Raw genomic sequence first — 144,179 nt, 5'->3', positions numbered from 1 at the left:
TTATTCAACCACTCTATGTGGCAATCAGTTTATTTGTAAAATAAGGATAATATCTACATCACAGATACTGAATGGTGAGAATTAAATGACATAGTGCATGTAATGAACTTAACACAGTGCCTAGCCCAAAAGATATATAGCATATATTTTAGTATACTATAATATTATAGGTATACCTTTGGTAAGGTATAATAGTCAATATTACTATAGAAATTTTATTCTTTGGGATAACTGCCTTCTCCAACCAAGGAAAACAATTCAAATTCTGAGAATATTTGCAGATAACAAATCAGAGTACAAAGTACCAAATTCTGGACAAATATAATTGCTGTTCAATTAGCAACCCTGGTGAGTTTGCTCTATTTTTGGCTTCAACACTAACTTGTTGTGCTACCCTGAATGAGTCATTAATAACATCTGCTTCCCCTTCTGTGAATTGTCTTCTGCCCTTTAACTCAAGGGTATTAAAGGAGGCTTTGGGGACAAATGAAGGAGACATTATTTCTCTAGCTAATATGCTGCTCCAAAGAGAACTCTTTTGAACTTGTTGATTAGAAGATAGGAAAGGTACACACTGAAAGAAAGCAAACTTTTTTTGCATGCTTATACCTGAATGAATTCCATCTGTATGGGTGACCAAGTGGAAGGAGAAGGATTCTGAATAACATAGCTTTTCTCAATTCTGTCATAAATACTCATTCAAAAGTACTGTGGTCATTTTTTTACAACTGTTATTTTCTTCCAACTGATCCATTGCAGTTGCTTTTACAATGTAGATTTATAATCCAAATGACAGTCATTTATTTCCAGCAACTCTCAGCTGCTCAGCGGTTACCAATAATATGTTTTATTGACAATCACTTTCTCAGAAAATCACCTATTGTGCTTTGCCTACCTATATGATGGAGTCGTGCACAGGAAAAGAGTCAAGACCTAGGGTATATCCAATCCCTTGGGTGAACAATTGGGAAAGGAGCTGATAGGAGATAATTAATTGAAAGTACAGTATTTACTTTAATATTTGCTATAAATTAGATGTAGAGAATCCATGTTTAAACCTCAAGTAAAAAGCAGCCATCTTAAACACAAGAAATACACATGGAAACATTTGAATCATATAACTGTGGCACTATATGATCTATGGGATACAATTCCCAAACTTTTAGGGCAATAACCAAGGAGCACGAAACATCATTTGTTTAGAATGGAAAACTAGTATCATGTGACAATAGCTTAGTGACTAAACCTAACACCTATCCTCCAAGTATAGATACTCTAGGTTTGAATTTTGTCATCTTCCAATCAATCTCCAGTTTTATTTAACACTTTCAGTTTAAAGAAAACCGTGCTGAGAATTCTCTTTCAGTCTTTGACATTTTGTTCACTTTGCATAGAACACTTTGTTCATTCTTCCTTCTCTTGATGTCCTGGTTAACGCATACTTTCTGTCTCAGATTATTTGTCACTCTGTCTGGGAAAGCTTCTATGTCCTCCTAAGTGCCTCTCTCTTGTGCTCACATAGCACTTCTTCCTCTTCATGGTAAAATTTTCTCTACTTCTCTGTGTCTTCCACTTGACAGCAAGAAAATTGAAGAAAAAGGCTTAGTCATAGTCATAGTTGAGTTCTGAGAGTTTATCATAGTGCAAGTCACATAGCAGACACTTAGTACTTATCTGCAGAATAGTGACTGAATAAAAAGTGAGGCTACTTGGACGAAATAAATCAAAAGGCTGTTAATTTTCTGGTTTATTGTATCAATGTTATATCAACACCACAACAAAAACTTAGTATGGGAACATTAAGAGTGAATGCTCAGGGAGTTTACAGCCTTCCAGAGAGCTGGAAGCTCTAGATGATTGTGAGGTTCTAATTCTAGTTCAGAGTTTAAGTATGGCTATAACTTCAGTGATAGAAAAACATGTCTTGGCAGCTCATGGGTGGTTTTGTTGATGAGAATGAACAGAATGAGAAATGGAAATCTCATTAAGCTTCAAAGTATTTTTAGCTGGAGAACATTGGCATTAGATTGTCAGAAAACCAAATGGAAGGAAATTATGATGAACAGTAAATATGTTACTGAAAATGGTCAAGTGGGATCATGATTCAAAGAATTGCCTACAATTTCTACCCAATCGCAGCCTGGTTGCCCAGCAACCACTCTATGGGAGTTGCACAGCATGATGACATGTTAGATCCTAATCTCAGAAGTAGATTGACAAGCTGAAACCATTAAGTCTTGCAGTCCAGCTTGCGTTAGTTCTCTCGTCTTACTAAATTCTGAATAAAACTCAACCTCTGCCTACACAAAAGATGAGGTCTGTCAAAAAGAGTACACAATTACCATGGGTGCTCTGCAATGCCTTGGATGTCTTTAGAACTGAAGAATTTAATATATATACAAATTGAGTTACCTGTGACATCCCAGGCCCTTTCCATTGTACCAGATGGTATATCAGTAACAGAAGAAAACCTTTCTCCTTGTTCCAGGAGAAAGAGAAAGAAGATGTATGTTTTCCAGACAATTTGAGTTTCATCTTCCTTCCAACTTCTCACTTTTACTACCTACTCCCAAATAAAAAGAACAGCAAACTGTAAAGCTAATATTTTTATTAATATTTTCTATTAAGCAATAGAAGAAAAGAACACCTATACAAAAAATAGACAAAAGGACATCAACAAAGCAATAGGAGAAAAGAACACCTATACAAAAAAATAGACAAAAGGATATATACAAAATGAGCAAACAAATGAATAAAATGCATAAAATGCATAAAATCAAGTTAACACTTGTTAAGATTAATATATGCCAGATATTCTTCTATGTACTTGGGTTAATACACTGTTTACTCATATGACTTAATTTTATGAGATAGATACTATCAATATCATCTCCAATTTTTAGGTAAGGAAACTAAAGCACAGAAAATTTAAGTAATTTTCTACAAGTTAAATATCTAGTAAGTGCCAAAATCTGGATTCTAACCAGGCTGAATGACTCCAAAGACCCCACTCTCAACTATATAGTAATACTATCTTTCTTTCTTTCTTTTTTTTTTTTTTTGAGATGGAGTCTCACTCTATCACCCAGGCTGAAGTGCAGTGGCGTGATCTTGGCTCACTACAACCTCTGCCTCCTGGGTTCAGGCAATTCTCCTGCCTCACCCTCCCAAGTAGCTGGGGTTACAGGCACACTCTACCATGCCCAGCTAATTTTTGTATTTTTAGTAGAGATGGGGTTTCACCATGTTGGCCAGGATGGTCTTGATCTCTTGACCTCATGATCTGCCCACCTCGGCCTCCCAAAGTGCTGGGATTACAGGCATGAGCCACCGCACTTGGCCAATACTATCTTTCAAGAAGAAACGAAGGAGCCAATGAGCATATCAAAAGTGCTTCTGTTACTAGTAATCAAAGAATTACAAATCAAATCAAACAAATGGCAACTTATTATTCACCAATTCAGCTATTATTTCAAGCAATAATAAAATCTGGTGTAGCATTTAATGTAGGAAATTTCTATTTTATTCCCAATTTTTTGTTCAATGGTTATCTCCATGGAATGATTAAAAAGTTGGAAGTATAATGGTTACTCTCCATATTAATCAGCTATATGTATACCTTGAGTGAATAATAGAGTTTTTGTATTTTTTTTCTTGGATCCTATGTATTATTCATTAGGAGCTTTTGAAAAATAACCCTTTGACCTACTCTAAGAAGTATTTCTAAAGCAATAATGAGAATCTCAGGCAATCATAAACATTAAATAATATTCTCTAAAACATCATTTAGCTTTGTAAAAAATTGAAAGTAATCTCAAAATTGGGAGACAGTTATGTAACTATTAAAGAATATCTAAAGAATTAATAATGGAATAAAAATTAGATGCAACATGAAGAAATTAGCATAATGTGAAGTTGTATGTATTGAATGACCCCAATATAATATATCCCCACATATGCAAATATTTTCTAGAGAGAGAGATAAAGAGAGATGGAAGGGAGAAAAAGAAGTTTTCTATGAAATGTATTAACTGTGATTACTTTGTTTTAGATGATATATTTTTTTGTTTTTATTCTTTTTTTATTATACTTTAAGTTCTGGGGTACATGAGCAAATCGTGCAGGATTGTTACATAGCTATACACATGCCATCATGGTTTACTGCATCCATCCCCCTGTCATCCACATTAGATATTTCTCCTAATGTTATCCCTCCCCAATTTCCCCACCCCCCGCTATCCCTCCCCTAGCCTGCCACCCCTCAACAGTCTTCGGTGTGTGATGTTCCCCTCCTGTGTTCATGTGTTCTCATTGTTCAACAACCACTTACAAGTGAGAACATTCGGTGTTTGGTTTTCTGCTCCTGTGCCAGTTTGCCGAGAATAATGGTTTCCAGCTTCACCCATGTCCCTGCAAAGGACATGAACTCATCCTTTTTTATGGTTGCATAGTATTCCATGGTGTATATGTGCCACATTTTCTTTATCCAGTCTATCATTGATGGGAATTTGGCTTGGTTCCAAGTCTTTGCTATGGTAAACAGTGCCTCAATTGAACATACGTGTGCATGTGTCTTTATAAGAGAATGATTTATAATCCTTTGGGTATACACCTAATAATGGGCTTGCTGGGTCAAATGGAATTTCTATTTCTAGATCCTTGAGGAATGACCATACTGTCCTCCACAATGGTTGAACTAATTTACCCTCCCACCAACAGTGTAAAAGCATTCCTGTTTCTCCGCATCCTTTCCAGCATCTGTTAGCTCCAGAGTTTTTAATGATCGCCATTCTAACTGGCATGAGATGGTATCTCAATGTGGTTTTGATTTGCATTTCTCTAATGACCAGTGACAGTGAGCATTTTTTCATATGCTTGTTAGCTGCATAAATGTCTTCTTTTGAGAAGTGTCTGTTTGTATCTTTCACCCACTTTTTGATGGGGTCATTTGTTTTTTTTTTTGTTTGTTTGTTTGTTTTAGTAAATTTGTTTAAGTTCTTTGTAGATTCTAGATATTAGCCCTTTGTCAGATGGGTAGTTGCAAAAATTTTTTCCCATTCTGTTGGTTGCCAGTTCACTCTAATGATAGTTTCTTTTGCTGTGCAGAAGCTCTTAAGTTTAATTAGATCCCATTCGTCTATTTTGGCTTTTGTTGCCATTGCTTTTGGTGTTTTAGTCATGAAGTCCTTGCCTATGCCTATATCCTGAATGGTATTGCCTAGATTTTCTTCTAGGGTTTTTATGGTATTATGTCTTATGTTTAAATTTTTAATCCATCTGGAGTTAATTTTAGTGTAAGGTGTAAGGAAGCGGTCCAGTTTCAGCTTCCTGCATATGGCTAGCCAGTTTCCCCAACACCATTTATTAAACAGGGGATCCTTTCCCCATTGCTTTTTTTTTGGCAGGTTTGTCAAAGATCAGATGATTGTAGATGTATGGCATTACTTCTGAGGCCTCTGTTCTGTTCCATTGGTCTATATCTCTGTTTTGGTACCAATACCATGCTGTTTTGATTACTGTGGCCTTGTAGTATAGTTTGAAGTCAGGTAGCATGATGCCTCCAGCTTTTTGTTGTTGTTGTTTGTTTGTTTGTTTGTTTTGCTTAGGAATGTCTTGGCTATGCAGCCTCTTTTTGGTTCCATATGAAGTATAAGGTGGTTTTTTCCAGTTCAGTGAAGAAGGCCAATGGTAGCTTGATGGAGACAGCATTAAATCTATAAATTACTTTGGGCAGTATGGTCATTTTTATGATATTGATTCTTCCTAATCACGAGCATGGAATGTTTTTCCATCTGTTTGTGTCCTCTCTTATTTCCTTGAGCATTGGTTGTAGTTCTCCTCGATAAGGTCCTTCACATCCCTTGTTAGTTGTATTCCTAGGTATTTTATTCTCTTTGTAGCAATTGTGAATGGGAGTTTGCTCATGATTTGACTCTCTGTTTGTCTGTTACTTATTGGTGTATAGGAATGCTTGTGATTTTTTGTACATTGATTTTGTATCCCGAGACTTTGCTGAAGTTGCTTACCAGCTTAAGGAGATTTTGGGCTGAGATGATGGCGTCTTCTAAATATAAAATCATGTCATCTGCAAATAGAGACAGTTTGAATTCCTCTTTTTCTAATTGAATATCCTTTATTTCTTTCTCTTGACTGATTGTTCTGACCAGAACTTCAAAATGTATATATAAAATTTTTATATATATTATTTATAATGCAAAATAATTTAAAAAATAATTAAAATTTGTGGTATCCTCTAATTATTATCTTTGAACCTGACTTAGATGATCAGCCAGAAAACTAATCTACAGATGAATTATCCTCAATTGTAAATGGTCTCCAGTGGCTCAATATGTTTACTAAGTCTCATTTAATATTTTAATTAAAATAAATGTCTTCAACTACTTAAAGCAGAGGAGAGAATGTTTTAAAAATCCTTAAAATTAAAATAAATTATTAAAGCAACATAGTGCTTTATAGTTTACAAAATCCTTTCCCAGGAAATAGAAAACTCATTTGACTCTATAACAACTTTAGAGTAGGCAAGTTATAATATTAAAAGTTAAGAAAATAAGCAGACTTCACTGTTAGATGCCTGAGGCCACATTGATCTTCTCTATATCCAGCATTGAATTAAGCAAATGAGAAGTTTGCTTAGCCAGGATCACACTTTTCATTAAGCTATCAGAATAATCATGTGGTCATTCTGTGAGGGAAACAGTAGAGAGAGGGAGAATTTCCACCTTTCTGATGTCGAAAAGCAGCATGGAACATATAAGCTTTCACATAGACTACTCTTGGGATTATATCCATAGCCACCTGATCACTACATGACCTTTGCAAGTTACTTAAATCTTCTAAGTGTTAGTCTTCTGATCTGTAAAACAAGAATAATAATGCTCACATCTGTAATGCTGTTATAAAGTTTAAATAAGATGAGATATGTAATATGTATTTGGTGCCACATGAAATCATGCATAGCAGTTATTTCTCAGTCTGCCTCCTACTTCTGTCTCACCCACCACCTCATTAATGCCTGGGAATAGCCTTAATTTAAGCCTGCCCTTCTTCCTTTTGTATTCAAGAGGGCACTGAGTTAAGCACCATCCTGAAAAGAAATAAAATAAAAAACAATTGGTATAAATCTTTAAAATGCCCATTTTCTCTAGAGATAACGCTATACATTTGCTGAATAGTGTTCAAACTAATATAACCCATTAAATCTCTTTTGAAGCTAGAATTAAGAAGCTTATTTAAATAATATATCATTCAGTCATATGCTCAGCTTAGAGACTGTTAACTGAATAAAATGTAATTTTGACTGCATGCAACCGAGGCCTTTTAGAATCTTTCATTCTTATTATTTTCTTTTTAAACATAGAACATCTGGCTTAAAGATATGCAACAGGATAATACACATATATTTTATCTTGTCACTCAGACGGCTTTATTCTAAGTCCGAAAGCTTTTGGCTAGAGTGCAAAAACACTAGAGACCCACGTTGAATAGCAAGAGAAATTGAAAGGAGTTCAACTCATCTGTGGTTCCAGTAGCTGGCAAGAGGTATCTTTCTGAATCGATTTTTCAAATGCACATAAGTCATCAAGCTTGCACATTTTTAACCTTTCGAATAAAGTATTAGTAAACCTTCTCAAAAAATGAGACTTTTGAAAAATCTTAAGTCATTTAGATTCTCCCCTATAAAAAGGGGAGTCTGGAGACATTGATAGCAATCTTAATGGAATAAGAGTTCCCAAATAAACGTTGGATATGAGGTCAATTCTTAACTACTTGTATGAATAGAGAGGAGAGACCAAGGGAAGGCCTCATTTGAGCAACATCCCACAGCAAAACTCTTGCCAGCAATTTCCAAAATTGGACTCTTTTGGTTTCCTCATCCCTTTCCACATCCCCATATCTGCTAGCCTTTAGTGGTGATGCTTACATGAGATATTTATGTCAAATAACTACAAGGAGAGGCCAAGAGGTGATTCATATCTCAAAAGAACCAATCATTTTATAGCCAAATGCCATTAAATCAGGGTACATGTGGTCAGCATGGTTGGTTAAAGCCTTTTGGTGCCTTGTCCTGGTTCATTCAGCATGGTTAGTTAAAGCCCTTTGGTGCCTTGTCCTGGTTCATTCAGCATGGTTAGTTAAAGCCCTTTGGTGCCTTGTCCTGGTTCAATCTCAAAGGATTCTCAGTCATAAGGTTAAATGTGATAAAATTCAGTAATATTCTTATTTTGTCCTTCATGATCATTTTTTCTTTTCCATTTGAGATATCTAATATTAAATGATAAACAGACACTTTTTCTCATTCATTTTGTGGTTGTTGTTGCTTTGCTGGTGCCCTGAGCATAAGTTTTGTCTACATGTTGGATTATCAGACATCAATCATACTAAACTGTGTTCTAGGAAAACAAATTTTTATGATTTATAAACAATTTGTTGTTTTTTTCTCATTTGTTCTTCACATCTCAGAGCATTGAATAATAGTGCTGTGAAGTTACATTAAATATTTTATATAAAAGCATATAAAATGTGCAATATTGTCTTACTCCATTTTGTGCTGATACAACACCTGAGATCAGGTAACTTATAACAAACAAGTTATTGGCTGACAGTTTTGGAGACTAGAAAGTCTAATATCAATGTGCTGGTGTCTTGTGAGGGCCTTATTTCTGCATCATCACATGGCAGAAGATGGGAGAGTGACAGCAAGAAAAAAACAGCTTCACCCTTTTATAATGGCACCAATCCAACTTTTGAGGCTGGAGTCATCATGGCCTAATCACCTCTTAAAAATTCTGCCTCTTACTACTGTTACAATGGCAATTACATTTCAACATGGGTTTTGAAATGAACAAATATGCAAACCATAGTAAATATTACACAAAATGATGATTTCCTTTCCTTTTGGTGTTATTGGTTGTATTTCTTGCATAATGAGGAGAGTTTTGCAAAGTTGCATGATTGCCTAAGTCAGTAGAAGAGACAGAATCAGATCCCAGATGACCTTTCTAATGCCCTGAAAGTATCCTTTCCACTATACCACTCAATCTTCCAGAACCACCTACCTTAACTTTGTGATGGCTGAGTTAAATAAGTAACTGCACTGGTTGCAAATGATACAACCAATTTCTGAGGTGTATCTATGCTGCAGATAGCTATAAAAAAGCTTAGTTCCACTAACTTAACTACCAAAATTACTTATATTTACTCATAAATATAAAGTTCCCCAGCCAGAAGAATCACTTTTTAGTATAGGAAAATACTCTCTTCTTGCTTTTTTCGGGACTCTCAGCCATTTTCTGGCTGAGAAATCTTTTGCTCTTCAATGAGTCTAAGGATTTGAGGTGAGAGCAAATGAAAAGGAAATCAGAATTTTTTGCTGGCTGCTTTTTTCTACACCTTATATCTCCCCTGACATAATGCTTAAATAGGAAAATGACACAGTAGGGGGACAAAGAGAAAAGTATGTAGGAAGAAAAAGGTATAAAATATGTATCTTAAAATATTATCCAGCCATAAATATGTGTACATATACAGATAGATAGATATATAGGCAGATATACAAATCAGTAAAAAAAAAAAATACTATAGCAGGAATATAAGTTGAAAATTTATACAAGAAAAAAAAATATAAAATATGTTCCATTTATATTTTCAAAATAATCAATTTCACTAGTACTTAAATAAATATAAATTAAACAGTTTTTTAGATTTGTACTTGCAAAGATTAAAATGTTTGATAATATCCTGCACTGAAGATAGTACAAGGACACTCCTGTTAGCAGACTGCTCAAGGAAACTGAAAAGTCTGTTTGAAAAGCCTTCAAAATTTTCCTATCTTTGACCCCAAATTTCCATTTTTTATAAATATCTATTGAAAAATAATCACACAAATTGACAAAGATGTTTATATAAAGGGCTTTATTATAAAAACTTGAATGTTCAGCAATAGGGAAATGGTTTTAAATAGGAGCTGCAGCATGCAATGACTTTTTTTTTTTTGCAGTCTTAAAAGTAATGCTGATACGTTAAAACAGATGTCAATAAAATAGTATTAAATTCTACCCTTGAATATTTATATACATATAAAAAGTCTGGCATGCCATATAATATGAATGGTTATTTCTTGAAGCTAATTTTAGAGATTGCTTTATTTTCTTCTTTAATTTTTAAATTTTATATTTAGTAATTTCTGAGTATATGTTACTTTCACAATTAGATATGTATTCAGTATTATAGATATTTCTATTTTTTTTATAGAAAAAGATAGAAGGAAAGAGAAGATGAAAGGAGGGAGAGGAAGGTATTTCTGGTAAACTTGGAGCGACATCACCTAAGCCAAAGTTTTGGCAACAAAGAGTGTTGATAAGAGGAAATGATAATCTGCATAAACAAGAAGCTCCTCAAAGGGACTTTGTCCTTCAGCTCCCCTGAAGTTCTTCTCTATGCCTAAAGTCTATTGGTCAGGGGGTAAAATATCATCAACACATTATTCCCATCTCTTAGCAATTTTCCTGGTCTTTCTTCTTCAAGGCTTCCCACAGGGGGCCAATCCCAGTTCCCTTTATAATTCCCTTTATGAATCAGTAATTCACAAAATTGCATATTGCTTCTCTCCATGATTCCTGTTCCAGGTTCATAGCTCTTTTACCTGTCAAAGTGCATACATTTGATCTCTGCTAAATAGCAATTGATACTAATGAGCTAATACATTAACTATGACTCCCTAAATATTTTTTGAGCAAACATTTCATTATAAGGGACCTCTAGAAAGCCTGCTACCTGGAGGCTTCACCTGCATTAGGTGCTTTGAGGAGAAGAATAAAGAAATAAAGTAATAGCAAGCCTGATTTTTATACCCAGGTTTGGGAGACTGTAAATAAAATAGCAACAACTAAATAATGCTAGAGATTTAAAAACCTAACAGCAATGGAACCAAATGTCTGTTGCATTATGTGTTTTGGGAATTAGTGCAATGTATGTTTAAAGAATCAATGGTGTCAGATGAGCTGAGTATTTGGAGGCCATAAGACCTGAGTTTGAGATTCAGATCTTCTACTTTCTCTATCAAAGTCTTCTCATTCCTCTGGGTCTGTTTCTTCATCAATACAATGGATTCTATAATATTAATGGCTTTTTCATAGGATTGAAAGAGATTAAAAATTTATAAAATATTGCATCCATGAATGTGTAGTTATGATTAATATCCTTCAAGATGCTCACTTACATTATTATTCCCCATATGATAGGCCACTTGGTCTACTCCGTGTGCTGGGAATAGTACTGGGATAAAAGCCAGACATAAAAAACAATTGAGTCACAGAAGCAGCCACACAGCTAAACAGAATGTCAGATACCATCACTGTCTCCTGAACCCTGCAAGATAACCAGTCAGTTCTCTGAATTGTAAACCAAAAATAAAATTCTAAGCCTCTCCAAGCATCTGAATAGATCCCTCCTTTTGGCAAGGGCATTCCAAAACTAACCAGAAAAACTAGTTCAGGACATGATGGTAAGGGGGTGTCAGACACGCCTCATTATGCCCTCCTCCCTTTTGGAATTACTGATAGAAGAGATTATTTAAATCTGATAAAAAACATTTATAATCTATTCTTTCTGAAGCCTGCTACCTGGAAGCCTCATCTGCATGATAAAATCTTCATCTCCATAAACTGTTATCTTAACCCAGACATTTCTAAGTTTTTAGACAATAACTTAACTCTTTCAACAAATTGCCAGTCATAAAATCTTTGAATATACCTGTGGCCTGGAAGCCCTCACTTTCAGTTGCCTCATCTCTCTGAACAAAGCAAATGTACATCATACACGTATGTAATTGATGTTTCGTGTCTCCATAAAATGCATAAAACCAAGCTGTACCTTGATCATCTTGGGCACATGTTCTCAGGATCTCCTGAGAGCTGTGCCATGGGCCATTGGTCACTCATATTTGTCTCAGAATAAATCTCTTCAAATATTTTACCGAGTTTGACTCTTTCAGAGTGATCAAGAATATCAGACTAAAGATTTTACTTGAATGATATGATAAGGCAAAACTATGTGACCTTATTTTTAAATAATCTCTTTAAACCATGGTTTCTCAGTACCAAGAAGTTTTTAGAAGTCACACAAAAAGGTTAAGAACACAATTCCTATCTTATTTCTGTCTCAATCTAGATGAACAATTTTCAGACTGAACAGGAAAATTTCAAATTATCTTAAGGGCTTGCATCCTCTCATGTACCTTCCCACTTAATCATTCTTTGGTTTTAAAAAGGCTCTGAAGTTTAAATTTTGTAAAGTAACTGAAGAGGGTCTGACTTATTTTAAAATGCCGAATCTCTCAAATGCTAGATATGATGGTAGATTGACTATTAATCTTTGAGAGATGATGGATAATAGGTGCATCTCCAGAGATTGACTATTAATCTTTGAGAGATGATGGGTAATAGGAGCATCTCCAGATGAGGAAAGGTTGACAAACAGTACTTTAATTAAAAAAAAAAAAGGTAAAATTCTGTGAATTATAGATTTTGTAAGCTTATAATTGAGCTACAGCAGAATCTGAAATTCCTCATATGTCAAGTAACTAATGAGCCTTTAGAACATGATCTTTGTAGAATTATTTTATACAAGTTTGTTAGAATAATAAATAATGCTTTCTTTGTATTTAGCATTTCCTTTCTGGGGTTCAAGTTTACAGTCATGAAGATATCAGAAGAAACATTTATTTTGTAATATTTTGAACTGTTTAACAATGTGATAATTTATTTTACAAATAAATACAAAACCTTTCAGTGCAGAAGTCAAACTAACAACTAGACGGCTAAAATGTAGAACAGATGATTATTATACTAGCAACCACTCAAATCTCTGTATCTTTAAATCCTAAATTAAAAATTTATTTACTGCTTCAATCAGTTAAAAGATCAGATTTTTACTGGACATTTGCTATATACCATAAATTGCTTAATTTTGAACCATTGTTAAATAAACTGGCGTTGGAGTGACCTGAATCTCCGTAATCACTGATAACTTCTATGGTATTAAACAAAGTATTAAATCTTTGTTTTCTGGGTTAATTGTTTCTTTTCTGTTTTTTTAAAAATCATATTAGAGGTCATGATCTTAAAAATTGGCCATTGTATTTTCGTATATTTTATACATCTAATCATGATGAAATAATAGACTGTGATCCACTTAAAATATCTGTGTCTAGTTGATCATTATATCATCTCATATTTAAACAAATCCTTGATTCAAGGCTGTTATTTTCTTAATTGACATGACCCTTTCTTCTAAATACAGCTAACCAGAAAACATTTAAAAATATCAACTTTTTAAATAATCTTGCTGAATATACTTGTTAAAATAAAGTTCCTTTGATGTTACTGTTCTACTGTCTTATATGCCCACAACCACTATTGTACTTCTCGCTGAACACACATGTGCATGTGAATGTGCCTATACATATACACATATGTATATGTGCATATATATGTGTGTATATATATACACACATACACACAACACGGAGTCATACAATTACATTTGGAAAAGTTCGAAAATTTCTCTAGGAACACATTTAAGGCTATACAGAATGTAGCCCTGGACATTGAAATTAATCCAAGCCAAAAATCAACAGTCGGTAAAAGCTTAAGTATTAATCATCTCAGCTCCATTCCTGTGAATTTTCTTGGATATTCCCCTTGTTTATCTCTCCTTACCCTCTTCCATTGTAAAACTGGTTCTGAATGTTCTTGGCTTTGATTCCCATGTGACAAGAAATCCATTTGCCTATTTTTGGATTTCTGTGTTTCCCAGGACATGGTTGCTGTTTATCCTCCAGCCTTTCTATATCTAACCAGTCTGTTACCACCAAAATGTGCTTTCCCAACCCCAGTATGTGTGCCTGGCTTATTCCTTTGGAGAAAAAGAAGAGAGAAAGATCAAAGAGAGAATCAGCAGCACTACTGAACAATTAATTTTAGATTATCAAACATTTTGTCCCCAAGACATACCACTCCCCAAGTCTTTAAACAATGCTAGTCTTTAAACAATGACACATTATTGGGTTATCACTGCAGAAAATTCAACTGGTTTAAGCTTTTTCACAGGCATTATGTTTAAATCATTTTTCAGGGCCTAATTTTCCCTGAGAAAAAAAGTAAGAAAGAAAAGTTGCTAATGTTCAGCTAATATGTCTATTCAACAGGCAGTAAAATCCAGTAGTGTCATTTTCCATCAGTTGAAAATATTCATTAAAACTGCTGATTTATAACAATTCTGCAGTAATATTAGTTAAGTATTTGACCAACAAAAATGACAATGTTTAAAAAATGATGTCATGGTGCTCCTAGAAAAAAACTTCCAGTTTAAAGACTTACATAAAGATATAGATTTAAAACTAAGAATCTGGCTTATATTACCAAACAACTTTACATTCAAGTATTACCAAAATGAAAAATGACTTAGGCCATTAAATGAAAATCCCTTTGACCATATGATCTGCTATGACCACACTCGATTCAAGCACTCGAGACTAATTGATTTGGCTTTAGAAACTTTATCTGTGAAAATAAATATAGGCCTGAGTTATATAGCATATTAAGTCATATTTAGTCATTCATATCTTAGACTGAATGAATTTGTCAGATCTTTTCTTAAATATAGAAATATTTTGTATGATCAATGTTTACTGTAAATCTGTTAGGAAGACTGAGAAGAAAGACAGGTGCAAAACATTGCAAGAGATCACCACCCTTGGCAGAGCTCTGTAAAAGGGTACAGGTGAAAAAAAAAAAACTAAACTAAACAAAGAAAAATTAAGCAATAAGGATGAAGACTTCTGCTTTGTGAAAGATGGAGTGGATATACTTTTCTATTTATTTTACTAAGTATAGCTAAAAAACACTGGCCTAAAGTATAAAACACATGTAAAAAGACTCTGAAAGATGAGATGATTAAAGCAAATTGGCTAGGAACCTGAAAAATGACATAGTTTTGAGTTTCCTGGATGTCCTTGTCCTTGCTTCTTTGCGTCCTTCTGAAGTCTTGCATTGCTGTCTTCACCTTTTAAGAAGCAGTCAACTCCTCCAGTCTTTACTGACTGGCTTTGGGATAAAAATGCTTCATTAATCAGTCCAGCTGTATTCTAAGGATTTCTCAGATCTTTTCTATGACTATACCAGCTCTAACCCTCTTGTTCCATCTGTGGGAAGGTGAGTAATGAGAGAATTCTGAAGATTACATGCCTTCTCAAGCCATGAAGCCAAGTCAGGTGCTGAGAGTCTCCCATTTGCTTTCTCTAGGTTCAACACCCTGCAATGCTTGAGTTTGTGTTTTTTCTCCCAATCCCACAGAGTCAAATAGGCTGTCAGTTAGAGACTTGCACTGGGCATCTGGTTACATTTGTGGAGTCAACAGCTGAGGCAAAATGAGGCTTCCAGGGCACTTGAGATGTCCATGAATCAGTCAGGGGTGCATTCATAGGCAAGGAGTCACATATGTCTTGTGGGTAGGCTTCCTGGTGGTCTGAGGAGCAAAGTAGTTGGGTCTAGGGCTTTTCTTCTCTGCTACCAGCCTTTCCTCAGCACTCAGCCCTGTCAATCACCTGAGTATTCTGAGTGCGGTGAGAAAGAAGTGAACTTTTTGGTCAGCATCCCACACTGCTAAGATAGCTGGGCACTCACTCACTACACTCTCACTTTCCTTCTGAAAGAAATAACCAACTAAGGGGGATCTCTCCTGGCAGTTAGCTGTGCTGCCTTGGGGGCGGGGTCTTTTGCTCTCTTCATGTATCTATTCTCAAACTTTTGACTCCAACTATTCTGTGCAGGAGACGCATGAGGGGAGAAGAAAAGGCACACACACAATACCTTTAAGGGTAAACAAGCTTTATCCCACATAAATGGCAATGCAGATATAATAAGCAAATGATATAATAAGCAAATTAATATAATAAGCAAATGATACAATAAGCAATTGCAATGGGTAGGGGAGAAGGGAAAAGAGATCTATATATTCACCAGACTACAGAGGATTCACCACCAGACTGGAAAGCAACAGCCTGGGCTCCAAAGTCAGACACTGCACTTACCAAACTACAGAGGATTCACCACCAGACAGGGAAGCAACAGCCTGGGCTCCAGAGTCAGCCACTCGTCCGTGCACAGACAAGGAGATGTCTCATGAAGCTTTGGTGCATTCTGGGACCCTAGCTCTTTTTGTAACAAGTTGTTTTGTGTGAGATCCAGTCACAAGGGACCTTCATGACCAGACTCAAAAAACACAAAAAGATCAACTTGTTTTTGCAATTGTCTATTGTTTTTCAATAAGTAATGTATAGTAATGAATTTAAATAGAGATTTCTCCAAAACGGTGCTGGATGAACACCGCAAGAGGCTCATACAACCCATTCCAGGACTTGATGACCATTGCTTGTGTCCATGTTCAACTGAGTTCAAATTTAATGTTTAACTTTTCCTCCACACCAACACAGTGCTGAAAATTCTCCACTAGACTCTTAGACTCCCACAAAGACACTCTCTTTCTTGGGTCAAAATCAATGCTTCTGTAGGTGAGGGGGATGGCCATAGAAAGCTCCTATTCTGCTATCTTACTAATATCACTGTCCTCATCTCTTTTTTCTAATTAGCATATTTGGACCACTTAATTTTAATGTAAAACTTGACATGTTAAGGCTGACATCTTATTTTTTGTTTATCTCTGTTTTATATTTCTTTTTTTCCTGCTTTGCAGAGATTGATCATGTTTTTATATTCCCATTTGATTTATTGAAAGTGTATATAGGTGCGTCTCATTTTGTAGCTTTTTAGTAGTTACTCTAGGTATTAAGTTATATACACAAAACTTATCACAGTCTATGATGTCAATATTTTATCAGTTTAAGTATTAAAATCTTATCCCCTATACCTTTTATATTCTTTACTCTTTACCCTCTTTGCCTTTAATGTTCATAAAATAATTTTCTTATATATTTCCTCTGCATACATTGAGAACCACATTAAAAGACAGTGGGATCTTATAGTCAAATTCACACATAATAATATTAACCTTAAATGTAAACAAACTAAATGCTCCAATTAAAAGACACAGACTGGCAAATTGGATAAAGAGTCAAAACCCATCTGTGTGCTGTATTCAGGAGGTCCATCTCACATGTAATAACACCCATAGCCTCAAAATAAAGGGATAGATGAATATTTACCAAGCAAATGGAAAGAAAAAAAAAAAAATCCCAGGGGTTGCAATCCTAGTCTCTGATAAAACAGACTTTAAAGCAACAAAGATCAAAAGAGACAAAGAAGAGCATTACATAATGGTAAAGGGTTCAATGCAACAAGAAGAGCTAACTATCCTAAATATATATGCACCCAATACAGAAGCATCCAGATTCATTAAGCAAGTTCTTAGAGACCTACAAAGAGACTTAGACTCCCACACAATAATAGTGGGAGACTTTAATATCCCACTGTCAATATTAGACAGATCAATGAGACAGAAAATTAACAAAGATATTCAGGACTTGAACTCAGCTCTGGACCAAGTAGACCTAATAAAGATCTACAGAACTCACCACCCCAAATCAACAGAATATACATTCTTCTCAGCACCACATTGCACTTATTCTAAAGTTGACCGCATAATTGGAAGTAAAATACCCCTTAGCAAATACCAAAAAAAAAAAAAAAAAAAAATCGTAATAAACTTCTCTCAAACCACAGTGCAATCAGATTAGAACTCAGGATTAAGAAACTCACTCAAAACCGCACAACTACATGAAAACTAAACAATCTGCTCTTCAATGACTACTAGATAAATAACAAAATTAAGAGAGAAATAAATAAGTTCTTTGAAACCAATGAAAACAAAGATGCAATGTACAAGAATCTCTGGGACACAACTAAAGTAGTGTTTAGAGGGAAATTTATAGCACAAATGCCCACAAGAGAAAGCAGGAAAGACCTAAAATCAACACCCTAACATCACAATTAAAAGAACTAGAGAAGCAGGAGTAAACAAATTCAAAAGCTAGCAGAAGACAAGAAATAATTAAGATCAGAGCAGAACTGAAGGAGACAGAGACACAAAAAAACCTTCCAAAAAAATCAATGAATCCAGGAGTTGGTTTTTAAAAAGTTCAATAAAATAGATAGATCACTAGCCAAACTAATAAAGAAGAAAAGAGAGAAGAATCAAATAGATACAATAAAAAATGATAAAGGGGATATCACCACTGATCCCGCAGAAATACAAACTACCATCAAAGAATACTATAAATACCTCTATGCAAATACACTACAAAATCTAGAAGAAATGGATAAATTCCTGGACACATACACCCTCCCAAGTCTAAGCCAGAAAGAAGTCAAATCCCTGAATAGACCAATAACAAGTTCTGAAATAGAGGCAGTAATTAATAGCCTACCAAGCAAAAAAAGTCTAGGACCAGACAGATTCACAGCCAAATTCTACCAGAGGTACAAAGAACACTGGTACCATTCCTTCTGAAACTATTCCAAACAATAGGAAAAGAGGGACTCCTCCTTAACTCATTTTATGAGGCCAGCATCATCCTTATACCAAAATGTGGCAGAGACACAACAGGAAAAGAAAATTTCAGGCCAATGTCTCTGAGGAACATTGCTGTGAAAATTCTCAATAAAATCCTGGCAAACCTAATCCAGTAGCATACCGAAAAGCTTATCCACCACATTCACATTGGCTTCATCCCTGGGATACAAGGGTTGTTCAACATACACAAATCAATAAACCTAATTTATCAGATAAACAGAACCAATGACAAAAAACACATGATTATCTCAATAGATGCAGAAAAGGCCTTCGAAAAAATTCAACAGCTTTTCATGCTGAAAACCCTCAATAAACTAGGTATTTGATGAAACATATCTCAAAATAATAAGAGCTATTTATGACAAACCCGCAGTCAATATCATACTTAATGGGCAAAAGCCGGAGCATTCCCTTTGGTAATTGGCACAAGACAAGGATGGCCTCTCTCACCATTCCTATTCAACACAGTATTAGAAGTTCTGGCCAGGGCAATCAGGCAAGAGAAAGAAATAAAGGGTATTCAATTTGGAAAAGAGAAAGTCAAATTGTCTCTGTTTGCAAATGATATAATTGTATATTTAGAAAACCCCATGGTCTCAGCCCAAAATCTCCTTAAGCTGATAAGCAACTTAAGCAAAGTCTCAAGATACAAAATTATGGTGCAAAACTCACAAGCATTCCTATACACCAGTAATAGACAAACAGAGAGCCAAATTATGAGTGAACTCCCATTCACAACTGCTACAAAGAGAACAAAATATCCAGGAATCCAACTTACAAGGGATGTGAAGGACCTTTTCAAGGAAAACTTCAAACCACTGCTCAAAAAAATAAGAGAGGACACAAACAAATGGAAAAACATTCCATGCTCATGGATAGGAAGAATCAATATCATGAAAATGGCCATACTGCCCAAAGTAATTTATAGATTCAATGCTATCCCCATCAAGCTACCTACCATTGGCTTTCTTCACAGAATTAGAAAAAAAAGATTAAATTAAATTTTATCTGGAATCAAAAAAGAGCCTGTATGGCCAAGACAATTCTAAGCAAAAAGAACAAAGCTAGAGGCATCATGCTACCTGACTTCAAACTATACTACCAGGCTACAGTAACCAAAACAACATGGCATTAGTACCAAAACCAATATGTAGACCAATGGAACAGAACAGAGGCCTCTGAAATAACACAACACTTCCACAACCATCTGATCTTTGACAAACCTGACAAAAAAAAAAAAGGAATGGGGAAAGGATTCCCTATTTAATAAATGGTTTTGGGAAAACTGGCTAGCCATACGCAGAAAACCGAAACTAGACCCCCTTCCTTACACCTTATACAAAAATTAACTCAAGATAGATTAAAGATTTAAATGTAAGACCTAAAACCATAAAAACCCTAGAAGAAAACCTAGGCAATGCCATTCAGGATATAGGCATGGGCAAAGACTCATGACTAAAACAACAAAAGCAACGGCAACAAAAGCCAAAATTGACAAATGGGATCTAATTAAACTAAAGAGCTTCTGCACAGCAGAAGGAACTATCATCAGAGTGAACAAGCAATCTACAGAATGGGAAAAAATTTTACAATCTATGGATATGACAAAGGGCTAATATCCAGAATCTACAAAGAAATTAAACAAATTTACAAGAAAAAAAGCAAACAACACTGTCAAAAAATGGGTGAAGGATATGAACAGACACTTCTCAAAAGAAGACATTTAGGCGGCCAACAAACATATTAAAAAAAAGGTCATGATCACTGGTCATTGGAGAAAGGCAAATCAAAACAGCAATGAGATACCATTTGATGCCAGTTAGAACAGTGATCATTAAAACGTCAGGACACAACAGATACTGGAGACGATGTGGAGAAATAGGAACACTTACACTGTTGATGGGAGTATAAACTAGTTCAACCATTGTGTAAGATTGTGTGGCAATTCCTCAAGGATTTAGAACCAGAAATATTATTTGACCCAGGAATCCCATTACTGGGTATATACCCAAAGGATTACAAATTATTCTATTATAAAGATACATGCACATGTATGTTTATTGCAGCACTGTTCACAATAGCAAAAACCTGGAACCAACCCAAGTGACCATCGATGACAGACTGAATTAAGAAAATGTGGCACATATACACCATGGAATATTAAGTAGCCATAAAAAAGGATGAGTTTGTGTCCTTTGCAGGGACATGGATGAAGCTGGAAACCATCATCCTCAGCAAACTAACACAAGAACAGAAAACCAAACACCACATGTTCTCACTCATAAGTGGGAGTTGAACAATGAAAACACGTGGACACAGTGAGGGGGAACATCACACACCTGTCAGGGGGTGTGGGGGTAGGGAAGGGATAGCATAAGAAGAAATACCTAATGGAGATGATGGGCTGATGGGTACAGAAAACCACCATGGCATGTGTACACCTATGTAACAAACCTGCATGTTCTGCACATGTATCCCAGAACTTAAAAGTATAATAATAATAATAATAATAACAAAAATCTAGAACTAACAAATGAGTTCAGCAAGGTCACAGAATACAAGATCAACATAGACAAATTAATTATATTTTTCTATATTGGCAATAAATATATGAAAACAAAAAATTTTAATACTGTTTATTTCAAAAATGAAATACTTTGGTGTAAGTCTAACAAAAAATGTACTGAACTTGAATCTGAAAACTATGGAGCTACAAAAAGGAAGCACAAAAGAGATCTTTATGGTGATGGAATTGCTCTGTGTCTTGATTGTGGTGGTAGTAATGCGAAAGACAAATGAGAGGAGGTCCTTGGAAAAACTCCAACCCTCTGTGCACTGGGGTGGAGTTTTAGAAAGTTCACTGGGATTCAAGCTGCAGGTGGGAAGGATTCAAGCTGCAGGTGGGAAGCACTCTAGCAGGGAATCTGACCTTGCAGAGGATCCCTATTTCCCCTTCCTCCCACCCGTCCCCACCCCCAAACCTACCTTTTCTGTCTTACTCACCCTTCAAACTTTCTATGAGCCTAAATTTTTGTGGTGGTGGGATGGACAAGGACTCCATCTTTAGCTGAACTAAGGATAAGTCCTGCAACTTTTTTGGCACACAACATGGGGACTTGAGAAATGGTAAGTGAAATGGGAACTCAAAGCCTCTCATTGTCACTTTTAAGCCTTTTCATCAGCACCCTGCTGCTCCCCCTCCCTGTGAGGGCTGGGAAACATAGCCCAAGGTGCCACAGGGGGCTGGATGGCTTTTTCTGCCATGCACTCATAGAGTCTCTTCCTCCCTGGGCCAGGGAAGCCAGCTCTGACCCACAACAATTAAACTTGTCTCCCTAGTAAATGCTTCACTTGCCTAAGAACAAGGTTCTTCCTCAACCGTTTTTAAATTGTTTCTTTTAAAGTTTTTTGTTTGTTTGTTTTTAGAAGACGTGTTACTAGGCCAGGCACCTCAACTATCACTGTTTGTATTTCCTGAAAAGTTTTGGCGGTGAAATCAAGCCTCCATCCTGTTTTACATCCTGAGGGCGTGTCTTGTAACTCTGGTGGCAAGGCTTTGTTTAGCAATCCTGCCATATGGAATAACTTTATTTCTGGTTTGATGTCCGCATGTTTTCCTAGTCCTTTCTCTTAAAGGGCTCCACCCAGCAACTGGGTTTTCTTCTGCTTGTCTCTCTCTCTCTCTCTCTCATTCTCTCTGTGTGTGTGTGTGTGTGTGTGTGTGTGTGTGTGTGTTGTGTGGAATGTCTGTAGAAAGAGTTCTAATTAATTTGGCCTAAAGAAAGACAAGCGCTTGGATCTAATATTTTTTAAAAGGAAGGTAAAAGCTGTGGTCCCTTTCAGTTCATGTGACTTTGATCTTTGAAAAGTAAAAGCTGCCTTCAAGATTATTGGCAAAATGCAAGTGTCATTAAAATGTAAATAGGTGAACTAAACTATGCAGTTTTGATGCAAGGTTTGCTAAATTTTTGAGTTTACACACTGCTTTTGGGTTATGAGAACTGTAGGACTTGCCTTCACAATTGTAAGGCCTGGAGACATGTGGAACTAACCATACCCTTAATTAAGAAGGCAAACCTTGGCTGCACTTAGCTTACAATTAAAAGGTTTACCAGGTTTTATAGTAAAATTAAAAATTGCTAGGAGTTACCATTATAACTTGTAATTTACATGCAAGGTGTGTAAGAACAGTAAAATGTGTTTTTTAGTAAAAGGTTATAAGAAGGCATGGAAATATAAATTTTTTGCCTAGTGTTAAAGGATTGTTTTGAGTTAGACAGGAAAAGCTAAACATTCAAACAAGTGGTGGAAGAGCTGTGAAAATTAGTCTTGCAGAAAAGGTTTTCTATGCAAACATATTGACTAAATTCAAAAGGGTTGATTTTGGCAAAATAAATGACTTATGGTAATCTGGAATTCTATTTCATAACATCAAGTGCCTTAAATATATTTAACAGGCTTCCCAAATCAAACTCCAGTTTCAAAATTGTCTTTCCTGACACCTGACATTGAATACTTTTGAGGGCCCTTGGAATGTCCAGAAAAGAGAAGTAAACAGGATTATTTGACATGTTTAGGTACATGGGATTGACAAAATAATGTTCAATCTTCTTTAGGTTATATTTTTGGTGAATAATGCTAATATATGTTCCAAAATTTATGAGATTTCTAAAATTCTAATGTCTAAGTATGTTGTTATGTTAAGTTATTGTAAACCCCAGAAATGGCTAAACTTCTTTGTCAATTGTTTCTAACTGTAACTATCTGGACATTTTGCTATTCACCAACAATTGTTGTCTTGTTTTAATCCTTTTCAAAAGATGGTTTATAATAAGCTATAGAACTTTAACACGTCCTCTCAAATACAGGCTTCTGATAACTTTAGAAATTGTATCATTGGAATAAAGGAAAACATACAGAATTCATGGAGAGCTAAATGTTCATGAATATCAAGCAAAATGAGTTAACTAAATGGACTAAACTCAGGAAACTGAATGAAGCACATATTTTTGTATTTTGCTTGAAATATTACTGATCCTTGTTTTGTTTTGCAGAGTCAAAGAAATTTATTTTGAACTACTTGTGGCCTCTAATCATTGAGTAAGATATACTCCTATGATCAAAATTTGAAACATGTTTGTTTCTCTCTGCCTGCTTCCCCTAGAATTTGGAAACTATCTGTGAGTATTCTTAACTTACAGCAATATAGTTGTTTGTATCAGTGCAATAAAAATCCATTTTTATTTTGCAACAGAATGCAATTGGAAAAAACTGGTTATTTTACCAAGACCTTGACTGGAAGGGTAGGCTTCCCTTTAAGTCAATCTCAAGTTGCAGAGCCAATAAAAGCCCAGTGGCCTCATACTTTTGTCTATGCAGTTCCTGTACAGGGTTCCTGACCTGTGGTCAGTAAAGAATATCACTTTCTAACAGGTCCAGGAGCTCCAAGTTTATCTTGGGACATTATGAGGAGAGGATCACCCAACTCACAGGTATTTGAGTATACTATCCCATGGCTGGGCTCAGCTTTAAAATATCTTATCTCAGACTCCTTGTGGAACAAGGCCAATCTAAAGGGCCTATGTAGAAATAATTATTCTTGTTGCACTTTATGCAAATAATCAGGCCAAGTATAAAATTAAAGTCTATTTTTCAAACAACTCAGTCCCATTATGATTTGTTTTTTTAAACAAACATGAGGACTGGAGAGAGTGAAATTATGTTCCAAACTTTCTCATACATTTGTCATTAAATTTTAAACTCACTAATGTTTTCAAGTTTTCTCCTACATTTTAGACTAATCCTGCTTGTTCCTGTGAACCAACCAGCAATCTCTGGCTGCAGTTCAGGATGAACAAAAGGGAACGAGTAATGTAGAAATACTGATCAATATTCTAGTTGTGAACAGTTATTCTGAAAATCCTGCCAGGTGATGGAATAAATAGGGGATAAATAGTATGCCCATCACTCAGAGGTTTCCTTTTGGGAAAGACTAAGGGAGCTAACCAAAGCCAGGCACCATGCACCCAAATACTAATAAGCATAACTATAGCTACCAGTTATATGGGTGTGTCATAAGACATCCTTTCTCTCCCTTGTCAGAGGAGGACTCAGTTCCACAGTTTCATCTTACCATTTGGCTTATGATAAGGAGTTCATGCAAGTTCCTCTGAGATACATTTTTGTCCCAGACCAATTCCAGGCTTTGGGTTAAAGCCCTAGAAAGAAAACTGGATCTAAAGGATTTAGAGGCAGACAAGAGGTTAAAAGGCACAGCACAGGTGAGCATGGCTGATACCTGTTGATTAAGCCAACCTCGAGCTTCCTGTTTCATGGATAAAGGCCACATTAATATCCATGGCATAAATGAGGTCTAGGAACTCCAAGGCTACTGACAGTAGTGGGGATAGAGCTACAGGTGAGAGCATATAATTCCTACTCATTAGGCCCTTTCTGCTCCATTTGTGCAAGTTCCTTTGGCACTCACTGGCAGGACCTGCCAAGGTCACAGGGACTTGGAGATGCAAGGATGAAAAAAAGGAAAGAGGACCCTCTTCCTTCTCTCCCTCATGTACCCTGGGTATTTGCTAGGCAGAAAAGGGAACCAGGGATGCCTGCTCCCCTCTTTCTAGATGGGTAGCCATTAATCTTCAGTATGTACCCCTTTTGAATACATCCTGAATCCCTGGGACTCCTTTAAAAAAATGGGTTTTTTTTAGCTGTGCTTACCCTTCCCCTTTTTGTTTTGTTTTGATACATATTTTCTAATAACCAGGTTTGTCTGTTCTTGCCATCAGGCCATCAAACTCCAAATGATCATGCAACCAGAGCCTCTGACGATGGCCCCTTCTGCTGGGAACCCTTAAATAGGTCTCTGAGGAAGCCCTGACCGCCATTTCCCCAAAACAGTACCCCCTGTCAGCTGGAAGCAGTTAAGATCGGTCTTCATCTTTATCCTTATTCTAATGGCAGTTAGATATACTTCTTTAGAAGGGGGAATGAGACAGCCAGGTGGGAGGGAGTCTCTGGAAAAATTCCAACTGCACTGGGGTATAGCATCAGGAAGTTCACACCGTTTGCAGCAGGGAGGAGCATGGCCTCTCCTCTTTGTGTGTGGAACCTGGGATTCAAGCTGCGGGTTTCAAGAACTCACTGTATTTAACACAGGCTGGAGTGCAGTGGTGCTATTTCGGCTCACTGTAGCCTCCGCCTCCCAGGTTCCAGCGATTCTCCTGCCTCAGTCTCCCAGGTAGCTGGGATTATAGGCAGACACCACCACGCTGGGCTAATTTTTGTGTTTTTAGTAGAGGTAAGGTTTCACCATGTTGGCCAGGATGATCTTGAACTCCTGACCTCAGGTGAACCGCCTACCTTGACCTCCCACAGTGCTGGAATTACAGGTATGAGCTACTATGCCCAGCCAATAAAATATTTTTAAAACAGAAAAATGCTTAATAGAACATGAATATAATATTGTACAGCTGCATGTGTTTGTGTTTTAACCTGTGTTAGTAAAAAGAGTCAAAAAGTTTCAAAAACCTAAAAAGTTCACAAAGTAAAAAAGCTACAGTAAGATGAGGTTAATTCATTATTGAAGAAAGAAATTTATTTTATAAACATAGTGTAGCTTAAGTGTACAGTGTTTATACAGTATACAATAGAGTACAGTCATGTCTTAGGCCTTCATATTCCCTTCATATCTCCCCACTCACTCACTGACTCACCCAGAGCGACTTTCATTCCTGCAAGCTCCATTCACGGAAAGTACTCTATACAGGTGTACCACTTTTAAAAAATCTTTTATATCATATTTGTACTGTACCTTTTCCATGTCTAGATACACAATTCCTTAACTTCATGTTGCAATTTTCTGCAGTATTTAGAACAGTAACATGCTGAACAGTTCATAGCCTAGGAGCAATAGGCTGTACCATGTAACCCAGGTGTGTAGTAGGCTATACCCTCTAAAGGTTTGTGTAAGTACACTTAATGCCGTTCACACAATGACAAAATCACCCAATGATGCTTTCTCAGATTGTATCCAGGTCATTAAGCAACATATAACTGTACTGGAAAAAACAGATACAAGCTACATCTGGCCTATAAACTATAGTTTTCTGACTCCCGATATTAAGCCCCTTATCTCATATAGATAATAGAGAAAAGAAACAGAATTTTAGAGAGCTGGCTTCCAGTTCTGTCACTGACCCTAATGGCTACGTAGTTTTAGACAATCTTCTTATCTCACTGCCTCCCTGAACTGTAAAAAGAGAAAAGTAAGCACTAAGATCACTTCCAAAGTCTAAAATCCTTAATCATTGATTGCCCTAGATAATTGTCATAAAACCTCTTCTCTTAGGTTGTAAAACCTGAAAACAATTTCATCAGCGCAAACCATTAAAGCTTATATTTCATCAGCGCAAACCATTAAAGCTTATGAATAAAATATTTTACTAGAAAGAAAAAGTTTATACTAAAAGAAAAAACTAGTTGAAAAACTTTAATGGTACGGCAAATTTATTTTTGACATTTCACATTTCATCAAGCTCTCATATTAGGTTGACTGTATCAAATGTACTCAAATCTTTTCTAATTTTTTAAATGTTTCATTGAAATATGCATTTTATTAATGTGGCATCATTATTTTAAATTTATTATCCTACTTAATGTAAAATATTATTTGGAAGAAGGAGTTAAAGTACTTAATGAAAATAAACATATAAATTGTTAGAAAATCAAATGAGCTGTCAATTATTGCATTAGAGACAGTGGTGGTTGTTATAATGCTTAAGGATAGAAAGCTAATAAAATACATTAATTATAAATGTATTTGAATTTTTAATACACATTTAATACAATTTATAAATTAAACTTGGAAATTTTTCTTAAATACCAACAGAAGAAAAATATAACATAATGAGTATTCTATCACTGAGAGAGATCAATAAGTACCTGATGAATGTTAAATATATTCTTTTATAAATGTATATGGTACATAAGGATTTGGATTTACCACAGATAATTCCAGTGTTACAACTTTATAAAGTTAAACAAACTGTAAATTCTACTTCTTGACTATATTAACTGAAACACTTTAAAAATGTTCTTTGTAGGCATGATATAGTAGAGAAGTGTCAACGGATACTGAGACATGAATAAGAAAAATTTAAAACAATAGACTTTTTAATAAAATGCGAAGACATTTTTACAGATTTCCACAGATGAGGAACATTGCAAATCCAGAGTCCTGACTCGCCTACATCATACAGCTCGTTATTGGCAGAGCTGAAGCTAAATCTTCTGAGTCTTAGTTCTCATTCTTGGGTTATTTCCACTGTTACACTTTCAGTCTATATGGTGAAAAGTAATATGAAAACAGTAAAAAGGCAAAACCTAAATGTTGTGCTATAAGCTGGAAATCAAGGCTTTCTGTGAGCCAAGCACAGAACTAGTCACAGCAGGGTGCCTGAAAGAGGTGAAACAAAAGAAAGTGTGGGAAAATGGGAAATGCAAATCACCTTAGGCAAAGAGAATATCTGTAATAATTATTTTAAACAACAACAAAAACTATGAAAGAGGAGAGGACTATTTTATATACTCTCTTGACTTGAGAGCAAAAGAAATATAAGAGGTCTTGTTCATTCATTCAGTCATTTAGCAAACATTCTTAGGACCTATTATGTAATATTTACAGTGCTGAGTTCTGGGAAACCAATAGTAAACAAGAAAGAGTATCTACTAAGAACAGCAAAATAACAAGAGCTATTTTGGACAAAACAGAGTACTTAAGGGAGAAATGCACATAGTCATGGACTGGTAAAATAAGTCTTGCTAAAGGAAGCAGTATTTATCTTAGTCAAAGTTTTGAGTTAGAGTTAGCCATTCAAAGGAGGAGGAAAAGGGAATTCCAGGTGAGGAAATCTTTCTTTTGTTATCATCTCTGTTGACTTTACTGCAGATTCTGCAGGATTGGTAGATTTCATGACACCACTAGCCACCCCTTTATAAATCCTCCAGGCAGGCTTAGCCTCTATTCAAATCTAAATTTGTGCAGCCCCACAGTCCTCTCCTCTATCTACATCTTCACATTTGTTGACTTTATCCAGATCACTGGCCTATCTCCAGGCCTTATCTCACCACTGAGCTATAAACCAATGTGTCCAACTACATTTCTAATCTCTACCTGTAGGTTATTAGACATTTCAAACATAGAGTGGCTTGGCTGGGGTAGCTCTCCACATTTCTTTCACTTTTCTCTATCAGAGTGTGCAAGCTCTCTTGGAACACAGTAATATTAGCAATAAAAGCCAAAGTTAGTGAGGTGAGAAAGGGACAGGTATTTAAGCCAAACAACAGAGGACTGGTAATAGTTATCTGTGCATTGAAGGAGAAAAACAATATTCCAACCCAGTGAAGATCTTCTCTATTTTTACCTTATTTTTTCTACTAACAGTGATTATCACTATAAAGCATAAGTGGTGTTTATTTGATTCTTTAATTCTTTTTTGTGTGTGTGCAGCCTAAATTCTTACAAAAAATAGACTATATCCATACTCAGTAATGAAGTAATCTTAAAATGAAGTCATGGAGTAATCTTAAAAAAGAAACACTTATCAACCTGTATCACTAAGAGAATGGTAGTGATGCCAGTGAAGGCTCTAGATATAGCAATTAGTTTTAGAAACTGGACTTGGTTTTGAATGGTTTTGAATATATATAACCAATAAAATCTCACAGCAATTTGAATGAGTCATTATGAAAGCAAAACACAACAATATGGTTTGCTAACTTTTTTGAATTCCTAGGTATATGACCTTGCACTTCAGTCAACATAATCCATTGTTTTAACCTAACCACATCCTTCACTGACAGTGTTTTATTGCATATACAAAATATAATAATAATAAGTGTGAATAATTCAACTGTCAGACCGATTTATAATGACAGTTTTTCAGATACAGGGGAAATGAAGAATTAAGCAGATTCTGTGAAGTGAAAATTCCCAATTATGTTGTTCACTTGTATTAATTAAACAGGTGCTAGGTAGTTTTCAGAGTAGCACCTCTGAGACTTCTGTTATGCAGAGTTACTTACAGTTGTTAAATGTTATGCTCTTCTCAATGAAAGCACTAACACAAATCCTGATTGAGCATCTATTAGATAGAAAGTACAGCTCCTCTTGGACTCCCTTGAGGAGATACTGACTAATCCTCAGGCAACTCATCTATTTCCCCAAATCTTTGATCTTTAAGAAAGAAGTCTGCTTTGGAGTCCTTCCAATGTTTATCAAATGTGCTTCTGACAAACTTACTTTCTTTAAAAATCTTAGCCCATTTCACCACTACTGTCTTATTCTATCATTTCCTTCAAAAAATACTTTCCTTGGGTTTCATATAAATAACAGAAATAGTCCACATTTTTAGCCCAATATTTAAGGTCTTCCAAACGTTGAATTATCTCAACCATGCCCATGGCTTATGCTATTCTGTTTGTGACCAAAACCTGCAGCTTTTGACAAAACTTCATTTCTGAACTCCAGAATCTAAGAACCTGATCAAGTTCTTTTCTTAAATATCTGGTAGAAGCCTCAAAATCAACATGTCTAAAACAGAACTCATCATCAATAAAGCCATTCTTCAATTTATATTCTCTGCTTCTTTGAATGGTTATCCAGTACCATCAACCAGAAGTCAATAGCTTACCTTGGAGTCTTTTTTATCGTTACTTTTCATATTCAGTTCATCAGCAAGTATGTCTAAAATCCTTCCTGCCTCTCTGTTACCAACTGTGCTGCACAGTCTAGGCCCTACCATATCTCATCTGAATAATTTATAATAGCTTCATGAATAGTTGCTTTTCTAGCCATGTCTACTTCCCAATGAGATAGTTCATACAATCATGGAATTGTATCTTTCCAATTCATACATTCGATCACCTCACTATCATTTTCAAAGTTCTTTAATGGCTCACCATCACTCTAAAACATAATTTAAACTTCTTTGCATAGCTTACAAGATCTTTTTTGATCTGGCTTCTTGCCTCCTCTCCTGCCAGCCTTAATCTCTCTCCCATACTTCCCTAAACATTTTATTTTCCAATTCTCATAAAATGCCTTTACTTACTCATATCTCCGTGCTTGTGCACACTTAGGTTCTTCTTTGCATAGTATCCTGACCCTTTCTTGTCTATCCATCAAACTCTCATTTATAATATAAATCTAAACTCAAATAGTATCTACTGTATAAAATTCCCGACTCTTGAGATCTTAAAATCTCCTTTCCCTGTATACATTAAATATATTTAAAATATAATTGTTCTTTTATAATGATATATGTTGCTTATACAGTATGTTTGTCTCCTACTAGGCTATGCATTCCTTGAAGTCCAGCTCTTTGTTTGTACAATGCTGTATCTTCATCACTTAGGAACACAGTCAGACTTAGAATTTTTAAGAAATTAAATGAATCAATGGATATATAAAAATAAGAGTTTGACTGAAAAAAGATAAGGAATTATTTTTATTTCAACAGCTTACCAGCACTAACACTCATTATCCCAGTAGGCTAAGTTGCCTTGGAAATCTGATGTTTGAATCTTGCCTCCCTGTTAAGATTTTTAAAGTCAGTTTCATGGCATTTCTTGTAGAGAGACGCAGGGGTAAAATGGGAAGAACAGGGGTACAAAAGAAAAATGGGTTTTTCCTTTATCACCACAAAATTCCCTTATATTTCAGGCATGCATGTATCTCTGCCAAGGGTTAAGGTGAATGTTTGTTATTATTAATGAGCTATTTTAGGTCATTTATCAGTCAGACCTATTGGCTAGATTTCATAAACAGTAAGAGAAAAGTAAGAATTAGGTGAGGAAAATGGTATTAGGCAAATGTATATTCGCCTGTGAAAGTAAGAACCAACTCAGTGTTTGCAATGCATCAATTCCAAAATTGGAATGCTCCTTTTTCTGATTTTACTTAGAGACTTTCCCACTGCAGGCCCCAGTTCAACCCTGGAAGACACAATAGCACAGAAGGTCTGAGAATAGATGCCAAACACACTGAGCCTTCTAAACTCATATGAACAAGATCAAAAATAAAAATATGAAATAAAATAGAAACAAAGAGGAAGTAACTAACACCCTTTGTCTCATCAAGCTAGCAGGTCCATCAAGCTAGCAGGTCCATACTACATAACTTATTATTTTGTTTGTTCAGTGTATTTATTCACCTTTCTAAAGCTTACAACTTTTAAGATGTCACATATAGAATCTGATACTGTACTGGTAGAAGAGACCTAGAAACTATGTAGTCTGGTGCTTATCAGACCATGATCTCTCAAGGCTTTGGATTCTGATGTGATGCCTCAGTGACTAAACTTGAGAAAGCAAGCTTCAGCTTCCCTCCCATACTTCACCTCAAGCAGCAATCTTTTTATCTGTCTCATTTGTTTGTTTAATAATGAAGTCCCAAGCAAAATTTTACTTGTTTGTGACAAAATAATTCTTTATAAAAGTTAAAAATACTGTCATCTATTCTAAATTCCTTGATTTATAGATGAGGAATCTGATGCTCAGAATGGCTGCCTAATAACTCAAGTTGGTAGCAAATGAATAGAACCTGCCCAGGTCTTCTAATGCTCATTATAATTTCGATGGTCTACCTGGACTTGAGTTTTAGAGCCCAACTACCTGAATTCAAATTACCACCGTCACCTGACTTTGGGCAATTTATTTATCCTTTTTGGGCATCAGTCTTCAACAGAAAAATGGGGTTCATATTGGCACATACCTCATGGAGTTGTTTTAAGGAGTAAATGAGTTAATACAAAGAAAGTGTCTAATACATAGTAAGCACTCAAAAATATCATTGTTACTGTAATATAACTACTATTCTATTTTACCAAACTGAAAAACTTCAAAGTTAGGCAGTGTGTTTGTTTCTACACTGTTGTTGTATTGTTGCTACAGTAAATTACCACCAACTTGGTGGCTTAAAATAAGACAAATTCATTATCTTAAAGTTATTGCAGTCAGATGTCGAAAATGGGTCTCACTGGGCTAAAAGTTAGATGCTAGCTGAGCTGATTTTATTCTGGAGGCTCTAGGGGAGAATCTCGTCCCTTGACTTTTCCAGCCACCTCCATTCCTTGGCTGTGGCCCCTTTGTCCATCTTCAAAACCAACAGTGTAGCACTATTCAGACTCTGACTCTGACTTTCACACTCCTGCCTCCTCTCAATGCCTTCACTTACAAACACACTTTGTGATTGCATTGTTCTCACCCAGATAATTCAGGATAATCTCCCTATGTCAAGATCCTTAATTCAGTCAATCTGCAAAGACCCTGTAGCCATGCAAGGTAATATATTTATATGGATATATTTGGAGAATCATTATTCTGTCTATCATAGGTGGGTAATGTAAGTATGCAAAACAGCTTTGTATAAGAAGAGGGAGTGGTATGTACTGCATTAAGTTTTACCTAAAGGCAATTGTGTGTGTGTACACACATACATGCAGAATATATGTATATCATGTATATATATGTGTGTGTGTGTATACAGTTGACTTTACACACACACACACACACACACACACACACACACACATACACATAATACTAGGCTAGTCAAACTAATATATCCTAGGCCTGACTTGACTGAGGAATCTGGTTTGGGATCCTTGCCCTGTGTCATTCCATTTTGTGGTTAGACCAGGTCTATATAATATAAAGCAAAGAGGAAAGGGGGTGAGATTGCCTGAGTCTCTGTTATGTAAGCATTCTAGATAATTCAAGGTATTTTTTCAGATTGAAACAAAATGATAAATGTCCTTCCAACTTCATGCAGTCTGCTTCCTACATGTTTTAAATAACTGGATGTGGGAAATGACCCAGTTTTTATCTACCTTTATTGACTATTTCAAATTAAACTCTTTAGCAGTCAACAACAACAGGAGTCACTTGAACAGATGCTTCATCCTACACTCTGATTTTATGTCTCTCTTTTAGCCATTACACCTGGTTGACTTGGAGATCCTCCAGGGACAACATCTGTTATCACTGTCTCCCTTGAAATCCAGGCCCACGGTTGTTTAATGCAAATGTGGAAGAAAATCCTAACTGTACTTGTTTCTGTTGTCTCATGGCTTTGTCACCATATGACAAATCAAATTACATTTCACAGTTGGCAGTTGAAAGAAATGAAGAAATAGTGCAAAGATACCTTTGCCATTAGAGAAGTAAAATATAAAACCTGTTGACTTATCTCCTTTACAAGAGGACCTCAAAAAGTTCATGGAAAAATGGAATTAAAAGAAAAAAATTTTAAATACAAACTTTATTTCTCAGCATAACCTCCATCAAGTTCAAGACACTTTTGTGAGCAATTATATCACCCATTTAGTCTATGCCTAAAGAACTGAGAGTGTTTGGAATTTAAGCATGCCAATTCAGCCTTTTTACATTATTAATGGAAGAAAAAATGAGTGCCATTTAATGTTTTTATTTTTAGTTTTGGGAAACAAAAAGAAGTCAGAAGGAGCCAAATCAGGACTGTAAGGTGGATGCCTAATGATTTCCCATTAAAACTCTTGCAGAATTGGCCTTGTTTGATGCAAGAAATGAGCAGAAACATTGTTGTGGTGGAGAAGGACTCTCTAATGAAGCTTTCCCAGACATTTTTCTGATATAGCTCTGGCTAACTTTCTCGAAACACTCTCAAAATAAGTAAATGTTGTTATTCTTTGGCTCTTGATTTGGTTTTGGCTGTGTCCCCACCCAAATATTATCTTGAACTGTAGTTCCCATAATTCCCATGTGTCATGGGAGAGACCCAGTATGAGGTAACTGAATCATGAGGGTTGTTATCTCCGTGCTGTTTTTGTGATAGTGAGTGAGTTCTCATGAGACATGATGGCTTTGTCCCTCATTTCACTCTGTACTTCTCCTTGCTGCCACCATGTAATAAAAGACGAGTTTGCTTCCCTTTCCACCATGATTGTATATTTCCTGAGGCCTCCCTAACCCTGTGTAACTGTGAGTCAATTAAACCTGTTTTCTTTATAAATTACCAGTCTTGGGTATGTTCTTATAGCAGTGTGAGAACGGTCTAATATAGCCCTTTAAAAAGTCAACAAGCAAAATACTTTGAACTTCCCCAAAACAGTTGTTCTTCACTGGTCAGTTTGTGCTTTGACTGGACCGCACCCACCTCTTGGTAGCCATTGCTTAATTGGGCTTGGTATTTAGAATTGTACCGGTCAAGACATGTTTTATTTCTTGTTACAATTCTTTGAAGATGTGCTTCAGGATCTTGATCCCATTAACTTAAAATTTTCATTGAGAGCTCTGTTCTTTTCTGCAGCTGAAGTAGACACAACAGTTTTGACATCCATAGAGTGAGAACCTTGCTTAACTTTAATTTTTTAGTCAGATGTGTAAGCTGAACCAATTGAAATACCTCTGATGTTGGCCATTGTTTATGCTATTAATTATCAGTCCTTTTCAATTAGATCACAAACAAGATTAATTTTTTCTTTGCAAATCAATAGGGTTGGTCTGTCCCTGCAGGCTTCATCTTCAACATTGTCTCATCCCATTTTAAAATGAATTATCTATTTGTAAACTGTCAGTTTCTTTGGGAAATTGTCTCTATAAACTTTCTGTAAGCATCAATGATTTCCCCATTCTTCTGCTAAAGCTTCACTAAAAGTTTGATGTTTGTTTTGCTTCAGTTTCACCAGAATTCATGTTGCCCTGATAAGGACTCTTTACAAACTGATATCTTATCCTTTTTAGTGCTTCAAACTAGATAATATTTACACATTATAACAAGTTAGTACAAGTTGATTTTGATGCAAAACTTTTGAAATCCATGCATAGTTTTTTCATAGTGTGCATTTCCCATAAACTTTTTGAAGATCCCTTATATTTAGTATGATTGTTATCATTGACAATGTGGAAATCAGCTTTTTAAAATGGTTATCAGAAACATCTTCTGAGCTCACAATTCAGGTCCTAAAATCTAGATCAGTCTTCATAAAGAAGCATTCAAAGCAACCGAGTGTCCTTGAGGAGCTGACACTGAAGGAGGGGTGAGGAAGAAATAACAAGTAGGAAGAAGAGAAATGATAAAATAGAAAATGACATTGTCATGTGTTCATATGTATGATACAGTGAGTATTCATGATGGTCAAAAGTCTTATACAAAAGAAGGAAAAGATTTGTCCTAGGCTATTTCTGGCTACTAAATATTAATAGGTAAAGATCTACTAACAGTTAAAGGTTAAAGAATCTAAAGCCTGTGAAAGTCACTAGTTTACTGAATGTAAGTTTATGAGTCATTGTTTATCCAATAGATGAAAGGTAATGATTTTTGTCACATGCCATATTTTTAGAAAAGAGGCAAACTCCTAACCATTAAGTCTTACTCCACTGAATCAGTTTTTCTGTCACTAAAGATATATTAACATGGTCACTAAAACCAGTGAGAAGGATACTGGTATAAATGAGGGTGCAATGGTTGTTTTATTAACTCTCAGATAGTATATACATTGGCTATTGCTGTTGTAATAAATTACCACAAGTTAGTGACTTAAAACAATATAAAAATCTATAGTTTCAGAGGTCAGAAGTCTGAAAGTAGTCTTCTGGAGCTAAAATCAAAGTGTTGGCAATCCTGCATTCCATTTGGAGGCACTAGGGGAGATCTGTTTCCTTGTCTTTTCCATATTTTATGGAATACTTGCATTCCTAGGCTTGTGGCTTCTTCCTCTGTCTTCAAAGCATATCATTTCAACCTCTGCCTTGGTTGTTACATCTCTTCTTTCTGACTTAGACCATCTTGACACCCTCTTATAAGGACCCCTGAGATTACATTGGGCACATCTAGATAATCCAGGACAATCTCGTTATATCAAGAGCCTTTACATAAACACATCTGAAAAGTGCTTTGTGCCAGGTGAGGTGATATGTTCACAGGTTCTAAGGATTAGGACATGAACATCTTTAGGGGGCCATTATTCTATCATAGATCCACTTGTCAATAAAGACCTTATCCAGAATTTACAAACTCAAATGCCTACAGAATATAAGCAAGTGATAGATGTGAATGGGAAAAACCAAGGACTGGTGGAAATTGAGATAAATTAGAGAGTTAATAGCATTCTAAAAGATTCACAATTTTATAAACATAAGTAGTTGCCATGTGGACAAAACAAAAGTTGTCTCTGGTTCATTCCTACCTATTTGCAACCTTTGTTTTAAACCAAATATTTGCTCCAAATGAGCCTCTTCTGCCATTATAAAGTGAGATGCTTTCTGTTAAAATTTCTACATGCACTCTGCAGCCAATTACACACTTACATAGATATAGAAAAGGCTAAAATACAAGAATGCACTAAAAAATAACCAGAATGTGATTTAGAGGCATGTGTTAACTGAAAGACCCACCAAAAACTAATTGGAAGGAAAAGGCCAGGAAGGAAATTGACCATTGACACCTGGAAATATAGGATAAATTTTTTTTTAAAAGATGGTGATCCTGCTCCCAGCAGGCACAGAAAGACTTCTCTGGTTTAGAGGCAAATAAGAGCCACTAAGTACTCTGCAAGGATTAATGACCCATACATTTTTGTAAACAGCAACTGTGACTGTCTAACAAGTTCCAAAGACATAGGCAAGGAGATTAGCAATGTTATGTTTCTGATGGACTTTGTCTTGTGGAGCTTCTGTTAACCCGTGAGGTTTGATATGTGTTGTGAGTAAGAGAAAGGAGCTGAGCATAACATTATAAAGATGTGTTGAGTATCTGGCCATGATAACGACTAAATCATCATCATTTAAAAAGTCCCAGGTTAGCAGACATACTCTGAGGCCTGCACCACAATCAGAACATATATCAGAATTTTATAAACATTTAGATCAAAGATTATAAAGAAAAATTTCCAAGAAATTCAGTGTCCATGTCCACATACACAGAATTTTTTAAAAATATATAGTTGGTGAGGAATGAAAAGATATATAGTCGATAGAGGAAGACAACTGTGGCAGCTCATTCACCAGCAGAGCAGAAGAATTAATTAAAATTCATATGAGAAGGCCAATATGTTATTTTATTCAAAACAAAAATAAACAAACATGAAATTTCTTTCCCTCTCTCTCCCTTTCCGTGTGTGTGTGTGTGTGTGTGTGTGTGTGTGTGTGTAGAGAGAGAGAGAGAGAGAGAAAGAGAGACAACGAGAGAGACAGAATTAGAGAGACCGTTTTATTGAATGATCTGTACTTAGTAAGGGTGAAAATATAAATTAGCATTTTGTTGCTGTTCTATGCCACTGCCTTCCAATAAGTTTTGTCAGTCTTTTTTTTTTTTGCCTCTGGATGAAATCTCAAAAGCATAAAATAGCATTATTCATCACTCTCATATATAAGTGAATGCTCTGTTTTGATACAAAATGCCCAGTTTAGGTCAAATATCGAAGCCTTATTCTCTTATATAAGTCAAACCTTCTTCCCAGTCATCTTGCATCTTGGGTCTGATTTAGGCTTGGAGATATGCAACAGAGATGAGGAGCTTAATCAGCTTCTGAGCTTTGCTCTTATTTTCCTTACTTTTTACTCTATAGGTTGTCTCTGTTTTTTCCAGAGGTAGAGAGGATGATGGGAGAAGACAGAGAGGCAGAAAAATTTTTACTTCACTGATACGGTTGTCCCTGACACTAGTGGCCACCAAACATGCTCTTCCTTCTCTCTTCCCCTCTCTCTCTCTCTCTTTGTCCCTCCTCTCTTTCTCTTTCATGAGGTCCCCCGTGGGGTCTTCAGAAACCTTCATTACTATGGATCTCTCCCCTGCTATTCATTTGTCATGGGAGATGTCATGTCTGCCACTTCTACATGGGTATTCATGATGTTCCCCTGGGCCCCAGCATCTAGTGATTCATCTCACACATACTTCCTCTCATGGGATCACAGGCCCTCTCAGGCTGTCCTTTAAGGCAGAATCTTTCAAGATGGTCCAAGTTCAGCTCCTACATTAATTTACATCTGCTCCACATCTAGAAGAGCAGGCCATTTTGAATGCAACCCTGTGTCTTTTCTCTCTTCCTACAAATGGCTCCACTTACGTTCTTTCTTATATAAATTGTAGGTGTAAATCAGGTTTCTAAGTATCAGTGAGGAAAGGTCAAGCTTGCCAGTGAGTTTCCTGAAGCATCCCTCAGCACATGTGAAATAAGAGTTAAAGACCTCTCTCCTCTGTTTTTTAATATTCTCCTGTGGTCACACACAATCTTAGTATGCTCTGTGTCATATGATCTGTCAGCTACTATAGTTAGTATTGAAATCCCTCCTGGAACTTCAAGCAAAAGGAAAAAGTCACAGTTGATATCCTGTTATATAGATAGGTAGATGATAGATATCTAGTTTTATAGATGATAGAGAGATAAAAAGATATAGAGATAGAGATGTTCAGGTGTGGTGAGCTGTTCAAGAAACAATAAATTGGAGCCCAATAATTCAAGGAAGAGATGAGAAGGAAGAGTAGTAGATTCCAGTAAGGAAACAACAGATTGGTGCTAAGGAAGAGAGCTGATTAATAATAGTGGGGAGGCAAGAAACTTAGAATGGTGATGACTGGCATTTCATTTTTAGTTGTTTTTGGATCTGGGCAGAAATGCCCTTCATGTGTATAAGTTTGGTATTTTAATTAATTTATTTAAGCATTTATGTGGTGCCATGCATTGCATATACATAAATGAATAAGGCACACTGCTCTCAAATAATTCATTGTTCAGTACAGAATACAAACCTGTAAGGAAATAATTTTAATACAGTGAGCTAAAGGTTAATTGAAGTATGGACATGGTGCCATCAGAGAATTGAGGTGTAGGAAATTGTGTCTACATGGTCAGGGAAAGTCTCACAGATAAGATGACCTTTAAGAAGTTTTAAATTAAGGACAGAAGTTCACTGTACAGGAAAAATGGGGGCAGTGGGAGGAGGCATGTGGAGGAATGTTTCGGAAAAGCATTCCAAGAAGAAAGAACAGAAGCATAAAATAGCATAGAAATTTTAAAAAGCTATGAGATATTGGTATACCTATAGCAATTTATATGAGTGGAAATGAAGCTGAGAGTTAGGAAGGGTCTTACCAAAATTGACTCCTATTACTAAGATCAGAAATTTGAATTACATTCAGTAACCAGTAGGTATAGAACTTAAGCAATGTCATGTTATATTTGTGTTTTTAAAAGATGGCTTTTATAGTATTATGATTTGGATAAGTTATTTTTCTTTGTAACTGATGAGTAAGATTAATATATAAATGATAATATTTGTTTTAAGAAAGTTTTAAATTTTATCCCGATGTGCTTAAAATATTATTTTGATAATATTATCGTTATTTTGCAATACATTTTCTTCCCTTATTATAGTCTTCCCTGACATAACCACAGCTTAATATACAGTATAAACCTCTGTTGTAGTGGGAAGAGGGCTGAATCTAGGAACAGAAAATGGTTCTGAGTCCCTACTCTTCTTTCTGGCTGTGTGTCCTTGGACAAGTCACCTAACTTCTCTGAAACTCAAGTTCCTTGTCAGTGAAAGAGGAATACTGATAATCAAATTTTGGTTTGTTGTGAGGATTGAGTTAAAGAAAAAGTGAGAACTATCTCTTGGACTTAAAAGGACTTCATAAAAGTGTAGAAATGTATATGTACTCTCACTCTCTCTATATATATCTTTGAGTATAATATATATAACATATATAATAATTATTTATTATATATATAATTATATACACAATATATATATGAGTATTATATATAGAGAGAGTACATATACATATATATATATATATAGAGAGAGAGTACATCTATATACATACATACATACATACATATATATATATATATATATAGAGAGAGAGAGAGAGAGAGAGAGAGAGAGAGATTTCTTTTTCTTTCCCCAGTACTCCCCTTCAGGGTTTCAATTCATGATATTCAGGATGAAGTTAGATGATATTTAACAAACTCTGCTGATCCTGACCTGGTCAACTTAGGTATCTGCCTTTCTTTTCTGGATGAAACCATTAAGACTCAGAGAGTGATAATTAGTGATGAAACCGGAACTAAAGTCTGGACTCCTAGAACTGTGTACTTTCGTTAATTCAGAAATGGTCCTCTAGGATGTCTTCATAAACAGCAAGCTGAAACCACATTCAAAGTTAAAACTTGCATGAATGGTTTTAATATATATGGAAATAGATCCTGATTCCTTGATCCAAAGGTACTGGTTTGCTCTTTGAATAAAAGAGAAAATCTCATGGTTAAGAGAGAGAAACATATATCCCAACTTCTTTTCCCCTTAATGGATGAAGTAAGGTCTTCTTACCACGAAGTGTACTGTAAACTCTTAACTACTTCTGGTGCCATCTAGTGATTAAAGATTGATCTCTTTGAAATGAAAGAAACATCCTGACTGAATAATAATCTAGCTAAGATAAACAATAAATAACCAATATCGTCTTTGTGATGGAATTTTCACTAGCAAGATTCTAGATAAATATGGCAAATATTTTTTAAAATGCAGCTTTTCAAAAAAGTAAACAGAACTTCACTTACTAAGAATAGACTTTCATGTTTTTAAATTAATTTTTAATTAATTTTTGTGTTTTTAAATTGAGATTTTAAAACTAGGTTGAATAGAATAAATGAATTTAAATAAGATCATTTAGGTGGAAAAGGGGAAAATTCTTTGTTAGAAATATAATAAAAATTCAGAGTAAGAAGTTTGATTTTGGAGAAAATGGTGGGATAGATTCTCAAACCAATCTCTTGACGAAGGAATACCAAAATACAAAGAGAATGTATTTTTTAAAAACTCCTTGGGAGAGGCTTCAAGGTGGCTGACTAGATATTTATTAGATCTGGTATTTGCCTTTTCCATGAAGAGAAACTAAAATAGCAAATATATAATCACACTTCAAATAGATCATCAAAAGAGTGAACACTAGAATCTATCAGAGAAGTGACAGGAAGCACTGAAGCAAGGAAGGAGAAAGAGGAAAGGCAGCCTGTTTGGCTAGGATTGGCTAGGAGTCTGGAGAAGCTCCCTAATGAAGATGAAGAGAAAGTGAGAGACCCTCAGAACTCTACATTCCCACCACAGACTCTTCTAATCCTAGTTACGGTAGAGCCCCTGAACCTTCATGGACCCTGGGACTAACATAAGGAGCTGCCTAGAGAGCATGTGAAGGCTCTGCTCTAGAGACAGAGCTCACACTGGGTCCCACACGCCCCCTGAGTCCTAAGCAGCTGCACTTCAGTGCCATTTTGAGAGCCCAGCCCCTACCAGACGGGATCCTGCCTGTAGGCTCAATAGCGGCTGCATCTTTGCATTTCTGGAGCCCCACTGATATCCTTGCCTGCTGCAACTGGGACCTAGGCAAGAGCCATGGCAGCGGTCCTGCCCTCCTAGTAGAGAAGCAGCCATGCATTTTCATGCACCCTGAGGACAAATTCCGCTGCTGACAATCACCACTGTTTTGTGCTCCTTTGGGGCTAAAGCACAAATGAAGTCCATGCCCCCTACCCCAGGCATTAGTTTGCTAAGAATAATGTCCTCTAGCTCTATCCATGTTTCTGCAAAGGGCATGATCTTGTTCATTTTATGGCTGCACAGTATTCCATGATGTATATGAACCACATTTTCTTTAATGAATCTACCATTGATGGGCATTTAGGTTGATTCCATGTCTTTGCTATTGTAAATAATGTTGCAATAAATATATGCATGCATGTGTCTTTATGAGAGAATAATTTATATTCCTTTAGGTATATACCCAATTACAGTATTGCTGGGCTGAATGCTATTTGTTTTTAGCTCTTTTAGGAATAACCACATTGCTCTGCACAACGGTTGAACTAACTGACATTCCCACCAAAAGTGTTTAAGCATTTCTTTTTCTCTGAAACCATACCAGCATCTGTTATTTTTTTACCTTCTAATAATGGCCATTCTGACTGGTGTGAGATGGTATCTCATTATGGTTTCTATTTGCATTTCTCTAATAATTACTGATGTTGCATATATTTTCATATGCTTGTTGGCTATGTGTATGTCTTCTTTTGAAAGTGTCTGTTCGTGTCCTTTGCCCACTTTTTAGGGAATTGTCTTTTTTCTGGTAAATTTAAATTCCTTATAGATGCCGGATATTAGACCATTGTCAGAAACATATTTTGCAAAAATTTTCTTCCATTCTGTAGGTTATCTATTTACCCTGTTGATAGTTTCTTTTGCAATGCAGAAGCTCTTTAGTTTAATTAGATCCCGTTTGTCACTTTTACTTTGGTTGCAATTGCTTTTGGTGTCCTGTCATGAAATCTCTGCCCATTCCTATGTCCAGAATGGTATTGCCTATGTTGTAAATGACAGAATCTTAATAACAAATGAAAGATGTTAAAAAGCCAGAGATAAAAGAAAGATTACTTTCAAATAGGCAGTAGTTAGACTGTGAGCTAACTTCTCAACAGCAATAATAGAACTCAGAAGACAGTCAGTCCAATAATATGTTATATTGGTTGGAAGGAAATAGACAACAACCTAAAATTCCAAACCCAGGAAAAAATATATTTCAAGACTGACAACAAAATGAACACTTTTTAGGCAAACAAAACAAGAGTTCACCCACTCACCGAAAGGAAACCTACAATATGCACATCAAGTAGAAGGAATGTGATTCTGGATGAAGATCTAAGATGCAAGGAGGAATGAAGAACAAATATCAGGTGGTAATTATGCAAACTTGTCATTACCTGTGTTCTTTGCTTTTCATTATGGTTGTTAAGAAATTTCTATTCCTTTGAGGTCAACTGTCTTTATTCTCTGGAAAATTTTAAGACTTCTCTTTGCCTCTGTTGTTCTGCAGTTTAATTATAATACTCTTGAGTGTTGATTTCTATTTATTTTATTTGCTACATATCTGGCTTCTTGAATTTATAGATTAATGTGTTTCAGCAGTTTTGGAAAAGTTTCTGCAATTATCTTCTTTAAAATATCCTCTGAAAATACTGTCAACACACTGTGTGTTGCATGATCAGAAAAAGTACATGTATGCAGAATATATTAAGAACTATTAAAACTATATAATACAACAACCCAATAAAAATAAACAAATGATTTGAGTAGACACTTCACAAATGAAGATATATGAATACTCAATATGAATATGAAAAGTCATTAGTCATCAGGAAAATTAAAATTAAAACACAATTAAATACTACTACACACTCATAGAAATGACTAAAATTAAGAAACTAACCACATACAGTACTAGTAAGGATATAGAGTAATTAGAACCTTCATACTCAGTTAGAAAGAATACAAAATATTAGGAACACATTGGAAAACAGCTTGGCAGGTTTTTTTAGTTAAATAAAACCTTCCATATGGTATAGACACTCCACTTTTTGGCATTTACCCAAAATAAATGAAAGCATATGTCCATAAAAACATGTGTGGATATTCTTAGAAGCTTTAATTGTAACAGTGAAAAACTGGGAACAATCCAAATGTCTATCCATAGTTGAATAAAGAAACAAATTGTGGCATATCAATGCAACAGGATATTACTCAGTTAAAAATAATGAACTACTTATCCAAAGAGCAATATTGATAGCCTTAGAATCATGATGCCAAATTAAATAAGCCAGATTGAAAAAAATAACCTACATATACATACTGTATGACTCCATTTTTATAAAGTTCTAGAAAAAACAAATTAATCAATAGTGACAGAAATCAGATTATAGTTAATGGCAAATAGAGGAGTGGGGAGGACAAGATTACAGGAGGCATGAGAATACTTTTGGGGTGATGGCAATGTTTGATATCTTGATTTTAGTGATAGTTTTATGGGTATGTACATGTGTCAAAATTTATAATTGTATGTTAATTATACTCAAAGATTTTTTAAATAGCAAAAACCAAAACTAGTTACAGAAGATAAATAAAGTTGGGAGAAGACAAGATATAGAATTATTTGGTTTTACTAAATTACTCATCTTCAGAAAGTTAAATGTAAATCATCAAGGAAAACCTTTCAGGCATTTTGGAAGCAATTATTTTCTGAGAGTTTGACACATTCCAGATATTCTGCATGCCAGACAAGAGATTTCTCATGAACAATCATTTTTCCAGACACTAGCTGTCTAAAGATTCTATTACTTATATTCAATCTATTGACATGAAATTAGAATATTTCCTCTTCTACCTCATTTTGCATAAAATTTCCAGTCCTTTTTTTGAAACAAGGAAAATTATTGAAGCAAAGAAAATTGTCTATTATCCTAGATATCCACTATCAATTATTTTTGTAAATTTAGTTGTTTTTAAATACTGATTTATAAAAATAAACATGATGTTTGTCAATTCAGTGGACCAACAAATTGGAAGGCTGCTTATATATTTAAGTGCAGTTAACATATTATTTGTTTTCTCTTTTTAATAGGAAAAATGTTTTAATTCAGAAAAAGTATCGTGAAATAGCTCTAGTGCTTCTTTTGAGCTGGTATATTTTGGTAAGCTAGTAATTATAATTCAATGTCTTAAACACTAAATTCAGTAGTTACAATTTGTTAAATGATGTTAATTTTCATATAACCAATATTTTTAAATAGGTTTAGCTTTCATTTACATGTGTGATATTATAATACAGCAATGATGTGGTTCACTGTAAATTTAAAAAATAAATTATATTGCAATGTTGTCAGACACATACGCACAGATTACACAGTTCATGTCTCTTTATAATGGCAGAAAAATTATAAATACACATATTATAAATTTGAATGCTAAAAGGAAATTTCAATGACTTTTTTTTTTCTATTATTGTCTTTTGGAAATTCAATTAAATGTGTTAGAATTTCTTACTCTGTCCTCCATGCTTTGTAACCTCTTCTCCTCCATACTTTAGTTTTTTGGTCTGTGTTGCATTCCCAGTAATTCCCCCTCATCTATCTTCCAGTTTACACATTTTATTTTAGGTTGTGCCTAAGTTACTGTTAAGTCTACTCTTTGAATTTTTAATTCTGTTTATTATAATTTTAATTTAGAGAATATCTAGTTGGCTATTTGAAATCAGTTTGGTTACTTTTTGTTGTTTCCTTTCCCTCTAGATGTTTTCAAGACTTTCTTTTATTTGTTTAGGAATGTAAGTGTTTTGTGATAGATGTCCATTAATTTTAATATTTGAATTTGGCCTTTCCTGAAAAATCTATATAAGGGCAGGTCTGAATTGTTCTCCCACTTTCACTCAATTGCAAGGCAAGCCTTTTAGGACTATTTGAGTTGTGTGAAAGTCCAGGTCATTCTTATTCTGTGTATACTGAGCTATTTGGGGGTCCCAACTTAATGCAGGGGGAATGTTCTATTAGGTTCCATATCTGGGTTGTATAATTTATTTTTGTTTTCTTAACCTCTTGTGGCTGTTTACATCAAAATTCAGGTTGGCAAATTCCTTCTGGGGAAGAGCAATTTTGATGGTCAGTTTACTTTTCTGGGTTTTCACTCTTCCTTCAGTTTTAACCAGATAATTCTTTGCTATTTTACCAGCTTTTTAAATAATTTTAACAATGTATATTTAAAATTTTCTTTAGCAATTTATCTTTTTGGTGTGTAAAAAAAATTATTTTTGTTATGGTGGTGGAGAGCAAATGGCAGACTAAGCTAAAAACCTGGCCTGTCATTAGAGGAAAGTGAAGAATTGAAGCTTGGAATTAGAACAATTTTTAAATGTAACACACACACACACACATACACACAAATTTATATTGGTTGGCTTATTTTGAGTATTGATGGAATCACTTGTGTAATTTATCTGATACATCAATGAAGACTGTTATAAATAGAAGAATAACCGTTTTCAATCAGCTATTTGTTGTCAAACATGTAACATTTGACCATTTACAATCTGAGAGTAAAGCTGCACAAGAGAAACATCCAAGGAAATTAATTCTTTTTTTAAGGTCATCTATAAATCTGGTCCCCGTAGCAACACAAATACATATCTAGATTCCTTCCTTTACACTTTATATTTTGCCTAGTTATTTCTTTTGCAATTAAATTAATTGCTTCATTGTTAATTCAACTTTCACTCTCTGTCCTTTCAAAAAATTCTAAAAACAAGCTGATGAATAGAAAAGTAAAACATTGTTGCAGAGCTAGTTATTTATAAGAAAATAAAATCAACTGTGTCTGAAATGTCAATAATGTACAAATAAGCATGTTTCTAAATTCAATTGTTAACTTGTAAAAGATGAATGGTAGCAACAACAATGAGATTTGTTATTTATTCTCCCCAAGTCAAACTAAATATTTTATATAAATTAGTCTCTTCTGGATAATATTTACATTATACTACAAATATTGACAATGACTATAATTTAATATTTCAAAAATACTCACCCAAACATACAAATGCAAGGATGGGTGGCTACAACTGGATCAATAATTGTATCACTCCAAATCACAAATTTCTTGTTTTCCCTTTTGCTAATCTCTACTATCCTCCCTCTTAAACCCATGGCTATGAAAAGTAAGAAAACAGGTAATTCAAATCTTCAGATAGCTTTTTCTTGTTTCCTTGTAGCTATATATTTTAATTTGCCTCAGACTTCTCCAAATCAGTTTAAGGAAACACAAAGTGATATAAGTATTACATAGATTAGATACGGATAAAGAGGCATAATCTCTTCCTCCTACAGAACTTTAAACATGCTATTCACCATTTAGGAGTGTAAAGCAGCCCACAGTGGTCTGAAGAAAGATACAGAACTCACCAATTCATAGGCAAAGCTGGACAGATATGGATTCAAATCTGATTAACTGAGACCTTTGGAAGCTGTCAAAATTCTGCTTATCAGTCAGAAGTTAGTTAGGAAAACAGAAATTGCTTGAGATTTCAAACAGAAAAAGATGTAATACAGAGACTGGAAAGTTATCAAACCATTGGGATGGGTGATAAAGCAAGGATCAGGAAAGTCATTGCTAGTGTTCAAAAAATCAGTAAGAATAAGAATCACAGGAAACTGCCACTTCAGTGCATAATTTGACACAAGGAAGTCACTCATCTAATCTTACTTCTGAAAAAAAGCTCATCATCACTGGTCATTAGAGGAATGCAAATCAAAGCCACAATGAGGTACCATCTCATGCCAGTTAGAATGGCGATCGTTAAAAAATCAGGAGACAGTAGATGCTGGAGAGGATATGGAGAAATAGGAATGCTTTTACACTGTTGGTGGGAGTGTAAATTAGTTCAACCATTGTGGAAGACAGTGTGGCAAATTCTCAAGGATCTAGAAATAGAAATACCATTTGACCCAGCAATCCCATTACTGGGTATATACCCAAAGGATTATAAATCATTCTATTATAAAGACACATTCACACATATGTTTATTGTGGCACTGTTCACAATAGCAAAGATTTGGAACCAACTCAAACGCCCATCAATGATAGACTGGATAAAGAAAATGTAGTATATATACACCATGGCATACCATGCAGCCATAAAAAAGGACGAGTTCATGTCCTTTGCAGAGACATGGATGAAGCTGGAAACCATTATTCTCAGAAAACTAACATAAGAATAGAAAACCAAACACTGCATGCTCTCACTCATAAGTGGGAGTTGAACTATGAGAACATATGTACACAGGGAAGGGAACATCACACACAGGAGCCTGTTGTGGGGTGGGGGGCTAGGGGAGGGATAGCATTAGGAGAAATACCTAATGTGGATGACTGCATGATGGATGCAGCAAACCACCATGGCACATGTATAAATATGTAACAAATCTGCATGTTCAGCACATGTACCCCAGAACTTAAACTATAATAATAATAATAATAAATCTTACTTTTGTTATCTCTGCAGTCCACATGCTCATGCCACTGACTCAGGAATAGTAGTAGCTTCTTTTCTTGCAAGCAAGCTTGCTGGCAGTATATATAAAGCTGTAACTTTCTGGCAGAAATAAATTCTAGGGATATAGTATCCCAGGTTTTCAACCTCTAAAATACAAGAAAAGAGAAATGGAAGGTATGTTGTTAAATTTCTAACAAAAAAATCTAGCATATTCTATTTACCTCAGTGTCTTCAAATAAAAAACACAACAAGACTAAATCAAGATTGTGGACTGAGAAGTTGCTTCAATATTCCTTGTGCATCAAATCCCTTAAAGTGAGAGAAAAGGTATATATGCAAATATGCACACATATCTATTCAGATATAGATGATATAGATAAATATACAGATGATATAGATACTGATAAAGCATAACAGGACAGTAACACGGAAATTATGAAATTTTTAAAAGACAAAAAAGCTCATAGAATCAAGTTGATAACAACTGTGACAAAGTCGTATCAAACAAGTTCAAGACCATATCACTGCAAACAGATTCTAAATTGGATTGAAGTGAAAAAGCAGAAAAGTGGCCCAGAAAATCATTAGGGTAAATTAATTAAAGAACTGAAGTCAGAAAAATGAGACCAGACCTCATTACCCTTTTGATGCACAACAGACAGCAAGTTTTTGATGGGTTTTTATCTATCTGTATTGGTGATATGTGATATTGTTTTCTCATATTATCACTTTTTAAATAATTTTTGTATAATTTAATAAATTTTGATGTTATGATATTTTGCATTGCTATCTGGGTTTCTTGTTTCAGCATCTGTTAATAGCTTTTTTAAAATGTGACTTTAAAATACATTGTATTGCTTTTGATAGTGATTACATACTTAAACAAAAACAACTTTTACCTGTTATAAAGCTTTAGTTAAAAGCTATTGGGGGGCAGAGTTTAGCAATTCAAGCAAAAGGGACGTGTATGTGTATGTGTGTATACATATATATAAATATTTTCACATATTATAAATTATATATAAATATATGCATGTATTTCTGATATAATTTTAAAATAATTCAAATTGTAGTCCAAAAATAAAGTCAGAATAAGCACTTTTTTTTTTTTTTTTGAGATGGAGTCTCACTCTAGAATCTTGCTCTGTTGCCCAGGCTGGAGTGCAGTTGAGTAATCTTGGCTCACTGCTACCTCCGCCTCCCAGGCTCAAGCAATTCTTCTGCCTCAGCCTCCAAAGTAGCTGGGATAACAGATGCCCACCACCACATCCAGCTAATTTTTCTATTTTTAGTAGAGATGGGGTTTTGCCATGTTGGCCAGGCTATTCTCGAACTCCTGACTTCCAAGTGATCCACCCACCTCAGCCTCCCAAAGTGCTGAGATTACACGCATGAGCCACTGCACCTGGCCAGAATAAGCTCTTAAAGAAAATTTAAGATCATGTAAGAATGACACATATACACTTTAGTTTGATTAGCTCTAAACCCTATTTCAAGACTATCTACTGTGATGCTTGTGTATGATTTTCTTAAATTTACATAGAAAGGGGAGAAATAAAAAAGGACAAGGACTTAAAGGCATTAGCAAAAGAGACAAGAGCTCTGCTTCCTGGAATTGTGTTGTATAAAGTCAGAACTTCCTGGAAGCAGGTGCCAAGACAGGATTAATCATGAAACGGTTTTTTATTAGGATAAACACTTGTGAAAAAAAAATGGAAAGGAGCCAGAAGAGGCTGGAAAAGGCATCAAACCACAATGCAAGCTTGGCCTTAAGTGAAGAAGAGAGGGAAGGAGATTGAGTAGAAGTGTCCTAAATTATCATGCATCTAAGAAGCGTTTGTCAAAGCCATGGAAGAATACTAAGCTAAAATTCAGCCAAGAGGAGGCTTGTGAACCCTCATGAATAGTACTATATTATTATTGTTGCCTGGATCAGTGGTTGAGAGCCACACGTGGGAAGCAAGGGACAAACACATGATGGACTCAGATGCAGAAGATGGTCCCTAGTCACTTGAGCTCCCCAAATTTGGAGGTTTGCCTCTTGCATTCTCACGTCCATCACATAAAGGAAGGAGCAGTCTGCAACAGCAGAATTCTTTTATAAAGAACCTTCTCTTTGGGGAACACTCTGAAACCTTTCTTCAAATGGTGACCTACTCTGAAGTCCAGGAGATAATTCTGAAGTAGATTTCGATTTTATGTGGGAGAACGTACTCTATTCCCATCATCACAGGTTGTCCCTTGGCTTATATAAATATTTTGCTCATGATTCAATGAAGTTGTCTAAAGCAACTTAAATGCTAGGCCAAAATAACTGTTTGTCTGTCCTTAAAAAGTTTTTGTTTGAGATGTGTTATTGGTTGAATTGTATCTTCTAAAATGATAAATTAGAGTCCTAACACTCAGTACCTCCAAATGTGATATTATTTGTAAATAGAGTCTTGATGGAGGTTATGAATTTAACATGAAGTCATTAGAGTGGGGACTAATCCAATATGGCTGAGATACTTATCAAAAGGAGAATTTGGTTACAGGGACAGACAGGTACAGAGAGAAGAGGATGTCAGGAGACCCTGGTAGAAAGCCATGTGAAGGTGGAGGATTGGAGTGATGCATCTACAAGCCAAGGAATGCCAAGGATTGCTGGAAAACTACCAGAAGCTAAGAGAGAGGTGTTTCACAGTGGAAAGGCCTATGCAAACCTACCCCAAAGAACGAGAAAGCTGAGAGGCTGAAGAGAAAGGCTGATGCAGCTACTTTCTCAGAAAGAAATATTTATTTTATATACATATACACATGTAAATATTTTCTTTTTTTAACTTTTAGGTTCAGGGTACATGTGCAGGTTTATTATATAGGCAAATGGCATGTCACGTCATGGGGGTTTGGTGTACACATTGTTTCATCACGCAGGTAATAAGCATAGGTAGTTTTTAGATCCTCACTCTCCTCCCACTCTCCACCCTCAAGGAGGCCCTGGTGTCTGTTGTTCCCTTCTTTGTGTTCAGGTGCACTCAATGTTTAGCTCCCACTTATAGGTGAGAACATGTAGTTTAGTTCATTTAGGATAATGGCCTCCAGCTCCATCCATCTTATGACAAAGGTATGATCTTGCTCTTTTATATGGCTGCATATATTCCATGGTGTATATGTAATACATTTTCTTTATCCAGTCTACCACTAATGGACATTTAGGTTGATTCCATGTCTTTGCTACTGTAAATAGTACTGTGATGAACATACAAGTGAATGTGTCTTTATGGGACAATAATTTATTTTTTTTTGGTTATATATCCAGTAAGGAGATTTATAGGTCAAATGGTAGCTCTGTTTTAAGCTTTTTGAGAAACTGCCACACTGCTACATTCCCACCAGCAGTGTATAAGCATTCCCTTTTCTCTGCAACCTCACCAGTATCTGTTATTTTTGGACTTTTTGGTAACAACCATTCTGACTGGTATGTGATGATATCTCACTGTGGTTTTGAAGTGCATTTCTCTAATGATTAGGGATGGTGAGCATTTTTCATATGCTTATTGGCTTTGAGTATATCTTCTTTTGGAAAGTGTCTATTCATGTCCTTTGCCCATTTTTTAGTGGAATTGTTTTGTTTTTGCTTGTTAATTTGTTAAAGTTCCAGATGTTAGACCTTTTGTCGGATGTATAGTTTGCAAATATTTTTCCCATTCTGTAGGTTGTCTATTTACTCTGTTGATCATTCCTTTTGCTATGCAGAAGCTCTTTAGTTTAATTAGATCACATTTGTCAATTTTGAGTTTTGGCGCAAATGATTTTGGCATCTTTGTCATGAGATCTTTGCCAGGGCCTATGTCCAGAATGATATTTCCTAGGTTATATTCCAGGGTTTTATAATTTTAGGCTTTACATTTAAGTTTTTACTCCATCTTGAGTTGGTTTTTGTATATGGCTTAATGAAGGGGTCCAGTTTCAATCTTCTACATATGGCTAGCCAGTTGTCACAGCACCATTTATCGACTAGGGAGTCCTTTCTCCATTGCTTGCTATTGTTGGCTTCACTGAGGATTAGATAGTTGTAGGCATACGGACTACATGATCCATTTTTGTTCCAAAATTTATATGTCTGTTTTTGTACCAGTACCAAAATGTTATGGTTACTGTAGCCTTGAAGTGTGTTTGAAGCAAGGTAATGTGATACCTCATGTTTTGTGATTTGGGCTCTTTTATGATTCCATGTGAATTTTAAAATATTTTTTTCCTAATTCTGTGAAGAATGTCATTGATAGTTTGATAGAAATAGCATTGAATATGTAAATTGCTTCAGTCAGTATGGCCATTTTAACAATATTGATTATTCTTATCCATGACCATGAAATGTTTTTCTATTTGCTTGTGTCATCTCTGATGCCTTGCAGCAGTGTTCTGTAATTCTCATTGTAGAGATCTTTTACCTTACTGGTTAGCTGTATTCCTAGGTATTTAATTATTTTATTGTGAACCAGAGTGCATTCTTGATGTGGCTCTCAGCTTGAATATTGTTGGTATATTGAAATGCTGATTTTTGTACACTGATGTTGTATTCTGAAACTTTGCTGAAGCTGTTTATCAGATTTGGGCAAAGACTATGGGGTTTTCTATATATATATAAGCATATAGTCTGCAAAGAGAGAGAGTTTGATTTCTTCTCTTCCTAATCAGATGCCTTTTATTTCTTTCTCTTGCCTGGCTGCTCTGGCTAGGACTTCCAGTACTATGTTGAATAGGAGTAGTGACAGAGGGCATCCTTGTCTTGTTCTGTAGAAAGAAATATTTAATGGGGTCTTACAAATAGAAATCATGTTTGTGTCTTGGGTAGCATGAGACAAGATGGTGGATCTCCATGCCATTAACCACAGATCCAGGATTTATAAATCATAAAGGAAGAATAGTTCAGAAGGAATATGTAGGACGACTGAAATCTGATAATGTCAAAATTGTTTGACTTGAAGGCAAGATTTACAGTAAATACATGCTCTTACACAAGGGAATATAGATAAGTAAATGAAGATTTACAGAAAATACATGTTCTTACACAAGGGAAATCTCTGAGGCAATTCTGGAATAGGGGTTAGTTAGAAGCCAACATGGCAGATTAGCACCCAAGATGCATTTGGGGTTGCTCTGGCCTCCACAAGAAGTGTGGGCTAGATTCTTCTTCACAGTCCCAGAAGGAACCAACCTTGTCAACAACTTGATTTTGGACTTCTAGCACACAGAATTACAAAATAATAATTTTTTTGTTATTATAAGCCACCCAGTTTGTGGTATTTTGCTATGGCAGTCCCAGGAAATTAATACAGGAGGGGCAACTCTCACTGAATAAAGGAAGCAATAGAATACCTTACATAATTTCATAGAATGTTAGTGCTGAAAGCAGCCTCAGAGCAATAATGTCAAAATCTTGGTTCATATCCCACTAGCATGCTAAAATAATCATCCACATTGGCCACACACTGAATAAAAATTCTAGTCCTTACTCTAGAATAATAGGCACATCCATACACTTACTAGCAACAAATTAAGTTTAGTGAACATTGATTTACAAATTGGTTATTTATAAACTAAAATTAGAACACTATTAGAATTTACTGAGTCTTCTTTTGAACAATGAATCTGCAATCTGCTTGGTAAGTCTGCACATGCAGGTTTAGAAATTCCTGATTATTTTTAGGGAGAGTTACTACCGTTAACATGTAATACATACTGAGTTAGGTTGGATACAGTTTTCAATTGTTGCTCTTCTTGCATTAATGAATAGATTTGTAGAATAGTTGCTACAAGATTTATTTTTAAAAATTATCGATCACTGGTTCTCTAATAGTTAGACGTTCTCACTAAATCTTTTTATAATCACTAGGTTCTTTTTCTAAGGAAGACTGGGAGCAAATGGGACAGGTAGGTCATGGGACCTTGTGTCCCATCTAAGCAGGCCATTATTTTTAAAATTTGGTAAACAATCCCATAGTCCCACTTCCACCTCTTTTCTAGATCTTTCATTTTTATTAATGGTGAAACTAAAGACCAGTGTATGGTTTTGACACGTGAATGAGTGGTTGACTTCATCTATCAAATTTTTTTATTTTAATAAATAATTGTTGAGTGATTTCAAAATGGCAGAGATTTTTAAATATAAAATATTGTTTGATCCACCAAGCAATAAAGTAGATACTGCTATTGTCTCACTTGTACAGATAAGAAACTTGAAAAAAACTCATCATAACTGATCATTAGAGAAATACAAATCAACACCACATTGAGATACCATCTCACACCAATCCGAATGGTGATCATTAAAAAAATCCAGAAACAACAGATGCTGGAAATGATGTGGAGAAATGCTTTTACAGTTTTGGTGGGAGTGTAAATTAGTTCAACCATTGTGGAAAACAGTGTGGTGATTCCTCCAGGGATCTAGAACTAGAAATACCATTTGACCCAGCAATCCCATTACTGGGTATATACCCAAAGGATTATAAATCATTCTATTATAAAAACACATGCACACGTATGTTTCTGTGGCACTGTTTACAACAGCAAAGACTTGGAACTAACCCAAATGCCCATCAATGATAGACTGGACAAAGAAAATATGGCATATATACACTGTGAAATACAGTGTAGAATGTAGCATATATACACTGTGGAATACAGCCATAAAAAAGGATGAGTTCATGTTTTTTGCAGGGACATGGATAATGCCAGAAACCATCATTCTCAGCAAACTGACACAAGGACAGAAAAGCAAACACCACATGTTCTCACTCATCAGTGGGTGTTGAACAATGAGAACACATGGACACAGGGAGGGGAACATCACACACTGGGGCCTGTCGCGGGGCAGGGGATAGGGGAGGGTTAGCAGGGGGTGGGGGGATAGTAGAGGAATAGCATTAGGAGAAATATCTAATGTAGATGATGGAGTGATGGATGCAGTAAACCACCATGGAATGTGTCTACCTATGTAACAAACCTACACGTTCTACACATGAACCCCAGAACTTAAAGTATAAAAAAAAAGAAACTTGAAATTCAGCAATATCAAACAAGTCACCTGAAATCACATTGTTAGAGGTAACCAAATTGAGATTGCACCACTGACAAGTTTTCAAAGTTCATACGCTTATTCGCTATGCCAATGTTTCTTTGGCTAGGCATCCATGGACCTCCAAGGTCAATTGTCTTTTTCTCAAAGGTCTGCAAGTCTAGGTATTTTCTTTCTTTATTTTGATAAATAAACATCTTGAGGATTAGCTGGATGAGCACTTTGCAGTTGACTGCTGACAGGTGATTCCAGTATTCATATTTGTATTAGCTTTACAATCAAGTACACACCAAGTAAAGGCCAAATGAGGTTGGCCCTCGTTGAAGCTGAGAGGCCTGAATCATCTCATGACAAATATTAGTAGAGTCATGCCAATTGTAAATAATCTGCACAATAGCTATGTCTCTTGAAAGTCACCTTCTATTCTAAAACTCTGCAATTCTGATGGATTGCCATGTCATTTAGGGTTCAGGCAGGAAATGAATGGCATAAGAAAGGAAAAAAGGACAGATAATTTAAGAGACTTTTACAAAAGTGTAAGCAAAGTTAAAAAAAAATCCAAGTGAGATGGAGTAGTGCAAGTAATGGTGAGTAATGGGGTGAGAAGCATGGAGGGGTCAGGGAGACAGTTATTGCTACAATCTGGGGAGAGAGTAGCTATGACCTTTAGTAGAGGGACATAACCAGGCTTTGGGAACCAAAAAAGAGAGAGCCAGAAGAAATACTACCCTGTCCTCATTCTTATTCCTGTGGAGCGCCAATTGTTTGCAGGTGATTTCCACCTTTTGAACCTAACCAGAAGCCAAGGGACAAACTGCCTTTGATGTGGTTCACACAGGTCAGCCTCCCTGGGCACACATACATTAGGGTAGAGAATACTGAAGAGTAGACCTGGTGGAGCAAATGAAGATACCCAGCCTGTCTAAATAAATCAATGATGTATTGTCTTAGCCTAATAATAACAGTGATGTTTTATTTTCTGGAAAGCATAAATACTTATTAATCTTTATTACTGAATGAGAATAAGATCCCAGGCACATCTTTCTTCCCACAGTTGCAAGAATATAAGATGGCTCTATGAAGCTTTTTATTTAAACAAAAGAGTCTGAAATTTTATGTCTCAATTAAATTAACAAATAATGGTCTCATTCATTTGCCTTTCAATTTTTTTGAGTGGAACATTAGGAGATTGAATTAAAATTGGAGTAGGTACTTGCATGTAAAAGTATATCTTTCTTGTTAACTGTTTCAAAATAAAAGCCTGAAAATTGCTATTAGATGACAAATGATTTCAAAATTACCTCAATAAAAAGAAAAAGTCCTTAACTCTGTTTTAAAAATTAAATTGCTCAAACTTAATGGAATGAGGAAAGCCATACTTTAAAAATAATTCTCAATGAAAAGATCTAGTACTTTCAATGAACACAAAACTTGCTATGAGACAAAATATGACACAACCAATAAAAAACTTGATGCAATCTTAGGCCAAAGAAAGGTTAAGGAACTTCAGATCAAGGGAATCAATAATTCCATGAGGCTTGGCACATTCAGTGACACCTAGAATGTTGAACCTCGGATAGAGAGATATTGGCAAAATGATAACCAAGTGATAAAGGATATCAAAACTAAGTTATAAAAACAATTTAGAGACACTAGAGGTATAAAGCCTAGAGAAGATTTAAGAAACGTTTGATACAGCAAAAATCTGAAGTTTTATGGCAGTGGGATTAGACAGGCTCCACGTGGCTGCAGATGGCCAGATTAGGAGCATTTGGCTGTAAGTGGCAGGCAAAAAGACTTGGACTTAACATGGAGAAGAAGTTATGAGAAACTAGAGATGTCTATGCGTAGAAAGCTGTGTCTCTTGAAGGAGGAGGCTGAAGAGGAGAGAGGATCTTAAGGGTATTGAAAGATTCTTAAAATGAAGGCATAGTTGGATTTAATGATTTCTAAGTCTCTGTGCTCTGTGATTTGATGACAAGAGAACACATTGAAGCTGATGCCAGATTAAAGTAACTAGCATGGGGGAAGAAGAAATTAATGAGTTTTTGATTAAAAAAATAAATAAATAAAGAAGAGAGAACACTAACCAGGAGTGTATTTAATGGTGCAAAAAAGAGGAAGAAATAGGGAAAGGGTGGAAAAGAGCACAAAGATAGTGGAGGAGAAACTATTCGGAAGAACAGGGAAAGTACAGGAAGTATAGGAAGGAAAACATATATTGTACACTGAGGGGCTTATTTGTCTGAAAAAGTACTCAAAACAATTGTTTATAACATTCACTTACTTTATCATTTATATATCATAGTTTCTGATAGCAGATAAACTCCATGGAGAAGGTGATGATTTTTCCTATATTTTTCATGCTACCATACTTAAACAGCATTCAGAAGTAAAAAGAAAGTGGAAAAAAATGTTTTTGTCAATGTCTCAGAAATACTGGATGACTGTATGTAAAAACTATTAAAGACCTAATTAAGGACATTAGAAAGCATACTTTAAGCAGAACGTTTCAGTTTTTCAGTGTCTTTATATCTCCCAATGTGTAACAGCTGTTATGTTATAAAACCTATTCAATAAGTGAAATATCACTCTTCCTCAGTCATTTTTGGTGTCACTTTAATGAATTCAGAAATTGTTGACCAATAGTCAATTATTTTATTATATATATGGTGGACAATATTAATTTAATATCAAGTAAAAATTAAAATTTGCAAGAAAAATAAACAGTGTAGGAAATTTTAAAGCGTATTTAAAAACAATGAGCGTTAAAATTGGTTCTTTATATGCTTTCATCTTCCAGAATATGACCTGAGAGGTTGGCATTTCTTCCTTGACCCACGAGATAAAAGGATTCTCAATCAGAAAACTAAAGGATAAGCAAGAAGGGAGATCTTTGGGCATCTGTGACAAGATTCTTTACCCATCCTTGGAAACTTATAAAGAAAACATTAGAACAAAGAAGAATGAGGAACGCACAAAACAACACCAGAACTTCTCAGCAACCAAAACTAATTGAAAAGTCAACTGAAAATAGTATCTATTTTTTCTCATATTGTGAGAATCCAGTTAGCCCAGCCCAAAGAAAACTCCTCTTAAATTTAGAGCCCACAATTGAAACCTGTGAGGTCAAGCAACTCAAAGTAAATACATGATTAAATAAGACTTTCCACAGTTGGAATGTGTGAAAAGATAAATTTGACATGATCCCTTTCAAGAGGCCTTTAAGACTTAGCGACACAAATCCTCCTACAAGGTTAATGAGAGGTATACAGAAACTGTATGAAACTCAGCACAATGAGAAAAGTTTATTAAAGGAGAATCGAGAAAATAATTAGTGTTGACTGTGAGGCTGGAATAATGGGCAGAATTATATCCAGTGGAAATAGCAGAAAGAGAGAGGTTTTTTAAAAAGTAAAGGCACAACAGCTTGAAATGCCTGGTAGGTAGACCAGCTACTTCCTCAGTACCCCAGGGAGCCTCCTGATACTCCTAGCTATGCTTTTGGATCTAACATCTCTAAATGGATATTCCAGTAACATTGATTGAGTTTGATTTAACTTGTTTCCAAGGAAGACATGAGAAATTTCCGTAAGCCAGCTGACTAAACAAGAAAATATTTCTTTGACTGAATATTCAAGGCCATAGGAAGGTAGAAGAGTACTAAGGTCTGAGTTACCAATGTGCTACTGATACATGTCTCAAGGATCAAGGCACAGGAAGAAGGGCTACAACTCTGCTGGGAATGTAGCCTGAGCAAATAATTAAATAGACCAAAATCATTCTAAGTGGGAAAACTCAGAGTGACAGAATAAAGAGGTTCACTGAAACAAAGGAAACCATGTCACTGAAACAATGAAAAAAAAGACAAATATATCATCTGCCTTATTCCACACAAACGTCTCAGGCTCCAGCCAATTGCACTGAAATACATTCATTTAATCAAACAGGATATGCAAACCGTTAGCAATCAATCAAAGGGGTTGGCTGTGACAAGTCTCTGGCCCACAAAGCCAGACTTCAAATTGGAAATTTTTGTTCCCTCAAATACAGTGAGTTCCCAAAACCAGACGCCTATTGGAGGTGGCTTAGCAGTACTTTTTACAGCTTATCCCTTGGCTCTAGCCCAAAGGCTAATACAGATGTGACTGTAGTTCATTCCTTATTAAAGCCTTCAAATACATTGTCTTACTTATGGAGAATAAGCTACTGATCCAGTTCCAGGAGGATAAAAATTTAAAGTGGTTTTCCTCCAGAATTAATCATTACTGTACAATGCAAGTCACCCACATCACCAGGGCCTTTCTGCAGATTTTACTAGGCTGTTGGGACATGGCTACCCACTGGCATATGAGTGGCCTGCAACCATGGTTAAAGTACACATAGTATTCCAGGCGCTGTGCTAAGTGCTTTATATGCACTATGTCATTTAATACTCTCCAGCCCCTTATGTAGTCTTGATGATATTCTATAGATAAGAAAATTGAGATTTAGTGAGGTTAAGCAACCTGGGAGTTCACGTAGTTGCTAAATTGGAGCTTACATGGAGCTTACATCCCAGCAGGGGGATTCAGACAACTAATATGCAAGTAAATGTGAAATATGTTAGATAGTAATCAATGCTAAGGAGAAATGAAGCAGAGAAGGAGGGCTGGAAAGAGGATTGCCTCTATTTTTTATAGGGTAGTCCCTATTAAGATAACACATTAGTAGGTATGAGGAAAAGCCTGGCAGATTTCTGGGGAAATATCATTTTGGGGAAATATCATTTTAGGCAAAAACAAAAGAAAATGCAGAAGCTCTGAGGGGGGAATATGGCTGATGTGTTGAGACAGAGCAAAGAAGCTCATGTAGCCGGAGCAGAGAAAGCAAGCAAGAAAGGCTAAAAGAGTTTAGAGCTGAAATAGGGCCTAGATGATGCAAGACCTTGTAAATCACGGGAACAAATTTGTGTTTTATGTGAATAACTGCAGAGAACATTGGAGGTTTTTGAGCAAAGAAATACTATGATCTGATTTAGGCTGTTATGTTAGCAATAGATTACAATGAAGACACAGGAGGAATAGAGAGGCGGCTGTTGTAATCTAGGGGAGAAATGATGATGGCTGCTATGATCTGAATGCTTGTGTCCCCCTAATAGTCATTGGTTGAAACCTAACCCCTCAATGTGATGATACTAGGAGGTGGGACCTTTGGCAGATATAAAGGCTGTGAGAGGGAAGCCCTCGTGAATGGGGGATTTGTCCCTTATAAAAGAGAGACAACGGAGGTTGTTTTCCTTTTCTACCATGGCAGGACTCAGAGAAGAAGATGCCATCTACCAAGCCGGGAGCAGGCCCTCATCAGACACTGAATCTGAAGACATTTGAATCCTGGACTTTCTAGCTTTTAGAACTGTGAGAAATTTCTCTTGTTTACAAGCCATCCAGTTTATGGTAATTTATTGCAGCAGCTTCAACAGACTAAAACAGTGACAGAGACTAAGGAAGGAGCAGCAGCGGTGGTGACAGTGGGTAAATTCTAGATACATTATGAAGGTAGAAATGAAAAGGTTTGATGGTTGCTCAGAAGTCAAGTATGATAAAAACTAGGCTAGAGGCTGACTTTAAGTTTTCTGACTGAACAACAGGAAGGATTTATTGGCATGTAGAAGTTCAGGACAGGAGGAGGTAGGAGGCAGCTGGAAATTAGGAGTGTGATTTTTGGACATGAAAAATTTGTGAAGTTTCTCTAAGTTGATTAGGCAAACAGACACAAGGTTCCAGGATTTAGGTTAAGTGTATGAATTAAAGATATAAATTTTGGGATGTGTATAGATAAATAATATGTAAAGTCATATGTCTGTATGAGATCACTTTTGGAGTGAATGCAATTAAGTAAATAGATCTGAGAACTGAGTTCACTGGCCTAAGCTTGGCAATAACATGCTTATCACTAGGTCCATCTCATCAGATATATGACTACCACTTCCTGTAATGTACTTGTAACTTCTCTACCCAGATGGAAAACTCACATAGACTAGCTTTCAACTATACTTTGCCTACAAGAATTCTCAACTAACATTTTAAAATGTTGAGACACACAAGCACACACACACAAAATCCTTTTGTTTAGAACTGTTAGAGATTATCTCACTGATTCTGTATTTGGGCAAGGTCAGGGCAATGAGGAAGAATCAATAAAGGATACAGAAAAGGAGCAGTCAGTGAATTCAGACAACTAAGAGAGTGTGTGCCAGGAGCCAACAGGTAAAACCGTTCAAAAATGAGAGAATGAACCACTCTATCAAATATTGCCAATGCACTGATAAGAAAAAGATTAAGAAAATCAGATTGCAATGTGTCCAAGAGAGAATGGAATGAGAAGAACAAAAGAAAAAAAAGTCAAAATGATTGCTCCAGTTTATACTCCCACTAGCAGTCTTTAAGTGATTTCTTACCATTCACAGCAAAAGAAAAAACTCTCCCTGTAAGGCATCCCTGCATATGGCTCCACTGAAAAATGTCTACATATCCCTGACCTCTGACTTATCCACACCCACTCGGCCTAGAGCACAAGCTTCAACTTTAAATAATGTCCTGTTTTCTTCCTATTCTTCAGCCATTAATTACATACATCCAATTACTCCCTAGCAGTAATCAAATCCCTCTAAGTCATTTATCTTACAAGAGTTGGCCCCTTTGTGTATGCTGATTAATTTTACGTTTAACAATTCGAAGCTGCTTCACTCTGAGATGATCTAGATTGAAAGGTTACCTACTGCATCTTTCAGTCTTGCTTAGTTAGACACAGTTACATCAATCCAATCATACTCATTTGTTGAAAATGAGGGTATATTATTTTCTCTATTTTCACAGTGAGTCACAATTCTTGATGAACACATTCCTGGCAAGGCACAATCCTAAAGCCTATTTGAATGCCTGATAGCATTTTAATCTGTTAGATGGTTGATTCTTTTAGTAGCAATAAAATCCTTTCATAATGTCAAGTGGAATACATTGATTTTTAAAAATTGTTTTAGCTCTCATTTTCCTCAAAACTTTATGCCTGTTAGGGATATGTTTTCCTATTCCCATGGGAATTAATAACTAGAATCAGATCTCAATTGTTTAATCATGACTTTGCTTTGCAAAAGAGGAAACTGAGGTCCAAATTGTTTGTGTAGCAAGACATGTACAATGGTAGGTGATTATGTGACTCCAGAGGCACACTGCATGCATTAGAACTCTGTCTCCATTCTTCCTAGATGCATCATTTGGATCAAGTACTTCTCCTCCATTGAATGATGCCTAGCTTATAGAGTTGCTGTGAAATTGAGTGAAATGATGCAAAGCCCTTCATATGGTGACTGGAGATGCAAAGCCCTTCATATGATGATTGGAACATAATATGCAATAAATATAATCTCTGGTTAGATACCACACAGAAAATCAGAATCTATTTACCACACTTTGCTCTTCTTTCCTCTGAGCCAGGACATCTTTTAAACCTGCTACAATAGCAAAGTTTGTGCCATGTCGGTCAAATCATATCAGAAGGGGAAATTAGAAATGAGAATGTACATGAACTCTGTGCTTAATCTAGTAATAATTTCATTTCAACTAGAGAAATGTTTCTTTCGTCCCAGGTCATTAATTCATTCAGCATCCCTGGTGGGACCTTCACAGGGCAAATGCCCCCAGTGAGTTGCACTCTTAACAAGGTGCACAGCTGCTAGGAAGGCAGCAGCCAGACCTGCCATCACTGACTGCAGTGTTCCTCCTGAACACAGGAGGCATTGGGAACACATTAGCAATGTTCCAGGGTAAAGGGTTGGGGTGAAAGGTGAGAACTTAGAGACTCAGACTTTTCTAATGAGGTCTGCAGCCTCACCTCTGGTCACTTTGCAGCACACCTTCCCCCTGGAAAATCTTCCCTAGAGAGATCCAAAGACTTGCTTTTGCAGAGCTTGTCCTGTTCTTAACTTTTTTTTTTTTTAGATGAAGTTTCGCTCTGTCACAAGGCTGGGGTGCAGTGGCGTGATCTCAGCTCACTGCAACCTCTGCCTCTCAGGTTCAAGCGATTCTCCTGTCTCAGCCTCCCGAGTAGCTGGTATTACAGTTGCGTACCACCATACTAAGTTAATTTTTGTATTTTTAGGAGAGATGGAGTTTCACCATGTTAACCAGCATGGTCTGGATCTCTTGACCTTGTTATCCACCTGACTCAGCCTCCCAAAGTGCTGAAATTACATGAATGAGCCACCACGCCCAGCCTTAACTATTTTTAATTAACAAAAGCACTTTCTTTCGGGTGGTATGCCAGCCAGATCTGCAAGACTATACTGTAAATACTTGTTTTAGCCTAGTTTTATTTCATTTATTTTTAGCTGCTTCATCTTTCACTTTTTATATGGAAAGGAGGAAGTGCCAGAACAAGGGAAATGGTTTAGAGCAGAGTTCTTGACATAAATATAGAATATAAAATGCCTTTTATTTCTCCAGTTATCTCTGCATGGGCCATTTCTATCTGAGAACACAGATGTTCCAGACTTAACTTTAATGGAATCCTAAACTGAGCAAAAAAAAAAAAAAAAAAAGTAAAGAAAAGAAAAAAGAAAAGCAGAAAGCCATCCATTTCCAAAATATGTTTTCTAGAAAGGGCTATGGAGCACTGCCTTAGACAGATACACCTCTGAAAGGTCCTACAGTATGAAACTCATTTGGACATTTCCTAAGCAATTTTTAATTGACTTAATTTTTTTAGAACAGTTTCAGATTGACAAATTACGAAGATAGTACAGAGAATCCCGATACACTCCCAGTTCTCCCCATTATTGACATCTTGTATTAGTACTGACAAACTCATTCCTCAACCAAGCTTTAATCAGGCTCCTCTAAGTCCCCTTATCAACTAGGCTTTGACCTTGAACTTCAGTGTCTGTCCTTGTTTGGCCTGTATTATCCAGTTTTAGCAGGAATCCTGTTAAATCAGTTTAGAAAGAATCTTCCACTTTTGATGTCTGATCATTCCTAATATCTGGCCAAATTTCTTATCCTCCACCTTTCGCAACAGATCACCCTGGTATGCTTTCATCAAGAACCCTGTAAGGTCAGTTTAGCAAGAATATCTCCTTACTGCTGATGTTTCCACCCTGCTCCTGGGCTACAAATCCCCACTTGTCCAGGCTGTATTCAGAAGTAAGCCAGTTTTGTTTTTGTTGTTGTTGTTTGCTTATTTTTGAGAGGGAGTCTCACTCTGTCACCCAGGCTGGAGTGCAGTGGTGCAATCTCGGCTCACTGCAACCTCTGCCTCCCGGGTTCAAGCAATTCTCCTGCCTCAGCCTTCTCAGTAGCTGAGACTACAGGTGTGCGCCACCATGCCCGGCTAATTTTTGTATTTTTAGTAGAGACAGGGTTTCACCATGTTGGTCAGGCTGATCTCGAACTCCTGACCTTGTGATCAACCCACCTCGGCCTCCCAAAGTGCTAGGATTACAGGAGTGAGCCACCACCAGTAAGCCAGCTTTATATTAAGGTCTCTTTCTCCTATTGCAAGAGTTAGCACTTTTATCCAACTCTGCTTTTCTATAACAGCATGGTATATTTATTATAATTAATGAACAAATGTTGATACCTTATTAACTAAAGTCATTTACAACTTTGTTCATATTTTATTCATTTTTACCTAATCCTTCCTTTCTATTCCAGGATCCCATTCAGGATACTACATTAGATTTAGTTGCTATCTCTCATTAGTTTACTCTTGTCTGTGACAATTTCCCACACTTTGTTTTTAATTGCATTGACAGTTTAAAGAAATACTAGTCAGCTATCCTGCAGAATATCTCCCTACCCTTCCACTCCCTCACTGAAATTGACTGATGTTTCTATTATTATTCAAATGGGATTACAAGTTTTGGGGAGGAAGATCACAAAGGTAAAGTGACATTTTTACCACAGTAGCACATGCTATCAACATAAATAACTATTGATGTTAACTTGATCACCTGGCTGAGTTAGTGTTTGCTTGGTTTCTCCACTATAGCTACTCATTTTTCTCCCTTTCTATTCTGTACTCTTTGAGAGGAAGTCACTATGTACAGTCAGCCATTAAAGAGTGCAAATTATGCACCACCTTCTTAAAGGCAGAATATCTATATAAATTATTTGAAATTCTTCTGCATGGGAGATGTTTCTATTTTCTTCTAATTTATTTATTTATTCTATCATTTACTTATTTCAGTATGGACTCATGGATATTTATTTGATGCTTTAAGTTATAATCCAGTATTTCTTTATTTATTTTCTTGCTCACAGTTTTCTGTCTTTGGCCTTTGGAAACTTTCATTTGTCACCTATATTCCTTTGACATGTATCTATCAGTGTGGATTTTTGTTTTGTTTTGTCTTTTGGGAATTTCCTTACTTTGTGGCACTACTAGATGCTCCAGGCTCATCTTAGATAATTACTGCTCCAGTCTTAGAATCAACCCTTTCTCTAGGGAGATCTTGGCTTTTTTTTCTTGGAGAATGGTATTAGAAACCAAAATCTGAGAATATAGACTAATGGAACTAAATAGAGAGCACCAAAATAAATGCACACATATATGGTCAACTCATCTTTAACAAGGTCATCAATAATATATAGTGGTGAAAGGACAGTTTCTCCAACAAACAGTCTTGGGAAAACTGGATATCCACAAGCAAAAGGATGAAATTGGACCCTTATCTTAAGCCATAAAAATATAAACTCAAAATAGATAAAAGGTTTAAATAAATCCATATTTCAAACTGTAAAACTTTGGGAGAAAATAGGAAAAATGCTTTATGCCATTAATCTTGACAATGATCTCTTGGATACGACACCAAAAGCACAAACAACAAAGGTAAAAGTAAATGAATGGGGTTATATCAAGCAAAAAGCTTCTGCACAGAAGAATTAATCAACAGAATGAAACAGCAACCTACATAATGGGAGAAAATATTTGCAAACTATATATCTAAAAAGAATTTAACAATCAAAATACATAAGGAACTCCTAAAACTGAGCATCAAAAAATAAAATAAAATAAAAATTAGCCAATTAAAAAATAGGCAGAGGACAAAAATAAAAATTGCTGATTAAAAAACAAGCCAAGGAGTTGAATAGTCTTTGCTCTAAAGAAAAATAAATGGTCACTAAATATGCAAAAAGATGCTCAACATCACTAATCATCAAGAAAAGACAAATTCAAACCAAAATGAGATATCACCTCACATCTGTTACGATGGCTATTATTAAAAAAAAATAGTGTTAGTGAGAATGTAGAGATGTAGAGCAAAGGAAACCTTTGCACACTGTTAGTAGCAATGTAAAATGGTACACTGTTATAGAAAACAGTATGAAAGCTCCTGAAAAAACTGAAAATAGAACCACCATATGATCTAGCAATCCCACTTATGACTATATATCCAAAAGAATTGAAGTTAGTATGTCAAATACTAGACGTTAGAATGCTAGAATGTATATCTGCATTCCCAAATTTATTGCAGCATTATTCACAATAGCCAGGATATGAAAACAACCTAAATGTCCACTGACAGATGAATAAAGGATGGATAAATCAGATAGATAGATAGATAGATAGATAGATAAACATAGATAATGATGATAGATGATACGTAGCTAGATAGCTAGAGCAATACTATTTAGCCTTAAAAACATAAGAGAATCCTACCATATGTGACAACATGGATGAACCTGGAGGACATTATGCTAAGTGAAATAAGCAGTTACAGAGGGACAAATGTGCATGATTCCACTTATGGGAGATACCTAAAATAGTCAAACTCATAGAAACAGAAAATAGAATTGTAGTTTCCAGGGACTTGGGGTAGGGGGAAATCGAGAGTTGCTGTTTAATGGATGAAAATATCTGGTGAACAACATTATAGTTAACAATGCCATATTGTACACTAGGTGTGCTCATTGATACTGGAGTGTCAGTTCTTCTAGGACCTCTCAGCTGACAAAGCAAGTAAACACATGTGTGTATTCTAATTTGCATATGTGTGTCTCTCTCTATGCAATAATTTCCATCTACATTAACTAAACATCACTTCCTACTGGATTTCAACCACTCTGATCTACTAACACATGGCTCATTCTAATTTTCTTTCCTTGCTTGTCTTTAAACACCCACTTTAACAGTGAGAAAACAGACTCCTAACATTCACCATTTCTATTAGTCTCCTATTGCTGCTATAACAGGTTACCATAAATATGGTGGCCAACAGCAAAAACTTTTGCTCTCACAGATGTGAAGGCCAGAAGTCCAAAATCTATTTCACTGGGCCAAAATCAAAACATCTACCTAGACACACTTGCTCTAGAGGCTCTAAGGGAGAATCTGTTCCTTGCCTTTGCCAGCTTTGGGTGGTTGCCAGTATTGCTTGGCTTTAGGTCACATTACTCCAATTCTGCCTCCATAGTCACACTGCCTTATCTTCATCTGTATGTAATCTGTCTCTCCTTCTCTCTTATGAGGATATCCACAATGATTACATTGGTCTTCCCTGGATAATCCAGGATAATCTCCTCATGGCAATATCTTTAACTTGATCACACTTGCAGATTTTTTCAAATAAGCTAACATTTACAGTATTAAGTATTAAGTCCTGATGCCGTTGGGGGCCATTGTTCAGCCTACGGTACCATTCATTTATTTAATTATTAAATTTCACTGTACATGTGTCAATGACAAAGTCAGAAACTAAGTTTTTAAGACAGATTTATTAAGACAGATTTACTCAGTAATAACTACTGCAATAAGGAAGAAAGTCCAGCATGAGCTGAACTCAAACTTCGATTTGTGCAGAGGTGATTGGGCGTTTTAAAGGGAATAACTGAGGGAATAAGGAGGGAAAATGAGCAGGGCTTCCATAGAATCAGTGGAATAGAAATTTTTTAAAAGCAGAAGTGAGGGGTTGGTCAATGTGATTAGGCTATCTGGGTTTGCTAACTGGTCCTTATTAAATTTAGACTTCTGCCTTCTCAATGAGATTGGACTTAACTTTAAGTACTGGATAAAACAAACAATAAATTGTTTTGACAGCCTTGATCATTCCCAGACGAGAACTAAAGGGGGCCAGAGTCATTAACCTAGAGACACAGACTTAAATTGTTAGAAACTATGCTAGTGTTTGTTTACATCTCTTAGCGTAGGAGAAGGAGGTGGATTAAGTAATTTGAGCTGAAAGTCTACAGATTTTATAGGCCAACGCTGAGGCCTAGTTGAGAACCGGGCTTAGAGGAGCCAGAGTAAAGTGTGATTAAGGAGAGAGTCTCTGTCATATGTACAATACCATTGGAAATGTTAACCTGTACCCTCATTGGAAACAGCTTTACCAACTATAGTACATTGCATATGCTTATTTTTGCACTTGGTTTACAGATTCTATCATTTTCAAAATTAGGTAAGTCTTTTCCCTTTTACCATCTTCAGTGAGGTTGTTTCATTATATTTGTTATAGTTAATTTCTCTTGTTACAGTCTGCATTCCCAGCCAAGATTCTCAATCTCCTAAATGATTTTTGGTTAGTTGAATACATTAAGGTTCACTCTTTGAGCTATAAAGTTCTATGGGTTTTGGTAAATGTATACTGTGATACATCTATCATTACATTATAACACACAACACAGTTTCATCACAGTAAAAAATGCCTTGTACTTCACCGTAACTCTCCCCCACTTCCCTGATCTCCTGGCAACCATCTCTAGAGATCCCATTACTATTTCTAGAGTTTTGGCTTTTCCAGAAAGTCATATAATTAGAATAATATAGTAAATATAGTATGTAGCCTTTTCAGACTGGCTACTTCACTTAGATATAGGAATTTAAGGGCTTTCCATGCCTAATATGGTTTGGCTGTGTTCCCGCCCAAATCCTACCTTGAATTGTAATAATCCACACATATCAAGGGCAGGGCCAGGTGGAAATATTTGAATCATGGAGGTCATTTTTTTCTCCATACTATTCTGTGGTAGTGAATAAGTCTTACAAGATCTGACGGTTTTACAAATGGGAGTTATCCTGCACAAGCTCTCTTGCCTGCTGCCATGTAAGATGTGACTTTGCTCTTCATTTGCCTTCAGCCATGATTGTGAGGCCTCCCCAGTCATGTGGAATTCTGAGTCAATTAAAGCTCATTCCTTTATAAATTACCCAATCTTGGGTATGTCTTTATTGGCAGTATGAGAGTAGACTAATACAATGCCTTTTCCTAGCTTGGTAGTTCATTTATTTTTTTCACTGAATAATATTTCACTGTATGGATCTACTCCCATTTTTTAATAGGTTAATCTATTGAAGAACATTTTAGTTACTTCTAATTTTGGTGACCATGAATAAAGCAACTATACACATGTGCAGATTTTTGTGCATGCATATATTTTCAAGCCAGGAATGTAACTGCTGGATGGTTTGGTAGTTTATGTTTAACTTTGTTTGGTAGTTTATGTTTAACTTTGTAAGAAAATGTCAAAATGTCTTCCAAAGTGGCTGTGCCATTTTGTATTCCCGCCAAAGAGAATAAGAGTTGCTCTTCCTCTGCACTTTCCCCAGCAATTGGCACTCTCAGATTTTTTCATTTTTGTTTGCTCAGCTTGTATTTTAGCCATTCTAACAGGTGGGTAGTGGTATATATAATTCTTGTTTTAATTTGAGATTTCAAATAATGAATCTTTTCACTTGCCATCTGTATATCTTCTTTAGTCAGATATCTGTTGGATCTTTCAGCAATTTTTAAAATTGGATTATTCGTTTTCTTATTTTTTAGTTTTAAGAGTTCTTTGTATATTTTGAATATGAATTCTTTAACAGATATGCATTTTAAAATATTTTCTTCTAATCTGTAGCCTGTGCTTTATTCTTTTTTTTTTTTTTTTTTTTTTTTTATTGCATTTTAGGTTTTGGGGTACATGTGAAAAACATGCAAGGTTGATGCTTAGGTGCATACGTGGCAGTGTGATTTGCTGCCTTCCTCCCCTTCACCCATATCTGGCATTTCTCCCCATGCTATCCCTCCCCAATTCCCCACCCCCCCGCTGTCCCCCCCACTCCCCCACAACAGACCCCCATGTATAGTGCTCCCCTCCCTGTGTCCATGTGTTCTCCTTGTTCAACACCCGCCTATGAGTGAGAACATGTGGTGTTTGATTTTGTGTTCTTGTGTCAGTTTGCTGAGAATGATGGTTTCCAGGTTCATCCATGTCCCTACAAAGGACGCGAACTCCTCGTTTTTAATGGCTGCATAATATTCCATGGTGTATATGTGCCACATTTTTCCTGTCCAGTCTATCATCGATGGGCATTTGGGTTGGTTCCAGGTCTTTGCTATTGTAAACTGTGCTGCTATGAACATTCGTGTGCATGTGTCCTTATAGTAGAACGATTTATAATCCTTTGGATATATGCCCAGTAATGGGATTGCTGGGTCAAATGGAATTTCTATTTCTAGGTCCTTGAGGAATCGCCACACTGTTTTCCACAATGGTTGAACTAATTTACACTCCCACCAACAGTGTAAAAGTGTTCCTATTTCTCCACATCCTCTCCAGCATCTGTTGTCTCCAGATTTTTTAATGATTGCCATTCTAACTGGTGTGAGGTGGTATCTCAATGTGGTTTTGATTTGCATTTCTCTAATGGCCAGTGATGATGAGCATTTTTTCATATGCTTGTTGGCCTCATGTATGTCTTCTTTTGTAAAGTATCTGTTCATGTCCTTCGCCCACTTTTGAATGGGCTTGTTTGTTTTTTTCTTGTAAATCTTTTTTAGCTCGTTGTAAATTCTGGATATCAGCCCTTTGTCAGATGGGTAGGCTGCAAAAATTTTTTCCCATTCTGTTGGTTGCCGATTCACTCTATTGACTGTTTCTTTTGCTGTGCAGAAGCTGTGGAGTTTGATTAGGTCCCATTTGTCTATTTTGGCTTTTGTTGCCAATGCTTTTGGTGTTTTGGTCATGAAGTCCTTGCCTACGCCTATGTCCTGAATGGTTTTGCCTAGGTTTCCTTCTAGTGTTTTTATGGTGTTAGGTCTTATGTTTAAGTCTTTAATCCATCTGGAGTCAATTTTAGTGTAAGGTGTCAGGAAGGGGTCCAGTTTCTGCTTTCTGCATATGGCTAGCCAGTTTTCCCAACACCACTTATTGAACAGGGAATCCTTTCCCCATTGCTTGTTTTTATCAGGTTTGTCAAAGATCAGGTGGTTGTAGATATGTTGTGTTGCCTCCGACGCCTCTGTTCTGTTCCATTGGTCTATATCTCTGTTTTGGTACCAGTACCATGCTGTTTTGATTACTGTAGCCTTGTAGTAGAGTTTGATGTCTGGTAGTGTGATGCCTCCTGCTTTGTTCTTTTTGCTTAGAATTGACTTGGCTATGCGGGCTCTCTTTTGGTTCCATATGAAGTTTAAGGTGGTTTTTTCCAGTTCTGTGAAGAAGGTCATTGGTAGCTTGATGGGGATAGCGTTGAATCTGTAAATTACTTTGGGCAGTATGGCCATTTTCACGATATTAATTCTTCCTAACCATGAACATGGAATGTTTCTCCATCTGTTTGTGTCCTCTCTTATTTCGTTGAGCAGTGATTTGTAGTTCTCCTTGAAGAGGTCCTTTACATTCCTTGTTAGTTGTATTCCTAGGTATTTTATTCTCTTTGTAGCAATTGTGAATGGCAGTTCGTTCTTGATTTGGCTCTCTTTAAGTCTGTTATTGGTGTATAGGAACGCTTGTGATTTTTGCACATTGATTTTGTATCCTGAGACTTTGCTGAAGTTGCTTATCAGTTTCAGGAGCTTTTGGGCTGAGATGAGGGGGTCTTCTAGATATACAATCATGTCGTCTGCAAATAGAGACAATTTGACTTCCTCCTTTCCTAATTGAATACCCTTTATTTCTTTTTCTTGCCTGATTGCTCTGGCTAGAACTTCCAGTACTATATTGAATAGGAGTGGTGAGAGAGGGCATCCTTGTCTAGTGCCAGATTTCAAAGGGAATGCTTCCAGTTTTTGCCCATTCAGTATGATATTGGCTGTCGGTTTGTCGTAAATAGCTTTTATTATTTTGAGATACGTTCCATCGATACCTAGTTTATTGAGGGTTTTTAGCATAAAGGGCTGTTGAATTTTGTCGAAGGCCTTCTCTGCATCAATTGAGATAATCATGTGGTTTTTGTCTTTGGTTCTGTTTATGTGGTGAATTACATTTATAGACTTGCGTATATTGAACCAGCCTTGCATCCCCAGGATGAATCCTACTTGATCATGGTGGATAAGCTTTTTGATGTGCTGTTGTAATCGGCTTGCCATTATTTTATTGAAGATTTTTGCATCTATGTTCATCATGGATATTGGCCTGTAGTTTTCTTTTCTTGTTGAGTCTCTGCCAGGTTTTGGTATTAGGATGATGTTGGTCTCATAAAATGATTTGGGAAGGATTCCCTCTTTTTGGATTATTTGGAATAGTTTCAGTAGGAATGGTATCAGTTCCTCTTTGTATGTCGGGTAGAATTCGGCTGTGAACCCATCTGGACCTGGGCTTTTTTTGGGTGGTAGGCTCTTAATTGCTGCCTCGACTTCAGACCTTGTTATTGGTCTATTCAGGGTTTCGACTTCTTCCTGGTTTAGGCTTGGCAGGAGGCAGCTGTCCAGGAATTTATCCATTTCCTCCAGGTTTTCTAATTTATGTGCATAGAGTTGTTTGTAATAATCTCTGATGATGGTTTGAATTTCTGTGGAATCTGTGGTGATATCCCCTTTGTCATTTTTTATTGCATCTATTTGATTATTCTCTCTTTTCTTTTTTATTAGTCTGGCTAGTGGTCTGTCTATTTTGTTGATCTTTTCAAAAAACCAGCTCCTGGATTTATTGATTTTTTGAAGGGTTTTTCGTGTCTCTATCTCCTTCAATTCTGCTTTGATCTTAGTTATTTCTTGTCTTCTGCTAGGTTTTGAGTTTTTTTGATCTTGCTCCTCTAGCTCTTTCAATTTTGACGATAGGGTGTCAATTTTAGATCTCTCCTTTCTTCTCATGTGGGCACTTATTGCTATATATTTTCCTCTAGAGACTGCTTTAAATGTGTCCCAGAGATTCTGGTATGTGGTGTCTTCATTCTCGTTGGTTTCGAAGAACGTCTTTATTTCTGCCTTCATTTCATTGTTTATCCAGTCAACATTCAGGAGAAAGTTGTTCATTTTCCATGAGGCTGTGCGGTTCTGGGTTGGTTTCTGAATTCTGAGTTCTAACTTGATTGCACTGTGGTCTGAGAGACTGTTTGTTATGGTTTCCGTTCTTTTGCATTTGCTGAGGAGTGATTTACTTCCAATTATGTGGTCAATTTTAGAGTAGGTGTGATGTGGTGCTGAGAAGAATGTATATTCTGTGGATTTGGGGTGGAGAGTTCTGTAAATGTCTATTAGGTTTGCTTGTTCCAGGTCTGAGTTCAAGTCCTGGATATCCTTGTTAATTTTCTGTCTCGTTGATCTGTCTAATATTGACAATGGTGTGTTGAAGTCTCCCACTATTATTGTGTGGGAGTCTAAGTCTCTTTGTAAGTCTTTAAGAACTTGCCTTATGTATCTGGGTGCTCCTGTATTAGGTGCATATATATTTAGGATCGTTAGCTCTTCTTGCTGCATTGATCCTTTTACCATTATGTAATGTCCTTCTTTGTCTCTTTTGATCTTTGTTGCTTTAAAGTCTATTTTATCAGAGATGAGAATTGCAACTCCTGCTTTTTTTTGCTCTCCATTTGCTTGGTAAATCTTCCTCCATCCCTTTATTTTGAGCCTTTGTGTATCCTTGCATGCGAGATGGGTTTCCTGGATACAGCACACTGATGGGTTTTGGCTTTTTATCCAATTTGCCAGTCTGTGTCTTTTGATTGGGGCATTTAGTCCGTTTACATTTAGGGTTAATATTGTTATGTGTGAATTCAATCCTGTCATTTTGGTGCTAGGTGGCTGTTTTGCCCTTTGGTTGATGCAGATTCTTTATTGTGTTGATGCACTTTACCTTTTCGTGTGTTTTTGGAGTGGCTGGTACTGGTTGTTCTTTTCTATGTGTAGTGCCTCCTTCAGGAGCTCTTGTAGAGCTGGTCTGGTGGTGATGAACTCTCTGAGTTCTTGCTTGTTCACAAAGGATTTTATTTTTCCTTCACTTATTAAGCTTAGTTTGGCTGGATACGAAATTCTGGGTTGAAAGTTCTTTTCCTTAAGGATGTTGAATATCGGCCCCCACTCTCTTCTGGCCTGTAGGGTTTCTGCTGAGAGATCTGCAGTGAGTCTGATGGGCTTCCCTTTGTGGGTAACCCGACCTTTCTCTCTGGCTGCCCTTAGTATTTTCTCCTTCATTTCAACCCTGGTGAATCTGATGATTATGTGTCTTGGGGTTGCTCTTCTAGAGGAGTATCTTTGTGGTGTTCTCTGTATTTCCTGGACTTGAATCTCGGCCTGCCTTGTTAGGTTGGGGAAGTTTTCCTGGATAATATCCTGAAGAGTATTTTCCAGCTTGGATGCATTCTCTTCGTCACATTCAGGTACACCTATCAAACGTAGATTAGGTCTTTTCACATAGTCCCATATTTCTTGTTGACTTTGTTCATTCCTTTTTACCCTGTTTTCTCTAATCTTGCCTTCTCGTTTTATTTCATTGAGTTGATCTTCGACCTCTGATATCCTTTCTTCTGCTTGGTCAATTCGGTTGTTGAAACTTGTGCATGCTTCACGAAGTTCTCGTGTTGTGTTTTTCAGCTCCATCAATTCGCTCATATTCCTCTCTAAGTTGTCCATTCTTGTTAGCATTTCGTCAAGTCTTTTTTCAAGGTTCTTAGTTTCTTTGCATTGGGTTAGAACATGTTCTTTTAGCTCACGGAAGTTTCTTATTATCCACTTTCTGAAAGCTGATTCTGTCATTTCATCACACTCATTCTCCATCCAGTCTTCTTCCCTTGCTGGTGAGGAGTTGTGATCCCTTGTAGGAGGAGAAGTGTTCTGGTTTTGGGTGTTTTCATCCTTTTTGCGCTGGTTTCTTCCCATCTTTGTGGATTTATCCACCTGTTGACTTTGTAGTTGTTGTCTTTCTGATTTTGGTAATTTTAAGTCTGCTGTGGCAGAACTCATAAACCCCCTGCTCTTCCCCCCAGGTGTTCTGTCCCAGGGAGTTACGGTTTTATGATGTTCCCCTGTGCGGTTGCTGTTTTCCCTGCCCACAAGGTGGCAGCCTAGTCACACTCAGGTTGCAGAGGCTTCGCTAAGCTGCTGTGGGCTCCACCCAGCTTCCCTGTGAACTTCTGGGTGTAGTTAGAACTACTTCCGCTATGTTGGCCCGCCCCTGTAGTGACGGAGTCTCTGTAGTGGCGGATTGCCTTGGTAGAGAACAGCAGGGTGCCTATGGAGAACGCCCCTCCTCCACAGAGCTGGACCGTCCCGGTTTCAGTTGTGTTTCAGGTCTTCTTGCTGGGTAAGAGGGGACACCGTCTCATCTGATCTGCCTCCGGAGCCGCTGCGTTGGCTAAAGCCGCGGCTCTGAGATTCGTGGCGCTGGCCTGGCTCCCCGTTTCAGCTCCCCTTGCTGGCTTATAGGGGACTCAGACTCTCTCACTTTGTACCGTGAGCCGTTGCCTCAGGGTGCCGGCCCAGCGGCTGCGCCGTTCAAGCCAGCGGCGCCAGCGGCGCTGGCGACCCGTGTGGCTTCTCTGCGTGTGAATCTCCTGGTCTGTGGGCAGTAAAAATCAGTCTGGAAATACGGCGTCCACTCACCCTCTGTGCTTTCTCTCGGAGCTGCATTCCCGAGTTCCTCCTAAGCGGCCATCTTGGATCTCGACGCCTGTGCTTTATTCTTGTAACAGTGTACTTCACAGAGAAGAAGTTCTTCATTTTAATAAAGTTTGACTTACTAATTTTTTCCTTTATGGATTACACTTCTGGTGTTGTATCTAAAAACTCATGGCCAAAACCAAGATCACCTAGATTTTCGCCTATGTTATCTTCTAGAAGTTTTACAGGTTTTCACTTAATATTTGGGCTGGTGATCATTTTGAGTTACTTTTTTGAAAGGAGTAAGGCCTGGGTCTAGATTCTACTTTTTGCATGTAGATGCCCGATTGTTCTAGCACCATTTTTGAAGAGACTTTCCTTTTGAATTGGCTTTGTTCCTTTGTTGAAAACCAGTTTGCTATATTTTGTGAATCAATTTCTGGGCTTCCTGCTCTATTTACTTATGTGTCTATTCTTTTACCAATACTACACTGTCTTGATTACTATAGCTCGAATGTTGAATCTTGAAACTGGGTAGTATGAGTCCTCAAACTTTATTGTTCTTCTTCTGTATTGTGTTGGCTATTCTAGATCATGTGACTTTCCACACAAACTTTTGAATCAGTTTATCAATATCTACAAAGTAGCTTGCTGAAATTTTGACAAAAAATTTTTAAAATTTATATATCAAGTTGGAACAAATTGATCTTAATTATAGAGTCTCCCAATCCATGAAAATAGAATAACTCACCATTAATTTAAATCTTTTTTTATTTCTTTCATCAGTCATAATTTTCTGCATATTTTGTTAGATTTATAGCTAATTATTTCTTTTTTGTTGTTGCTATTGTAAATGGTATTTTAAGTTTTTAAATCCAATTGTTTATCGCTGGTATATAGGAAAGCAAGTAACTTATGCATATTGAAAAAAAAAGCTCAATATCACTGATCATTAGAGAAATACAAATCAAAACCATAATGAGATATCATCTAACACCAGTCAGAATGGCTTTACTAAAACATAACCAAATAAGAGATACTGGCAAGGTTGTGGAGAAAAAGGAACAATTACACACTTTTGGTGGGAATGTAAATTCGTTATATTATTGTGGAAGACAGTGTGGTGACTCTTCAAAGACCTAAAGATGGAAATATCATTAGAATAAGCAATCCCATTACTGGGTATATAAAAGGAATATAAATCATTCTATTATAAACCCAGATACATGTGTATGTTCACTGCAGCATTATTCACAATAGCAAAGACATGGAATCAACCTAAATGACCATCAATGATAGACTGAATAAAGAAAATGTAGTATGTATACACCATGGAATACTGTGCAGCCACAAAAAAAGAATGCAATCATGTCATTTGCAGGGACATAGATAGAGCTAGAGGCCATTATCCTTAGCAAACTAACTCAGGAAAAGAAAATGAAATGCTGTATGTTCTCACTTATAAGTGTTAGCTAACTGTTGAGAACTCATGCACACATACAGGGAGGGGAACAACACACACACTGGGGCCTTTTGGAGGGTGAAGGGTGGGAGGGGGGAGATGATCAGGAAACACAATCAATGGGTACTAGGCTTAATTCCTGGGTGATAAAATAATCTGTACAAAAATCACTCATGGCTCAAGTTTCCCTGTATGACAAACCTGGATTCATACCCCTGAACTTAAAAGTTAAAAAAATAACCTTGTGCATATTAACCTTGGAACTCGAGACCTTGCTAATCTCACTTAATTTTTCCAGATTTTTGTTTGTTTCCTTGGGCTTTCTACATAGTCAATCATGCCATCTGTAATCAAAAAGAATTTTATTTTTTCCTTCTCAATATGTATATTTTTCTTTCTTTTTGTTGTCTTATTATACTAGTTAGCACTTTTAGCACAATTTAAATAAGAATGGTGGGAGGGAACATCCTGTCTTGTTCCCACTTGTAGCGGGAAAGCATCCAATTTCTCACCACTAAGTATGATGTTAGCTGTAGGGTTTTTGTAGATCATCTTCATTTTTTTAAATTTTGTTTTCCAAACTTATTTATCATGAGACCCTTCATTTAAAGTACATTTATTAATACTTTACTGAATAATAGTGTTCTATAAAACAGGAAAAACTTCATCATGGTAAAAATTGTTCAGGAGTAAAACATCAAATATATCCTCAGGGGAAAATGATATTAATTCTAGAGAAACATGAGGAAAAACATTGGAATGGCGTGACCACCTGGTTGCCAAAACAATTTGAGCTGGTACCTTGATATCTGGGGTTTTATACCCATGATTTCTAATCTTTATGTTCACTTGGTTCATTCATTCATAAAATATTTGTTTTTTGTTGTCAGGATTAATGTGAGCTACAGGGATATAATGATAATAAGGCATAATTCTTGAGTGGAGGAATGCTCAGTCCAGTGGAGGAATGAAAATTGATTAGTACCCAAGTAGTTGACCCCTTTGTATGAAAAAAATAAGCACCTGAAAATGTCCTCTCAGGGAGAACTTTTCAGGATAAATATCTCTATGAGTCTAATGCAAGAATCACTTCGTTTTTACTGGGGCTTTTTTGGTCAAAAAATTTCAGACATACAAAAAACTTTTTAAAAAGTTAATCACTCATCATCTACCACTTAAGAAATAAAAGATGACCAACATTCTTGAAGCCCATGTGTACGCCCCATAAATGTATTCAAATTCCTCTCCCTCACTACAGGTAACTATTATTTGAGTCAGTTATTTATCTTTTCCAGGGACATCTCTATGCTGTACTATATGACTACGTATTCCTAAATACTACATACTATTTTGGCACAATCTTTAGATTTTATAAAAGTGATATCATAATGGATATAACCTACTACAACTTGCTTTCTTTATATATGTGAGTAACATCCATATTGAAATTAGTTATAACTCATTGTCTCCATTGAATAATGTTGTGCTGTATTAATATAGGACAATAAATGAGAATAAATCCACTCTCCCCTGGATGACATTTAGGTTGTTTCCACTTCACTGATATTTCAAAAAATACTGTCATGAACATTATTACACACGCCTCCTGGGCATATGTGCCAGTGTTTCACTCAGGTATATGCCTAGAAGCAGAACTGCTGCCTGGAAGGAGACATGTAACTTCATCTTTTACTAATTTTTGTTAAATTGCTCTCCAGAGTGGTTGCTTGTTTTTTATTTCTATTAGCATTGGACAAGCTCCCATTTCTTTGTGGTTTTGCCAACACTTTGCCAACTCAATAGCTGCAAATTGCTACATGTTGTGGTCTTGATTATTAGAGAAGTTGAGCATATTTTTATGTACGTGTAAGCCACGTAGTTTTCCTCTTCTGTGAACGTCCAGTTGATAATTGTTGCCAGTTTCTCCTTTGGGGTGGTTTATCCAACTATCCTAGATGCTAATTAATCCTTTGATAAATAGACTCCAAGCATTTTTCCCAGTCTATTTTTTAATTTTTATTTTTTGTTTTTGTTTTTTGACTATTTTTCCCAGTCCATATTTAACTTTTTGCTTTGTTTATTTATATGTTTTGATATAGATAAGCATTTAATATTATGTCATCAAATGCATTACTCTTTTCCTCTATGGTTTACTCTTTGTCTTGGTTAAAGAATCCTTTTCTGCACTTAGGTTATAAAGATATAAAATAGTTAAAATTTAAATATAAGATTTTGTTTAATTATATTTAAAGCTGTTAAATAATGTTTTCAAATTGAGGTTTTATTTCACCTGAAATTGATTTTTTTGGTATGGCTTATTTTGAGATATAATTATATTTTATTTTAGGGGCTAACTTATTTTCTCAGGGCACTTTATTAAGATGCCCATGTTGTCCTAACTGATTTTCCAAAAGAACTATGTGATACTGTCATATATCAATTTTTCATATATGTGTGTATCTATTTTGGCTTAAAAGATGCAAAATATATTAAGTGATAATTTTTTCACTGTCCTTTGTGGCTTTGTAATTTTAAAAAATTTAAATAACATTATCATTCTCCTATTTTTCTTATGAAGCAAAATATGAACAAATGAGTGAGTGCCAACATGAATTGTTCCAGAAATTTCCCAAGGCCAGGAAACTTACTTTACTTCTTTACTAATCTCTATATTTTTGTAAGGAAATGTTTTGTGTTTCAATAATTTCTTCACATATCCAGACAAAAAAATATTAGTATAGGTATATCAGTCTGAGTTCACTCAGGGAAACAGAGTCATTGTGATACAGAATAAGGGGGTTTGTATAATGATTAGGACTTACCCAGATTTGGGTGTTGCTAAGGGAGGGAAGGTCTTCGAAGGAACTGAAGCTCTGACACAAGTGAAAAGCCAGAGCTTATGGAAAAGCCCAAGAAATTCCATGCATTTGGCTCCCAAAGTTAGAATACAATCTGGGTGGTTGCAAAGAGGTCAGCAAAGCTGCCATGTCTGTCAAAGCCAAAGCCACTGACTCTGACCTCCACCCCATCTAACTGCCATGACCTACTGAGAATAATGATGTCTGCTTTACTCCTACCTCTCAAATCTCATATATCCTTCTCCCATTGAAAGGAGATATGGGGAAGCATAGTCCCTAGCATCAAACTGGTGCTGGGTGCTGGTAACAATCCAGAAAAATGGGTACAAGTAACCTTTGCAGAGTTGTCATCAAGTATAAAGCATTTCATCATTCTACAAATACAAACAACTTGACATATATATTTTGCCAAAAAGTTTACTACATTTAAGACCCTTTGACTTACCTTACTTATTTCACAAAATGTGCTCAGTCTCAAGACATCATTAACAATAGCAATAAAGAATGTAAAGCATATATAAATAACCCCAATAATAAATGCATAAAACCTTTAAGAGAAAATGTTCTAACTACATTAAAGGACATAAAAGGAAATTTGAATAAATTGGGCAATATCCCATGTTTATGCATGGGATAGTTAATATGGGATAGAGGTCAATTCTCTCCCAAATTAATCTGCCAATTCAACACAATAATAAAAAGTACAGCTGGAGGCATTTATAAACTCAATCATAAGTTTACATAGAAGAAAACCAAAGTATAGCTGAGTCAGGCCAGACGTGGTGGCTCTCGCCTGTAATAACAGGACTTTGGGAGGCTGAGGTGGGTGGATAGCTTGAGTTCAGGATTTTGAAACCAGCCTGGGCAACATGGTGAAACCCCATCTCCACTAAAAAATACAAAAAATTAGCCGGGAGAGGTGCTGCACGTCTGTAGTCCCAGCTCCTCACGAGTCTGAGGTGGGAAGATCACTTGAGCCTGGGAGGCAGAGGTTGTAGTGAGCAGAGATTGCACCACTGCACTCCAGTCTAGGCAACGGAGCAAGACTATGTCTCAAAAAAAAAAGAAAGTATAGTTAAGTCAACTTTGAAAAAGAAAACTAAGACAAGGAACTAATCCTACTATAAATACATATTACTAAACTATAGTGATTTTAAAAAGAGATATGATGTCAATACAGAAACAGAAAATGGATTTAGACTAATAGGCTAATGAAATGCAATAGAAGAAACAGAAATGAATTCCTGTACATATGAATACTCTGATATATAATAAAGATAGTCCCACAAAGGAATGATGAAGAAAATGGATTGTTCAATCAACAATGTGAGGAAAAACTAGATATGAAGAAAAATGGAGCTGGACTTTTACATTTTAATTGCACACCAACTGAGAAATAAATGAATTAAAAACCAAATATAAATATAAAACCACCAAAAAACAGAAAAACATGCAAAATAATATATTTTTGACCAAATTTGTAGGTAAATGTTCTGAAATAATTGTTCAAAAGGCTGTAAGTTTCAAAAATGGGTTTGAGTACATTAAAACCAAGGATTTCCTAAAGTACATAATAAAATAATGGGTAGATTGGAAGCCTGGGAGAAGATATTTGGAAGCCTTAAAACAAATTAAAAAAAATAATACTTAGCTTATAAAAATAGATCTCTTGACAATAAAGAAAGAGTAAGCACAATAGAAAACTATAAAAAGCTCACCTATCAAGGCCAGAAAAGATGCTCAAAAACATAATTAGTAGAAAAATGCTACTTAAGTCAACAATGAAAAATCAATCTGTATTTATTGGAATGGAAAAAATTAGGAAGATATGTAACAGATAATGTTGGGGAGCTGTGGACCTGAACACTGGTGCACTGCAAATGGGAACAATAATTAACTGATCCCACCAGGCCAGAAAGAAGTATCAGAGTGTCTGGAAAAATTAAGTATATGTATGTTTTACGACTCAGTGATCCCACTGCTGAATATCTATATCCCAGGAAAGTTCTCTCAGAGATTTATAAGGGTATACACTCAAGCATGTTCACTGTGACATTGTTTATGGTGATGGAAATAAAGGGTATGTTCAATGTTCATTTTTAGGATGAAAGATTTGTAAAATGGAATAGTGTACTATGATATACTATGCAGTTCTAACAAGCAGCAAAGTAGATGCACATACAATAATGTTGACAGATCTTAAAAACATTGTTAAGAAGTGAGCAGAGTGTGATTTATAGTGCAAAATCATTATGTAAATTAAGAACAAATCAATACCATTTATTTTACAAGAATATATAAGAATATATAAACATAAATACATGCATATTTAAGAATATACAGCAAACACATTAGACAGAAAAAAATAAAGAGTCATAAAGCCTTGCATTAAACAATTATGATAATGTGATATGTACTGAAGACTATTATGAGCTCCATTCTCTGCCTAAATATCAATAGCTAAAAAAAACCACTTTTTTGAGACAGAGTTTTACTCTTGTCACCCAGGCTGGAGTACAATGGGTGATCTCAGCTCACTGCAACCTCCACCTCCCAGGTTCAAGTAATTTTCCTGCCTCAGCCTCCCCAGTAGCTGGGATTACAGGCACCTGCCATTGTACAAGGCTAATTTTTGTATTTTTAGTAGAGATGGGGTTTCACCATGTTGACCAGGCTGGTCTTGAGCTCCTGATCTCAGATGATCCACCCACTTCAGCCTCCAAAAATGCCAGGATTACAGGCATGAGCCACTGCACCCAGCCAAAAAACAAAACAAACAAAAAAATGTAAGTGCATACCTATACTTTAATCCTGAGGGCTCTCTGGGACATACTACACAGGGACAAATATCTTCTGGTGCAAAGTTAGAGACTAGAACACAGGACTGAATCTAATCTAATAACATTTTTCTCATGTTGGTATGATTTATTATTTACAACGGACCAAGATTTTAGAGAATTAATTTCCCCATATTCAAGTTTATAGGCTTCTTTAATCTGGTCACAGTTCTTTGTAGCATAATGAAGGCAAGGATGGATTTGCTAATCCAACATAATTGAACAGTACTTCTTTATTTTTTCTTTTTTACATGTATAATTGCATTTAATATTTCCAACTATTATATGAAATACATATTAGTATTCATAGTTTTTCCTTTTTTTATTGTACCTTAGGTTCTAGGGTACTTGTGCAGATCATGCAGGATTGTTGCATAGGTACACACATGGCTATGTGGTTTGCTGCCTCCATCCCCCTGTCACCTACATCTGGCATTTCTCCCCATGTTATCCCTCCCTGACCTCCCCACCTCCCTGCTGTCCCTCCCTTGCCCCCATAACAGACCCCAGTGTGTGATGCTCCCCTCCCTGTGTCCATGTGTTCTCATTGTTCGGCATCCGCCTATGAGTGAGAACATGCAGTGTTAGATTTTCTATTCTTGTGTCAATTTGCTGAGAATGATGGTTTCCAGGTTCATCCATGTCCCTACAAAGGACACGAACTCATCCTTTTTTATGGCTGCATAGTATTCCATGGTGTATATGTGCCACCTTTTCCTTGTCCAGTCTATCACTGATGGGCATTTGGGTTGGTTCCAGGTCTTTGCTATTGTAAACAGTGCCATTATGAACATACGTGTGCATGTGTCTTTATAATAGAACAATTTATAATCCTTTGGGTATATACCCAGCAATGGGATTGCTGAGTCAAATGGAATTTCTATTTCTAGATCCTTGAGGAAGCGCCACACTGTCTTCCACAATGGTTGAACTAATTTACACTCCCACCAACAGTGTTAAAAGTGTTCCTATTTCTCCACATCCTCTCCAGCATCTGTTGTCTCCAGATTTTTTAATGATCGCCATTCTAACTGGCATGAGGTGGTATCTCAATGTGGTTTTGATTCGCATTTCTCTAATAATCAGTGATGATGAGCATTTTTTCATATGTTTTTTGGCTTCATATATGTCTTCTTTTGTAAAGTGTCTGTTTATATCCTTCGCCCACTTTTGGATGGGTTTGTTTGTTGTTTTCTTGTAAATATGTTTTAGTTCTTTGTAGATTCTGGATATTAGCCCTTTGTCAGATGGGTAGATTGCAAAAAATTTTTCCCATTTTGTTGGTTGCCAGTTCACTCTAATGATTGTTTCTTTTGCTGTGCAGAAGCTCTGGAGTTTAATTGGATCCCATTTGTCTATTCTGGCTTTTGTTGCCAATGCTTTTGGTGCTTTAGTCATGAAGTCCTTGCCTATGCTTATGTCCTGAATGGTTTTGCCTAGGTTTTCTTCTAGGGTTTTATGGTGTTAGGTCTTATGTTTAAGTCTTTAATCCATCTGGAGTTAATTTTAGTGTAAGGTGTCAGGAAGGGGTCCAGTTTCTGCTTTCTGCATGTTGCTAGCCAGTTTTCCCAACACCATGTATTAAATAGGTAATCCTTTCCCCATTGTTCATTTTTGTCAGGTTTATCAAAGATTAGATAGTTGTAGATGTATGGCCTCTGTTCTTGAACAGTACTTCTTAGCAGAAGTTCAGTAAAGGCTGTCTCCTGTGAGATATACAACACTGTTCATCCCCATATGGATGAGATTAACTAATAAAATATCATTGATAGGTGCCTCCTTTTATTTTGATGTTTGGTCCTGTCTTGACAATATTTTTATTCTTTTCTGGTCTGTTGTATCCAGTGACTGACTGCTGAAGGTCTGAATGATGAAATTAATTATTAATGCCATCTTAAAGAAACACATCACTAACCTCTCCCTATCAGTCCTTCTTACTCACTATTAGTAGGGAAAACCCAGACAGAAAAATAAATGGCAGAGATTGGTTGTAAGACTGACTTACAAAGTTAGATTTTCTTCAGTGCTTTTGTGTTCAATGAAGACAGTCTCTTCAAAAAATAATTGCCACTACAACTTAGAGAAAAGAATATTGGTTCAGCCAAAAGTAAAAAAAGTCATGAAAGTTCTATTTATCACTCACCAGTCAGAAGACAACTGGAAGAACTTTGCTCAGTTCTAAAACTCAATTTTTTAAAAGAACTTATGCAAAGTGATATCTACACAAACAAAAATGAACATGATGGTATTGAGAATGGAAACCAAATCAGAAGCTAAGGGTGTTGGTACCAGAGAATAAGACTTCTAATATTTAGGAGCAAACAGTTTTAAAATGCAGGTGTTTAGGTTCTGCTCCTACCAGGGACTTCAAAGGTCTGTCTCATTTACAAATCTCACATGTTCTCTAAAAAAATGGGTTTGTTTCAGTCTTCATGGGAGATTGCAAGGAAGATTTAATTATCAGATTAGATGCTGTACTGACACCTTATGGATCCCTGCAGCTTTGACTTTCAGTGCATCTGTGGAAATGTTTTTAATGTGTAAAAGGAAATGAAGATGTTCTCTTCAGTAAAAGGCATATGCACTGAATTTTCAAATTACCACTTTCTCGTGGTTTCAGGTGGAATTAAATAAAAAGGAGTTTTCACCATCATTCTGGATCATTTTGTTACTAGCTTGAATCTATTGGACACATATTAACAAGACTTAAATATCTGCAAAAACCCAAGAACACAATGTCAGAATGAGTCACTGTTTATGACAGAGGCTGCTGCCGAAAGCCCCAATCAGAAGTGAAATTTTTAAAGTGGGGGCTGTGGTTGAACAATGTTCAGAGTATCTTTCTGAAACTGTTTGCTTTCACCCTTTTTTTAAAAAAAAAATGATCTCAGAGACTGACTACAGTGCGTTGAGATTGGAGCTTAAGTACTCCAATCACTCCAAGTGAGTAATCCATGATTCTGTATCAAAAGCTTGAATACAGCTTTATGTCTGATGAAAAGACCATGTCATTTTTCAACTGGTGTATTCATACTGAATACATACGAGACGGAAAACAAGATTTATGTTAGTGACAAAACCACAGAGAGACCAGAGAAGCGCTGTTTCTGGATACCTCTTAAGAAGAGGTTTCTCTGAAACGCAAAGTCTCTTTGCACAGCCATTACCAAAGACAGAAGCTCTGAGGGCATTTTTCAAACCAGGAAGGAGAGCAAGGGCCCCAGGCACTGTCAACATGAAGCCCAGTAGAACTTATGGGTCTAGTTTGCAGGGTCTTTTCATCTATGCCAAGCCATTTGCAGGCCTCAGTTTTTAATTTGGCACATCCCTAAATGTATTTCATTCATTAACAAGGTTGAAAGTATTCAATTTGTCTGTTTTTTTGAGTAACCAACCAAGGAAGCAGTTGTTGGTTTCTTTATAAGTGCCAGGCAACAACTCAGCAATGGTGGTCTCCATCATTTTGCTAATTGAACACCTTTATTTCTAAAATAACAAATAAGTATTATAAAACACAGAAACCAGTAGATATTTATTTATGCATTCATCTGTGGGAAGAAGTAAGGCAGCAGGAATAGACAGAGAATTCCCCATTCAGATACCATCCAAGCCAGAAAATGTTTATGTTTTTTTCGGTTGTGTAATGGAACAGTGGTTCTCTTTAGATAGTATTACCCCTTAGGGAACATTTTAGAAATCCATAGAGGAGGTTTTCTTTTTAATTGTCACCATGATTAAGAAATCCTAAAAGTGTTTATTATTCTGGATCTGCAATGGGTTGCACAGTCTCACACACTGAAGAATTATAGCCTGCTTAAATTTTTAATGCTTCACAGAGATTTCTTATGGTTGTGAAAAGCTTAATAATAACCCAAACCAAGAAACATATTGCATTTTACACATAAAAAGTGTATTTTATATCATTTTAATATATATTGAAACTTTTAGGGATTCAACTACCATGAAAACAAAAAGAAGAGAGGTCTGTACTTGGTTTTGTTCAGAGCCTTACAATAGTTCTCTATTTCAGAAAATCATGACAAGGACAGCAACTCTCTTCCTGGTATCATTCTGAATGACACCTGTCATATCCAGAATGACTCTACCCTTAATTGTAAGCATCTGACTACTTCACTTCTGCACTGTAATACATGTTTTATGTTAAATTATTTGTTACGTCTCCTTACATTACAGTTTAGGCATTATGTTGTTTTGGGATACAATTGCCTTGTCAAGTAAATGTATTGCAAGTATTATCTCCAAATTTGGGGCTTATCTTTTTCTTTTTAAAGAAATCTTTCTATGCTATCTAATTTTAAGCATGTGCACATAGTACTGTTTCCTTTCTTTTATTTATTTATTTATTTTATTTCAATAGTTTTTTGGGATACAAGTGGTGTTTGGTTACACGAATACATTCTTTAGTGGTGGTTTCTGAAATTTTGGTGCAGTCATCACCTGAGCAGTGTACGCTGTACCCAGCGTGTAATCTTTTATCCATCACCCTTCTTCTATCCTTTCTCCAAGTCCCCAAAGTCCATTGTATCATTTTTATGCCTTTGCATCCTCATATCTAAGCTCCCACTTATGAGTGAGAATATACAATGTTTAGTTTTCCATTCCTGAATTACTCCACTTAGAATAATTGTCTCCAACTCCATCCAGATTGCTGTGAATGCCATTATTTCATTCCATTTTATGGCTGAGTGGTATTCCATGGGGTGTGTGTGTGTGTGTGTGTGTGTGTGTGTGACATTTTCTTTATCCACTTGATGTTTAATTGGTGTTTAGGCTGGTTCTATATTTTTACAACTGTGAATTGTGCTGCTATAAACATGCACATGCAAGTGTTTTATTTCATAAAATGACTTCTCTTCCTTTGGGGAGATACCCAGTACTGGGATTGCTGGACCTAATGGTAGTTCCACTTTTAGTTCTTTAAGGAATCTCCACACCGTTTTCCTTAGTGGTTATAGTAGTTTACATTCCTACCAGCAGTGTAAAAGTGCTCCCTTTTCACCAAATCTACACCAGTATTTTTTTTTTTTTTTAATTTTTTTATTATGGCCATTCTTGCAGGAGTCAGGTGGTATCACATTATGGTTTTGATGTGCATTTCCCTGATCATTAGTGATGTTGAGCATTTTTCATATATTTGTTGGCCATTTGTATATCTTCTTTTGAGAATTTTCTATTCATGTCCATAGCCCACTTTTAGAGAGGATTGTTTGTTTTTTTCCTTGGTGATTTGTTTGAGCTCCTTATAGATTCTGGATATTAGTCCTCTGTCAGATATATATACTGCAGAGATTTTCTCCCACTCTGTGGGTTGTCTGTTTACTCTGCTGATTGTTTCTTTTGCTGTGCAGAAGCCTTTTAGTTAAGTCCCATCTATTTATCTTTGTTTTTGTTGCATTTGCTTTTGGGTTCTTGGTCATGAAGTATTTGCCTAAGCCAATTTCTAGAAGGGTTTTTCCAATGTTATCTTCTAGAATATTTACAGTTTTACATCTTAGATTTAAGCCATTGATCCATCTTGAGTTGGTTTTTGTAAAAGATCAGAGACGAGGGTCCAGCTTCATTCTTCTACATGTGGCTTGCCAATTATCCCAGCACCATTTGTTGAATGAGGTGTCCTTTCTCCACTGTATGTTTTTGTTTGTTTTGTCAAATATCAGTTGACTGTATTTGGCTTTATTTCTGGGTTCTTTATTCTGTTTCATTGGTCTATGTGCCTATGGTGGGGGCAGGGTTAGCCATGTCTGAACTCAGACTCTTCTCGGGTGGGGCTTGCTGTGGCTGCTGTAGGGGATAGGGGTATGGTTCTCAGACCAATGGAGTTATGCTCCCAGGGGATTATGACTGCCTCTGCTATCATGCAGGTCTCCAGGGAAGTGGGGGAAAGCGAGCAGTTACAGGCCTCACCCAGCTCCCATGTAGTTCAAAAGGCCAGTCTCATTTCTACCGTGCCACCTCCCACTCCCAACAGCACTGAGTTCATCTCCAGGCAGTCAGTGAGCAGGACTGAGAATGTGGCCCAGACTACCAGCCTCCTGGCTGGGAAAGCAAGCAGGGCTTTCAAGTTTCGTGCCTCCCTGTGCCTGCCGTGGCTTCTGTGCTGTGTCTGCACTCAGTATTCATCCCCTCCCCCAGGTTCTGTCCAGTAAACGTCACGATCTATCAAGAGTGTTACAAAGTTCGGCTAGAAGTTTCCTTCTCCTTCTGGTCTTTTCCCAATTCCTCTGTCAGTCCTCCCCAAGGACCCCTGTGAGACAAAGTCAGAAATGGCTTCCCTGGGGACCAAGAGTGTCCACAGGGCTCTTCCTGCTGCTTCTTCTACCCCTGTATTTGGCTTGGCTCTTTAAGTTTGTCTCAGCTCCAGGTAAGGTCACATCCTACTCCTGTGATCTAGACTTTTAGGTTCCCCAGTAAAGGTGTGTGTTCAGGGGTAGATGACTCCCCTTTCACACTTTCACTCTTCGGACACTCACAGGATTTTGGCTGTCTCCAGGGGCCTGCAGCAGCAATCCACTTTCTTAAAAAGGGTCTGTGGATTCTTTCAGCTTTCCTGGTATGTTCCTGCAATAGTTATTGGAGCAAAAGTTCACAATGTGAGCCTCCACCCACTGCTCTGTCTGTGCAAGCAGGAGCTGTAGGTTAATCCTGCCTCCTATCTGCCATTTTTCCCTCTCATTTTGTTTTCTTAATAGTTCCTTTTGAAGAGCAGGTGATTTTAATTTTAGTACATAAGTCTAATTTATATTTCTAATATTTAGTGCCTTTTATATTCAGTCAAAAATTATGGCAACCCAAAGTTCACAAAGATAATCTATTGTCTACTGTTTTCTTCTAGAATTTTTGCTGTTTTAGCTCTTATGTTTAGGTTTGCAATATACTTCAAATTAAGTTTTATATTACATAAAATAGATTGTGAGGGGTTTTGCATGTTGACATCCAGTTGTTTCAGCACTATTTATTAAAAATACAAAACTTTTGCTATTGAATTACCTTGAAACTTGTTAGAAATCAATTGACTGCATATGTGTCTCTATAGGCTTTCAAAAAACATCATGTTGCTGTTTCTTCTTACACAAACATTATATTGTCTACTATGGCTTTATATTGTCTTAAAGTTAGGTGGTAAGATTCATCTAACTTTATTATTTTTCAAAATTGTTTTTGCTAACCTATGACCTTTGCATTTCTGTATAAGTTTACAAATCATCTTGTCAACTTCTACAGAAAAGCATATTGGGAGTTTGATTAGGATGGCTGAGAAAGAAAGTAAATCTACATGGTGAGTAACATGACCTGGACTCAGGATACCTGGATTCAGATGGCTACTCAACTGCTTACTATGTATGTGCCCCTGAACATCTGTAATCAGGATATTAATTACACGCCCATATCTCCTATGGTTGTTGAGAGGATTAAATAATTTGTATATACAACTGCCTACTGGAAATCTCAATTGGATACATTATAAACATTTTAAATTTGAGTCAGTTTGCTGAGAATGATGGATTCCAGATTCATCCATGACCCTACAAAGGACACAAACTCATTGTTTTTTATGGCTGCATAGTATTCCATGGTATATACGTGCCACATTTTCCTTGTCCAGTCTATCATCGATGGGCATTTGGGTTGGTTCCAGGTCTTTGCTATTGTAAACAGTGCCACAGTGAACATACATGTGCATGTGTCTTTATAATAGAATGATTTACAATCTTTTGGATATATACCCAGTAATGGGATTTCTGGGTCAAATGGAATTTCTATTTCTAGGTCCTTGAGGAAGCGCCACACTGTCTTCCACAATGGTTGAACTAATTTACACTCCCACCAACAAATCTGAAATATACTAAACCAAACTGCTGATTGTCTGCCTTTCCTAAACTGCTCCATCTACTGACTTCCTCATCTCAGTATATAAAAATTCCATTTTACCTGTCCTCAAGACAAAAACCTTATGGTTTCTTGTGCCAGACACCTTGAAATCATCCTTAATTCATTGCTGTTTCTCATATCAAATATCCAAAAATGTCAGCAAATCCTGTAGTTTCTACCTTCAAAGATATGAATCTGACCACTTTTTACAAGCTCATTGCAACCACCCTGACACTCTAACCTGGATTATTGCAATAATTTCCTAACTGATCTTTGAGCATCCACCTATGTATCCCAAAAATCTATTATCAGCACAGCATTCAATACATTACTGTGAAGACTTAAGCCAGGTCATACACTTCTCTGTTCAAAACTCTCTTCAAATAGAAATACCTTCAAAGTCTGTTCATAATCTCCCCCACAACTCCCATCATTAGCTGACCTCTTCTTCTATGACCTTATTTCTTACAGTATTACCTTCAAATAGAAATAACTTCAAAGACTGTTCATAATTCCCCCAACCCCCATCATTATCTGACCCCTCCTTCTATGACCTTACTTCCTACCATACTATCCTAATACTCTTGCTGCTTCAGCCACAGTAGTCTCCCCACTATTTCTTAATCATACAGCACAGTTTCTCCTTTGGATCTTTGCAGTTGCTTTTCCCTTTGCCTGGAAGTCTCTTCCCCCAGATGTTTGAATGGCTTGTTTCCTTACCTCCTTCAGCCTTTGATTCCAATGTCAACTTCTCAATCAGGACTTCCCTAGCCACCATATTTAAAATTATGTGTATATATTGACATATGCAATATTACCTAACTTTCAAATTCTAATTTCTTCAAGTACTTTCCACTATTTTATGTATTATATAATTTAGAACTATATTTGTTATATGTCTCTCTTCACCTTTATATTAATGGGTTCTTGACTTGGGTATAAAGTCCATAAAAAAAGGGATTTCTTATATTTTGTTCATTCCTGTGTTCTAAGTGTCAAAACTCTGCCTGGCATGTAGCTGCTGAATAAATATTGAATAAATATGAATGAATACATGAATAAAATGAAATAATACACAAAAGGAATTTAGCACAGTTCCAAGAGCTCGGAACATTCTTAATAAATGTCAGCAATTATAATTTTACCATTTACACCTGTATTCAGTTTCTCAGCTTTCCAGAGTATTAAAGCATGTTCTAAATCTCAGAAGAAGGAGAACTGTTTTATTTATTTATCACTGACAGTAGCACTACTTGTGTTTAGTTGGACAGAAATGCCAGAATGCTCTGGAATTCTACAGGCTGAGAATTAGCTGTATATGTTCAGACTATTGCCCACCCAAGGACATAGCCATGATAAAAACTTGATTTATTATTCCCCTATCTTGAATAAAAACTCACTTTCAAATCTCATCAGCACCTCCAAAATCCTTCCTAATCACTTATTTCTCCAACTCCCCTTACCTTTACCCATATGATACTCCCACCCCCATGTCACAGGCTGGTGCTTTCTATGAGTTCCTTTCATCAGGTAAATCTATTTCTTCAAGTCAAGGAATAAACAACTCAAGATACACCTCCAAAACAGTCACTTTCAGAAGCTGTAGTTGAACAACAGCCTTAAAATGTCTTTCAGTGGCAGAAACTTAACAGAGTAAATAGGTAGACTCTTCATTGAGCCAAAAATTTTTGGGGGAAGGAGTTGAACCTAATAGATTCACATACCTTTTTACTACTGATTCCCCTTTATTATTTACGCACTTCCACAAAAATTGTAAACAAGACCAAATTAAACAATTTTCCTAATATAAATCTCCCCAAATCTAAATCTAACTACATAGATTATTTTCTAACAGTTATGTTGCCTCCGAAACTCTAAAATCAGAGTATAAAGTTCTCACAGACCATATGAGAGGAAGTTCACTCCAACAATGCAATTCCAGAGAGAGAAAATATTAGATTCAGAGATCACGTGTACCATCTTCCACACTTTACATAAGAGGAATCCAGACCTCCAAGAAGTAAAAGGCCTTGCCCAGGGTCACAGAGTGAGCTAGCAACAGAAGAAAGATAGAAATGGGGGCTTTCAGCTTCATGCCTGCACTGCTGCCTCATGACCTAGCACCCATTCAAACTAGGTACTTTCTTCATTGTGAGTACAGTATAATTGCACAAGGATATGTGAGTTCATATAGGTTACAAAGACTTAAGCAATTTAATTCAATTTGATGAAAGAGTTGCAGTGACTTTCCACCCTATGCAAAGTCAGAGAGAGAGAACTCATGGACAAAAGAGCATGCCCTGGATTTCGTTGAAAGTTCTCCTCAAATCTGAAGCTGCACATCACTTAGAACATTACTAGCTGTAACAAAGGAAGTGTCTTCTTTTGATTATGTTAAGGGAGCAGGATCTAATCCACATCACATCTGTGATGATAAAGCACTTATTCAGATAAAGAGAGAATAATATTTCATGTCAGATTCATTTTATCAGGATAGAGTACAAATAATTCCACAGAATCCGACATATAGTTCTCATTATGTTAACCTGATGGCTCTTAATATAGAAATATTTTTAAGTTATAAAATTATTATTACATACTACACTGCTTCATAATGGAGAGCTATCTGGTATCTAATAGCAATTTTAAGGGGCTTAGATTTTAGGTAGCAAGATCATAATCCAGAATCCAGAGACAAACAATAATAATTTCACATCTCTCCCACGAGAGCTCGTGTATGCTCTCCTCTACCTGAGTTTTAGGAAGCAGATCAAGAATGGTTTTCCAAGCTGAGGAAAAAGTGATTGCTCAGCTATAATTTAGGGCAACAACACAACTGAATTTCAGTAGCATATACAATCAGGAATGAGTTTTTTCGTCTATATAATTCTGTAAGCAAAGGCTTCACTCTGTATTAATTCCTCATAATAATTATGATTACTTGAGCAGCTAGAAACAATTAGGAGGATTATTCTTATATGTGATTGAGGTACCTAAGTTTATATATTAAACAAAAAGCAAGAATAAATATGGTGTACACCTTTTGCAGGTATGGGTCTAAATTACATCTGAGGATCCAAAAATGAAGAAAACACAGTTCTCACTCCTAAGGAATTCAAGCCTACTTGAGGGACATTGGTATGTAAATAACAAGCGCTATAATCTACTGGGAAAAGGTCAGGGTCTGCAGTCATACAGATCTGGAACTGAATCCAACTTTGTGGCTTATGATCTGGGAGACCTTAAGCAAGTTATTTAGCCTCTACTAGGCTTTAGTTTTCTCAGTTACAAATTGGTGTACCTCCCTCTGAGGTATTGTGAGGATTAAAGGGGATAATACATAGAAGGGGCTTAGTACTTCTCCAGGTAGTAGTATGTAAGATTACCTTATTATTATCCAAGCTGCAAATACATAGGTACTATAAGAAATATACGCAATATACCATGAAAGCAATTTACTCAGTCTGATGATTAGACCTCTGCTCTGAGCTACACATGCCCTTTATAAAACCAGCACAAATCAAGTATGTTTAATGAGATATGTTTTAGACATTTTTGGAGCAATAATCATAAGGTTATTATTATTTCAGATCAAAGTGCAATGGCTAAGCAAGGAGTAGCCATTTCTCTGAAATTGCCATCTCTATGACTGATTCAGGAAAAAAAATACAAATCAATTATCTGCTTTGCTAACAGAAAATTTTCTAATGAAAGTAAATCACCAGGAAACCCAATTTACCCTATAGTGAAATTTGGCTTAAAATTAATCTGACTTATACCTAGGCAAAGAGTTTTCTGGCAAAACTAAATGGCTTCTTTAAGAAACAGACTCACCTACAAGTCAATGTGGACACCAAAGACTGAATTATTTCATTCCTGTGTCATCTTGATCATACAATGATTTTTAAAAATAAACTTTTAGGGCAGTTTTAGATTAACAGAAAAACTGCAAAGAAAGAGAATTCCTGAACACTCCCACCCAGTTTTCCCTAATGTTAACATCTTACATTAGAATGATATTAATTGCCACCCTAAAGAAACAGGAGTGCCCAAAATTTGATTTGGATGTCAAGACCAATGATGTCTCACACACACACACACACACACACACACACACACACACGGGTTATGAAAATATTTTCTATAATGAGATGTTTTGAAAAGAGCAAGGCAGTCTGCTCAAAATGGTTCCAAATGGCTTAAATATCCAGAAAAGCAGACAGCCTTAAAATTTTTTAACTGATACATAATTGTATATGTATATGGGATACACCTCATATTTCAATACATGTCTGTAATAGTAAGTGCAACTGGCATAACTATCACCTCAAATATTTATGTCTTTGTGCTGAGAACATTCAAAATCCCCTCTTCTAGCTATATTAAAATATACAATAAATTATGGTTAACTATAGTCACCCTACTACACTACAGAACATTAGAACTTATCTAACTATAATTTTGTGCCCATTAACTAATTTCTTCCCATCCTTTTCTCCTATGCTTCCAAGCCTCTGGTGACCACTATTCTACTCTCTACTTCTATGGCATCCACTTCTTTAGCTGTAACATATGAGTGAGAACATGTGATACTTATCTTCTGTACCTGGCCTATTTCAATTAACATAATGTCCTCCAGGCTCATTCATGCTGTTCAAATGACAGAATTTCACTCTTTTTATAGCCAAACAATATTTCATTATGTACATGTACTAGATTTTTAAAAATTTTTTACCTGTTGATGGACAGATTGTTCTTATATCTTGGCTATTGTGAGTAGTGCTGCAATAGCCACAAATAAAGATCCTGCATAAAACCTTAGTGCTCTGAAAACATTCAGAAATGAAGCCAACTGACTATACTCAAATTATAGCACAGTTAATGGCACATCAGTCTTCCCAGATAAGAAAGAACAAGCACAAGAACTCTGGCAATTCAAAATGCCAGAGTGTCCCTTTACCCCTTATGACCACAATAGCTCCCCAGCAATGGTTTCTAGCCAAACAAAAATGGCTAAAAAGACAGAAACAGAACTCAAAATCTCAATAGAATAAAGTTCATCAAGATTCAGGAGAAAGTTGAAACCCAGTTTAAGGAATCTAGTGAACCCAATAAAGTGATTCAATAGCTGAAAGATGAAATAACCATTTTATGGAAAGCCAAACTGATGTGACGGAGCTGAAAAGCTCACTATAAGAATTCATAATGTAATTGAAAACATTAACGGCAGAATAGACGAAGCTCGGGAAAGCATTTCAGAGCTCGAAGAACAGTTCTTCAAATTAACTCAGACAAAAAGAAAAAAAAAAGGATAGAAAAGAATGAAGAAAACCTTTAGAAATATGAGATTATGTAAAGAAATCAAACCTACCACTCATTCATGTCCCTGAAAGAAAGGGAGAGAGAGCAAGCAACTTGAAAAACATATCTGAGGATAATGTCCATGAACATTTTCTCATTCTCACTAGAAAAATCAAAATTCAAATTTAGGAAATTCAGAGAACCTCTGCAAGGTACTATACAAGATGACCATCCCCAAGACAAATAATCATCAGATCCAGGTCCCATAGAAGTAGAGAGCACAAAGAAATAATATTAAATGCAGCTAGAGAAAAGTACAAAGGGAAATTCATTGTGCTAACAGTGGACCTTTCCACAGAAAAACTAGAAGAGAATGAGGGCCTATACTCAGGATCTTTAAAGAAAAGAAATTCTAATCATAATTTTATATCCAGCCAAACTTAACTTCATAAGTGAAGGAGAAATCATTTCTTTTTTTCAACAAGCAAATGCTAAGGAAAGTTGTTACCTCCAGATCTCCTTTACAAGAAGTCCTAAAGCAGTGCTAAACATGGAAACAAAAAACATTACCAGCCACCACAAAACACACATAAGTACACAGATCATTGATACTACAAAGCAACTACACAATCAAGTCTACACAACAATTAGCTAACAACATAATAACAGGATCAAATCTGCACATTTAAATACTAACCTCAAACATAAATGGGCTAAACACCACACTTAAAAGACACATAGTAACAAGCTGAATTAAGAAGCAAGACTCAACTGTATAATGTCTTCAAGAGACCCATCTCATATGCAATACCCATAGACTCAAAGTAAATGGATGGAGGAATCTCTATCAAACAAATAGAAAAGAAAAATGAGCAGGGGTTGCTATTCTAATTTCAGAAAAAAACTGACATTAAATTAATGATAATCAAAAAGGGGAGAGAAGGGCATTACATAATGATAAAGCATTCAACTCAACAAGAAGCCTTTACTATCCTAAATATACACGCACAGGACATTGGAGCACCAAAATTTATCCAACAAGTTCTTAGAGACCTATGAAAAGACTTTAAAAGTTAGTCTAACTCTGATGTTTCTTTGTTGATTTTATGTCTAAAGCATTTTTCTATTTTGGAAAGTGGAGTGAAGAAGTCTCCTACTATAATTGGATTACAGTCTCTCTCTCCCTTTATATCTAATAATACATGCTTTATATTTTTGTTGTTCCAATACTCATTGCATATATATTTATAATTATATCCTCTTGCTGAATTGACCATTTTATTATTACATAATTACTTCTTTGTCACTTTATAAAGTTTTTAACTTAAAGTTTATTTTATCAAATATAAATATAGCTATTCTAGCTAGATCTTGGTTTTCATTTGCATGATGTATCTTTTCCCATTCCTTCACATTTTGTCCTTATAGGTATTCTTATATGTATCCTTATAGGTGAAATGAGTCTTTTATAGGCAGTATAAAATTAGGTCTTGTTCTTAAATCTATTCTATCACTTTATATCTTTTATTTAGAAAATTTAATTAATTTATACTCAGGGTTATTATTAATAGGTATTGAGTTACTTCTGCAATTTTGTTAATTGACTCCTAGTTGTTTTCTGTAATCTTTTGTTCCCTTCTTCCTCTTTTGCATTCTTTGTGATTTGATGGTTGTCTGTATAGGTGGGTTTTGGTCTTTTTCATTTACTTTTACATATCTACTATTAGTTTTTGCTTTGTGTGTTCCTCTATATATGATAATTCACTTTTCCCTTGCTGCTTTCAACACGCTCTCTTTGTTTTTAACTTTTGAAAATTTGACAATGATCTGTTCTGGCATTAGTCTCTTTGGATTCATCTTCTTGGTATCTTATGGGCTTAATGGATCTGGCTTTCTAATTCCTTTCCCAGATGTGAGAAGTTTTCTGCAATTATTTCTTTGAATATGTTTTTCTGTCCTTTACTTTCTCTTCTTTTTCTTCCATGTCATTAATGTATAAGCTGTTCCATTTGGTAATATTCCATAGGTCTTTTAAGCTATCTTCACTCTTTTTAATTGATTTTGTTCCTCACATTGGTTTATTTTCAGTGATCCTTTCTTCTCCTTCATAAAGTCTGATGTTAAACCCTTCTATTAAATTTTTTAGTTCAGTTATAGCTAAAAAATTTACATCTATGATTTTCATTTGTTATTTTCCTTATACTTTCTGTCTCTTTTATGAAGTCATCAACTTCTTGCCTTGTTGTCTTGACCTCTGTGAACATGTTCATATCATTATTTTGAATTCTCTGTCAAGTAAACTATACACTCTACTTAATGTGAGTTGATTTCTGGAGATTTATCTTGTTTTTTTTTTTTGTTGTTGTTGTTTGTTTGGAACATATTCCCTTGTTTTCTCCTTTTTCTTGATTCTCTGTGTTGGTTTCTGTGCCTTAAATAATATACCTACATCTAAGACTGAACTTGTATAAGAGAAATTTTTATCCACCTATTTGGCCAGAGATTTCAAAATGCTTCTCTATTTGTTGTTGTTGTTGTTTAGACTACTATCTCTGTTTTTGTAGCCCCTGGAGCTTGGAATATGCTACACCTTGTCAGTACTCTAAAAATGGTATGATAGGAGATAGTTTATTTAGATGTAGCTGGAAAGACTGAGGTGTTAGATATGTGTTCCCATTCTTTCTATCATTATGATGAGACTGGGTGAAAGAACTTATCTCCCCTCTCTCTGCACTGAGAGAGAAGATCTCTCGAAAATGCCTATACTTATGTTCAAGCTGCACCTTCTAATCCTGGAGGAATAGCTGCTAGGTGTAGGTCCGTTATACATCCATCTATTTGTTTTCTCTAGTCTTGGATCACTCAGAATCACAAAGCCCCCTTAATTTTCAGAGGTAGTTAATTACTCTGTTCCTCAGGTGGGAGACATGAAAGTTGTGGCACTCAGTGCACAATCAAACTCATCCCAGAAAGAATGGATAGATCTGGCTTTATCTCTGGGACAAACTAGGGGTAGGTCCCATGGAATGCTGAGCTCTGGCTCTGGCTACCAAGGGTTATTGTTTGTTTGCCCCATTAGCTTCTTGATGCAAGTTCATTAGAGACCAAGCCATCAAATAGCCACTGGGATTGTGTGTTGTAAGCCTCTTGCAGAGATCAAGTGAGAATTTAATGTTCTTGATCTTTTTCTGCACTGCTCCAAGAGGGTGTAGCCCTTTGAAGTGTTTGGATGCCCATTTAAAACTATGTTTTTGTTTCAGAATGAAGGAAGGCTTGCATATGCCTAGTCTTTTGTTTCCGCAACTACTAGGTTTAGAACAGAGTCTTTCAGGAGGGAGTCTTTCAGGTGGTAGCATCAAAAACTAGGGCTATCAATGTATGTCCTAAACTCCTTCTAAGGGGAAACAGGTAGTGGCATATTTTTGGCCCCTCTTCTGCACAGCTCCAAAAGAATGAAGTCTCTAGAGGAGTTTGCCTGCCCATTTTTAAATGCCTCTTTTTTCCTCTGGTGTACAATGACATGTGTATGCTGATCTCTTTGGCACCCAGAGCTAGGAGATTTTCAATACTATTTCTTAGGTGAATGTTGTAGGATTTTAGACACTTGATGTGAGTGCAAACTCTTCCCAAACTAGAAGAGGGTTAATAATTGACTGCCTCTTTAACTCCCCCATGGATGCAAGTTAGTTAGAATCTAGGCCGCCAGCCAGCTGCTAGAAAGGTGTTTTGTAAAACCTCCTCTTGGGACTGGGGGCAAACAGAGTGCTGTGGGTTTTTTAAAGCTCCTTCTCTTTAGTGCTTAGGGGGATAAAGTCCCTGGTAGTGCTTATGCATGTGCACAAACTTTCACTTTTTTTCTATAATCTAGAGAGGCATAGGCGTATCTAATCCCCTCCATTTCTAACATTTGTGAATCAAGTACCACACCTTGGGGAAATTAGGGTTTGGATCCTCTATGTGAGGTCCAGATCTTCCTCTCTATGGGGAGAACTTGAGTGTTGGGAATTTCTTTCCAAGTATTATGGTGCAGTGCCCTGGGTAGGGTCCATGCCCAACTGTGCCTCGGCTTTTCCCACCCATTTAATATGGATGTTTTCTTAGTTGCCTGGTGGGTAGAAATCTCTTGACTGGTCTTTAGCTTTGTCTCAGAGGGAATTTTCTATAGATAGTTTATTTGGAGTATCTGTGGGTGTAGGGAGAGTCAGGAGTTTCCTATTCCACCATGTTGGTGACGTCACCCACCCAGTTTTAGAATTTTTATTATGGTTAAAGTGTTGGGCCAGGGTGAGCATTCCTGTGTGGGGACAGGAGCTTATGTGATTTGAATCTCCCACTAGTACTAAAGAGGGGAGCACCCAAGCTTTATTATGACCTTGCTCAGATTGGGGGCAGAAGGGGAAGATGGATAGGTAAGGCTTACAAGTCGTCATCAGTCAAACATCAACATATGGAGTCAGCTTTTTCATTATACATTGTCCTTTCTTAACTGTTAATGAACCAATAGTCATGTATTTTATTGGGTAAAGTCAGAATTTTATTCATATTTCCTTAGTGTTTAGCTAATGTCCTTTTTCTGTTTGCATTATGTTTAGTTGTTCTGTCTTCTTAGGCACCACTTGGTTCTTAATGGTGTCTGTTTATTCCTGATCACCTTGACAATTTTGAGAAATGCCATCAGGTATACAATGTAGGATGTCCCTCAACTGAAATTTTTCTGATGTTTTCCTCATGATTAGACTAAAATTATGGGTTTGGGGAAGAAAGACCACAAAAGTAAAGTGCCATTTTGATCACATCATATCTAAAGTATATACTATCTACATGATTTATCACTACTGATATGAATGTTGATCACTTGGCTGAGGTAATATTTGCTAGGTTCTTCTGCTGTGATTTTTGTTCTCCCTCCCATTCTTTACTCTTTGGCAAGAACTCACTAAGTGTAGTAAACAGAGTATAAAGTTAAGTACTACCACTCTAAAGGCAGAGAATCTACATAAATTATTTGGAATCCTTCTACATGGAAGATTTGTCTATTCTCCTCAATTTATTTATTTGATCCTTTATTATTTCAGTATAAACTCATGGATATCTATTTTATACTTTGGATTATAATTCAACACAACTTAACTGTGTCTCTGAAATGCTTTAGCCATTGGGAGCTCCTTCAGTTAGTTCCTGTGTCTCTTTGAAATACTCCCACTGTTATGCATTTTACTTTGAGAAATTTCTTCCTCGCATTATAAGATTCTCCAGACTCATCTTATGTATATTCTGTCCCAGCCTTAAATCAGTTATTCCTCCCAAGTTCCCTCATTTCTTTTATTGAAGAATGGAATTAGAAACTAAGATCTGAGCACTAAGTATGTTCATTATACTGGGACATTGTTGTTTTTAGGATCTCTAAGCTGACAGAGAATAAAAGCACACAGTGTATATACTAACTCACGTCTATATTTTGAAGACTTTTTAAGAGTCAGAAGCAATACAGAAGAACAAAAGTACATTGAATTTGCTCTCATTTGTAAATTATGACTTTAGTCCAAAGTGTGAAGAAAGCCCATTGTTTTCTAGATGTTTAATGGAAAATAAAAGACATCTTACCTTTTGAAAGTCATTTTTCAAATAAGAGCTAGATTAAAGTAGGATAATGCTGACCACCAAAGCAAACCACATAAAAAGATTCTCCTCTTTTCTTAACATGTTCATTTTTTTCATTTATCCTCAATTACTTTGCCAATTTTATTTTATCTCTAGCTTATATTTTGATTTAATAAAAATATGTGATTTTATTTATGTTTGTTTTAAAATAGTTTATTAACCTTGCTAGTAATTTGCTGGTAACCACATTCTAATGTTCAGCTGCCGTTTTACTAGCAAACAGAGGTTGATTATCTAAAGAAGACATCATCTTTTCCATACAGACTTTACTGATATTGTATGCTTGTATCCATCAAAGCATTTAGTAATTTGTTTTGTAAGTGCATTTTGCACCAGCCAACTCAGTCTTCTATTTCTTGAACACAGGCAACATATATATACACACTTCCTTACTGATCCCTCTGCCTAAAAGGCCCATTTTTCGTCACGTTTTGAGCCTTATAAAGTTTACTGCATTCTTTAACAGATGAAATTGTACCTCTTTTATAAAGTCTTTTACAACCCTGCTCCCAGAAGACAATTTATCATCCCCACTGTTATGGACTGAATTGTGTTTCCCGCAAATTCTTATGTAAAGTCCAAAGTCATAATCCTATTTCTAAAAGAGGTAATTAAGATAAACTGAGGTCATAAGGATGAATCCTTAGTTTAATAACTTGTTTCTCATATGAAGAGGAAGAGATAAGGGGGTTGTATAACCACAAATGAAAGGTTATGGGAACAACATGGCCATCTGCAAGCCAAGCAGAAAGACCTCTGAAAAAACCAAACCTGTCAATATCTTAGTCTCTTACTTCTAGTCTTCAGACCCATGAGAAATACATTTCTGTTGTTTAAACCATCAGCTGTAGCATTTTGTCACGGCAACTCTAACACAATAATGTTTTTTGAAGTTCTGTAATAGCATCCATACAATGTAGTCTAGGACAATGTGTAACATGTTAGCCTACCTAGATAGGTTGGTAAGCTGCTTGAAGACTAAAACATCATACATTAAATGTGTTTGGTGATAATTTGATTTTCTCTGTAGGATTAGGAAGTAGAAAACAGCATTATAAATTTTTTCTCTCACTCACAAATCCTAAATTAACATAGTCAATTAGAAATGATTACTAGTTGAAACTAGCTTTTTTTCCTTTTAATAAAACCCCCAAGATTCTCAATAAAATCTTTGCCCTATTTGCTAATCAAAAAGAAACAGCAATAATAACTATTACTCGGCATTTCTACATGTCAGACACAGTTTTCTGTGCTTAACCATTGGCAGGGATATCTGAAACAATAAGCTTACATCCAAAAGCAACACCTTTAATCTTTCCATTGGTTTTGCTCTCGTTGTCTGGCCAAAAAAAATACTTAATGACAGATTTTTAAGAAGGCTGAAATCACAGTTATATCTTTTGTAGTTTGAGTACAGAAGCAATTGACCTTTCCAATCTGTGATTTCCCAAAATGCTGGGCTATCAGTCAATATTCATTGCAGGCTGTAGCCAGGAAAAACCATCCTTAGCAGAGTTGTGTTCTTTTCATCTCTGCTTTCAAACAAGTTAATTCTTTCTTTAGTTTACATCTTTCTAATACTTCCTTAAGAGCAGTAAGTAGAATTTATAACCCATAAGCATTCTGATTTTTTTCTAACTTATTCTCTTAGAGTTTCAAATTCAGTAGTTCACACCTATTTTCAAGGTACTGCAGGATTAGTTTTACCAAATGTTTCTGATTTTATGACAAGGACGACCTTTCCAGCCTACAATATCTGCTTGACCACTAATCCAAAACAGCTCAAATTAAAGGTAACAAATTCTGCAGAGGCAATAGTTCAACACAGGAAAAAGAAACTACCTTAAGGATTTTAAACTGGAAAAGATTTTATATAAGGTGTTTTAAACAAAACCATTGGATGACCTGGAGTAGCAGTGTCAGAAACTCAGCTGAGCTGGATAAAGAAGTCAGCTGCCCATTGTTAGAGAAGCTGATTAAAGCAGCAGGCCAAGATTAAAGTAACAAATCAAGCCTTTAATCACTTATTGCAATACTATAAGCAACAGTCCAAAAACCAAAGAAAATGTCAACTCACCCAGGCCTTCTAAATTCCCCAGAAAGGTGCACTGGTGGAGAGTCAGTGAATCGGGACTGACATGGAGGTCAGCTCACTACTGAGGAAGCCCCAAACATCTCCAGCAGTATTACGAATCCTGGATCAGGAGATTGGTGTGGTAGGGGGAGAGCTAGGATTAGAAGAGTACGGAGTCAGAGCAGGGAACAGTTTCTTAAGATCTCCTCCCACTCCACTCATAAGAAGGCTTCAGTAGAAGCACCTGAAGAAAGCTCCAACAGGAAGGCCTCAGATAAAGAAACTTCTGATTGAAGACATCTAGGGTAGGAATGTAAATATGTTTAAGAGAATGGGCCCTTAGGGGGATCTGAGTTCCTGACTGCAACTCTCCTTAAAGACTGCAATGCACTAGATATGCCACAAGTCTGGGGAGGGCAACTTTCCTCAGAGGGTTTGCCACGTAAAGCCTTTGTCATTGCCTGTGGTTGGGCCTGAAATATCAAACACAGACTTTTGGCCAGGACTCCTTAGCAAGATCGTCACGGCCTTCACAAAGAACATTCAGAATGACACAGAACTGACCCACCAGAAAAGCCATCATGTCACCACTTGATGTTTTAAATGAAAGAACCCACCAATATATCTGATATCCATATCTGATACCCAGTAGAATTGGAATGCTGTTATCACCAGTCACTATTGTCACTACCACAACTGACTCTAGACACCCAGCAATCTGGAGGATGGTCCCTGGAGAATGTTGCAGGCAAACCTCATTTCTACAACCGCGCTTTCCACCAACAGCCAATTAAAGGAAGACGAAGACAGAGTGTGTGTGAATGATACAGCAAATAAGGCTGCTTCTAGTTCTTAATGATTATCCAATGTTTAATGAGCACCTGTGTTTGTCTTTAAAGGATAGAAAAATGCAGGAGGCATCTTGTGTCCATGAAGATACTAAAACACTGATTTTTTCCAGGAAATTGATCACTTAAGCTTCCATGATCTTAGTAGACTGCCCTTATAGTCATATTGCAGAATGTGTGATCTGCCATCTACTAATGACTCCTTTTCCCCTCTCCTCTCTCATCCAAGATTGGTGATAGTTTCCAATTTTTCTCCCACTATTATGTAGAATAATTTCCAAATTTGACACTCAATTGAATCATGGTGTCCAGGAAAATAGATAAAATAAATATGACTTCATATACCAGAAGTTATATTTCTTTTAATACAATCAGGGCCATAAATGGTACTTCCTACCATAACATAAAGTGCTATTATAATTACATACGTGATTTTTTAAATAAGTAACTTGGGACTGGTTTCTATTGCAATAATTATAAGAAGCAAAGACTTCCAACTGAATGAACCCCTCTGAAATCTTTTAATATACCCTGAGGAGTAGTATTTGTCAAGCAAAGAAACACTGACTTAAGGCAAATGACAGCTTAGGATGAAAAGAACAGCAACAATTCCTACCTTCATTATCTCAGCCTCTCCCTGGCTAAGATAATCATTTAACCTTTTATGCCTTTGCTAAAACCTCATTAGTAAAAAGGAGACCTGCCTACTAAGCATTAAGAGTAAGGCTTTAATGGACTTTAGAAATCATTTACATTTATAACTCAAAGCACTGAAGTGCAAATTCTTTTTATTTGAATATCTGAGAGCATTAAATGAGCATTTTTAATGGATTTCAATTGTCAGGATAAAATAAACAAAAGTTCTCAGGGGGAATCTGAATTTTAACAAACATTAAAATCAAAGAAGTAAAAAGATTAAAAATGAAACGGAGAAAAAATATTGTAGTAACATCAATTTTCACTAATCTAATTTTGTAACAAAAATTTTTATGTCTATTTATGGCCAGGCACGGTGGCTCACCCCTGTAATACCAGCATTTTGGGAGGCCGCGGCAGGTGGATGACTTGAGGCCAGGAGTTCGAGACTACCCTGGCCAACATAGTGAAACCCTGTCTCTACTAAAAATACAAAACTTAGCCCAGCATGGTGGTGGACACATGTAATCCCAGCTACTTGGGAGGCTAAGGCAGGAGAATCGTTTGAACCAGGGAGGTGAAGGTTCCACTAAGCACCCCTGTACTCCCAGACTGAGTGACATAGCAATACTCCATCTCAAAAAAAAAACAAAAACAAAAATAAAAACTTTTAAGTCTATTTATTTGGCTTTAAAACTAACCTTGAAAATCTGTTTACCTAGGTAAGTTATTTTCTACTGCCTTTTCTGCCTTCCTGCTTTTGTTCCTTCTTTGTATGTTGGCTTTGTTTGGTTTGGGTTATGTTTGTTTACTTAAAAAAAAAAAAAACCCTGAAGTGAGTCTTGAAGTATCTTTAAGTGAGAACATTTTAGTTTGAAATAACATTGGATTTCACTTGGTGAAAAGAGAGACTAGATACTGAATAATCAGTAGTATCTGATAAGATGTTTAGACAGAAAAGTGTAGACTCGACATGTACAAATCAGCTATGATGGTGTTTGCCCACTTCTTCACCTAGCGAATCCCTATTTATCTGACATTTATCATCCAGATTTCACTTCCTCTTGGAAGCTTCTTGGATGCCTCCAAACAAAGTCAAAGGCCCTATCTACATGCTTCTTAGCATTCTGTAGTTCTACCATCAACATTTTATTCCTATTTGGCATTTACTTTCTTTCCTCCAGTAGAATATGTACCAGACTATGTCTTGCTAAACATCATTAAATTGCACTAGAATACTGCTGGTACAGAATAAGACAACCAACAAATATTGAATGAATGAATCAGTGAACCCAGAGTTAACCATCTGTTCACTTGGTGATTGGGTTGGTTTGAGGTGGAAAGCCCATAGACTGACATCTATTCAGCTGATATCAGTAGGAAAGGAAGTGTAAGATACACAGACGTCAGTTTCCCAAGGGTCTTAGATGAATGCTATGTAGTCTGGAGTTATTTCAGTTAAGTTAGCTCTAGATATGAGGGACATGCAAAAGATCACTCTGAAGCAGGATGGAGCACATTTTAGTGGGCATTTATTGGTTACCTTCTCAATACATATTATCTAGTCTCAGTTTTCCCAGAAATAACCCAAATTGCCAAGCCACTTAGCAGAAGAAATTTAATCTTTACACCCTGCTCCAATTTAATCTACCTTTTTGCTACCACTAGCTTTCCCTGGCCATGGTGACTGATTCAAGAACAGACTCATAATCTAAGGTAAACCAGTAAGTCATCAGGACACTCAGTACTTGCGTATCTCTCAACCATTGGAAAAAGTGAATATTCTTTGTATCTGGATGTGAATGAGAAAGTACACAACCCCAGGAGCTTCTAGAACCCATCTTGAGTTTAAAGAGTTTGCCTTAGAATAAAACCAATGTCAAAAAAGTAGGGTCTAATAATATGGGGAGGTACACATTTTTAGTGATATTGTTTAAGTCTTGGATAAAGATTCACTTGAAGCTAGAATCTGCCCTCCACATTCCTGTATAAACTTTATGGCACATGAAACTGAGCATGTTACCTCTCAAAAGTATTCCCACAACAGTATTCACAAAACTGTCATACCAGTCAACATACTACATTGAAATAATTTGTTTATACGTGCATTCCCCTCTACTGTGAGCCCTCTGGGCATTAGTCATGTCTTATCACCTAAGATGCCGTCTGGCACATATTTAGTGCTCTGTACATCTTTGTAGAATTAACAAATGAATGGATGGATAAGAGTTGCAATAGACTTCATATACCAGAAGTCATAAATTATATTTCCAAATTTTTGTATTTATTCCAGACAAATTAATCATATTCCCATATTTCTTTCTCTATATTTCAAAGGTAATTAGATGCCAACACTTTTTACTTTCATTTTTCTGAAGGAAATGATGTCCAGGACATCAATTTTTTGGAGAATGACTCCCACATTGGCTACTCTAGCTTATTCCCACAGGAATTCCTAAAACCAAGCAAATAATTTCAAATTTGTTGAGATCTCATAATTTACTTTAAATAAAGAGATCTTGTCACCTTTCCTCTAAAGGAAGTGTCTGCTCCAGGCATTCCCTATGGGTATGTATAATTGGAAAATTAAAAAGCATATTTAAAGGCAACACTGTGCTACAAAAAATGTTGGCAATGCTCCAAGGTGAACTATACATGCTATTAGATATTTTTGAGAATTTACTCTGGCTGTGCTAAGAATTTTCAATAATTCCTTTCTTTGGTAAAATTAGGGCATCAACAGAGAAGGAAACTCCATAATATAAGCAGCACGTTCCCATTTTTTACCATAATGTGTTCCTAAAAACTATATTGGGAAGCAAGATGACTAAAAATAGAACTTTTTTGCTTTCATATAATTTTTGTTAAGTTTAAAACTGAAGTTATCTATTCACACAAACAAGTAATATTTATATACTGGTTAGGTGAGATATTGATGGCGGCTTTCTTCTGGAGCCAAGAGAGAATAAAACAACTGGACAATGTAAGATGGCTATGTCTCTCAGAAAGTAATACAGTAGAAAGCCTAGTTCAAAGTAAGAAACACATGGTATATATAACACCACTGTCCATTCCAGAGCCTGCGGAAAGTAGGGCTATTTGCTCATGTCATTCTTTCCTGATTTATCTATATTAAACCTTAGAATCTTTTTAATACCAAACTCCAAGTGTCGCTAGCATTCATTTGAAATTGTTACTAGCATTGACAGGTTTAATACCCTAGACTTAAGGTGATTGGCTTACATGCCTACAACCAGGGAAACATTTTTATTTGGTGGCAACATCTTGATTTGCAGGCATAGCCACAGGAGAAAGAATCCAACATTTTAAGTCTAATTCAGTAAAGCCAAGTCTACAAATAGTAGCAAACATAACTTAAGCAATTATCTTTAAAATGATGGCTTTTACTACACTTCTTAAATTTCTAGAAGCCCCCAACCCATGCTATTGTGGGATATTTTAATAATAATCAAATTGTTACACAGATATGCCAAATAATTCTGTTCAGCCAGACCCATTTAATTCAGCAGGAATTTGCTGATATCCTGTTACATGCATAGTTCATCAGTGGATTATTTTAGGAGTTTGAAAAAAAATACACCTCAGCACCTATGCTTTAAAAATTTATACTATTTTAATATCACAAATATATGTGCAGAGTTCTGCTTTCACTAATGATGGAGTAGCTTATATAGGACTAAGTAGAATTATATATCAGGACAAAATATGAAAACAAAACACAACTATTTAAAGATACAAGACAGTGGTCAAATGCAAGCAAAAAAATGAAATTTCCTTTTGAAATAAGTAGACTATAGTAGGTGAGATTTGTCTGTGTGTGACTTTGTGTATATGGACACTCCCAAATCAATGAGATATCTATAAATCAATTTTTTTGAGATATAGTCTCTCTCTGTCACCCAGGCTGGAGTGCAGTGGTGTGATCTTGGCTCAATGGAACCTCTGCCTCCTAGGTTCAAGCAATTCTCCTGCCTCAGCCTCCTCAGTGGCTGGAACTACAGGTGTGTGCCACCATGCCCGGCTAATTGTTTTATTTTTAGTAGCGACAGGGTTTCACCATGTTGGTTAGGCTGGTCTCAAACTCCTGACTTTGTGATCCACCAGCCTAGGCCTCCCAAAGTGCTGGGATTGCAGGTGTGAGCCACCACTCTCAGCCTCTGGAACTCAATTTTAAAGCTAAAGTCTCACGACCTTTAAGAGTCAGGGGATACATTTCAGGGCTGAAAATTTTCCTGAAAAGTGAAGGATGAGACTACAGGGAGAAAGCCACATCCAGTAATTTATTCATATATGAATTCATCATATATATAAAACATACACACACACCACCACCATCACCACTGCCACATCACCAAAATTTCTTGGCTAGCCCCTGAACGGCATGTGTGTGGGAAATTCAAAGGAGCCTGTCAGAAAGCAGTAAGTAGAAGTCCAGAGAAACTAAGCAGAAATTTCAGATCCTAGTCACGACAGGAAGTGGAGTTTGGAGTTTGAAGTTAACCAAAAAAACAGCCTAATGGATCCAAAATTAATACTCCTCAGAAGATGATAAAACTTAGAGTCTCTACAATGTATCGCTCTAAATAGCCATTATACAATCAAAGATCACTAATCACTATATATGTGAACAAATAGGAAAATTTTACTACAGGCAAGAGAAATAACAAGCAAAATAACCGTAAAATGATTCAGATGTTAGAGTTAGCAGACAATAACTTAAAAGCACTACTATATAAATGTAAATATAAAGGAAATTATTGTGATAAAAAATGCAGAGATGTAGAAAATCAACAAAAAATTTAAAACTAGAAAATAACCAAATCAAAAATTTAGAACTAAAAAGTATAATATCTGAAATAAAAATTTCACTTAATGAGCTAAACAAAATTGGGGATAAAAGTATTTGGATAAATCATGGCCAAGGATTCCCCACATATAGAAAAAATGTAAACCTTTAGATCTTTGAAGTTCAGTGGACCAAAATGGAAATAGAAGAAAACCATATTAAGGTACATCCAAGTCAAACGGGTGAAAACAAAGGATAAAGAGGAAATTTCAGAGAAGCCAGAGAACACATTACATAGAGAAAAAATAAATACAGACAGTCTATGACTTACAGTGGTTTGACTTATTATTTTTCAACTTTTTACAATGCTAAGTGAAAGTAATACACATTCAGTAAAAACTTTACTTTGAATATCCATGCAACCATCCTGTTTTTCACTTTTAATACAGTATTCAATAAATTGTATGAGATATTCAACATTTTATTATAAAACAGGCTTTGTGTTAGATGATTTTGCCCAACAATAGGCTAATGTAAGTATTCTGAGCACATTTAAGGTAGTCTAGGCTAATCTATAACATTCAGTAGGGAGATATATTAAATGCATTTCTGATGTGATATTTTATTGGGTTTATTGGGATGTAACTCCATTGAAATTTGACCATACATATATGAATGCTGGCTAGTGTCCCATAAGAAATAATAGAATCAAAAAGGCAGTGGAAGAAAAAATACTATCAGCATAGAAATTATTATTTTAAAATAAAGGGAAAACAAAGACAAAAAAAGTGAGAGAACTGATTTACAGCATATTATACTAAATTAAAAGCTATAGGAAGTTATTCAGCTAAAATAAATCACAATATATAGATTTCTTCAGATATACAAGAAGGAATAAAGAGCATCAGAAATGTAAATAAGTGAATAAATATATTATCCATTTCTTCACTGAATTTCTTTAAAAGCCCTTGCATATTTGAAGAAAACATTGTAACTTTTATTGTTAGGCCTAATACATGTACATGTAATATACATAATAGTCATAGCACAAAGGATGGTGTAGGAGGTTAAATGGATCTATGCTATCTGGACACTTGTGCATTTTACCAAAAAAAAGGTACATTATTAACTCTACATCAATTGTGATAAGTAGAAGATGCATATTACAACACCTATAGCAACCAATAAATGTAAATCCAAAGAGGTACAACTTAAAAGTTAATAGAGGTACTAGGGTTTAAATTTTGTCCCTCTAAAATCTATATATTGAAGATCTAATCCCCAGTACTTCAAAATATGAGTTTATTTGGAGATATGGTTTGTACAGAGGTAATCATGTTAAAATTAGGTAATTTGTGTAGCCCCTAATTTAATATGATTGGTGTCTTTTTAAATGGTAAAATTAGGAGACAGACACACATACAGGGAGAAAGCCAAGTGAATAAGACCATCTATAAACCAAGGAAGACAGTCTGGAACAAATTCTTCTCTCATGGTCCTCAGAAGGAACTAACTATGCCAACACCTTGATTTTAAACTTCTAGTTTTACAAGCTTGTCCAATTTTGTTGCTGATGTATTGTTTTGTTTTAGGCTTTTAGCAGCCTAAAGCCATGGTTTTTAGTTTCTGTCTCTGGTGATGTGGGAAAAGGTGTGAGGAAGGAGCTTTACTGGCCCAACCAGAAACAGAAACTAAGAACCCACGACTGCATTCTCTCCCTTGGACAGCCCTGTGCACTGAGACAAAGAAATTTATTTTGTTTAAACTATGTAGCGTGTGGTACTTTGTTGCAGAAAAGAGAGCAAATTAATAGAAGAGGATTTAAAATAAAAGAGGATAATGGAGAAAAATAATAATAAAAGGTTAAACATAAATCACACCAATTAAACGTAAATAAACACCTTATGTAAAAAACAGAGAATGTCAAACTGAATTTAAGAAAGCAAGATCTAAAAATATGCTATTTGCAAGAAATGCACATTAAACATAAAGACGCAGCCAGATAGTCAGTAGAAGGGTAGTGAAAGGCATTCCATGAAAGGACTAAGCATAGAAAGGTGAATCAATGTATTAATAAATATTATTTTATATATTAGTATAAAATTATCTTTGTAAATATTAACGTAACATAAATTTTTTATGATGAGGAGCTTTACTAGAAATAACAGAGGACATTTTACAATTTTAAAATTAGGAAGATGAAACAATCATAATTGTGTATTATCTAACAACAGTTTCAAAATATATGAGGTAAAAATCTGACAGAACTCAAGAGAGTAAAAACACAAACCCACAAATTAGGTAGAAATCTTCATAGCCCTCTCAAAATAATTAAAAGAATAACTGGATAAAATTTGCCAGTAGACTATAAAATAGCTAAACAAGAACATCAACTGCTTTGATCCAATAGACATACAGCAACTGTAAAATGAACATCCTTTAATGCCAATAGTCACTGAGGTACACTATATGCTGTATCATAAAACAAATCTGAATAAATTGCTAAGGACTGGAATTTTACAAAGCATGTTCAGTAGGGAGTTATATTTAATGCATTTCTGACTTAGAATATTTTATTGGGTTTATTGAAATAAATGGCTCTACAGTTCTGGGGTGTGGAGGGTGGTAGCACTCTTCCCACAGCTCCACTAAGCAGTGCCCCAGTGGAGACTGTTTGTGGGGGCTCCAACCTGATATTTCTCCTTGGTACTTCTGCAGTAGAATCTCTCTGCAGTGGCACTGAACCTGCAGCAGGCTTCTTCCTGGGCACCCAGACTTTCCCATACATACTCTGAATTCTAGGTGGAAGCTGCCACGCCTCCTTTACTCTTGCATTCTGCAAGCTTGCAGAATTAACACCACGTGAAAAACACCACAGCTTAGGGCTTGTGCCTTCCAGAGTAGCAGCCTGAACTGTATATGGGGCACTTTGAGCCATGGCTGGAGCTCAAGCAGCAGAGATGCACAGAGCAGTGTACAAACCTGCACAGGGAAACAGGGTCCAGGGCCTGGTTCCTGACACCATTCTTTTCTCGTAGAACTCTGGGCCTGTGATGGGAGGGGCTGCCTCAACCATCTCTGAGATGCCTTCAAGACTTTTTTCTCATCATCTTGGCTATTAGCACTTGGCTTCCTTTTGGTCATATAAATCTTTCTAGCAAGTGGTTGCTTTCTACCCACTTCAGTTCCTCTCCTTAAAATACTCTTGCCTTCTCTACCACATGGCCAAGTTGCAAATTTTCCAAACTTTTACTCTCAACTTCTCTTTTAAATTAAGTTTCAACTTTTAGTCATTCCTTTGCTCTCATATCTGATTGTGGACTGTTGCAAGCAGCCATGCTACACCTTGAACACTTTGCTACTTAGAAATGTCTTCTGCCAGATACTCTAGGCTATAATTCATAAGTTAAAGCTTCCACAAATCCCTAAGACATGGATACAATGCAGCTAAGTTCTTTGCTAGAGTGTAACATGGGTGACCTTCACTCCAGTTTTCAATAACTTCTTCATTTCTATCTGAGGCTTCATCAGCCTGGCCTTCACTGTTCATATTTCTATCAGTATTTTGGCGATAATTATTTGACAAGTCCCTAAGAAGTTCCAAACTTTCCCTCACTTTCCTGTCTTCTGAGACCTCCAAACTCCTCCTACTTCTGCCTGCTACCCAGTCCCAAAGCTACTTCCACATTTTCAGTCATCTTTATAGCAACACCCCACTCTCAATACCAATTTTCTGTGTTCATCCATTTTGCATTGCTATAAAGGAAAACCTGAGACTGAATAATTTATCATCAGAAAGAAGTTTATGTAGCTTATGGTTCCACAGAATATACGAACATGGCACACACGTATGCTCAGTTTCTGATAAGGTATCAGGAAGCTTGCAATCATGGTGGAAGGCAAAAAGGGATCAAGTATGTCACACAGCATGAAAGAACGAGAGAAGTGGAAGATCCCAGACAATTTTAAACAACCAGATCTTGCATGAACTCATTAATGGGAACTCTCTCATTACCATGAGGACAGCACCAAATGATTCATGAGGAATCCACCCCCATGACCCAAACACCTTCCACAAGGCCCCACCTGCAACATTGGTGATCACATTTCAACATGAGTTTTGGAGGGGACAAAACATTTAAATTGTATCATGACCTTAAGAAAATTTTAAGAAATTCAAACCAGCTATTTGTAAATAATTATAATCATAACCAAATGAACTTTACCTGAAACTGCATCATTGATTTAAAATCTAAAATTAATCAATATATTCACCACATTATCAGAATAAGTAGAAAACAAAAACAAAATACAAAAAACACTATAGCTATCAAAAGATCAGCAAATATAAAAATTGATCATTTTTGGTATTACTTGATTGAATCATTTGATACAATTCAATACTCATTGAGTTAAAAACTCAGCAAACTAGAAACAGAAGAGAACTTCTTCATTCTATAAAAGATATCTGAGAAAAACCTACGGAGAATAACATATTTAATAATGAAATATTTAATGACTTCTTACTGGGATCAAGAACAGATGTTTGCTATCACTCCTGCTACTCAACACTGCACTGTATAATTTAGTACAATAGTGAAAAACATAGATTAAAGAGACAAATATTGAAAAGACAGGAGTGAAATTATGTTTATAAAGATAGGAGTGAAATTATGTTTATTGACAGATGATATTGTTGTCTATATGGAAAATCCTTAGTAATCGCTAGGAAGTCACTATTGTAACTAATATTTGGATTTAGCAAGATTTAAGGACACAAAATTACTAAACTAAATTGCATTTCTATATTCTACCATTAAAAATTGAAAATAAAACTTAAACTATTACATTTAAAATCATATAAAAAATATTTCATTGTTCTTAGAAATAAATTTAACTAAAAGTGTATAATACCTCCATACCAAAAACCACATTACTGAAAAACATTTTTAAAGACCTAAACAAACACAGAATTGCAGCATGTTCATAGATCAGAACAGTCAATATTTCTAAGGTGTCAATTCTTTCCCAAATTTATAAATTCAATGAAATCTTATAATCAAAAGTAGTCATTTTCTAGAAATTGTCGAAATGATACCATAATTTACATAAAAATTCAAAGCACATAGAATAGCCCAAATATTCTTAGAAAAAAACGAAACTGCTAGACTTTCATCATCTCACTTCAAGTCTTGGCATAAAGCTCCAATAATAAAGATAGTGTGATACTGGCTTAATGACAGTCAAATATATCAACGGAATAGAGTCCAGAAACAGATCAATTCTTATATAGTTAATAATTTTCCACCAAACGACCAAGGTTATTTAATGGCGAAAAGGGAGTCTTTTAAAATGGTGCTACAACAACTGAATATCCCCATGAAAAAATAAAAATAAACCATGAACTCTTGTGTTACTCTGTTTAGTGTTACTATAAAGTAATACCCGAGACTGGGTAATTTATAAAGAAAATAGGTTTATTTGGCTCACAGTTCTACAGGCGGTATGAGAAGTACAGTGTCAGCATCTGTTTCTGAGGAAGGCCTCAGTCTGCTTCACCTCATGATGGAAGGCAAAGGAGTAACAGCATGTACACAGATCACATGGTAAGAGAGGAGCAAGAGCAAAGAGAGAGATGTCAGGCTCTTTTTAACAATCAGTTCTTGCAGGAATTAATAGAATGAGACATCACTCACCTCCTTAAGGAAGGGCATTGATCTATTCATGAGCAATCTATATTCATAACCCAAATGCCTCTCATTAGGCCCCATAAACATTGGGGCTCAAATTTCAATCTGAGATTTGAAGAGGACAAACTAACAACTGTATACCATAAACAAAAATTGTTTTTAGATGAACCATAAACCTAAATGTAAGTGTTCAAAGTATAAAGTCTCTAGAATAAAACAGAACATTATTTTTGTGGCCTGGAGTTAGGCAAACATTTCTTTCATTTCATAAATAGCATAAATTACATAAATACAATACAGAAAGCAATAACTATAAAAGACAAAAATGTATATACTAGATTCATGAAAATTTAAAATATCTGCTCATCAAAAGATCATGAAGAAAAAGAATAGGTAAGCTTCGTAGTGGTAGAAAATGTTTGTGATACAATATTTTTGACAAAGGTTTTACTTTCATAGCATGTAAATAACTCCTACACTTCAATAACCAGAAGACAAACAACTCTATAAAAATGAGAAAAATTTAAACAGAAAACAGCCTCCCAAGAAAAGACATAGAAATGGTCACAAGCCCATGAATAAAGCATTCAACATAATTAGCCGTCAGAAAAATGCAAGTTAAAACCATCAGAAGATACCAGTACACACTCAGTAAAATAGCAAGAATACTCACAAAGTCAATCATTGGAGGACATGCAGCAATCAGAACTCTCATACACTACACAGAAACTGTAAAACAGTACAACCACCTTGAAAAAAATTTGTTTCTTATTAAGTCAAACATATACCCATTCTATAAACTAGCATTTTCATATCTAGATATTCTCCCAAAAAGAATGAAAACAAATGAACACAAAATAACTTGTTCAGGAATGTTCATAGAATATCGATTCATAATAGCAAAAAGCTTTAAGCAAAGAAGATTTCCATCAACTGGAGAGTTAATAAATAAATTGTGTTATATTTATAAAAGGAGTCCTACTCAGCAATAAAAAGAAATATATTACTGATACATACAACAACATGGAGCTATGTCGAGCAAATAAAGTCTAGCACTAAAGAGTATACATACTATGTGAGTCTATTAGAAATTATAAAACAAGCAAGACTAATCTATGGTGGAAAATTCATAAAAGTGTTCCCTTTGGGTTCAGGGGTCATTGACTATGAAAGAATTTTCTGGTTGACAAAAATGTTCTATATCTTGGTGAGTACTGTGATCAGAATGTTGGTATTCCCCACTCCCAAATTCATATGTTGAAATGTATTCCCCAATGCATTAGTATTAGGATGTTAGACCTTTGGAAGGTGACTAGGTCATGAGAGAAGAGCACTTATCAATGGATTGTGCTCTTATAAAAGAGGTTAAAGAGGGACAGTCCTAGCCTCTTGTGACCTTTCGGCCATGTGAGAACACAGCAAGACCATCTGTAAAACAGAGAGTGAGCTTTCTCCAGACATCTGTTCCTCTAGTGCCTTGATCTTGGACTTCCCAGCCTCCAGAACTGTGAGAAATAAACCCCTATTATTTGTAAATTACCCAGTCTAAGGAATTTTGTTACAGCAGCCTGAATAGACTAAGACAATAGGGATGGTGGTTACACTAGTGTAGGTCTCTGTAAAAACACTGAATGGTACATTTAAGATTTGTGCATTTTAATATACATAAATTTTAAATTAAAGAAACTGAAGACAAAAGCAATATTAAAGTTTCACAGAGAAAAAGATGCAAACACAAGCCACAGACATAAAAACAAAAACTATCAATACAAGCAATAATACAAAAAAGAATCTACATGTAATTTAATAAAAATCCCTGTCTGAAAATTGAGGTGAGGAATTGGATTTTGATTCCTAAAGGTAAGTTTCAATATCATTTATGACAAAAGACCTCATACCATTTGTATTAGAGATATATGTGTCTTTTCATAGTATATTATATTGTAACAAATTCTGGTTATTCACAGATGTAGTCATTGCAATAAGATATTCAAGAAAACAATTTATTCCAATTATATCTTGCTAATTTGCCAGCAAAAATGACTAATTTTTCAACCTGGTGCTTCCCAAGGGAGGTCTAACTTGGCTGTACATTTTTAAAATTTATTTTATTATTCTGTTGGCTGTTCCTGGACTTCACTGTGAAAGGTATTTGCTTGCAAACATATTAAATTATGGAAAATACCCAGAGACAGTAGCTTAATACATTTTCACAAACTTACCTGTTATCTCAAGAAATAGCATCTGCTTCAACTATGCTAATAAAATGATTCTGTAACTCATAATGGAGTCTGGTATGCTATTTTCTGCTTATTGAAAATAAAAACATAGCAAATTATGTTAATTTCAAACAAATTTGCACCCAATGTCTTTCATTTATGAAAAAGAGCAGCTAGCTACCTTGTTCAATGATACAGGCAATATCTTTCTCACTTGCTCTCACCATTCTTCTAACAATTTCAGGCTAAGGAAAATGATTAGAATACTACCAGAAGAGGATATTGTTATACATAGTGCATCTTGAATTGGTAAAATAACCAAAAATTGTCTACTTTATTAATAGAATTACCTACTTCTACATGACCAAACTTCTGCTTGATCTTGTTTTACAAAGTCATCTAATATACTATTTTCTTCACTTATTTCCCCCAGACATCTAGCTAATGCAAAGGCTTGAAGCCATTCTCCTTTGCCTTAGGAAATATGTCAAAAATGATTCAGTGTGCCAGCCTTCTCTCAATGCTACAGTTATATATGGGTCTTTTCTGTGAGCCACGCCAATCATAAATCCAAAACCACAGGTATCACCATAGATTTTACATTACTTACACTTTCTAGTGGCCATTGGGAATACCATACAAACTAATATTCCTAAGTGGGTTTAATCTCTCAGGAAGAGCTTCTCAGCTTTTTCCTGCAACAAGGCCTCCAGGACTAAGAAATAATTTTCTAGTCCTGAATGAAACTAATTCAGTACAATTATTGAGTCTCCAGCTTCATGGAGATTCCTGGTTAGTCCCAATAAACAGATTTTCTCAGGTTGCCTCACACCCAAGCCCTGTAGTCTCTTTGCTCACAGTTACATAAAAAATATGTGGTGTTGTATAAAATAAGCAAAACAAGTAAATTAGAGAAGAATTCTTGGGACTGGAAAAGAATAGTGAGCCTCAGAAAGAAGAGAATTGATTGAGTTTATTCCTGCCTCAGATTTAAACTAAAATCCATTATGTCACCAGAGATTCATTCCATTTTGGTGCCTGCCCAACTCTGCATAATACTTTTACTTACACTAAATTTCAGCCAAGTTGAACATCTTTGGCTTCTTCCATAATATAGTGTACTTTCTTGAATCTGCCTTTGTTCACACTGCTCTCTCTCACAACCATTTCTCTCCACATACATCCACAGGCTTACCTTCTCCCATTTTACTGAAATATTTTCTACCTATACCTCAGATCTCACATTAGTTGCATTTTCTCTTTTTTATAATTTTTAATTTTTGTGGAAACATAGTAGATATATATATTTATGAGGTACATGAGATGTTTTGATACAGGCATTTAATGTATAATCATCACATTAGGGTAAATGGAGTATCCATCACCTCAAGGATTTATCCTTTCTTACTGTTACAAACAATTCAATTATACTCATTTAGTTATATTTTTTAATTTTTTAATTTAACTTTTAAGTTGAGGGATGCATGTGCAGGTTTGTTATACAGATAAACTTGTGTAATGGGGGTTTGCTCTACAGATTATTTCATCACCCAGCTATTAAGCCTAGTACCCAGTAGTTATTTTTCCTGATCCTCTCCCTCCTCCCACTCTCTACCCTTTGAATTGGGCCCAGTGTCTGTTGTTCCACTCTATGTGCCAATGTGTTCTCATTATTTAGCTCCCACTTATAAGTGAGAACATGTAGTACCTGAGTTTCTGTTCCTGCATTAGTTGACTAAGGATAATGGCCTCCAGCTCCATCCATTTCCCTACAAAGGACATGATCTTGTTCTTTTTTATGGCAGCATAGTATTCCATGGTGTATATTTACCACATTTTCTTTATTCAGTCTACCACTGATAAGTATTTAGGTTGATTCCATGTCTTTGCTATTATGAATAGTGCTGCAATAAACACAAGTGTGCATATGTCTCTGATAGAATGATTTATATTCCTTTGGGTATATAACCAGTAATGGGATTGCTGGGTCAAATGATATTTCTGTTTCTAGGTCTTTGAGGTATCATCACACTGTTTTCCACAATGGCTTAACTAATTTACACTCCCACCAACAGTATTTAAGTATTTCTTTTTCTCCACAACCTTACCAGCATCTGTTATTTTTTGACTTTCAATAGCCATTCTGACTGGGGTAACATGATATCTCATTGTAATTTTCATTTACATTTCTCTAATGATCAGTGATGTTGAGCTTTATTTCATATGTCTGCTGGTCACATGTATGTCTTCTGAGAAAAGTGTCTGTTCATGTCCTTTGCCCACTTTCTAAATGAGGTTTTTTTTTCTTATAAATATGTTTCAGTTCCTTACAGATGCCAGATATTACACCTTTATCAAATGCATAGTTTGCAAAAATGTGCTCCCATTTGTAGGTTGTCAGTATACTCTGTTTTTAGTTTCTTTTGCTGTGCAGAAGCTCTTAGTTTAATTAGATCCCATTTGGCAATTTTTTCTTTTGTTGCAAATACTTTTGGTGTCTTTCATTATGAAATCTTTGCCTGTGTCTACATCCAGAATAGCATTTCCTAAGTTTTCTTCTGGGGTTTTTATAGTTTTGGATGTTACATTTAAGTCTCTAATCCATCTTGAGTTAATTTTTGTATATGATATAATGAAGGTGTCCAGTTTCAATCTTCTGCATATGGCTAGCCAGTTATCCCAGCATCATTTATTGAATAGGGAGTCCTTTCCTCATTGCTTCTTTTTGTCAGCTTTGTCAAAGATCAGATAGTTGTAGGTGTACAGCATTATTTCTAGGCTCTTTATTCTGTTCCATTGGTCTATGTGTTATGTTTTTGCTCCAGTACCATGCTGTTTTGATTACTGTAGCCCTGTAGCATAGCTTGAAGTTAAGTAGTGTGATGCCTCTAGCTTTGTTCTTTTTGATTAAGACTGCCTTGACTATTTGGGCTCTTTTTTGGTTCCATATGAATCTTAAAACGTTTTTTTCTAGTTATGTTAAGAATAGCATTGGTAGTTTATTAGGAAGAGCACTGAATCTGTAAATTGCTTTGGGCAATGTGGCCATTTTAATGATACTGATTCTTCCTATCCATAGGCATCAAATGTTTTTCCATTTGTTTGTGTCTTCTCCGATTTCTTTGAGTAGTGTTTCTTAGTTCTCCTTGTAGAGATATTTCACCTCCCTGGTTAGCTGCATTTGTAAGTGTTTCACTTTGTGTGGTGGTTGTTAATGCGACTGCGTTCCTGATTTGGCTCTTGGCTTGACTGTTTTTAGTGTATAGGAATGCTAGTAATTTTTGTATGTTGATTTTTTTCCTGATACTTTGCTGAAGTTGTTTGTCAGCTTAAGATGCTTTTGGGCCCAGACTAAAAAGTTTTCTAGATATAGAATCATGTTGTCTGCAAACAGGGATAGTTCGACTTCCACTCTTCCTATTTGAATGCCATTTATTTCTTTCTCTTGCCTGGTTGCTCTGGCCAGAACATTCAGTACTATATTGAAGGTTATTCAATTTCCACTTAATTGTGTGGTTTTCAGTGAATTTCTTAGTCCTGATTTTTAAGACTAAGAAATTTAATTGCACTGTGATTTGAGAGAGTGCTTGTTAAACATTCAGTTCTTTTGTATTTGCTGAGGAGTGTTGAGTGCATATCTATTTGCACAGGAGTGTTGAGTGCATATCTAGTTAGGTCTTCTTGTTGAATTGAACTCTTTGCCATTATGAAATGCCCTTCTTTGTATTTTTTATTTTTGTTGGTTTAAAGTCTGTCTTATCTGAAATTAGGATTGCAACTTGTTTTTTTCTGTTTTCCATTTAGTTGGTAGATTTTTCTCACTTTATTTTGAGCCTATAGGTGTCACTGCATGTGAGATCAGTCTCCTGAAGACAGCATACCAATAGATCTTGGTTCTTTATCCAGCTTGCCACTCTGTGCCTTATAATTGGGGCATTTAGCCTAGTTGCATTTGAGGTTAGTATCCATATGTGTGGATTTGATCCTGTAATCATGATGTTAGCTAGTTATTAGGCAGAGTTGTTTGTGTGGTTGCTTTATAGTGTCACTGGTCTCGACTTGAGTGTGTTTTTGTAGTGGCTGGTAATGATCTTTCTTTTCTATATTAAGAGCTTCCTTCCAGAGCTTTTGTAAGGCAGGTCTGGTGGTAATTAATTCCTTCAGCATTTACTTGTCTGAAACAAAATCTTATTTCTCCTTTGCTTATGGAGTTTGGTCTGGTTTGATATGAAATTCTTGGTTGTAATTTCTTGCTCTAAAGAATGTTGATTATTGGCCCCTCAATCTCTTCTGGCCCATAGGGTTTCTCTGAGAGATCTGCTATTGGTCTGAAAAGCTTCCCTTTGTAGGTGATCTGCCCTTTCTCTCTAGCTGCCTTTAACATTTTTTTTCATTCATTTTGACCTTGGATAATCTGATTATTATAACTGAGGATAATCTTCTTGTGAAGTATCTTACTGGGGTTCTCTGCATCTCCTGAATTTGAATGTTCATCTCTCTAGCTAGGTTGAGGAAGTTCTCATGGATGATATATGAAAGAAAGATTTTGTTTCTTATTAAGGTATTTTTTTCTATGTAGATAGTTGTTAAATTGGTGTCCTTGTGGAGGGGATAATTGGTGGAGACTTCTGTCATCTTGCTCCAACTCTCCTCGTTTATTTTTTTTTTAATTTACAATCAATAATTGTTTACTGTATTCACCCTCTTGTGCTGTCAAATACTATGGGCTATAAATTCTATCTAACTGTATATTTTTATGCATTAATTATCCCTGCTTCCCTCCACTACCTTTACTAGCCTCTGATAACCATCATTCTACTCTCCATCTCCATGAATTCAATTATTTTAATTTCGGCTCCCATGTATAAGTAACAACATGTGAAGTTTGTCTTTCTGTGCCTGGCTCATTTCACTTAACACAGTGACCTATATGTCTATCCATATTGTGCAAATGTCAGGATCTCATTCTTTTTTATGGCTGAATAGTACACTATTTGTGTGTGTGTGTGTGTTACATTTTCTTTATCTGTTTGTCTGTTGATGGAAATTTAGGTTGCTTCCAAATCCTGGCTACTGTGAATAGTGCTACAATAAACATGGCAGTGCAGATATCTCTTTAATATACCGATTTCCTTACTTTTGAATATACCTAGGAGTGGGACTGCTGAGTAATATGATAGCTCTATTTTCAGTTTTTTGAGAAACCACCAAATTGTTTTTCACAGTGGTTGTACTAATTTACATTCCTACCAACAGTGTATGAAGAGTTCTTTTTCTCTACACCCTCAACAACATTTGTTATTGCCTATTGTTTAGATATAAGCCATTTAACTGGGGTGTTCTTGGTACCTTTGTCAAAAATAAGTTCATTGTAGGGATGCGGGTTTATTTCTGGTACTCTATTCTGTTCCATTGTACTATGCATCTGTTTTTATGCAAGTACCATGCTTTTTTTGGTTACTATAGCTCTGTAGTATAATTTGAAGCCAGGTAATGGGATTCTTCTAAACAAATTAAGTCTCTCTCTGTGCTGAACTGCCTGGAGCTTGGGGAGGGATGACACAAGCACCTCTGTGATTACTATGGCTGGGACTGTACTGGGTCTGACTTGAAGCCAGCACAGTACTGGTTGTCACCACTGCCTGGCTACTGCCTATGTTCATTCAAGACCCTAGGGCTCTACAATTAGCATGTGACAAAGCCAGCCAGGCTTATGTCCTTTCCATCAAGGCAGTGAGTTCCCTGATTTCAGGTGGATCCAGAAACACCATCCAGGAGTCAAGGCCTAGAGTCAGAAACCTTAGGAATCGATCTACTGCTCTATTCTACTGCATCTCAGCTGGCACCCAAGCTACTGGACAAAGGCCTTCCAACTCTTACCTTCACTTCCCACAAGGAAAGGAGTCTCTGTGTATGACCATCACTAGCCCAGGCCCATGGCAAATACTGCCTGGCTAGCTGATGTTCACTCAATGTCCAAGGGTTCTTTAGTCAGCTTATGGTGAATGCTGCCAGACCTGGGGCTCTCCCTTCCTGGAAGTAGGCTCCTCTTTGGCCCAAGACAGATCCAGAAATGCCATCCAAGACTCAAGTCCTAGAATAGGGGGCCCCAAGATCCTGCTTGGTGCTCACCTTACTGTGGCCAACCTGGTACCTAAGCTGCAAAACAAATTCCCCTTGACTCTTTGCTCTCCTTTCCTCAAGCAGAAGTCTCTCTATGTAGCCACCACAGCTGGGAATATGCTGGGTCACACCTGAAGCTAGCACATCTCTGAGTTTCACCTAAGGCCCATGGTGAGTACTGCCTGAGTATCACTGCTGATTATTCAGGGCCCAAGGAACTCTTTTGTCAGAGGTGATGTATTCTTCCATGTCTGGGTCCTTCCCTTAAAGGTGGAAGGTTCCCTTCTGGCCCAGGGTGTGCATAGAAATGTCATCCACGAGCTAGGTCCTGAAGTGGAGGCTTCATGACTCTTCTCAGTGCCCTATTCTATAGTGGCTGAGCTGGTATCTAAGTTGCAAGACAAAGTCCTTTTACTTTTCCCTCTCATCTCTTCAAGTGGAAAGTTATCTGTACCAGAGCTGTGAGCTGTGCTGCCTGGGGCTAAGGGAGGGCTGGAGCAAACACTCCCTTGGCCACTCCAGATGATATCTCACTAGGTCATGTGTCCCCCAAGTCCACTGGCTCAGAGCCCAGCACAGCACCAGAACTTGCCCAATACTTTCAGTCCTTGTGGCTAAATTGCCTTGTATTTATTTAGGACCCCAGAGCGCTTAAGCCTACAGTGGTGTGGCTTGCCAGAACTCAGGTTCCAGCCACTGGGATAGGCAATTCCCCTATGGCTAGGGCTGCTCTAAATGCTCCCTCAGTGGGTGCCAGCTGAGTTTTGCCAAGTGTTGCTTTCTGCTGTGACAGGGTAGCACTGACTTTCAATGTATAGTCCCACAGATTCTGTACTCTCCCTCTCTGGAGCACACAGATTCTGTCTCCACACTATGTGGTTGTTGCTGAGAGATGAGGAGGTTGGGGTGGCATCAACAATTTAAGACCATCTTTCCTACCCTCTTCAGCACCTCTTTCCACTGAAAGTGAAAATGAAGTTAAAACCAGGTACTATGATCACTCGTCTGATTTTTGGTTCTTATGAAGGTGTTTTTTTGTGTGGATAGTTGTTCAATTTGGTGTTCCAGCAGGAAGAATAATTAGTGAAGGCTTCTGTTTAACTATTTTGCCCCTCTTCCTCTCTAGTTGCATTTTGCAAATAATTATTTCTTAATGCTCCCAGATTCTCCTTAATGGACATTTCTAGAGGCTTCCATAGTCCCTTTACTCCTCCAAGAATTAATAAATAAATGAAGCCCTAGGAGGAAAAAATGAGAATATATAAAATATTACATATATGCAGTAAACATAAAGTAGAACTATTATAATCTAAGGTCAGCTTATAATATTATAAACGCGGGATGATTCCTACTAGCAATGTTAGGTCTGTTCTACAAAGTTTAAAAATTGACAGATATCAAATAAAAATACAGATTTCTGGCTTCTCTTTAAAAAGAGTTCTGGCAATACTATACCTATATTTTAACAGGCCCAAAATTGTCTGGGGCTGGGAAGTGGCTAATCCCTTTGAGAGAGTCTGTGGGCTCTGGTTCACCACTCCTGGTTACTGCCTGTAACATTTATGTATGTTGCTTACTGGACTCTGTCAACGTGTGAGCTTACAGCCTTGCACAGACCAAGGCTGAAACTTTAATTTCCATGTTTATGTTGATAACATGAGGCCAAAGATGAGACAAAAAGGAAGAAGGATTTGTGTTTTGAGATTTTTAAAAACAGAAGAAAAATAAAAATATGAGAAAGAGTATATATCTAGTTTTTCTGTTTCAGTAGCTTTAGTTAAGACTAGTTTGCAAATGGCTTTGTCATGGTCAGATAGAAAAGGAATGCATGGTTAATAACATGCATTAAATTAAAAGTCTCTGTTTATCTAGGTAGCCTGGTACCTGAATACAGGTTGTAACTGAATGATAATGTCATAGAGCTAAATTTCCAATGCAAAGCCATCATTCAAAGATGTGCTTTAGGTGCTACAGTTTGATGCCCTATACTGCCCTGTCAACAAAATGGGTGGTTCATTTATGCTCAGGCAAACAGGGAAACATGAGCCCTGTGTGGAAATCCAAAAGGAATGGTCCATAAGAAAGCAATTCCTGTACTTTATCATAGACTGTTGTCCCTTTCAAAGCCAGAGTATTCTTTAATGTATGATCTCATCTCTGGAGACTAGTAAAAATATGTCATTTCTAGTAAACGCAAATTTTTACTTTAGTATTATAAGAAAATGGGGACACTTTAGACCATAAAAAAGGACACTTTAGACCATTTTATGCTTTGGGGAAAAATACTTTTAAACATAACATGTCAGTCATCCAAAAAAAATAAATAGCTTCATAAAACTGCCTTAGGGAAGAGGAAAAAGTTGTAAGAACAAAATCTTCTGAGACATTAAATTATCCACAAAATGCAATTATTGACTATAATATTTTGTTCTTCATAATACTTATAGAACCTATAAAATATCGCTTTTAATATAGGTAAACAAAGGTACTACCACATCATATTAGTTTCCTATTGCCACTGTAACAAATTACCAGAAATTCATGTCTTAAAACAACACACATTTATTATCTTACAATTCTGGAGGTCAGAAGTCCTAAAACTGAGGTGTTTTCAAAGTTGTGTTCCTTCTAGATGCCCCAGAGGAAAATCCATTATCTTCTTCCACTCAGCTGCTAGGGGCCATTTACGTGCTGTAGCTCATGGCCTCTTCTACCATCTTCAAAGCCAGCAACATAGCATCTTCAAATCTCTCTATGATTCTAGCCCTCCCACATCCCTCTTATAGTGTCTTGCGGTTACACTGGCCACCCCCCCAAGATAATCCCAAATAACATCTCATCTCAAAACTCTTAATTTCATCTGAAAACTTCCTTTGGTTATTGAAGGTAACATATTCACAGGTTCTGGGGGTTAGGAAATTGACACCTTTGGACAGCGATTACTCTCCTTACAAGGCACATTGATTGGACTTGGAATATAAACCATAACAGCAAAAAAAAGTAATGAGAGTAAACAAAATGCTTTTAGGTAACTCTCAAAGTTGTTTAGGACAAAATTCAATGATGTAAAAGCAAAACATTCTATTTTGCTATAATTTTTTACCTTTAATCTTCTAATGTATATTTGAAATAACTGTTTTTAGAAACATCTTTCTTTGAATGATGCAGCTGTAAATGAGATAAAAAGAATGAATACATACTTATATCATTGTACTAAGGACATTGAACAACATAATATCATCAAATAGTTAAGTATTTTAAATAATATAAAACACATAGAAGCTTTACCCAAGAAAAGATAGTGATTGTATTTAATATGCTGTGCAGTGAAATGAAACCCTGATGAGAGTAGGGGGCCTTCAGATATAGTAAAGAGCACAATGTGAGTGTGTGTGTGTGTGTGTGTGTGTGTGTACACACACACACACATAGCAACATAACATTCAGTAAGCACTCACTATGTTCCAGGAACTTTTCTCAGCACTCTGTAGGCATCACTTGTTTATCCCTCAAAATAACTGAGTGGGGCAATTCCTACAATTACCCTTTTACAGAAGATTAAACGGAGGCACAAAGAAATGACCTACTCCAAATTTCAAACCTAGTAAGCAATAAAGCTTGGATTTAAACCCAGGTGTTCTGCCTTTAGAACCAAAAGTTAGAAAAGCCTAAAAGTTTCTTTTATCTGTTTTAAGGAAATAAGTTTCCAGGAGGAAAGGAATTAGAGGAAAGGTACAACACATTGTGGAAGTTCTCTGTGCAGATCAACAAGGTATACAGACTTTTACTAATTTTGTTTAAATGAACCCACACCCAGAAGCAAGCATTATTATCTAGATTTGGAGCTCTTCTACTTTGAAACTGATAAGAGTTGGCCATGCATAGATTAATAATAATAATAATATTTCCTACATTTGTTGTTGAAACACAGATAAATGAGGAATGACCCTGGGGACTAAATTAAAATTACACTTTAATAAAATGAAAAAAGTAACCAAGAGTCACCTATTTTTAGTGATTTCTGTAAGTGTGTGTATATGTTTGTGCGTGTGTTGTGTTGTCATCAGTGTCTTTTTATGTTTATACAGGGCTTTTATATACTGCATAGTAGTAAAGAACCCAGCTTTTATGGTCAGTGTGGCTTCCCAACTCAGCTTTGCCATCAACTAAACATGCAGCCTTAGTGAAGTTTAACTTTCTGAGCTGCAGTTCCTTCACCTGTAAAGTAGGTATGCTAATAAAATCTAACTCACAAGAGGTTTGAAAAATATAAATGTGCTAATGCATGTGAAGTGCCTGGCACATAGAAAATACTCAAATCTATTAGTAATTAGTCCTATTGTTATTAAATTGTCATTATTATGAAGATGTGAGCATGGGCCAGTGTCAGTGATCTGACCTGTTAGATGTTAGTGCTGACACAGACTAACATTATCCTAACTCTTCTGAAAACTTTTTACCCCTCTTGAACTTCAAGTTCCTTAAGAAGAAAGTGCAAGGGATGGTCAAGATAGTCTCTAAAACATCTTCTAGTTTCAAATGTTGCGCTATAACATAAATGTTTTGTTTGGGCGTGGTGGCTCATACCTGTAATCCTAGCACTTTGGGAGGCCAAGGTGGGTGGACCATGAGGTCAGGAGATTGAGATCATCCTGGCCAAGATGGTGAATCCCTGTCTGTACTAAAAATACAATAATTAGCCAGGCACCATGACATGCGCCTGTAATCCCGGCTACTCAGGAGGTTGAGGCAGGAGAATCGCTTGAACCCAGGAGACGGAGGTTGCAGTGAGCTGAGATCATGCTACTGTACTCCAGCCTGGGTGACAGAGCAAAACTCTGTCTCATAAAAAAAAAGTTTCATAAATTTTCATATTTATTCTGTTAGATAATATAAGTTTTATGTTATTGAAATTTGGACCTGAGCTGAGCTTTTCTTTTTGTATTGTTTCTCCTTGACAGTGTATATGTGTGTTTGTGTATGTGAAACCACCTTTGCAAAATTATAACTGAGGAAATTATAACAGTGAGAGAGATTAAACCTAACTGAGATTAGACCTTGCTTCTAACCATTAAGCTGTCCTTGTTCATTCCTGGGGGTAGGCTGAACTAACTTTGGGAAGGAATTCAGTTCATGGTTTGACTCTGAACAAAAAAGACCCCTTTCTTGCCTGGGGTCCAGTCTGCCTTTGCAGGACTAACAAATTAGCTACAAGAGTAGAAATTACAATTTAGGGGTCATGCAGCTTCTGGTTCCAAGAGTCTGAACATCCCCAAATTGCTCCTGGGGATAACATCACTATTTTAAAACCTAAGATTAGTGCTTGAGATATTTTGCAGACCCTGCACTCAATGGATCAGCTGACACCACCCAGACTGGTAATTTGGTCCAACCAGTTCTGCTATTGCACCCAGGAGCAGAAGATGCTAAGAAAACCTAACTTTGAACCCCTATGATTCCATCTCCAACCTGACCAATCAGCACTCCCCACTTCCCAAGCCCCTAGCCACCAAATTATCTTTAAAAACTCTGATTCCACATGCTTGGGGAGACTTATTTGAGTAACAATAAAACTCCAGTCTCCTACGCAGTCTGTGTGAATTACTTTCTCCATTGCAATTCCCTTGTCTTGATAAGTGGGCTCTGTCTAGGCAGCAGGTAAGGTGAACTCATTGAGTGGTTACATATGGATGTGCATGCATGTGTTCATCCTTTGCTTTAGATAGAAAGATACGGAGCTATCATAACCAACCATAGAATATCAATTTTCCTCATAAAATATTGTCTGGGGCCGGGCACGGTGGCTCACGCCTGTAATCCCATCACTTTGGGAGGCCGAGGCGGGTGGGTCACAAGGTCAAGAGATCGAGACCATCCTGGTCAACATGGTGAAACCCCATCTCTACCAAAAATACAAAAAATTAGCTGGGCATGGTGGCGCGTGCCTGTAATCCCAACTACTTGGGAGACTGAGGCAGGAGAATTGCCTGAACCCAGGAGGCGGAGGTTGTGGTGAGCCGAGATCGCGCCATTGCACTCCAGCCTGGTTAACAAGAGCAAAACTCCGTCTCAAAAAAAAAAAAATTTTCTGAAGAAGCCACTCTATTGGAAACAACAATTCCTTGTTCTTTCAGGAGATTAAAAAGGCAAAGATTTGGATACAATGTACCAGGTAGGAAAGTTTGTATGAAAAGTGATAGATAGTTTATTAGTCCATTTACACATTGTTATAAAGAAATGCCTGAGACTGGGTAATTTATAAAGGAAAGAAGTTCAATTGACTTACAGTTCCATGTGGCTGGGGAGGCCTCAGGAAACTTACAATCATGATGGAAGCTGAAGGGGAAGCAGGTACCTTTTTATAAGGTGGCAGGAAAGAGACAGTATGTGAGGGAGGAACTGTCAAACGCATGAAACCATGAGAACTCATGAGAACTCACTCATTATCATGAGTGACTACCTCTACCATGAGCATGAGGGAAATGGCCCCCATGATCCAGTCACATCCCACCAGGTCCCTCCCTTGACGTGTGGCGATTATAAGGATTACAACTCATGGTGAGAATTGGTTGGGGGCACAGAGCCAAACCATATTAGTTGGGCACTGTGACAAACATGCTGAGGCCAAGGAACTTTATCACAGCCCTGATAGTTTTTCATCTAACATATCCCTTTTGTTTAATCTTGGTGAGCTTTCATCTTCAACTTTTGGAAAGTATGAAGTGTCTTGGTCATGGGATCCTTGAGATAAGTGGGAGAACGTGAAACAAATGGTTATAGTGGGAAGGATTTCATAGACAACATTTTTTTATCAGACATAAATTGTTGTGTTTTACTTTTTAAATGTTTAATAACTTCTCAGAAACATCTTTCTTTGAACCTTGCAAACATGAATGAGATAAAATTTTAAAAATCAATAAACACTTACTGAACATTGTTCTATGCTGTTTGATCAACATAATCTCATCACATACTTAAGTATTTTAAATAATATGAAGAAGTGGAGCCTTTGCCCAAGAAAAGGTAGTAATTGTATTTAACATGCTATGTAGTTCAATTGGATGGTGACCTTATGGTCCCTGTTCAGATACAGTCAAGATTGCTCTGTGTCTGTGTGTGTGTGTGTGTGTGTGTCTGTGTGTGTGTGTGTGTGTGTAGGGGCTTGGGAAGTGGGGAGTGCTGATTGGTCAGGTTGGAGATGGAATCATAGGGGTTCAAAGTTAGGTTTTCTTAGCATCTTCTGCTCCTGGGTGCAATAGCAGAACTGGTTGGACCAAATTACCAGTCTGGGTGGTGTCAGCTGATCCATTGAGTGCAGGGTCTGCAAAATATCTCAAGCACTAATCTTAGGTTTTAAAATAGTGATGTTATCCCCAGGAGCAATTTGGGGATGTTCAGACTCTTGGAACCAGAAGCTGCATGACCCCTAAATTGTAATTTCTACTCTTGTAGCTAATTTGTTAGTCCTGCAAAGGCAGACTGGACCCCAGGCAAGAAAGGGGTCTTTTTTGTTCAGAGTCAAACCATGAACTGAATTCCTTCCCAAAGTTAGTTCAGCCTACCCCCAGGAATGAACAAGGACAGCTTAATGGTTAGAAGCAAGGTCTAATCTCAGTTAGGTTTAATCTCTCTCACTGTTATAATTTCCTCAGTTATAATTTTGCAAAGGTGGTTTCACATACACAAACACACATATACACTGTCAAGGAGAAACAATACAAAAAGAAAAGCTCAGCTCAGGTCCAAATTTCAATAACATAAAACTTATATTATCTAACAGAATAAATATGAAAATTTATGAAACTTTTTTTTTATGAGACAGAGTTTTGCTCTGTCACCCAGGCTGGAGTACAGTAGCATGATCTCAGCTCACTGCAACCTCCGTCTCCTGGGTTCAAGCGATTCTCCTGCCTCAACCTCCTGAGTAGCCGGGATTACAGGCGCATGTCATGGTGCCTGGCTAATTATTGTATTTTTAGTACAGACAGGGATTCACCATCTTGGCCAGGATGATCTCAATCTCCTGACCTCATGGTCCACCCACCTTGGCCTCCCAAAGTGCTAGGATTACAGGTATGAGCCACCACGCCCAAACAAAACATTTATGTTATAGCGCAACATTTGAAACTAGAAGATGTTTTAGAGACTATCTTGACCATCCCTTGCACTTTCTTCTTAAGGAACTTGAAGTTCAAGAGGGGTAAAAAGTTTTCAGAAGAGTTAGGATAATGTTAGTCTGTGTCAGCACTAACATCTAACAGGTCAGATCACTGACACTGGCCCATGCTCACATCTTCATAATAATGACAATTTAATAACAATAGGACTAATTACTAATAGATTTGAGTATTTTCTATGTGCCAGGCACTTCACATGCATTAGCACATTTATATTTTTCAAACCTCTTGTGAGTTAGATTTTATTAGCATACCTACTTTACAGGTGAAGGAACTGCAGCTCAGAAAGTTAAACTTCACTAAGGCTGCATGTTTAGTTGATGGCAAAGCTGAGTTGGGAAGCCACACTGACCATAAAAGCTGGGTTCTTTACTACTATGCAGTATATAAAAGCCCTGTATAAACATAAAAAGACACACTGATGACAACACAACATACCCACAAACATATACACACACACTTACAGAAATCACTAAAAATAGGTGACTCTTGGTTACTTTTTTCATTTTATTAAAGTGTAATTTTAATTTAGTCCCCTTGGGACATTATTTCTTTCCTTTTAATTCTTATCTCCTTATGCTTTTACCTAAATCTAAGAAAGAATACCCAGTGAAAGGAAAGAAATAATAAATAATATAGGGTATAATAATAAGAAATAATAAAGGGTATTCTTTCTTAGATTTAGGTAAAAGCATAAGGAGACAATTTGCAATACCCTTTCACTGGGTATTCTTTCTTAGATTTAGAACCACTATCTTTTTAATTAGCATAGGTTGCAAACCATATTACAATGCTTATTAGCAACAACAGCTACATTATCTTTGCATTAGTGCATTTTTCATTGCAGTTTAGCTCTTTCAAAATCTCAGAATTGCTGTCTCAGTTAATATTTTTTATCTAAGCAGTTATGACAGTTATCAAATCTATGTCACTAGAATAAAACTTTGGAAGTTTTATAATTGATACATTACTATAAAGAGGAAAATCAAATGCTTTTGGGGTTGATCCTGAATGACAAGAAAATTTTGTAGAAAGCACAATTTCTGATCCTGAAGAAAATGTATACCTTACTGTTGCTTTATGCTTATGTCTTCCGACTCATGTTTGTTAGAATAGAAAGGAAACTACTCTATGACAGAGGCTTTATGTAATGATTTCTTTTCATTCTTCCAACAGTATTATCAGGTGACTATTATTACCCACATTTGCCAGGTAATCTGGGGGAAACAGAGACTTAGAGAGAATAAGCAATTTGCCAACTTAGTAAATAGTGAATCTAGATTTGAATCCAGATTTTCTCTGACCTAAATGCCCATTTCACTCTAACACCCCACTGCCAGGAGGGAACACACTTCAATGTGGGTATTACAGTTCATGTCTTTTCAAAGAGGAGTGCACATTAGTGGGTGTAGCTTTCATTGCATCTGTATAAGTCTCCAAAGAAATATTTGAACTCCAGAAAGCTTAGTAAGTGGTAGAGGTGGGGAGGAGGTATAGGAGGTCAAGAGTAGAATGCCAAAAAGCCTTTAATCTAAGGCAATTTCACATATAAGCCTCAGACAAAGCTAAAAGCATCTTTAATCTTAAAGGTACTTACAAAAGTTCATTTTTAAGATAATTTCAGTTGTCAGTTTCCTGTTTGTGAGGTCCTCAGAAACAAGAATTCATCAGTGGTGACCATGACAACAAATCTTCTCCCCACCAAAGCCTCCCCCTACCTCTGCTCAGCAGGTGTTAGAGTAGAAAGGAGACAGAGACCATATTTCTGAAAGTCAGTCTTTCAGACTAGCTTTGGTTGCTATTTCAAGGACTACATGAATTTCTTTATTATAGACTTTTTAAGTAAGTCACTGTTGAGGCTTAACAGGCACAAATCACTCACATCTTTATGACAATGGAATTCCAAGTAACAGATCATTTTTGTCACCATAAAGCTAAGTGTATTCAAAATTATATTTGCTTAAGGATAACTATTTAATTCAAGTGAGGTATTTTGACATAGAGATTTTTGTCCTTTGGATATGTACATCTGTAGTTACAAATATTTAAGCTTCCAAGACCATTGTGTCTGTCTCCTAAAACCATGAAAAGCAGACTCATGAAGGCAAACATGCCTTACTCATGAAGGCAAACATGCCTTGCTCACAGTAGAAGGTAAAGGAGGAACTGCTCATTCTTCCTTAATTCCAGTTATTTGCCTGAGCCTTCTTCACTGTCTACATCTATGTCCTCAGCCTCCATCCACCAGCTCAATTTGGAATGACATAACCAAAAGGTTTATCTTCATGTTGAAGTGGAACCCATACCAGATGCCATGAGGCTTCATCCAGCCCTACGTGTCCACATTTCTCCTAAGCACTATCCTTCAACTCTGGGATCTTTTTAATCTCTGGAAGAGCAATTTTAAAATACATATTAGCTGTTGAAATATATATTTGACAGAACAATTCTATTCTACAGATTCCTCCTAAGAAAATACTCAGTGATGACTATATTCAATTATATAATTACAAGGCTGCTCCTCTGAGGGTTATTTTTAATTTCCAACAATAAGTGATGGTTTAATTGTTCATTCAAAATGAGGTTGTTGATGTCCATGGCATAATGTCACTAAAAACTACAGGTTAAAAAAGAGTACACTTGGTCCCATCTTTGTGAATGTACACACAGATATACATAGACACACATGCACATATATCAACAAAGGTACATGGTGGGAATATAGATGTATTCCATATTTTTCTTTCTCTTTATATGCAGTTTTTATTATTTTCTACAATAAGCTTTTGTAATAAATAATGACTTATTTTTAATGTTCTTAGTTCTGTATAAAAGATGAAAGAAAGCATACAAACCAGAATAAAAATGAGAAGATTAATGAAACATTTTACCCTCTTCAGGCCATTCTCAAATGTCACCTAACTGATGCTCTCTGTTTAAAATTGCAACCTCCATCCTTGACAGGTCTACTCCCTACTTTATTTATCTCCAAAGCACTTTCTGCCATCCATTATGTCACATAATTTAATTGTTTATTTTGTTTTTGTCTGTTCTCATAAAATGTCAGCTTCCTGAGGGCAAGAACTTGGTTCCAGAGAAGTGACTATCCCTACACGTTTGATGGATGGAAGGAAGGAAGGAAGGAAGGAAGGAAGGAAGGAAGGAATTTGTGAAATGTATGACTATAAAGGAATAGCTCAGGTCAGTAGTACCAAGTGTCAAGAATGTTGACTTTCTAATGAGCAAGGCTTATAAAAATGTTTAGGACAACAAAAAAGAAGGAATAAGGAGAGTTAAACTATATTTTGAGCAAGAAGATGAAAATTTGATTTGATAGACCACTGATTAAAACAGTACAGGGTTAGATAAAAATAATAATAATAGTACTTCTCTCCCTTGCTACTTTGCTTCTTTCCTCTTCATCTTCTTTTTTTTTGAGACAGAGTCTTCTTCTGTTGCCCAGGCTGGAGTGCAGTGACATGGTCTTGGCTCACTGCAACCTCCGCCTCCCGGGTTCAAGTGATTCTCCTACCTCAGGCTCCCGAGTAGCTGGGACTACAGACATGTGATACCACACCTGGATAATATTTTGTATTTTTAGTAGAGACAGGGTTTCATTATGTTGGCCAGGCTGTTCTGAAACTCCTGACCTCATGATCTGCCTGCCTCAGCCTCCCAAAGTGCTGGGATTACAGACGTGAGCCACCGCGCCCAGGCTTGCTTTTATCTTCTAAAGCCTGACAGTCTATGAAAAAAAAGCCAGAACTAGTGCTGCCATAAGGACCTTGAAGTCTAAGGTAGTTGAGAAGGATATAAAAGACCTCTTAGTTGCTTTACATGGGATATAGCCTAGATGACCCTACCACTGCTTCTAGGAGGACTTCCATTTGCTGTAGAAACCTACAACATGCTATGCTGTCTTGGTGTAAAATCACAATTTATTGTAATTAATTACTACTCAGAAGGTCAAACTTTTGAGGATAAGCATTATATTCTGTTCATTGTTGACACCTTAGTGCCTATGCTAGCACATAATCCCCAGTAAATACATGTTTTATTAATTACTTAACTACAAATCAGGGTACTGGGAAAACTTGTAAATTAAATTATTGATCCACATAAACAGAACTTTAAAAATCACAGAGGATTAGACAAGTAACAAAAGATAGAGAGTAGACAATTGTCTGATTTTACAAAAGTAGAACAAATATTTAGCAAATCATTCACTGATACTTTGTTGTCAATCTCAGGCCAAAATCTATACTGAATAATTAAACAGAGACTTTGCAAGTCCTTTAGAAAATAAGCTGTGATCAATAGGGACTGTCATAGGTTCACTCAGGAATATTTTTGCCCCACCAGCCAGATTTTCTTCTTGACTAGAGTTAGTAGATATTTTACAGAACCACCAGAAACTTTTGATTTCTGCAAAGCATTGAACAACAGCCCACATATCTATGTTGGCAGTTTCTTGCATATAACAGATCCTTGATAAAAGTAGATTGGGCAAGTGCTTGTAAAGATTATTAATGGATTTAATGGAATCACTTCCACTCAACATTTTTTGTGATTTTTTCTTTCTTTTATTGATCCATGTTTTTCCTCTACCTTGCAGTATTTATTTTTTCTCACCTTCCATATCTCCTGATCTTTTCCTGAAAAAGTTATACCAGGTGTCTTTTATAACTCTATTTAATTACAGGATTTAAGAATTTCTTTATATAAACTATTGGGAAACATGGAAGCTTGATTTTATCTATCAATTTTGCTTTGGGAAGACAGAGAGGTCAAGGGAAAGTGATGAAGCAGAGGCTAGAGGTCACTGATGGATTTGAATTTTCTTGCATTTTCTCTTACATTCCTTGAGGCTCAAACTTCACTTGCTTTCCCGTTGCCCTTTTGCTATCCTGGTATGTGCATAAAAAGAATATCAATGTGATAAACATATCATTCTAAGATGTAGAAGGTTGAATGCTCTATCACTATGGCATTGTTATATTAAAGAAGAAGAAGATAGGGGATAATTTGTTATTTATATGTGGTAACTGCCATATAAAGGCATTAGACACCAAGATGCATTCACAAAAACTTGGAATTTACTTCCTCCAACTCTCTGACACATACGGATGCTCTGGGAACAGGTCTGCATGCACACATATGCACACATACACACATACAACTTTCACACTCACAGAGTAATACAGAAAACCCTGCATGAATTTTCTCTCCCTTGGATATGCATACTCAAGTAGAAAAGCACTTGACTGGGAGTTAGGAGGCCTGGATTCTTATCTCGTCTCTACCACTAGAAAATTATACAGTTGTGAGTGAGTAATTTTCCTCCCTGGACTTTAGTTTTCTCATAAAATAAATGGGAAATTAAGAGGAAATTAATTTCTCATAAAATAAATGGTAAATAAAAGAGGAAATTAAGCCTTTACAAAGTTGTTGGAAGGGCTGAAGGAGCAGACTTTTGGCCAGTGTCTCACAATGTCTCTAAAACAACACAGAACTGGTCCCCTAAGGAAAGTTCTACCCCTGAGGCCACCACTGCTGGCCTAGGTCTGGAGCCATCCATTCACTGAGCAGCAACCTATGAACACTGTCAAGCTGGAAAATGGACACTCAAATCAGCAATCTAGAGATTTTCATCAAGTTAATAAATGGTCACTACACCCACTAATTACTGGCATCCAAAAGACTGAAAAATGAACACTAAAATTTGCTGTTCACTAAAATCACACTCCTGCTGGCTAGCACTGACAATCAGGACCACAGGCAAGAGGTTTCTTCCTCTATTTTTCCTTTAAATCTCATACAAATGCATTTCATCAGTAAAATTTGTGTCATATTCAGATCCTTAGTTGCATGGAAATCTCGGTAATATAGTTTTTAGTACTTTCTACCCTCTGTGATATAGATGAGAATATAGAAGAGAATGTAGAATTAAGACTGAATGCTAAATGATGAAAAACAATATCTAGAAATAATATGTTCTGAAAATAGAACAAGCTACTTCAGGAGGAGCTAGAGATTTCCATCACTGGAGATGGGCAAAGCAGAAACCAGATAATCTACTGTCAGGAATGTTGTAAATGAGACTGATATTGAACAGTAATTTGCAGTTCTTGCTGCATATTTCAATCTTGTGACACTATTCTCAAAGATTTTTGTTCAGTGGCCCTGTAGTAGGCCCCAGGAATCTGTAACGTTACAGTTCCCCCAAGTGATTGTGAGATATCGCGGTACTTAAAGAGCCACTATAATGTCAAACATCAACTCCAGCCCTGTTTATTTATATGACTCCTTGATTCTAGATCTTTAGGACCATGAAACTGTATGTGCCACACACATTTCTAGTACAAGGAGCCAAATGTTATCTTCAGTAGAACACGGACTTTTTAGAAACTCTAAGGTATAAACTGGTCTGCTATTCTGTTTATTATATTATTTTTAAAAGGAATCTGTTTATTAACTATTCTGCAGTAACAAAAATTAGTTCCAAGGATATTCTAACTGAAGACATTCTTTCACATGAAGAATTTATGACTATAGTATCCTGAGGTAACTTATTTTTTCCTGTGGAGGATTTCCAGGCCAATACAATGACGCAAGAATGCTGAACGCCTGCAATGTAAAAGACATTTTAAGGTTTTGTTTATGAACTTAATTCAGCTTGAAGATGTCTGCAGATTTATCTCCTGCACAAATATCAAATCCAATGCTCTTGTTTGCTTGCCCTTGAAGGGCTGGTAAATGTTTGGCTGAACAGAACATCATTTACGAACAGGTTTCATTACTGGACTTACAGTTGGTCAGTTACTCAAAATGATTCTGTACAATTTACATCTAAAATTCAGATTTGTTATACTATGTGGAATGTCAGGATTTATGCTGGGATTGCAGGTCTTGCTATAGAAGCTGTAGCTTGAAGGTCCTTGTTATATAACAGAGAGATTTCCATTTTAGAAGGAAAACATGCAGTTAGTCTGCTATTAGGAACTGAGTATCTTATAGGTACCCACAAATAGAAAATTTGGCTTTGGTCAATAGCATGTTTAACCTTTGGGTGGGGTACTGAGAGAGACAGGCCCTATAACTGCATTTTTGCAACTATATTTACTTTAATTTTCTTCATCATATATCTACCCAAGGCCAGTTTTGTATCCTGAAGATAAAATACATTTCAGATTTTTTAAAGCCATGGTTCATTAGTGTTTGGTGCTTGATAGTATAAGGTTGTATACCCTATACACAAAATAAAACTATAAGAATTCACTATACAAATGCATGGCAGAAACCACTTCTAAGGCTGCATCAGGCTACTGACTTACTTCTTTTTCATTCTAGTTTCTTTAGGCTACAATCATATCCTAATGATGACTATCTTACTGCCCTACATATTTTTCTAGAACTTTTCAAAATATATAAACCAAATGTAACACTACTTCATATCAAATTTTAGATCAAAATTATTAGGATGCCAGGAAAATAAAATAGAAGAAAAAAAGTTTATCCACTGAAGTGAGTGGAATAATAGCCCTGAAATATGTCCATACCTTAACCCCAGGAACATGTGAATGAGTATATCTCATATGGCAAAGGGAATATGAAGATGTGATTAAGGGTATGGATGTGCAATGGGAAATTACCCTAAATTATACAGTGGTCCTAGTCTCTTCACATGAGTCCTTAAAATCCATAACCTTTCCCAGCTGCCTTCATCAGAAGTATATTACAATAGAAGTGCTCAATCTGCCATTGCTAGCTTTGACAATAAAGGAAAGGAGCCACAATCCAAGAAATGCAGGCCATTTCCTAGAAAATGCAAAAGGCAAGGAAATTGATTTTTTTTTTTTTTTTAGAACTGCCAGAAAGGAACAGAGTCCTGCCAACATCCTGATTTTAGCTGAGGGAGACCTGTGTTGGATTTCTGCCCTACAGAACTGCATAATAATACATTTGCACTGTTAAGTCACGAAGTTTGTAGTAATTTATTTCAGCAGCCATAAAAAAATAATAGATTCAAAACCTTTTCTCTCCATGATTGTTCCTAGTCTCATCAGAGTAACAGGCTGATTAACTTCCCAATAATAGTCAATAAAATAATTTAAAATTTCAAAGGAAACTTGGATATAGAGGAAGGACATAGAGTTTGAAGTTGAAGGCAAGACTCAATGAACAAGTCACAATGTGACCTTGAGAAAAACCTTAAGTTTTCTAAGGCTTAGTTTCTTCTAAGCCTTGCTTGTCTTGCAGAATAGTTGAACATGTCATATTCATAAAGGGATATAAAACACTTTGTATATTATAGCTTAAGTATCCCTAATCCAATAATATAAAACCTAAAATGTTCCAAAATCCAGAGCATTTTGGGCACCAACATGATGCCACATGTGGGAGATTCCATACCTGACCTCATGTGATGAACTGCAGTCAAAATGTAGTCAAAACTTTGTTTCATGCACAAAATTATTTTAAATACTGTATAAAATTCTCTTCAGGGTATATGCATAAGGTGTATATAAAATATGAATGAACTTTGTGTTTAGACATGGGTCGCATTCCCAAGATATCTCATTATGTATATGCAAATATTCCAAAATCTAAAAGAATCTGAAATCTAAAACAAAAATGTTTCTGGTTCCAATCATTTCAGACAAGGGATACTTAACCTCTATACTCTACAAACAATCATGTTGCCCATTAATTTTTTCTCCAAGAAAATATGTATCTCTGTTAAAGATTTGTCAAACTTTTAATTTAGACCTTCAAGGTGGAGAACATCCCTCCACTGATTAGGACAGATACAAGAAGAAAATAAAGATTTTATTACTCATAGGTCTTGGGGGACATGTGATACACAGCACACCTGGAGACCACACATACAGAGGTCAAGGAGAACAGGCAGGGAGGAATAGGGAACTGCGGGCCAAAGCCTTTGTTGAAGCTAGGCCAGTATCTGAACAGGGGAGTTTTAATTGGTGGGTTTAAAACAAGCAGGCATGAGTTCCAGGAATTCACGCTGTGACAGAGAGGTAGTCATTATGCCATAACTGCACAGTTTTAGGGGTATGAAAGTTAGTAGGGCTACTCAAGTAGGTTTATCTAGCTATCTCAGAAAGAAGTGGTCACCAGAAAGTAGTAAGGCAGATATCTGGATTGGCCACATAGAAGAACTGGGAAGAGGTGTAGAACTGGAAACTGGGTGTCAATGGTGACTGAACCCTGCTTTTGGTACAGAGAAGTTCAACTTATGTTTAAAATGGATCCCGGGACAACACAAAATTCTAAGAATAATTTTTCTAAGGCTAAAGTTTATTACACAAATTTATGGCACACATTATTCATTGTCTCCCAAGTGTTCTTTCTTCTTTTCTGCTCTTATAGAAAAATCAACCAAGTTTTATCTTAGAACATAGCAATCCAGTCACAGACTCCATCTTCCAGAGTCCTTTGCAGCCAGGGATGATTAAGTGCTAACCAATGGGATATGAGTGGCAATTTAAGTGTGCAAATCCAAATCCCAGATGATGACTTCGAGAAGAAGATGTTACTTTCTACTTCTCCCTGTCCTGTTCCCACAGGCTAGAGTGGCTGTGGCGGCAGAGTCAGCCCCCTCTAAGGGAGATCACTGTGCTGGGGCAGGGCTAGCAATGATGCCTATTCATTTACTTATTGTCTATAGCAAATACAGCATTGAGTCATTGGAACAAAAACCATACGACCTGCTAAGATTAAGATATTTACTCTTAGCCCTTTACAAATAAAGTTTATTTGCACCTGCCTCAATCAACTGGAGATCAACAAAAGAAATCTGAGTCTCTGGATAACTTCCTGGAGCAGAGATATTCTTCTCCCCTAACTACCTACCAGCTTGGACTTTCATGTGAGCTAGAGATAAACTTTATACATTGTTTAATCATCAATTACAGTGGGCATCATAAAGTAGAAGCAGTAATAGAAACAATGATGATAACAGCTAACACTTTTATGGTGCTTACGATGTTCTAAGACTCTCCTATGGGTATGTAAAATTTGTACACACACAAATTTAATGCTCCTGATAATTCTATAAGTACTATTTTTTATTCCCACTTGGTAGATGACAAAACTGAGTCTGAATGATTAAGTAACTTTTCCAAAGGCATACTAAATAGGAGACAGAGTCAGGGTTTGGACCCTAGCCAATTGGCACCAACATCTCTGCTCATAACCATATATTATTTTGCCTCTTAGTCAACTACATGTTTTATTTTGACTGAGAACAAATGAGTCAACACTCCTCAAATTCATTTTACCAGGAGATCTATTAGAAACAATAGCTTAACCCCAAAATATTGACAGATGGTAGGTAAGAGTTAAAAAAAATAAGTTTTAATATCCATTTTAGTTTATAGCTCATCTTCAGATGTTTTATCTTCAGATTTAAATGTCTAAATTAAATATTTTAATTAATTATAGCAATCTTTCTGGTTAAATTAGGGCAATAGAGAATCTATTTGGAAATGAAACAAAGGGAAAGTAAGATAAAAATTCAAAGGAGTACCATGAAGCTGGAGAATTCATGAGAAAAGGCAGGGTATAGGAAGGGGGGTGCTAAATAATGTAGTATCTGAAATCAAGTCATTAATAGGCCATAGAAACTGGGCAGAACGCTTGACCTCCATAGCTACCTGCAAGACATTCTTAAAGTTAGAATCCAAGGTTCAGGAAAACTGAGCTAGTTGCTCAGGGTCACAGAACTCAAGTCTTTGTTACCCCAAGAGAAGCTTCTTTACACTAGAATACCTCAAAGAGAACAAGCACAAAACAAATACACCCCACCCCTGCCAAAAAAAAAAACAAAAAAACCCCTAGTGGTTTCAGGCAAGTAAAGGTTTAAGAATGAGATAGATTACTTACAACTTCTGTAGATGATCTGGCAGGTATTGCACAAGGCCATGATGCACAGGACTGCCTAAGGCTAATCAAGTGTCTACGAGAGAGAGAGAGAGAATATGAATATGAATTCATAAATGCTGATGCAAGCAAAATCAGTTAAAGTTCATAGCACCATAATAAGTACCAACCAGATCATGAAAAAGGGAAGTTATATCTGTGAAGAAATTGTTAAGTGTTCAAAAAATTCACTCTCCCCAACTGGCAGAACTTTTTTTCATGCCCAAGGAGATTAGTTTCTAATAAGCTCTTCATTATTGATTCCTCTGAGCCTTGAAGTTCTCCTAAAGATG

This window comes from Aotus nancymaae, unplaced genomic scaffold (assembly GCF_030222135.1).
Source record: "Aotus nancymaae isolate 86718 unplaced genomic scaffold, 86718_ANA_hifiasm-v0.15.2.pri h1tg000010l, whole genome shotgun sequence".
In the NCBI taxonomy this organism is placed as follows: Eukaryota; Metazoa; Chordata; class Mammalia; order Primates; family Aotidae; genus Aotus; species Aotus nancymaae.
Note: the sequence above shows the minus strand (reverse complement) of the source record.